Raw genomic sequence first — 144,179 nt, 5'->3', positions numbered from 1 at the left:
CAGGAGTAGGCCATTCAGTAACATGGGAACAGGAGTGGGCCATTCAATAACATGGGAACAGGAGTAGGCCATTAAGTAACATGGGAACAGCAGTGGGCCATTCAGTAACATGGGAACAGGAGTGGGCCATTCAGTAACATGTGAACAGGAGTGGGCGATTCAGTAACATGGGAACAGTAATGGGCCATTCAGTAACATGGGAACAGGAGTGGGCCATTCAGCAACATGGGAACAGGAATGGGCCATTCAGTAACATGGGAACAGGAATAGACCATTAACTAACATGCGAACAGAAGTAGGCCATTCAGTAATATGGGAACAGGAGTGGGCCACTCAGTAACGTCGGAGCAGGAGTGGGACATTCAGTAACATGGGAACAGGAGTGGGCCATTCAGTAACATGTGAACAGGAGTGGGCCATTCAGTAACATGTGAACAGGAGTGGGCGATTTAGTAACATGGGAACAGTAATGGGCCATTCAGTAACATGGGAACAGGAGTGGGCCATTCAGCAACATGGGAACAGGAGTGGGCCATTCAGTAACATGGGAACAGGAATAGGCCATTCACTAACATGGGAACAGGAGTGGGCCATTCAGTAACATGGGAACAAGAATAGGCCATTAACTAACATGGGAACAGAAGTAGGCCATTCAGTAATATGGGAACAGGAGTGGGCCACTCAGTAACGTCGGAGCAGGAGTGGGCCATTCAGTAACATGGGAACAGGAGTAGGCCATTCAGAAACATGGGAATAGGAGTAGGCCATTCAGTAACATGGGAACAGGAATAGGCCATTCAGTATCATGGGTCCAGGAATAGGCCATTCAGTATCATGGGAACAGGAGTGGGCCATTCAGTAACATGGAGACAGGAGTAGGCCATTCAGCAGCATGGGAACAGGAGTGAGCCATTCGGTAATATTGGAACAGGAGTGGGCCATTCAGTAACTTGTGAACAGGATTAAGGACATTCAGTAACATGGGGACAGGAGAAGGCCATTCAGTAACATGGGGACAGGAGTAGGCCATTTAGTAACTCGAGAACATGAGTCGGCCATTCAGTAACATGGGAACAGCAGTGGGCCATTCAGTAACATGGGAACAGCAGTGGGCCATTCAGTAACATGGGAACAGGAGTGGGCCATTCAGTAACATGGCAACAGGAGTAGGCCATTCAGTAGCATGGGAACAGGAGTGGGACATTCAGTAACATGGGAACAGGAGTGGGCCATTCAGTAACATGTGAACAGGAGTGGGCCATTCAGTAACATGTGAACAGGAGTGGGCGATTCAGTAACATGGGAACAGTAATGGGCCATTCAGTAACATGGGAACAGGAGTGGGCCATTCAGCAACATGGGAACAGGAGTGGGCCATTCAGTAACATGGGAACAGGAATAGGCCATTCACTAACATGGGAACAGGAGTGGGCCATTCAGTGACATGGGAACAGGAATAGGCAATTAACTAACATGGGAACAGAAGTAGGCCATTCAGTAATATGGGAACAGGAGTGGGCCACTCAGTAACGTCGGAGCAGGAGTGGGCCATTCAGTAACATGGGAACAGGAGTAGGCCATTCAGAAACATGGGAATTGGAGTAGGACATTCAGTAATATGGGAACAGGAATAGGCCATTCAGTAAGTTGGGAACAGGAGTGGGCCATTCAGTAACATGGGAACAGGAGTAGGCCATTCAGAAACATGGGAACAGGAATAGGCCATTCAGTAACATGGGAACAGGAATAGGCCCTTCAGTAACATGGGAACAGAAGTAGGCCATTCAGTAACATGGGAATAGGAGTAGGCCATTCAGTAATATGGGAACAGGAATAGGCCATTCAGGAACTTGGGAACAGGAGTGGGCCATTCAGTAACATGGGAACAGGGGTAGGCCATTCAGAAACATGGGAACAGGAATAGGCCATTCAGTAACATGGGAACAGGAATAAGCCCTTCAGTAAATGGGAACAGGAGTAGGCCATTCTGTAACATTGGAACAGGAGTGGGCCATTCAGTAACATGGGAACAGGAGTGGGTCATTCAATAAAATGGGAACAGGAGTAGGCCATTCAGTAACATGGGAACAGGAGTGGACCATTCAGTAACATGGGAACAGGAATAGGCCATTGAGTAACTTGGGAACAGGAGTGGGCCATTCAGTAACATGGGAACAGGAGTAGGCCATTCAGAAACATGAGAACAGGAATAGGCCATTCAGTAACATGGGAACAGGAATAGGCCCTTCAGTAACATGGGAACAGAAGTAGGCCATTCAGTAACATTGGAACAGGAGTAGGCCATTCAGTAACATGGGAACAGGAATAGGCCATTCAGTATCATGGGTCCAGGAATAGGCCATTCAGTATCATGGGAACAGTAGTGGGCCATTCAGTAACATGGGGACAGGAGTAGGCCATTCAGCAGCATGGGAACAGGAGTGAGCCATTCGGTAATATTGGAACAGGAGTGGGCCATTCAGTAACATGAGAACAGGAGTAAGCCATTCAGTAACATGGGAACAGGAATAGGCCATTCAGTAACATGGGAAAAGGAGTAGGCCATTCAGTAAGACGGGAACAGGAGTAGGCCATTCAGTAACATGGAAACAGGAGTAGGCCATTCAGTAACTTGGGAATAGGAGTAGGCCATTCAGTAACTTGGGAACAGGAGTGGGCCATTCAGTAACTTGTGAACAGGATTAAGGACATTCACTAACATGGGGACAGGAGAAGTCCATTCAGTAACATGGGGACAGGAGTAGGCCATTTTGTAACTCGAGAACATGAGTCGGCCATTCAGTAACATGGGAACAGGAGTAGGCCATTCAGTAACTTGGGAACAGGAGTGGGCCATTCAGTAACATGGGAACAGCAGTGGGACATTCAGTAACATGGGAACAGCAGTGGGCCATTCAGTAACATGGGAACAGGAGTGGGCCATTCAGTAACATGGGAACAGGAGTAGGCCATTCAGTAGCATGGGAACAGGAGTGGGACATTCAGTAACAAGGGAACAGGAGTGGGCCATTCAGTAACATGTGAACAGGAGTGGGTGATTCAGTAACATGGGAACAGTAATGGGCCATTCAGTAACATGGGAACAGGAGTGGGCCATTCAGCAACATGGGAACAGGAGTGGGCCATTCAGCAACATGGGAACAGGAGTGGGCCATTCAGTAACATGGGAACAGGAATAGGCCATTCGCTATCATGGGAACAGGAGTGGGCCATTCAGTAACATGGGAACAGGAATAGGCCATTAACTAACAAGGGAACAGAAGTAGGCCATTCAGTAATATGGGAACAGGAGTGGGCCACTCAGTAACGTCGGAGCAGGAGTGGGCCATTCAGTAACATGGGAACAGGAGTAGGCCATTCAGAAACATGGGAATAGGAGTAGGCCATTCAGTAATATGGGAACAGGAATAGGCCATTCAGTAACTTGGGAACAGGAGTGGGCCATTCAGTAACATGGGAACAGGAGTAGGCCATTCAGAAACATGGGAACAGGAATAGGCCATTCAGTAACATGTGAACAGGAATAGGCCCTTCAGTAACATGGGAACAGAAGTCGGCCATTCAGTAACATGGGAATAGGAATAGGCCATTCATTAATATGGGAACAGGAATAGGCCATTCAGGAACTTGGGAACAGGAGTGGGCCATTCAGTAACATGGGAACAGAGGTAGGCCATTCAGAAACATGGGAACAGGAATAGGCCATTCAGTAACATGGGAACAAGAATAGGCCCTTCAGTAACATGGGAACAGAAGGAGGCCATTCAGTAACATGGGAACAGGAGAAGGCCGTTCAGTAACATGGGAACAGGAATAGGCCATTCAGTAACATGGGAGCAGAAGTGGTCCATTCAGTAACACGGGAACAGGAGTCGGCCATTCAATAACATGTGAACATGAGTGGGCCATTCATTAACATAGGAACAGGATAGGCCATTCAGTAACATGGGAACAGGAATGGGCCATTCAGTCACATAGGAACAGGAGTAGGCCATTCAGTAACATGGGAACAGGAGTGGGCCATTCAGTAACAGGGGAACAAGAGTGGGCCATTCAGTAACATAGGAACAGGAGTAGGCCATTCAGAAACATGGGAACAGGAGTGGGCCATTCATTAACATAGGAACAGGATAGGCCATTCAGTAACATGGGAACAGGAGTGGGCCATTCAGTAACATGGGAACAGGAGTGGGCCATTCAGTAACATAGGAACAGGAGTAGGCCATTCAGAAACATGGGAACAGGAGTGGGCCATTCAGTAACATGGGAACAGGAGTGGGCCATTCAGTAACATGGGAACAGGAATAGGCCATTCACTAACATGGGAACAGGAGTGGGCCATTCAGTAACATGGGAACAGGAATAGGCCATTAACTAACATGGGAACAGAAGTAGGCCATTCAGTAATATGGGAACAGGAGTGGGCCACTCAGTAAGGTCGGAGCAGGACTGGGCCATTCAGTAACATGGGAACAGGAGTAGGCCATTCAGAAACATGGGAATAGGAGTAGGCCATTCAGTAATATGGGAACAGGAATAGGCCATTCAGTAACTTGGGAACAGGAGTGGGCCATTCAGTAACATGTGAACAGGAGTAGGCCATTCAGAAACATGGGAACAGGAATAGGCCATTCAGTAACATGGGAACAGGAATAGGCCCTTCAGTAACATGGGAACAGAAGTAGGCCATTCAGTAACATGAGAATAGGATTAGGCCATTCAGTAATATGGGAACAGGAATAGGCCATTCAGTAAGTTGGGAACAGCAGTGGGCCATTCAGTAACATGGGAACAGGAGTAGGCCATTCAGAAACATGGGAACAGGAATAGGCCATTCAGTAACATGGGAACAGGAATAGGCCCTTCAGTAACATGGGAACAGAAGTAGGCCATTCAGTACCATGGGAACAGGAGTACGCCGTTCAGTAACATGGGAACAGGAATAGGCCATTCAGTAACATGGGAGCAGAAGTGGTCCATTCAGTAACACGGGAACAGGAGTCGGCCATTCAGTAACATGTGAACATGAGTGGGCCATTCAGTAACATAGGAACAGGATAGGCCATTCAGTAACTTGGGAACAGGAGTAGGCCGTTCAGTAACATGGGAACAGGAATAGGCCATTCAGTAACATGGGAGCAGAAGTGGTCCATTCAGTAACACGGGAACAGGAGTCGGCCATTCAGTAACATGTGAACATGAGTGGGCCATTCAGTAACATAGGAACAGGATAGGCCATTCAGTAACATGGGAACAGGAGTGGGCCATTCAGTAACATAGGAACAGGAGTAGGCCATTCAGTAACATGGGAACAGGAGTGGGCCATTCAGTAACATAGGAACAGGAGTAGGCCATTCAGTAACATGGGAACAGGAGTGGGCCATTCAGTAACATAGGAACAGGAGTAGGCCATTCAGAAACATGGGAACAGGAGTGGGCCATTCAGTAACATGGGAACAGGAGTGGGCCATTCAGTAACAAGGACACAGGAGTAGGCCATTCTGTAAAATGGGAACAGGAGTGGGCCATTCAGTAAAATGGGAACAGGAGTGGGTCATTCAATAAAATGGGAACAGGAGTAGGCCATTCAGTAACATGGGAACAGGAGTGGACCATTCAGTAACATGGGAACAGGAATAGGCCATTGAGTAACTTGGGAACAGGAGTGGGCCATTCAGTAACATGGGAACAGAAGTAGGCCATTCAGTATCATGGGAACAGGAGTGGGCCATTCAGTAACATGGGGACAGGAGTAGGCCATTCAGCAGCATGGGAACAGGAGTGAGCCATTCAGTAACATGGGAACAGGAGTAGGCCATTCAGTAACATGGAAACAGGAATAGGACATTCAGTAACTTGGGATTAGGAGTAGGCCATTCAGTAACTTGGGAACAGGAGTGGGCCATTCAGTAAATTGGGAACAGGAGTGGGCCATTCAGTAACTTGTGAACAGGATTAAGGACATTCAGTAACATGGGGACAGGAGAAGGCCATTCAGTAACATGGGGACAGGAGTAGGCCATTTAGTAACTCGAGAACATGAGTCGGCCATTCAGTAACATGGGAACAGGAGTAGGCCATTCAGTAACTTGGGAACAGGAGTGGGCCATTCAATAACATGGGAACAGGAGTGGGCGATTCAGTAACATGCGAACAGTAATGGGCCATTCAGTAACATGGGAACAGGAGTGGGCCATTCAGCAACATGGGAACAGGAGTGGGCCATTCAGTAACATGGGAACAGGAATAGGCCATTAACTAACATGGGAACAGAAGTAGGCCATTCAGTAATATGGGAACAGGAGTGGGCCACTCAGTAACGTCGGAGCAGGAGTGGGCCATTCAGTAACATGGGAACAGGAGTAGGCCATTCAGAAACATGGGAACAGCAATAGGACATTCAGTAACATGGGAACAGGAATAGGCCCTTCAGTAACATGGGAACAGAAGTAGGCCATTCAGTAACATGGGAATAGGAGTAGGCCATTCAGTAATATGGGAACAGGAATAGGCCATTCAGTAACTTGGGAACAGGAGTGGGCCATTCAGTAACATGGGAACAGGAGTAGGCCATTCAGAAACATGGGAACAGGAGTGAGCCATTCAGGAACATGGGAACAGGAATAGGCCCTTCAGTAACATGGGAACAGAAGTAGGCCATTTAGTAACATGGGAACAGGAATAGGCCATTCAGTAACTTGGGAACAGGAGTGGGCCATTTAGTAACATGGGGACAGGAGTAGGCCATTCAGTAACATGGGAACAGGAGTGGGCATTCAGTAACAAGGAAACAGGAGTAGGACATTCTGTAAAATGGGAACAGGAGTGGGCCATTCAGTAAAATGGGAACAGGAGTGGGTCATTCAATAAAATGGGAACAGGAGTAGGCCATTCAGTAACATGGGAACAGGAGTGGACCATTCAGTAACATGGGAACAGGAATAGACCATTGAGTAACTTGGGAACAGGAGTGGGCCATTCAGTAACATGGGAACAGAAGTAGGCCATTCAGTATCATGGGAACATGAATGGGCCATTCAGTAACATGGGGACAGGAGTAGGCCATTCAGCAGCATGGGAACAGGAGTGAGCCATTCGGTAATATTGGAACAGGAGTGGGCCATTTAGTAACATGAGAACAGGAGTAAGCCATTCAGTTACATGGGAACAGGAATAGGCCATTCAGTAACATGGGAAAATGAGTAGGCCATTCAGTAACATGGGAACAGGAGTAGGCCATTCAGTAACATGGAAACAGGAATAGGACATTCAGTAACTTGGGAATAGGAGTAGGCCATTCAGTAACTTGGGAACAGGAGTGGGCCATTCAGTAAATTGGGAACAGGAGTGGGCCATTCAGTAACTTGTGAACAGGATTAAGGACATTCAGTAACATGGGGACAGGAGAAGGCCATTCAGTAACATGGGGACAGGAGTAGGCCATTTAGTAACTCGAGAACATGAGTCGGCCATTTAGTAACATGGGAACAGGAGTAGGCCATTCAGTAACTTGGGAACAGGAGTGGGCCATTCAATAACATGGGAACAGGAGTAGGCCATTCAGTAACATGGGAACAGCAGTGGGCCATTCAGTAACATGGGAACAGGAGTGGGCCATTCAGTAACATGGGAACAGGAGTAGGCCATTCAGTAACATGGGAACAGGAGTGAGACATTCAGTAACATGGGAACAGGAGTGGGCCATTCAGTAACATGTGAACAGGAGTGGGCGATTCAGTAACATGGGAACAGTAATGGGCCATTCAGTAATATGGGAACAGTAATGGGCCATTCAGCAACATGGGAACAGGAGTGGGCCATTCAGTAACATGGGAACAGGAATAGGCCATTAACTAACATGGGAACAGAAGTAGGCCATTCAGTAATATGGGAACAGGAGTGGGCCACTCAGTAACGTCGGAGCAGGAGTGGGCCATTCAGTAACATGGGAACAGGAGTAGGCCATTCAGAAACATGGGAATTGGAGTAGGACATTCAGTAATATGGGAACAGGAATAGGCCATTCAGTAACTTGGGAACAGGAGTGGGCCATTCAGTAACATGGGAACAGGAGTAGGCCATTCAGAAACATGGGAACAGGAATAGGCCATTCAGTAACATGGGAACAGGAATAGGCCCTTCAGTAACATGGGAACAGAAGTAGGCCATTCAGTAATATGGGAATAGGAGTAGGCCATTCAGTAATATGGGAACAGGAATAGGCCATTCAGGAACTTGGGAACAGGAGTGGGCCATTCAGTAACATGGGAACAGGGGTAGGCCATTCAGAAACATGGGAACAGGAATAGGCCATTCAGTAACATGGGAACAGGAATAAGCCCTTCAGTAACATGGGAACAGGAGTAGGCCATTCTGTAACATGGGAACAGGAGTGGGCCATTCAGTAACATGGGAACAGGAGTGGGTCATTCAATAAAATGGGAACAGGAGTAGGCCATTCAGTAACATGGGAACAGGAGTGGACCATTCAGTAACATGGGAACAGGAATAGGCCATTGAGTAACTTGGGAACAGGAGTGGGCCATTCAGTAACATGGGAACAGGAGTAGGCCATTCAGAAACATGGGAACAGGAATAGGCCATTCAGTAACATGGGAACAGGAATAGGCCCTTCAGTAACATGGGAACAGAAGTAGGCCATTCAGTAACATTGGAACAGGAGTAGGCCATTCAGTAACATGGGAACAGGAATAGGCCATTCAGTATCATGGGTCCAGGAATAGGCCATTCAGTATCATGGGAACAGTAGTGGGCCATTCAGTAACATGGGGACAGGAGTAGGCCATTCAGCAGCATGGGAACAGGAGTGAGCCATTCGGTAATATTGGAACAGGAGTGGGCCATTCAGTAACATGAGAACAGGAGTAAGCCATTCAGTAACATGGGAACAGGAGTAGGCCATTCAGTAACATGGAAACAGGAGTAGGCCATTCAGTAACTTGGGAATAGGAGTAGGCCATTCAGTAACTTGGGAACAGGAGTGGGCCATTCAGTAACTTGTGAACAGGATTAAGGACATTCACTAACATGGGGACAGGAGAAGGCCATTGAGTAACATGGGGACAGGAGTAGGCCATTTTGTAACTCGAGAACATGAGTCGGCCATTCAGTAACATGGGAACAGGAGTAGGCCATTCAGTAACTTGGGAACAGGAGTGGGCCATTCAGTAACATGGGAACAGCAGTGGGACATTCAGTAACATGGGAACAGCAGTGGGCCATTCAGTAACATGTGAACAGGAGTGGGTGATTCAGTAACATGGGAACAGTAATGGGCCATTCAGTAACATGGGAACAGGAGTGGGCCATTCAGCAACATGGGAACAGGAGTGGGCCATTCAGCAACATGGGAACAGGAGTGGGCCATTCAGTAACATGGGAACAGAAATAGGCCATTCGCTATCATGGGAACAGGAGTGGGCCATTCAGTAATATGGGAACAGGAGTGGGCCACTCAGTAACGTCGGAGCAGGAGTGGGCCATTCAGTAACATGGGAACAGGAGTAGGCCATTCAGAAACATGGGAATAGGAGTAGGCCATTCAGTAATATGGGAACAGGAATAGGCCATTCAGTAACTTGGGAACAGGAGTGGGCCATTCAGTAACATGGGAACAGGAGTAGGCCATTCAGAAACATGGGAACAGGAATAGGCCATTCAGTAACATGTGAACAGGAATAGGCCCTTCAGTAACATGGGAACAGGAATAGGCCATTCAGGAACTTGGGAACAGGAGTGGGCCATTCAGTAACATGGGAACAGGGGTAGGCCATTCAGAAACATGGGAACAGGAATAGGCCATTCAGTAACATGGGAACAAGAATAGGCCCTTCAGTAACATGGGAACAGAAGTAGGCCATTCAGTAACATGGGAACAGGAGAAGGCTTTTCAGTAACATGGGAACAGGAACAGGCCATTCAGTAACATGGGAGCAGAAGTGGTCCATTCAGTAACACGGGAACAGGAGTCGGCCATTCAGTAACATGTGAACATGAGTGGGCCATTCATTAACATAGGAACAGGATAGGCCATTCAGTAACATGGGAACAGGAATGGGCCATTCAGTAACATAGGAACAGGAGTAGGCCATTCAGTAACATGGGAACAGGAGTGGGCCATTCAGTAACAGGGGAACAAGAGTGGGCCATTCAGTAACATAGGAACAGGAGTAGGCCATTCAGAAACATGGGAACAGGAGTGGGCCATTCATTAACATAGGAACAGGATAGGCCATTCAGTAACATGGGAACAGGAGTGGGCCATTCAGTAACATGGGAACAGGAGTGGGCCATTCAGTAACATAGGAACAGGAGTAGGCCATTCAGAAACATGGGAACAGGTGTGAGCCATTCAGTAAACTGGGAACTGGAGTGGGCCATTCAGTAACATGGGAACAGGAGTGGACCATTCAGCAAAATGGGAACAGGAGTAGGCCACTCAGTAACATGGGAACAGGATGAGCCATTCAGTAACATGTGAAAAGGAGAGGGCCATTCAGTAACATGGGAACAGGAGTGGACCATTCAGTAAAATGGGAACAGGAGTGGGCCATTCAGTAACATGGGAACAGGAGTGGACCATTCAGTAACAAACGAACAGGAGTGGGCCATTCAGGTACATGGGAACAGGAGTCGTGCATTCACTAACATGGGAACAGGAGTGTGCCATTCAGTAACATGGGAACAGGAGTAAGCCTTTCATTAACATGGGAAAAGGAGTTGACCACTCAGTAACAAAGGAACAGGAGTGGGCCATTCAGTAACATGGGAACAGGGGTGGGCCATTCAGTAACATGGGAAGAGGAGTGGGCCATTCAGTAACATGGGAACAGGAGTGGGCCATTCATTAACATGGGAACAGGAGTGAGCCCTTCAGTAACATGGGAAGAGGAGACAGGCATTTAGTAAAATGGGAAAAGGAGTGGGCCATTAAGTAACAAGGTTACAGGAGCAGGCCATTCAATAATATGGGAACATGCGTGTGCCATTCAGTTACATGGGAACAGGAGTGGGCCATTCAGTAACATGGGAAGAGGAGTGGGCCATTCGGTAACATGGGAACAGGAGTGAGCCATTCAATAACATGGGAACAGGAGTGGGCCATTGAGTAACATGGGAACAGGAGTAGACCATTCAGTGACATGTGAACAGGAGTGAGCCATTCAGTAACATGGAAGGGAGTTGACCATTCAGTAACATAGCAACAGGAGTGAGCCATTCAGTAACATGTGAACAGGAGAGGGCCATTCATTGACATGGGAACAGCAGTGGACCATTAACTAAAATGGGAACAGCAGTGGGCCATTCAGTAACATGGGAACAGAAGTGGACCATTCACTAAAATGGGAACAGAAGTAGGCCATTCAGTAACAATGGAACAGGAGTGAGCCATTCAGTAAAATGGGAACAGGAGTGGTCCATTCAGTAACATGGGAACAGGAGTGGGTCATTCAGCAACATGGGAACAGGAGTGGGCCATTCAGTAACATCGGAACAGGAGTCGCCCATTCAATAACATGGGAACAGGAGTGTGCCATTCAGGTACATGTGAACAGGAGTGGGCCCTTCAGTAACATGGGAAGAGGTAGAGGGCCATTTAGTAACATGGGAACAGGAGTGGGCAATTCAGTAACATGGGAACAGGAGTCGACCATTCGGTAACATGGGAACAGAAGTGGGCCATTCAGTAACATGGGAACAGGAGTAGGCGATTCAGAAACATGGGCATCGGAGTCGGCCATTCAGTAACATGGGAAAAGGAGTGGGCCATTCAGTAACAAGGGAACAGGAGTGGGCCCTTCAATAACATGGGAAAAGGAGTAGGCCATTCAGTAACATAGGAAAAGAATTGGGCCATTCAGTAACAAGGGAACAGGAGTGGCCCATTCAATAACATGGGAACAGAATTGGGCCATTAAGTAACATGGGAACAGGAGTGGGCCATTCAGTAACATGGGAACAGGAGTCGGCCATTCAATAACATGGGAACAGGAGTGGGCAATTCAGTAACATGGGAACCGGAGTGGGCCATTCAGTTGCATGGGAACAGGAGCAGGCCATTCAATAATATGGGAACAGAAGTGTGCCATTCAGTAACATGGGTTCAGGAGTGGGCCATTCAGTAACAGGGGAACAGGAGTGGGCCATTCAGTAACATGGGAACAGGAGTTGGCCATTCAGTAACAAGGGAACAGGTGTGAGCCATTCAGTAAACTGGGAACTGGAGTGGGCCATTCAGTAACATGGGAACAGGAGTGGACCATTCAGCAAAATGGGAACAGGAGTAGGCCACTCAGTAACATGGGAACAGGATGAGCCATTCAGTAACATGTGAAAAGGAGAGGGCCATTCATTGACATGGGAACAGCAGTGGACCATTAACTAAAATGGGAACAGCAGTTGGCCATTCAGTAACATGGCAACAGGAGTGAGCCATTCAGTAAAATGGGAACAGGAGTGGGCCATTCAGTAACATGGGAACAGGAGTGGACCATTCAGTAACAAACAAACAGGAGTGGGCCATTCAGGTACATGGGAACAGGAGTCGGCCCTTCAATAAGTTGGGAACAGGAGTGAGCCATTCAGTAACATGGGAACAGGAGTAGGCCATTCAGTAAAATGGGAAAAGAATTGGGCCATTCAGTAACAAGGGAACAGGAGTCGCCCGTTCACTAACATAGGAACAGGAGTGTGCCATTCAGTAACATGGGAACAGCAGTAAGCCTTTCAGTAACATGGGAAAAGGAGTGGGCCATTCAGGAACATGGGAACAGGAGTGGGACATTCATTAACATGGGAACAGGAGTGGGCCCTTCAGTAACATGGGAAGATGAGACAGGCATTTAGTAACATGGGAAAAGGAGTGGGCCATTAAGTAACAAGGGTACAGGAGCAGGCCATTCAATAATATGGGAACATTCGTGTGCCATTCAGTAACATGGGAACTGGAGTGGGCCATTCAGTAACATGGGAAGAGGAGTGGGCCATTCGGTAACATGGGAAGAGGAGTGGGCCATTCGGTAACATGGGAACAGGAGTGAGCCATTCAATAACATGGGAACAGGAGTGGGCCATTCAGTAACACGGGAACAGGAGTGGGCCATTCAGTAACATGGGAACAGGAGTAGGCCATTCAGTAACATGGGAAGAGGAGTGGGCCATTCGGTAACATGGGAACAGGAGTGAGCCATTCAATAACATGGGAACAAGATTGGGCCATTCAGTAACATGCGAACCGGAGTGGGCCATTCAATTACATGGGAAAAGGAGCAGGCGATTCAATAATATGGGAACAGAAGTGTGCCATTCAGTAACATGGGTTCAGGAGTGGCCCATTCAGTAACACGGCAACAGAATGGGCCATTCAGTCACATGGGAACAGGAGTACGCCATTCAGTAACAAGGGAACAGGTGTGAGCCATTCAGTAAAATGGGAACTGGAGTGGGCTATTCAGTAACATGGGAACAGGAGTGGACCATTCAGCAAAATGGGAACAGGAGTGAGCCATTCAGTAAAATGGGAACAGGAATGGGCCATTCAGTAACATGGGAACAGGAGTGGACCATTCAGCAAAATGGGAACATGAGTAGGCCATTCAGTAACATGGGAACAGGAGTGGTCCATTCAGTAACATGGGAACAGGAGTAAGCCATTCAGTAACATGGGAAAAGGAGTGGACCACTCAGTAACAAAGGAACAGGAGTGGGCCATTCAGTAACATGGGAACAGGAGTGGGCCATCCAGTAACATTGGAACAGGAGTGGGCCGTTCAGTAACATGGGAACAGGAGTGGGCCATTCATTAGCATGGGAACAGGAGTGGGCCCTTCAGTAACATGGGAAGAGGAGACAGGCATTTCATAACATGGGAGCAGAAGTGGGCGATTCCGTAACATTGGAACAGGAATCGTCCATTCGGTAACATGGGAACAGGAGTGGGCCATTCAGTAACAGTGGAACCGGAGTAGGCGATTCAGAAACAAGTGCATAGGAGCAGGCCATTCAGTAACATGGGAACAGGAGTAGGCCATTCAGTAACATGGGAACAGGAGTAGGCCATTCAGTAACATGGAACAGGAGTAGACCATTCAGTGACATGTGAACAGGAGTGAGCCATTCAGTAACATGGGAACAGGAGTAGGCCATTAGTAACATGGGAAGAGGAGTAGGCGATTCAAAAACAAGGGCATAGGAGCAGGCCATTCAGTCACATGGGAAAAGGAGTGGGCCATTAATTAACAAGGGAACAGGAGCAGGCCATTCAATAATATGGGAACAGGCGTGTGCCATTCAGTAACATGGGAACAGGAGTGGGCCATTCAGTAACATGGGAACAGGAGTAGGCCATTCAGTAACATGGGAAGAGGAGTGGGCCATTCGGTAACATGGGAACAGGAGTGAGCCATTCAATAACATGGGAACAGGAGTGGGCCATTTAGTAACATGGGAACAGGAGTCGGCCATTCAATAACATGGGAACAGGCGTGGGCCATTCAGTAACATGGGAACCGGAGTGGGCCATTCAATAACATGGGAACAGGAGCAGGCCATTCAATAATATGGGAACAGGAGTGTGCCATTCAGTAACATGGGGACAGGAGTAGGCCATTCAGTAACATGGGAACAGGAGTGGGCCATTCAGTAACAAGGGAACAGCTGTGAGCCATTCAGTAAAATGGGAACAGGAGTAGGCCATTCAGTAACATGGGAACAGGAGTGTGCCATTCAGTAACATGGGAACAGGAGTGGGCCATTCAGTCACATGGGAACAGGAGAGGGACATTCAGTAACATGGGAACAGGAGTGGGTTAATCAGTAACATGGGAACAGGAATGGGCCATTCAGTAAAATGGGAACAGGAGTAGGCGATTCAGTAAAATGGGAACTGGAGTAGGTCATTCAGTAACATGGGAACAGGAATGGGCCATTCAGTAAAATGGGAACAGGAGTAGGCCATTCAGTAACATGGGAACAGGAGTAGACCATTCAGTAACATGGGAAGAGGAGTAGACCATTCAGTAACATAGCAACAGGAGTGAGCCATTCAGTAACATGTGAATAGGAGAGGGCCATTCATTGACATGGGAACAGCAGTGGACCATTAACTAAAATGGGAACAGCAGTAGGCCATTCAGTAACATGGGAACAGGAGTGGACCATTCACTAAAATGGGAACAGGAGTAGGCCATTCAGTAACAATGGAACAGGAGTGGTCCATTCAGTAACATGGGAACAGGAGTGGGCCATTCAGTAACATCGCAACAGGAGTCGCCCATTCAATAACATGGGAACAGGAGTGTGCCATTCAGTAACATGGGAACAGGAGTAGGCGATTCAGTAACATGGGAAAAGGAGTGGACCATTCAGTAACAAAGGAACAGGAGTGGGCCATTCAGGTACATGGGAACAGGAGTGGGCCCTTCAGTAACATGGGAAGAGGTAGAGGGCCATTTAGTAACATGGGAACAGGAGTGGGCAATTCAGTAACATGGGAACAGGAGTCGACCATTCGGTAACATGGGAACAGAAGTGGGCCATTCAGTAACATGGGAACAGGAGTAGGCGATTCAGAAACATGGGCATCGGAGTCGGCCATTCAGTAACATGGGAAAAGGAGTGGGCCATTCAGTAACAAGGGAACAGGAGTGGGCCCTTCAATAACATGGGAACAGGAGTGGGCCATTCAGTAACATGGGAACAGAAGTCGGTCATTCAACAACATGGGAACAGGAGTGGGCCATTCAGTAACATGGGAACAGGAGTAGGCGATTCAGTAACATGGGAAAAGGAGTGGACCATTCAGTAACAAAGGAACAGGAGTGGGCCATTCAGAAACATGTGAATAGGAGAGGGCCATTCATTGACATGGGAACAGCAGTGGACCATTAACTAAAATGGGAACAGCAGTAGGCCATTCAGTAACATGGGAACAGGAGTGGACCATTCACTAAAATGGGAACAGGAGTAGGCCATTCAGTAACAATGGAACAGGAGTGAGCCATTCAGTAAAATGGGAACAGGAGTGGTCCATTCAGTAACATGGGAACAGGAGTGGATCATTCAGCAACATGGGAACAGGAGTGGGCCATTCAGTAACATCGCAACAGGAGTCGCCCATTCAATAACATGGGAACAGGAGTGTGCCATTCAGTAACATGGGAACAGGAGTAGGCGATTCAGTAACATGGGAAAAGGAGTGGACCATTCAGTAACAAAGGAACAGGAGTGGGCCATTCAGGTACATGGGAACAGGAGTGGGCCCTTCAGTAACATGGGAAGAGGTAGAGGGCCATTTAGTAACATGGGAACAGGAGTGGGCAATTCAGTAACATGGGAACAGGAGTCGACCATTCGGTAACATGGGAACAGAAGTGGGCCATTCAGTAACATGGGAACAGGAGTAGGCGATTCAGAAACATGGGCATCGGAGTAGGCCATTCAGTAACATGGGAAAAGGAGTGGGCCATTCAGTAACAAGGGAACAGGAGTGGGCCCTTCAATAACATGGGAACAGGAGTGGGCCATTCAGTAACATGGGAAAAGGAGTAGGCCATTCAGTAAAATAGGAAATGAATTGGGCCATTCAGTAACAAGGGAACAGGAGTGGCCCATTCAATAACATGGGAACAGGATTGGGCCATTCAGTAACATGGGAACAGGAGTGGGCCATTCAGTAACATGGGAACAGGAGTGGGCCATTCAATAACATGCGAACAGGAGTGGGCCATTCAGTAACATGGGAACAGGAGTCGGCCATTCAATAACATGGGAACAGGAGTGGACCATTCAGTAACATGGGAACCGAGTGGGCCATTCAGTTACATGGGAACAGGAGCAGGCCATTCAATAATATGGGAACAGAAGTGTGCCATTCAGTAACATGGGTTCAGGAGTGAGCCTTTCAGTAACAGGGAAACAGGAGTGGGCCATTCAGTAACATGGGAACAGGAGTTGGCCATTCAGTAACAAGGGAACAGGTGTGAGCCATTCAGTAAACTGGGAACTGGAGTGGGCCATTCAGTAACATGGGAACAGGAGTGGACCATTCAGCAAAATGGGAACAGGAGTAGGCCACTCAGTAACATGGGAACAGGATGAGCCATTCAGTAACATGTGAAAAGGAGAGGGCCATTCGGACATGGGAACAGCAGTGGACCATTAACTAAAATGGGAACAGCAGTCGGCCATTCAGTAACATGGGAACAGGAGTGAGCCATTCAGTAAAATGGGAACAGGAGTGGGCCATTCAGTAACATGGGAACAGGAGGGGACCATTCAGTAACAAAGGAACAGGAGTGTGCCATTCAGTAACATGGGAACAGGGGTGGGCCATTCAGTAACATGGGAAGAGGAGTGGGCCATTCAGTAACATGGGAACAGGAGTGGGCCATTCATTAACATGGGAACAGGAGTGAGCCCTTCAGTAACATGGGAAGAGGAGACAGGCATTTAGTAACATGGGAAAAGGAGTGGGCCATTAAGTAACAAGTGTACAGGAGCAGGCCATTCAATAATATGGGAACATGCGTGTGCCATTCAGTAACATGGGAACAGGAGTGGGCCATTCAGTAACATGGGAAGAGGAGTGGGCCATTCGGTAACATGGGAACAGGAGTGAGCCACTCAATAACATGGGAACAGGAGTGGGCCATTGAGTAACACAGGAACAGGAGTAGACCATTCAGTGACATGTGAACAGGAGTGAGCCATTCAGTAACATGGAAGGGAGTTGACCATTCAGTAACATAGCAACAGGAGTGAGCCATTCAGTAACATGTGAACAGGAGAGGGCCATTCATTGACATGGGAACAGCAGTGGACCATTAACTAAAATGGGAACAGCAGTGGGCCATTCAGTAACATGGGAACAGGAGTGGACCATTCACTAAAATGGGAACAGGAGTAGGCCATTCAGTAACAATGGAACAGGAGTGAGCCATTCAGTAAAATGGGAACAGGAGTGGTCCATTCAGTAACATGGGAACAGGAGTGGGTCATTCAGCAACATGGGAACAGGAGTGGGCCATTCAGTAACATCGGAACAGGAGTCGCCCATTCAATAACATGGGAACAGGAGTGTGCCATTCAGTAACATGGGAAGAGGTAGAAGGCCATTTAGTAACATGGGAACAGGAGTGGGCAATTCAGTAACATGGGAACAGGAGTCGAGCATTCGGTAACATGGGAACAGAAGTGGGCCATTCAGTAACATGGGAACAGGAGTAGGCGATTCAGAAACATGGGCATCGGAGTAGGCCATTCAGTAACATGGGAAAAGGAGTGGGCCATTCAGTAACATGGGAAAAGGAGTAGGCCATTCAGTAACATAGGAAAAGAATTATGCCATTCAGTAACAAGGGAACAGGAGTGGCCCATTCAATAACATGGGAACAGGATTGGGCCATTAAGTAACATGGGAACAGGAGTGGGCCATTCAGTAACATGGGAACAGGAGTCGGCCATTCAATAACATGGGAACAGGAGTGGGCAATTCAGTAACATGGGAACCGGAGTGGGCCATTCAGTTGCATGGGAACAGGAGCAGGCCATTCAATAATATGGGAACAGAAGTGTGCCATTCAGTAACATGGGTTCAGGAGTGGGCCATTCAGTAACAGGGGAACAGGAGTGGGCCATTCAGTAACATGGGAACAGGAGTTGGCCATTCAGTAACAAGGGAACAGGTGTGAGCCATTCAGTAAACTGGGAACTGGAGTGGGCCATTCAGTAACATGGGAACAGGATGAGCCATTCAGTAACATGTGAAAAGGAGAGGGCCATTCATTGACATGGGAACAGCAGTGGACCATTAACTAAAATGGGAACAGCAGTCGGCCATTCAGTAACATGGCAACAGGAGTGAGCCATTCAGTAAAATGGGAACAGGAGTGGGCCATTCAGTAACATGGGAACAGGAGTGGACCATTCAGTAACAAACGAACAGGAGTGGGCCATTCAGGTACATGGGAACAGGAGTCGGCCCTTCAATAAGTTGGGAACAGGAGTGAGCCATTCAGTAACATGGGAACAGGAGTAGGCCATTCAGTAAAATGGGAAAAGAATTGGGCCATTCAGTAACAAGGGAACAGGAGTCGCCCATTCACTAACATAGGAACAGGAGTGTGCCATTCAGTAACATGGGAACAGCAGTAAGCCTTTCAGTAACATGGGAAAAGGAGTGGACCACTCAGTAACAAAGGAACAGGAGTGGGCCATTCAGTAACATGGGAACAGGGATGGGCCATTCAGTAACATGGGAAGAGGAGTGGGCCATTCAGGAACATGGGAACAGGAGTGGGACATTCATTAACATGGGAACAGGAGTGGGCCCTTCAGTAACATGGGAAGACGAGACAGGCATTTAGTAACATGGGAAAAGGAGTGGGCCATTAAGTAACAAGGGTACAGGAGCAGGCCATTCAATAATATGGGAACATGCGTGTGCCATTCAGTAACATGGGAACTGGAGTGGGCCATTCAGTAACATGGGAAGAGGAGTGGGCCATTCGGTAACATGGGAACAGGAGTGAGCCATTCGGTAACATGGGAACAGGAGTGGGCCATTGAGTAACACGGGAACAGGAGTGGGCCATTCAGTAACATGGGAACAGGAGTAGGCCATTCAGTAACATGGGAAGAGGAGTGGGCCATTCGGTAACATGGGAACAGGAGTGAGCCATTCAATAACATGGGAACAAGATTGGGCCATTCAGTAACATGCGAACCGGAGTGGGCCATTCAATTACATGGGAAAAGGAGCAGGCGATTCAATAATATGGGAACAGAAGTGTGCCATTCAGTAACATGGGTTCAGGAGTGGCCCATTCAGTAACACGGCAACAGAATGGGCCATTCAGTCACATGGGAACAGGAGTACGCCATTCAGTAACAAGGGAACAGGTGTGAGCCATTCAGTAAAATGGGAACTGGAGTGGGCTATTCAGTAACATGGGAACAGGAGTGGACCATTCAGCAAAATGGGAACAGGAGTGAGCCATTCAGTAAAATGGGAACAGGAATGGGCCATTCAGTAACATGGGAACAGGAGTGGACCATTCAGCAAAATGGGAACATGAGTAGGCCATTCAGTAACATGGGAACAGGAGTGGGCCATTCAGTAACATGGGAACAGGAGTAAGCCATTCAGTAACATGGGAAAAGGAGTGGACCACTCAGTAACAAAGGAACAGGAGTGGGCCATTCAGTAACATGGGAACAGGAGTGGGCCATCAAGTAACATGGGAACAGGAGTGGGCCGTTCAGTAACATGGGAACAGGAGTGGGCCATTCATTAGCATGGGAACAGGAGTGGGCCCTTCAGTAACATGGGAAGAGGAGACAGGCATTTCATAACATGGGAGCAGAAGTGGGCGATTCCGTAAGATTGGAACAGGAATCGACCATTCGGTAACATGGGAACAGGAGTGGGCCATTCAGTAACAGTGGAACCGGAGTAGGCGATTCAGAAACAAGTGCTTAGGAGCAGGCCATTCAGTAACATGGGAACAGGAATGGGCCATTTAGTAACATGGGAACAGGAGTCGGCCATTCAATAACATGGGAACAGGCGTGGGCCATTCAGTAACATGGGAAGAGGAGTGGGCCATTCGGTAACATGGGAACAGGAGTGAGCCATTCAATAACATGGGAACAGGAGTGGGCCATTTAGTAACATGGGAACAGGAGTCGGCCATTCAATAACATGGGAACAGGCGTGGGCCATTCAGTAACATGGGAACCGGAGTGGGCCATTCAATAACATGGGAACAGGAGCAGGCCATTCAATAATATGGGAACAGGAGTGTGCCATTCAGTAACATGGGAACAGGAGTAGGCCATTCAGTAACATGGGAACAGGAGTGGGCCATTCAGTAACAAGGGAACAGGTGTGAGCCATTCAGTAAAATGGGAACAGGAGTAGGCCATTCAGTAACATGGGAACAGGAGTGTGCCATTCAGTAACATGGGAACAGGAGTGGGCCATTCAGTCAAATGGGAACAGGAGAGGGACATTCAGTAACATGGAAACAGGAGTGGGTTAATCAGTAACATGGGAACAGGAATGGGCCATTCAGTAAAATGGGAACTGGAGTAGGTCATTCAGTAACATGGGAACAGGAATGGGCCATTCAGTAAAATGGGAACAGGAGTAGGCCATTCAGTAACATGGGAACAGGAGTAGGCCATTCAGTAACATGGGAAGAGGAGTAGACCATTCAGTAACATAGCAACAGGAGTGAGCCATTCAGTAACATGTGAATAGGAGAGGGCCATTCATTGACATGGGAACAGCAGTGGACCATTAACTAAAATGGGAACAGCAGTAGGCCATTCAGCAACAATGGAACAGGAGTGAGCCATTCAGTAAAATGGGAACAGGAGTGGTCCATTCAGTAACATGGGAACAGGAGTGGGTCATTCAGCAACATGGGAACAGGAGTGGGCCATTCAGTAACATCGCAACAGGAGTCGTCCATTCAATAACATGGGAACAGGAGTGTGCCATTCAGTAACATGGGAACAGGAGTAGGCGATTCAGTAACATGGGAAAAGGAGTGGACCATTCAGTAACAAAGGAACAGGAGTGGGCCATTCAGGTACATGGGAACAGGAGTGGCCCTTCAGTAACATGGGAAGAGGTAGAGGGCCATTTAGTAACATGGGAACAGGAGTGGGCAATTCAGTAACATGGGAACAGGATTCGACCATTCGGTAACATGGGAACAGAAGTGGGCCATTCAGTAACATGGGAACAGGAGTAGGCGATTCAGAAACATGGGCATCGGAGTAGGCCATTCAGTAACATGGGAAAAGGAGTGGGCCATTCAGTAACAAGGGAACAGGAGTGGGCCCTTCAATAACATGGGAACAGGAGTGGGCCATTCAGTTACATGGGAAAAGGAGTAGGCCATTCAGTAAAATAGGAAAAGAATTGGGCCATTCAGTAACAAGGGAACAGGAGTGGCCCATTCAATAACATGGGAACAGGAGTGGGCCATTCAGTAACATGGGAACAGGAGTGGGCCATTCAATAACATGGGAACAGGAGTGGGCCATTCAGTAACATGGGAACAGGAGTCGGCCATTCAATAACATGGGAACAGGAGTGGGCCATTCAGTAACATGGGAACCGGAGTGGGCCATTCAGTTACATGGGAACAGGAGCAGGCCATTCAATAATATGGGAACAGAAGTGTGCCATTCAGTAACATGGGTTCAGGAGTGGGCCATTCAGTAACAGGGGAACAGGAGTGGGCCATTCAGTAACATGTGAACAGGAGTTGGCCATTCAGTAACAAGGGAACAGGTGTGAGCCATTCAGTAAACTGGGAACTGGAGTGGGCCATTCAGTAACATGGGAACAGGAGTGGACCATTCAGCAAAATGGGAACAGGAGTAGGCCACTCAGTAACATGGGAACAGGATGAGCCATTCAGTAACATGTGAAAAGGAGAGGGCCATTCGGACATGGGAACAGCAGTGGACCATTAACTAAAATGGGAACAGCAGTCGGCCATTCAGTAACATGGGAACAGGAGTGAGCCATTCAGTAAAATGGGAACAGGAGTGGGCCATTCAGTAACATGGGAACAGGAGTGGACCATTCAGTAACAAACGGACAGGAGTGGGCCATTCAGGTACATGGGAACAGGAGTCGTGCATTCACTAACATGGGAACAGGAGTGTGCCATTCAGTAACATGGGAACAGTAGTAAGCCTTTCAGTAACATGGGAAAAGGAGTTGACCACTCAGTAACAAAGGAACAGGAGTGGGCCATTCAGTAACATGGGAACAGGGGTGGGCCATTCAGTAACATGGGAAGAGGAGTGGGCCATTCAGTAACATGGGAACAGGAGTGGGCCATTCATTAAGATGGGAACAGGAGTGAGGCCTTCAGTAACATGGGAAGAGGAGACAGGCATTTAGTAACATGGGAAAAGGAGTGGGCCATTAAGTAACAAGGGTACAGGAGCAGGCCATTCAATAATATGGGAACATGCGTGTGCCATTCAGTAACATGGGAACAGGAGTGGGCCATTCAGTAACATGGGAAGAGGAGTGGGCCATTCGGTAACATGGGAACAGGAGTGAGCCATTCAATAACATGGGAACAGGAGTGGGCCATTGAGTAACACGGGAACAGGAGTGGGCCATTCAGTAACATGCGAACAGGAGTAGGCCATTCAGTAACATGGGAAGAGGAGTGGGCCATTCGGTAACATGGGAACAGGAGTGACCCATTCAATAACATGGGAACAAGAGTGGGCCATTCAGTAACATGCGAACCGGAGTGGGCCATTCAATTACATGGGAAAAGGAGCAGGCGATTCAATAATATGGGAACAGAAGTGTGCCATTCAGTAACATGGGTTCAGGAGTGGGCCATTCAGTCACATGGGAACAGGAGTAGGCCATTCAGTAACAAGGGAACAGGTGTGAGCCATTCAGTAAATGGGAACTGGAGTGGGCCATTCAGTAACATGGGAACAGGAGTGGACCATTCAGCAAAATGGGAACAGGAGTGAGCCATTCAGTAAAATGGGAACAGGAGTGGGCCATTCAGTAACATGGGAACAGGAGTGGAACATTCAGCAAAATGGGAACATGAGTAGGCCATTCAGTAACATGGGAACAGGAGTGGGCCATTCAGTAACATGGGAACAGGAGTAAGCCATTCAGTAACATGGGAAAAGGAGTGGACCACTCAGTAACAAAGGAACAGGAGTGGGCCATTCAGTAACATGGGAACAGGAGTCGGCCATCCAGTAACATGGGAACAGGAGTGGGCCGTTCAGTAACATGGGAACAGGAGTGGGCCATTCATTAGCATGGGAACAGGAGTGGGCCCTTCAGTAACATGGGAAGAGGAGACAGGCATTTCGTAACATGGGAGCAGAAGTGGGCGATTCCGTAACATTGGAACAGGAATCGACCATTCGGTAACATGGGAACAGGAGTGGGCGATTCAGTAACAGTGGAACCGGAGTAGGCGATTCAGAAACAAGTGTATAGGATCAGGCCATTCAGTAACATGGGAAAAGGAGTGGACCACTCAGTAACATAGGAACAGGAGTAGGCCATTCAGTAACATGGGAACAGGAGTGGGCCATTCAGTAACATAGGAACAGGAGTAGGCCATTCAGAAACATGGAAACAGGAGTGGGCCATTCAGTAACATGGGAACAGGAGTGGGCCATTCAGTAACATGGGAACAGGAGTAGGCGGTTCAGAAACAAGGGGATAGGAGCAGGCCATTCAGTATCATGGGAAAAGGAGTGGGCCATTAAGTAACAAGGGAACAGGAGCGGGCCATTTAATAATATGGGAACAGGCATGTGCCATTCAGTAACATGGGAACAGGAGTGGGCCATTCAGTAACATGGGAACAGGAGTAGGCCATTCAGTAAAATGGGAACAGGAGTGGGGCATTCAGCAACATGGGAACAGGAGTGGGCCATTCAGTAACATCGGAACAGGAGTTGCCCATTCAATAACATGGGAACAGGAGTGTGCCATTCAGTAACATGGGAACAGGAGTAGGCCATTCAGTAACATGGGAAAAGGAGTGGACCATTCAGTAACAAAGGAACAGGAGTGGGCCATTCAGGTATATGGGAACAAGAGTGGGCCATTCAGTAACATGGGAAAAGGAGTGGGAGATTCAGTAACATGGGAACAGGAGTCGACCATTCGGTAACATGGGAGCAGGAGTGGGCCATTCAGTAACATGGGAACAGGAGTAGGCGATTCAGAAACAACGGCATCGGAGTAGGCCATTCAGTAACATGGGAAAAGGAGTGGGCCATTCAGTAACAAGGGAACAGGAGTGGGCCTTTCAATAACATGGGAACAGGAGTGGGCCATTCAGTAACATGGGAACAGGAGTAGGCCATTCAGTAAAATGGGAAAAGGATTGGGCCATTCAGTAACAAGGGAGCAGGAGTGGCCCATTCAATAACATGGGAACAGGATTGGGACATTCAATAACATGGGAACAGGAGTGGGACATTCAATAACATGGGAACAGGAGTGGGCCATTCAGTAACATGCGAATCGGAGTGGGCCATTCAATTACATGATAACAGGAGCAGGCGATTCAATTATATGGGAACAGAAGTGTGCCATTCAGTAACATGGATTCAGCAGTGGGCCATTCAGTAACAGGGGAACAGGAGTGGGCCATTCAGTAACATGGGAACAGGAGTAGGCCATTCAGTAATAAGGGAACAGGTGTGAGCCATTCAGTAAAATGGGAACTGGAGTGGGCCATTCAGTAACATGGGAACAGGAGTGGACCATTCAGCAAAATGGGAACAGGAGTGAGCCATTCAGTAACATGGGAACAGGAGTGGGCCATTCAGTAACATGGGAACAGGAGTGGACCATTCAGCAAAATGGGAACATGAGTAGGCCATTCAGTAACATGGGAACAGGAGTAGGCCATTCAGTAACATGGGAAAAGGAGTGGACCACTCAGTAACAAAGGAACAGGAGTGGACGATTCAGTAACATGGGAACAGGAGTGGGCCATTCAGTAACATGGGAACAGGAGTGGGCCATTCATTAATATGGGAACAGGAGTGGGCCCTTCAGTAACATGTGAAGAGGAGACAGGCATTTAGTAACATGGGAACAGAAGTGGGCGATTCCGTAACATGGGAACAGGAGTCGACCATTCGGTAACATGGGAACAGGAGTGGGCCATTCAGTAACATGGGAACAGGAGTAGACGATTCAGAAACAAGGGCATAGGAGCAGGCCATTCAGTAACATGAGAAAAGGAGTGGGCCATTAAGTAACAAGGGAACAGGAGCAGGCCATTGAATAATATGGGAACAGGCATGTGCCATTCAATAACATGGGAACAGGAGTGGGCCATTCAGTAACATGGGAACAGAAGTAGGCCATTCAGTAAAATGGGAACAGGAGTGGGCCATTTATTAACATGGGAACAGGAGTGGGCGATTCAGTAACATGGGAACAGGAGTCGACCATTCGGTAACATGGGAAAAGGAGTGGGCCATTCAGTAACATGGGAACAGGAGTGAGCCATTCAGTAACATGGGAACAGGAGTGGGCCGTTAGTAACATGGGAAGAGGAGTAGGCGATTCAAAACAAGGGCATAGGAGCAGGCCATTCAGTCACATGGGAAAAGGAGTGGGCCATTAAGTAACAAGGGAACAGGAGCAGGCCATTCAATAATATGGGAACAGGCGTATGCCATTCAGTAACATGGGAACAGGAGTGGGCCATTCAATAACATGGGAACAGGAGTAGGCCATTCAGTAACATGGGAAGAGGAGTGGGCCATTCTGTAACATGGGAACAGGAGTGAGCCATTCAATAACATGGGAACAGGAGTGGGCCATTCAGTAACATGGGAACAGGAGTCGGCCATTCAATAACATGGGAACAGGCGTGGGCCATTCAGTAACATGGGAACAGGAGAGGGACATTCAGTAACATGGGAACAGGAGTGGGTTAATCAGTAACATGGGAACAGGAATGGGCCATTCAGTAAAATGGGAACTGGAGTAGGTCATTCAGTAACATGGGAACAGGAATGGGCCATTCAGTAAAATGGGAACAGGAGTAGGCCATTCAGTAACATGGGAACAGGAGTAGGCCATTCAGTAACATGGGAAGAGGAGTAGACCATTCAGTAACATAGCAACAGGAGTGAGCCATTCAGTAACATGTGAATAGGAGAGGGCCATTCATTGACATGGGAACAGCAGTGGACCATTAACTAAAATGGGAACAGCAGTAGGCCATTCAGTAACATGGGAACAGGAGTGGACCATTCACTAAAATGGGAACAGGAGTAGGCCATTCAGTAACAATGGAACAGGAGTGAGCCATTCAGTAAAATGGGAACAGGAGTGGTCCATTCAGTAACATGGGAACAGGAGTGGATCATTCAGCAACATGGGAACAGGAGTGGGCCATTCAGTAACATCGCAACAGGAGTCGCCCATTCAATAACATGGGAACAGGAGTGTGCCATTCAGTAACATGGGAACAGGAGTAGGCGATTCAGTAACATGGGAAAAGGAGTGGACCATTCAGTAACAAAGGAACAGGAGTGGGCCATTCAGGTACATGGGAACAGGAGTGGGCCATTCAGTAACATGGGAACAGGAGTGGGCCATTCATTAACATGGGAACAGGAGTGGGCCATTCAGTAACATGGGAACAGGAGTCGGCCATTCAATAACATGGGAACAGGAGTGGGCCATTCAGTAACATGGGAACCGGAGTGGGCCATTCAGTTACATGGGAACAGGAGCAGGCCATTCAATAATATGGGAACAGAAGTGTGCCATTCAGTAACATGGGTTCAGGAGTGGGCCATTCAGTAACAGGGGAACAGGAGTGGGCCATTCAGTAACATGGGAACAGGAGTTGGCCATTCAGTAACAAGGGAACAGGTGTGAGCCATTCAGTAAACTGGGAACTGGAGTGGGCCATTCAGTAACATGGGAACAGGAGTGGACCATTCAGCAAAATGGGAACAGGAGTAGGCCACTCAGTAACATGGGAACAGGATGAGCCATTCAGTAACATGTGAAAAGGAGAGGGCCATTCGGACATGGGAACAGCAGTGGACCATTAACTAAAATGGGAACAGCAGTCGGCCATTCAGTAACATGGGAACAGGAGTGAGCCATTCAGTAAAATGGGAACAGGAGTGGGCCATTCAGTAACATGGGAACAGGAGTGGACCATTCAGTAACAAACGGACAGGAGTGGGCCATTCAGGTACATGGGAACAGGAGTCGTGCATTCACTAACATGGGAACAGGAGTGTGCCATTCAGTAACATGGGAACAGTAGTAAGCCTTTCAGTAACATGGGAAAAGGAGTTGACCACTCAGTAACAATGGAACAGGAGTGGGCCATTCAGTAACATGGGAACAGGGGTGGGCCATTCAGTAACATGGGAAGAGGAGTGGGCCATTCATTAGCATGGGAACAGGAGTGGGCCCTTCAGTAACATGGGAAGAGGAGACAGGCATTTCGTAACATGGGAGCAGAAGTGGGCGATTCCGTAACATTGGAACAGGAATCGACCATTCGGTAACATGGGAACAGGAGTGGGCGATTCAGTAACAGTGGAACCGGAGTAGGCGATTCAGAAACAAGTGTATAGGAGCAGGCCATTCAGTAACATGGGAAAAGGAGTGGACCACTCAGTAACATAGGAACAGGAGTAGGCCATTCAGTAACATGGGAACAGGAGTGGGCCATTCAGTAACATAGGAACAGGAGTAGGCCATTCAGAAACATGGAAACAGGAGTGGGCCATTCAGTAACATGGGAACAGGAGTGGGCCATTCAGTAACATGGGAACAGGAGTAGGCGGTTCAGAAACAAGGGGATAGGAGCAGGCCATTCAGTATCATGGGAAAAGGAGTGGGCCATTAAGTAACAAGGGAACAGGAGCGGGCCATTTAATAATATGGGAACAGGCATGTGCCATTCAGTAACATGGGAACAGGAGTGGGCCATTCAGTAACATGGGAACAGGAGTAGGCCATTCAGTAAAATGGGAACAGGAGTGGGGCATTCAGCAACATGGGAACAGGAGTGGGCCATTCAGTAACATCGGAACAGGAGTTGCCCATTCAATAACATGGGAACAGGAGTGTGCCATTCAGTAACATGGGAACAGGAGTAGGCCATTCAGTAACATGGGAAAAGGAGTGGACCATTCAGTAACAAAGGAACAGGAGTGGGCCATTCAGGTATATGGGAACAAGAGTGGGCCATTCAGTAACATGGGAAAAGGAGTGGGAGATTCAGTAACATGGGAACAGGAGTCGACCATTCGGTAACATGGGAGCAGGAGTGGGCCATTCAGTAACATGGGAACAGGAGTAGGCGATTCAGAAACAACGGCATCGGAGTAGGCCATTCAGTAACATGGGAAAAGGAGTGGGCCATTCAGTAACAAGGGAACAGGAGTGGGCCTTTCAATAACATGGGAACAGGAGTGGGCCATTCAGTAACATGGGAACAGGAGTAGGCCATTCAGTAAAATGGGAAAAGGATTGGGCCATTCAGTAACAAGGGAGCAGGAGTGGCCCATTCAATAACATGGGAACAGGATTGGGACATTCAATAACATGGGAACAGGAGTGGGACATTCAATAACATGGGAACAGGAGTGGGCCATTCAGTAACATGCGAATCGGAGTGGGCCATTCAATTACATGATAACAGGAGCAGGCGATTCAATTATATGGGAACAGAAGTGTGCCATTCAGTAACATGGATTCAGCAGTGGGCCATTCAGTAACAGGGGAACAGGAGTGGGCCATTCAGTAACATGGGAACAGGAGTAGGCCATTCAGTAATAAGGGAACAGGTGTGAGCCATTCAGTAAAATGGGAACTGGAGTGGGCCATTCAGTAACATGGGAACAGGAGTGGACCATTCAGCAAAATGGGAACAGGAGTGAGCCATTCAGTAACATGGGAACAGGAGTGGGCCATTCAGTAACATGGGAACAGGAGTGGACCATTCAGCAAAATGGGAACATGAGTAGGCCATTCAGTAACATGGGAACAGGAGTAGGCCATTCAGTAACATGGGAAAAGGAGTGGACCACTCAGTAACAAAGGAACAGGAGTGGACGATTCAGTAACATGGGAACAGGAGTGGGCCATTCAGTAACATGGGAACAGGAGTGGGCCATTCATTAATATGGGAACAGGAGTGGGCCCTTCAGTAACATGTGAAGAGGAGACAGGCATTTAGTAACATGGGAACAGAAGTGGGCGATTCCGTAACATGGGAACAGGAGTCGACCATTCGGTAACATGGGAACAGGAGTGGGCCATTCAGTAACATGGGAACAGGAGTAGACGATTCAGAAACAAGGGCATAGGAGCAGGCCATTCAGTAACATGAGAAAAGGAGTGGGCCATTAAGTAACAAGGGAACAGGAGCAGGCCATTGAATAATATGGGAACAGGCATGTGCCATTCAATAACATGGGAACAGGAGTGGGCCATTCAGTAACATGGGAACAGAAGTAGGCCATTCAGTAAAATGGGAACAGGAGTGGGCCATTTATTAACATGGGAACAGGAGTGGGCGATTCAGTAACATGGGAACAGGAGTCGACCATTCGGTAACATGGGAAAAGGAGTGGGCCATTCAGTAACATGGGAACAGGAGTGAGCCATTCAGTAACATGGGAACAGGAGTGGGCCGTTAGTAACATGGGAAGAGGAGTAGGCGATTCAACACAAGGGCATAGGAGCAGGCCATTCAGTCACATGGGAAAAGGAGTGGGCCATTAAGTAACAAGGGAACAGGAGCAGGCCATTCAATAATATGGGAACAGGCGTATGCCATTCAGTAACATGGGAACAGGAGTGGGCCATTCAATAACATGGGAACAGGAGTAGGCCATTCAGTAACATGGGAAGAGGAGTGGGCCATTCTGTAACATGGGAACAGGAGTGAGCCATTCAATAACATGGGAACAGGAGTGGGCCATTCAGTAACATGGGAACAGGAGTCGGCCATTCAATAACATGGGAACAGGCGTGGGCCATTCAGTAACATGGGAACAGGAGAGGGACATTCAGTAACATGGGAACAGGAGTGGGTTAATCAGTAACATGGGAACAGGAATGGGCCATTCAGTAAAATGGGAACTGGAGTAGGTCATTCAGTAACATGGGAACAGGAATGGGCCATTCAGTAAAATGGGAACAGGAGTAGGCCATTCAGTAACATGGGAACAGGAGTAGGCCATTCAGTAACATGGGAAGAGGAGTAGACCATTCAGGAACATAGCAACAGGAGTGAGCCATTCAGTAACATGTGAATAGGAGAGGGCCATTCATTGACATGGGAACAGCAGTGGACCATTAACTAAAATGGGAACAGCAGTAGGCCATTCAGTAACATGGGAACAGGAGTGGACCATTCACTAAAATGGGAACAGGAGTAGGCCATTCAGTAACAATGGAACAGGAGTGAGCCATTCAGTAAAATGGGAACAGGAGTGGTCCATTCAGTAACATGGGAACAGGAGTGGATCATTCAGCAACATGGGAACAGGAGTGGGCCATTCAGTAACATCGCAACAGGAGTCGCCCATTCAATAACATGGGAACAGGAGTGTGCCATTCAGTAACATGGGAACAGGAGTAGGCGATTCAGTAACATGGGAAAAGGAGTGGACCATTCAGTAACAAAGGAACAGGAGTGGGCCATTCAGGTACATGGGAACAGGAGTGGGCCCTTCAGTAACATGGGAAGAGGTAGAGGGCCATTTAGTAACATGGGAACAGGAGTGGGCCCTTCAGTAACATGGGAAGAGGAGACAGGCATTTCGTAACATGGGAGCAGAAGTGGGCGATTCCGTAACATTGGAACAGGAATCGACCATTCGGTAACATGGGAACAGGAGTGGGCGATTCAGTAACAGTGGAACCGGAGTAGGCGATTCAGAAACAAGTGTATAGGAGCAGGCCATTCAGTAACATGGGAAAAGGAGTGGACCACTCAGTAACATAGGAACAGGAGTAGGCCATTCAGTAACATGGGAACAGGAGTGGGCCATTCAGTAACATAGGAACAGGAGTAGGCCATTCAGAAACATGGAAACAGGAGTGGGCCATTCAGTAACATGGGAACAGGAGTGGGCCATTCAGTAACATGGGAACAGGAGTGGGCCATTCATTAACATAGGAACAGGAGTGGGCCCTTCAGTAACATGGGAAGAGGAGACAGGCATTTAGTAACATGGGAACAGAAGTGGGCGATTCTGTAACATGGCAACAGGAGTCGACCATTCGGTAACATGGGAACAGGAGTGGGCCATTCAGTAACATGGGAACAGGAGTAGGCGATTCAGAAACAAGGGGATAGGAGCAGGCCATTCAGTATCATGGGAAAAGGAGTGGGCCATTAAGTAACAAGGGAACAGGAGCGGGCCATTTAATAATATGGGAACAGGCATGTGCCATTCAGTAACATGGGAACAGGAGTGGGCCATTCAGTAACATGGGAACAGGAGTGGGCCATTCATTAACATGGGAACAGGAGTGGGCCCTTCAGTAACATGGGAAGAGGAGACAGGCATTTAGTAACATGGGAACAGAAGTGGGCGATTCTGTAACATGGCAACAGGAGTCGACCATTCGGTAACATTTGAACAGGAGTGGGCCATTCAGTAACATGGGAACAGGAGTAGGCGATTCAGAAACAAGGGGATAGGAGCAGGCCATTCAGTATCATGGGAAAAGGAGTGGGCCATTAAGTAACAAGGGAACAGGAGCGGGCCATTTAATAATATGGGAACAGGCATGTGCCATTCAGTAACATGGGAACAGGAGTGGGCCATTCAGTAACATGGGAACAGGAGTAGGCCATTCAGTAAAATGGGAACAGGAGTGGGGCATTCAGCAACATGGGAACAGGAGTGGGCCATTCAGTAACATCGGAACAGGAGTTGCCCATTCAATAACATGGGAACAGGAGTGTGCCATTCAGTAACATGGGAACAGGAGTAGGCCATTCAGTAACATGGGAAAAGGAGTGGACCATTCAGTAACAAAGGAACAGGAGTGGGCCATTCAGGTATATGGGAACAAGAGTGGGCCATTCAGTAACATGGGAAAAGGAGTGGGAGATTCAGTAACATGGGAACAGGAGTCGACCATTCGGTAACATGGGAGCAGGAGTGGGCCATTCAGTAACATGGGAACAGGAGTAGGCGATTCAGAAACAACGGCATCGGAGTAGGCCATTCAGTAACATGGGAAAAGGAGTGGGCCATTCAGTAACAAGGGAACAGGAGTGGGCCTTTCAATAACATGGGAACAGGAGTGGGCCATTCAGTAACATGGGAACAGGAGTAGGCCATTCAGTAAAATGGGAAAAGGATTGGGCCATTCAGTAACAAGGGAGCAGGAGTGGCCCATTCAATAACATGGGAACAGGATTGGGACATTCAATAACATGGGAACAGGAGTGGGACATTCAATAACATGGGAACAGGAGTGGGCCATTCAGTAACATGCGAATCGGAGTGGGCCATTCAATTACATGATAACAGGAGCAGGCGATTCAATTATATGGGAACAGAAGTGTGCCATTCAGTAACATGGATTCAGCAGTGGGCCATTCAGTAACAGGGGAACAGGAGTGGGCCATTCAGTAACATGGGAACAGGAGTAGGCCATTCAGTAATAAGGGAACAGGTGTGAGCCATTCAGTAAAATGGGAACTGGAGTGGGCCATTCAGTAACATGGGAACAGGAGTGGACCATTCAGCAAAATGGGAACAGGAGTGAGCCATTCAGTAACATGGGAACAGGAGTGGGCCATTCAGTAACATGGGAACAGGAGTGGACCATTCAGCAAAATGGGAACATGAGTAGGCCATTCAGTAACATGGGAACAGGAGTAGGCCATTCAGTAACATGGGAAAAGGAGTGGACCACTCAGTAACAAAGGAACAGGAGTGGACGATTCAGTAACATGGGAACAGGAGTGGGCCATTCAGTAACATGGGAACAGGAGTGGGCCATTCATTAATATGGGAACAGGAGTGGGCCCTTCAGTAACATGTGAAGAGGAGACAGGCATTTAGTAACATGGGAACAGAAGTGGGCGATTCCGTAACATGGGAACAGGAGTCGACCATTCGGTAACATGGGAACAGGAGTGGGCCATTCAGTAACATGGGAACAGGAGTAGACGATTCAGAAACAAGGGCATAGGAGCAGGCCATTCAGTAACATGAGAAAAGGAGTGGGCCATTAAGTAACAAGGGAACAGGAGCAGGCCATTGAATAATATGGGAACAGGCATGTGCCATTCAATAACATGGGAACAGGAGTGGGCCATTCAGTAACATGGGAACAGAAGTAGGCCATTCAGTAAAATGGGAACAGGAGTGGGCCATTTATTAACATGGGAACAGGAGTGGGCGATTCAGTAACATGGGAACAGGAGTCGACCATTCGGTAACATGGGAAAAGGAGTGGGCCATTCAGTAACATGGGAACAGGAGTGAGCCATTCAGTAACATGGGAACAGGAGTGGGCCGTTAGTAACATGGGAAGAGGAGTAGGCGATTCAAAACAAGGGCATAGGAGCAGGCCATTCAGTCACATGGGAAAAGGAGTGGGCCATTAAGTAACAAGGGAACAGGAGCAGGCCATTCAATAATATGGGAACAGGCGTATGCCATTCAGTAACATGGGAACAGGAGTGGGCCATTCAATAACATGGGAACAGGAGTAGGCCATTCAGTAACATGGGAAGAGGAGTGGGCCATTTTGTAACATGGGAACAGGAGTGAGCCATTCAATAACATGGGAACAGGAGTGGGCCATTCAGTAACATGGGAACAGGAGTCGGCCATTCAATAACATGGGAACAGGCGTGGGCCATTCAGTAACATGGGAACAGGAGAGGGACATTCAGTAACATGGGAACAGGAGTGGGTTAATCAGTAACATGGGAACAGGAATGGGCCATTCAGTAAAATGGGAACTGGAGTAGGTCATTCAGTAACATGGGAACAGGAATGGGCCATTCAATAACATGGGAACAGGAGTAGGCCATTCAGTAACATGGGAAGAGGAGTGGGCCATTCTGTAACATGGGAACAGGAGTGAGCCATTCAATAACATGGGAACAGGAGTGGGCCATTCAGTAACATGGGAACAGGAGTCGGCCATTCAATAACATGGGAACAGGCGTGGGCCATTCAGTAACATGGGAACAGGAGAGGGACATTCAGTAACATGGGAACAGGAGTGGGTTAATCAGTAACATGGGAACAGGAATGGGCCATTCAGTAAAATGGGAACTGGAGTAGGTCATTCAGTAACATGGGAACAGGAATGGGCCATTCAGTAAAATGGGAACAGGAGTAGGCCATTCAGTAACATGGGAACAGGAGTAGGCCATTCAGTAACATGGGAAGAGGAGTAGACCATTCAGTAACATAGCAACAGGAGTGAGCCATTCAGAAACATGTGAATAGGAGAGGGCCATTCATTGACATGGGAACAGCAGTGGACCATTAACTAAAATGGGAACAGCAGTAGGCCATTCAGTAACATGGGAACAGGAGTGGACCATTCACTAAAATGGGAACAGGAGTAGGCCATTCAGTAACAATGGAACAGGAGTGAGCCATTCAGTAAAATGGGAACAGGAGTGGTCCATTCAGTAACATGGGAACAGGAGTGGATCATTCAGCAACATGGGAACAGGAGTGGGCCATTCAGTAACATCGCAACAGGAGTCGCCCATTCAATAACATGGGAACAGGAGTGTGCCATTCAGTAACATGGGAACAGGAGTAGGCGATTCAGTAACATGGGAAAAGGAGTGGACCATTCAGTAACAAAGGAACAGGAGTGGGCCATTCAGGTACATGGGAACAGGAGTGGGCCCTTCAGTAACATGGGAAGAGGTAGAGGGCCATTTAGTAACATGGGAACAGGAGTCGACCATTCGGTAACATGGGAACAGAAGTGGGCCATTCAGTAACATGGGAACAGGAGTAGGCGATTCAGAAACATGGGCATCGGAGTAGGCCATTCAGTAACATGGGAAAAGGAGTGGGCCATTCAGTAACAAGGGAACAGGAGTGGGCCCTTCAATAACATGGGAACAGGAGTGGGCCATTCAGTAACATGGGAAAAGGAGTAGGCCATTCAGTAACATAGGAAAAGAATTGGGCCATTCAGTAACAAGGGAACAGGAGTGGCCCATTCAATAACATGGGAACAGGATTGGGCCATTAAGTAACATGGGAACAGGAGTGGGCCATTCAGTAACATGGGAACAGGAGTCGGCCATTCAATAACATGGGAACAGGAGTGGGCAATTCAGTAACATGGGAACCGGAGTGGGCCATTCAGTTGCATGGGAACAGGAGCAGGCCATTCAATAATATGGGAACAGAAGTGTGCCATTCAGTAACATGGGTTCAGGAGTGGGCCATTCAGTAACAGGGGAACAGGAGTGGGCCATTCAGTAACATGGGAACAGGAGTTGGCCATTCAGTAACAAGGGAACAGGTGTGAGCCATTCAGTAAACTGGGAACTGGAGTGGGCCATTCAGTAACATGGGAACAGGAGTGGACCATTCAGCAAAATGGGAACAGGAGTAGGCCACTCAGTAACATGGGAACAGGATGAGCCATTCAGTAACATGTGAAAAGGAGAGGCCATTCATTGACATGGGAACAGCAGTGGACCATTAACTAAAATGGGAACAGCAGTCGGCCATTCAGTAACATGGCAACAGGAGTGAGCCATTCAGTAAAATGGGAACAGGAGTGGGCCATTCAGTAACATGGGAACAGGAGTGGACCATTCAGTAACAAACGAACAGGAGTGGGCCATTCAGGTACATGGGAACAGGAGTCGGCCCTTCAATAAGTTGGGAACAGGAGTGAGCCATTCAGTAACATGCGAACAGGAGTAGGCCATTCAGTAAAATGGGAAATGAATTGGGCCATTCAGTAACAAGGGAACAGGAGTCGCCCATTCACTAACATAGGAACAGGAGTGTGCCATTCAGTAACATGGGAACAGCAGTAAGCCTTTAAGTAACATGGGAAAAGGAGTGGACCACTCAGTAACAAAGGAACAGGAGTGGGCCATTCAGTAACATGGGAACAGGGATGGGCCATTCAGTAACATGGGAAGAGGAGTGGGCCATTCAGGAACATGGGAACAGGAGTGGGACATTCATTAACATGGGAACAGGAGTGGGCCCTTCAGTAACATGGGAAGACGAGACAGGCATTTAGTAACATGGGAAAAGGAGTGGGCCATTAAGTAACAAGGGTACAGGAGCAGGCCATTCAATAATATGGGAACATGCGTGTGCCATTCAGTAACATGGGAACTGGAGTGGGCCATTCAGTAACATGGGAAGAGGAGTGGGCCATTCGGTAACATGGGAACAGGAGTGGGCCATTCAGTAACATGGGAACCGGAGTGGGCCATTCAGTTACATGGGAACAGGAGCAGGCCATTCAATAATATGGGAACAGAAGTGTGCCATTCAGTAACATGGGTTCAGGAGTGTGCCATTCAGTAACAGGGGAACAGGAGTGGGCCATTCAGTAACATGGGAACAGGAGTTGGCCATTCAGTAACAAGGGAACAGGTGTGAGCCATTCAGTAAACTGGGAACTGGAGTGGGCCATTCAGTAACATGGGAACAGGAGTGGACCATTCAGCAAAATGGGAACAGGAGTAGGCCACTCAGTAATATGGGAACAGGATGAGCCATTCAGTAACATGTGAAAAGGAGAGGGCCATTCGGACATGGGAACAGCAGTGGACCATTAACTAAAATGGGAACAGCAGTCGGCCATTCAGTAACATGGGAACAGGAGTGAGCCATTCAGTAAAATGGGAACAGGAGTGGGCCATTCAGTAACATAGGAACAGGAGTAGGCCATTCAGAAACATGGAAACAGGAGTGGGCCATTCAGTAACATGGGAACAGGAGTGGGCCATTCAGTAACATGGGAACAGGAGTGGGCCATTCATTAACATGGGAACAGGAGTGGGCCCTTCAGTAACATGGGAAGAGGAGACAGGCATTTAGTAACATGGGAACAGAAGTGGGCGATTCTGTAACATGGCAACAGGAGTCGACCATTCGGTAACATGGGAACAGGAGTGGGCCATTCAGTAACATGGGAACAGGAGTAGACCATTCAGAAACAAGGGGATAGGAGCAGGCCATTCAGTATCATGGGAAAAGGAGTGGGCCATTAAGTAACAAGGGAACAGGAGCGGGCCATTTAATAATATGGGAACAGGCATGTGCCATTCAGTAACATGGGAACAGGAGTGGGCCATTCAGTAACATGGGAACAGGAGTAGGCCATTCAGTAAAATGGGAACAGGAGTGGGGCATTCAGCAACATGGGAACAGGAGTGGGCCATTCAGTAACATCGGAACAGGAGTTGCCCATTCAATAACATGGGAACAGGAGTGTGCCATTCAGTAACATGGGAACAGGAGTAGGCCATTCAGTAACATGGGAAAAGGAGTGGACCATTCAGTAACAAAGGAACAGGAGTGGGCCATTCAGGTATATGGGAACAAGAGTGGGCCATTCAGTAACATGGGAAAAGGAGTGGGAGATTCAGTAACATGGGAACAGGAGTCGACCATTCGGTAACATGGGAGCAGGAGTGGGCCATTCAGTAACATGGGAACAGGAGTAGGCGATTCAGAAACAACGGCATCGGAGTAGGCCATTCAGTAACATGGGAAAAGGAGTGGGCCATTCAGTAACAAGGGAACAGGAGTGGGCCTTTCAATAACATGGGAACAGGAGTGGGCCATTCAGTAACATGGGAACAGGAGCAGGCCATTCAGTAAAATGGGAAAAGGATTGGGCCATTCAGTAACAAGGGAGCAGGAGTGGCCCATTCAATAACATGGGAACAGGAGTGGGCCATTCAGTAACATGCGAATCGGAGTGGGCCATTCAATTACATGATAACAGGAGCAGGCGATTCAATTATATGGGAACAGAAGTGTGCCATTCAGTAACATGGATTCAGCAGTGGGCCATTCAGTAACAGGGGAACAGGAGTGGGCCATTCAGTAACATGGGAACAGGAGTAGGCCATTCAGTAATAAGGGAACAGGTGTGAGCCATTCAGTAAAATGGGAACTGGAGTGGGCCATTCAGTAACATGGGAACAGGAGTGGACCATTCAGCAAAATGGGAACAGGAGTGAGCCATTCAGTAACATGGGAACAGGAGTGGGCCATTCAGTAACATGGGAACAGGAGTGGACCATTCAGCAAAATGGGAACATGAGTAGGCCATTCAGTAACATGGGAACAGGAGTAGGCCATTCAGTAACATGGGAAAAGGAGTGGACCACTCAGTAACAAAGGAACAGGAGTGGACGATTCAGTAACATGGGAACAGGAGTGGGCCATTCAGTAACATGGGAACAGGAGTGGGCCATTCATTAATATGGGAACAGGAGTGGGCCCTTCAGTAACATGTGAAGAGGAGACAGGCATTTAGTAACATGGGAACAGAAGTGGCCGATTCCATAACATGGGAACAGGAGTCGACCATTCGGTAACATGGGAACAGGAGTGGGCCATTCAGTAACATGGGAACAGGAGTAGACGATTCAGAAACAAGGGCATAGGAGCAGGCCATTCAGTAACATGAGAAAAGGAGTGGGCCATTAAGTAACAAGGGAACAGGAGCAGGCCATTGAATAATATGGGAACAGGCATGTGCCATTCAATAACATGGGAACAGGAGTGGGCCATTCAGTAACATGGGAACAGAAGTAGGCCATTCAGTAAAATGGGAACAGGAGTGGGCCATTTATTAACATGGGAACAGGAGTGGGCGATTCAGTAACATGGGAACAGGAGTCGACCATTCGGTAACATGGGAAAAGGAGTGGGCCATTCAGTAACATGGGAACAGGAGTGAGCCATTCAGTAACATGGGAACAGGAGTGGGCCGTTAGTAACATGGGAAGAGGAGTAGGCGATTCAAAACAAGGGCATAGGAGCAGGCCATTCAGTCACATGGGAAAAGGAGTGGGCCATTAAGTAACAAGGGAACAGGAGCAGGCCATTCAATAATATGGGAACAGGCGTATGCCATTCAGTAACATGGGAACAGGAGTGGGCCATTCAATAACATGGGAACAGGAGTAGGCCATTCAGTAACATGGGAAGAGGAGTGGGCCATTCTGTAACATGGGAACAGGAGTGAGCCATTCAATAACATGGGAACAGGAGTGGGCCATTCAGTAACATGGGAACAGGAGTCGGCCATTCAATAACATGGGAACAGGCGTGGGCCATTCAGTAACATGGGAACAGGAGAGGGACATTCAGTAACATGGGAACAGGAGTGGGTTAATCAGTAACATGGGAACAGGAATGGGCCATTCAGTAAAATGGGAACTGGAGTAGGTCATTCAGTAACATGGGAACAGGAATGGGCCATTCAATAACATGGGAACAGGAGTAGGCCATTCAGTAACATGGGAAGAGGAGTGGGCCATTCTGTAACATGGGAACAGGAGTGAGCCATTCAATAACATGGGAACAGGAGTGGGCCATTCAGTAACATGGGAACAGGAGTCGGCCATTCAATAACATGGGAACAGGCGTGGGCCATTCAGTAACATGGGAACAGGAGAGGGACATTCAGTAACATGGGAACAGGAGTGGGTTAATCAGTAACATGGGAACAGGAATGGGCCATTCAGTAAAATGGGAACTGGAGTAGGTCATTCAGTAACATGGGAACAGGAATGGGCCATTCAGTAAAATGGGAACAGGAGTAGGCCATTCAGTAACATGGGAACAGGAGTAGGCCATTCAGTAACATGGGAAGAGGAGTAGACCATTCAGTAACATAGCAACAGGAGTGAGCCATTCAGAAACATGTGAATAGGAGAGGGCCATTCATTGACATGGGAACAGCAGTGGACCATTAACTAAAATGGGAACAGCAGTAGGCCATTCAGTAACATGGGAACAGGAGTGGACCATTCACTAAAATGGGAACAGGAGTAGGCCATACAGTAACAATGGAACAGGAGTGAGCCATTCAGTAAAATGGGAACAGGAGTGGTCCATTCAGTAACATGGGAACAGGAGTGGATCATTCAGCAACATGGGAACAGGAGTGGGCCATTCAGTAACATCGCAACAGGAGTCGCCCATTCAATAACATGGGAACAGGAGTGTGCCATTCAGTAACATGGGAACAGGAGTAGGCGATTCAGTAACATGGGAAAAGGAGTGGACCATTCAGTAACAAAGGAACAGGAGTGGGCCATTCAGGTACATGGGAACAGGAGTGGGCCCTTCAGTAACATGGGAAGAGGTAGAGGGCCATTTAGTAACATGGGAACAGGAGTGGGCAATTCAGTAACATGGGAACAGGAGTCGACCATTCGGTAACATGGGAACAGAAGTGGGCCATTCAGTAACATGGGAACAGGAGTAGGCGATTCAGAAACATGGGCATCGGAGTAGGCCATTCAGTAACATGGGAAAAGGAGTGGGCCATTCAGTAACAAGGGAACAGGAGTGGGCCCTTCAATAACATGGGAACAGGAGTGGGCCATTCAGTAACATGGGAAAAGGAGTAGGCCATTCAGTAACATAGGAAAAGAATTGGGCCATTCAGTAACAAGGGAACAGGAGTGGCCCATTCAATAACATGGGAACAGGATTGGGCCATTAAGTAACATGGGAACAGGAGTGGGCCATTCAGTAACATGGGAACAGGAGTCGGCCATTCAATAACATGGGAACAGGAGTGGGCAATTCAGTAACATGGGAACCGGAGTGGGCCATTCAGTTGCATGGGAACAGGAGCAGGCCATTCAATAATATGGGAACAGAAGTGTGCCATTCAGTAACATGGGTTCAGGAGTGGGCCATTCAGTAACAGGGGAACAGGAGTGGGCCATTCAGTAACATGGGAACAGGAGTTGGCCATTCAGTAACAAGGGAACAGGTGTGAGCCATTCAGTAAACTGGGAACTGGAGTGGGCCATTCAGTAACATGGGAACAGGAGTGGACCATTCAGCAAAATGGGAACAGGAGTAGGCCACTCAGTAACATGGGAACAGGATGAGCCATTCAGTAACATGTGAAAAGGAGAGGGCCATTCATTGACATGGGAACAGCAGTGGACCATTAACTAAAATGGGAACAGCAGTCGGCCATTCAGTAACATGGCAACAGGAGTGAGCCATTCAGTAAAATGGGAACAGGAGTGGGCCATTCAGTAACATGGGAACAGGAGTGGACCATTCAGTAACAAACGAACAGGAGTGGGCCATTCAGGTACATGGGAACAGGAGTCGGCCCTTCAATAAGTTGGGAACAGGAGTGAGCCATTCAGTAACATGCGAACAGGAGTAGGCCATTCAGTAAAATGGGAAATGAATTGGGCCATTCAGTAACAAGGGAACAGGAGTCGCCCATTCACTAACATAGGAACAGGAGTGTGCCATTCAGTAACATGGGAACAGCAGTAAGCCTTTAAGTAACATGGGAAAAGGAGTGGACCACTCAGTAACAAAGGAACAGGAGTGGGCCATTCAGTAACATGGGAACAGGGATGGGCCATTCAGTAACATGGGAAGAGGAGTGGGCCATTCAGGAACATGGGAACAGGAGTGGGACATTCATTAACATGGGAACAGGAGTGGGCCCTTCAGTAACATGGGAAGACGAGACAGGCATTTAGTAACATGGGAAAAGGAGTGGGCCATTAAGTAACAAGGGTACAGGAGCAGGCCATTCAATAATATGGGAACATGCGTGTGCCATTCAGTAACATGGGAACTGGAGTGGGCCATTCAGTAACATGGGAAGAGGAGTGGGCCATTCGGTAACATGGGAACAGGAGTGGGCCATTCAGTAACATGGGAACCGGAGTGGGCCATTCAGTTACATGGGAACAGGAGCAGGCCATTCAATAATATGGGAACAGAAGTGTGCCATTCAGTAACATGGGTTCAGGAGTGTGCCATTCAGTAACAGGGGAACAGGAGTGGGCCATTCAGTAACATGGGAACAGGAGTTGGCCATTCAGTAACAAGGGAACAGGTGTGAGCCATTCAGTAAACTGGGAACTGGAGTGGGCCATTCAGTAACATGGGAACAGGAGTGGACCATTCAGCAAAATGGGAACAGGAGTAGGCCACTCAGTAATATGGGAACAGGATGAGCCATTCAGTAACATGTGAAAAGGAGAGGGCCATTCGGACATGGGAACAGCAGTGGACCATTAACTAAAATGGGAACAGCAGTCGGCCATTCAGTAACATGGGAACAGGAGTGAGCCATTCAGTAAAATGGGAACAGGAGTGGGCCATTCAGTAACATAGGAACAGGAGTAGGCCATTCAGAAACATGGAAACAGGAGTGGGCCATTCAGTAACATGGGAACAGGAGTGGGCCATTCAGTAACATGGGAACAGGAGTGGGCCATTCATTAACATGGGAACAGGAGTGGGCCCTTCAGTAACATGGGAAGAGGAGACAGGCATTTAGTAACATGGGAACAGAAGTGGGCGATTCTGTAACATGGCAACAGGAGTCGACCATTCGGTAACATGGGAACAGGAGTGGGCCATTCAGTAACATGGGAACAGGAGTAGGCGATTCAGAAACAAGGGGATAGGAGCAGGCCATTCAGTATCATGGGAAAAGGAGTGGGCCATTAAGTAACAAGGGAACAGGAGCGGGCCATTTAATAATATGGGAACAGGCATGTGCCATTCAGTAACATGGGAACAGGAGTGGGCCATTCAGTAACATGGGAACAGGAGTAGGCCATTCAGTAAAATGGGAACAGGAGTGGGGCATTCAGCAACATGGGAACAGGAGTGGGCCATTCAGTAACATCGGAACAGGAGTTGCCCATTCAATAACATGGGAACAGGAGTGTGCCATTCAGTAACATGGGAACAGGAGTAGGCCATTCAGTAACATGGGAAAAGGAGTGGACCATTCAGTAACAAAGGAACAGGAGTGGGCCATTCAGGTATATGGGAACAAGAGTGGGCCATTCAGTAACATGGGAAAAGGAGTGGGAGATTCAGTAACATGGGAACAGGAGTCGACCATTCGGTAACATGGGAGCAGGAGTGGGCCATTCAGTAACATGGGAACAGGAGTAGGCGATTCAGAAACAACGGCATCGGAGTAGGCCATTCAGTAACATGGGAAAAGGAGTGGGCCATTCAGTAACAAGGGAACAGGAGTGGGCCTTTCAATAACATGGGAACAGGAGTGGGCCATTCAGTAACATGGGAACAGGAGCAGGCCATTCAGTAAAATGGGAAAAGGATTGGGCCATTCAGTAACAAGGGAGCAGGAGTGGCCCATTCAATAACATGGGAACAGGAGTGGGCCATTCAGTAACATGCGAATCGGAGTGGGCCATTCAATTACATGATAACAGGAGCAGGCGATTCAATTATATGGGAACAGAAGTGTGCCATTCAGTAACATGGATTCAGCAGTGGGCCATTCAGTAACAGGGGAACAGGAGTGGGCCATTCAGTAACATGGGAACAGGAGTAGGCCATTCAGTAATAAGGGAACAGGTGTGAGCCATTCAGTAAAATGGGAACTGGAGTGGGCCATTCAGTAACATGGGAACAGGAGTGGACCATTCAGCAAAATGGGAACAGGAGTGAGCCATTCAGTAACATGGGAACAGGAGTGGGCCATTCAGTAACATGGGAACAGGAGTGGACCATTCAGCAAAATGGGAACATGAGTAGGCCATTCAGTAACATGGGAACAGGAGTAGGCCATTCAGTAACATGGGAAAAGGAGTGGACCACTCAGTAACAAAGGAACAGGAGTGGACGATTCAGTAACATGGGAACAGGAGTGGGCCATTCAGTAACATGGGAACAGGAGTGGGCCATTCATTAATATGGGAACAGGAGTGGGCCCTTCAGTAACATGTGAAGAGGAGACAGGCATTTAGTAACATGGGAACAGAAGTGGCCGATTCCGTAACATGGGAACAGGAGTCGACCATTCGGTAACATGGGAACAGGAGTGGGCCATTCAGTAACATGGGAACAGGAGTAGACGATTCAGAAACAAGGGCATAGGAGCAGGCCATTCAGTAACATGAGAAAAGGAGTGGGCCATTAAGTAACAAGGGAACAGGAGCAGGCCATTGAATAATATGGGAACAGGCATGTGCCATTCAATAACATGGGAACAGGAGTGGGCCATTCAGTAACATGGGAACAGAAGTAGGCCATTCAGTAAAATGGGAACAGGAGTGGGCCATTTATTAACATGGGAACAGGAGTGGGCGATTCAGTAACATGGGAACAGGAGTCGACCATTCGGTAACATGGGAAAAGGAGTGGGCCATTCAGTAACATGGGAACAGGAGTGAGCCATTCAGTAACATGGGAACAGGAGTGGGCCGTTAGTAACATGGGAAGAGGAGTAGGCGATTCAAAACAAGGGCATAGGAGCAGGCCATTCAGTCACATGGGAAAAGGAGTGGGCCATTAAGTAACAAGGGAACAGGAGCAGGCCATTCAATAATATGGGAACAGGCGTATGCCATTCAGTAACATGGGAACAGGAGTGGGCCATTCAATAACATGGGAACAGGAGTAGGCCATTCAGTAACATGGGAAGAGGAGTGGGCCATTCTGTAACATGGGAACAGGAGTGAGCCATTCAATAACATGGGAACAGGAGTGGGCCATTCAGTAACATGGGAACAGGAGTCGGCCATTCAATAACATGGGAACAGGCGTGGGCCATTCAGTAACATGGGAACAGGAGAGGGACATTCAGTAACATGGGAACAGGAGTGGGTTAATCAGTAACATGGGAACAGGAATGGGCCATTCAGTAAAATGGGAACTGGAGTAGGTCATTCAGTAACATGGGAACAGGAATGGGCCATTCAATAACATGGGAACAGGAGTAGGCCATTCAGTAACATGGGAAGAGGAGTGGGCCATTCTGTAACATGGGAACAGGAGTGAGCCATTCAATAACATGGGAACAGGAGTGGGCCATTCAGTAACATGGGAACAGGAGTCGGCCATTCAATAACATGGGAACAGGCGTGGGCCATTCAGTAACATGGGAACAGGAGAGGGACATTCAGTAACATGGGAACAGGAGTGGGTTAATCAGTAACATGGGAACAGGAATGGGCCATTCAGTAAAATGGGAACTGGAGTAGGTCATTCAGTAACATGGGAACAGGAATGGGCCATTCAGTAAAATGGGAACAGGAGTAGGCCATTCAGTAACATGGGAACAGGAGTAGGCCATTCAGTAACATGGGAAGAGGAGTAGACCATTCAGTAACATAGCAACAGGAGTGAGCCATTCAGAAACATGTGAATAGGAGAGGGCCATTCATTGACATGGGAACAGCAGTGGACCATTAACTAAAATGGGAACAGCAGTAGGCCATTCAGTAACATGGGAACAGGAGTGGACCATTCACTAAAATGGGAACAGGAGTAGGCCATACAGTAACAATGGAACAGGAGTGAGCCATTCAGTAAAATGGGAACAGGAGTGGTCCATTCAGTAACATGGGAACAGGAGTGGATCATTCAGCAACATGGGAACAGGAGTGGGCCATTCAGTAACATCGCAACAGGAGTCGCCCATTCAATAACATGGGAACAGGAGTGTGCCATTCAGTAACATGGGAACAGGAGTAGGCGATTCAGTAACATGGGAAAAGGAGTGGACCATTCAGTAACAAAGGAACAGGAGTGGGCCATTCAGGTACATGGGAACAGGAGTGGGCCCTTCAGTAACATGGGAAGAGGTAGAGGGCCATTTAGTAACATGGGAACAGGAGTGGGCAATTCAGTAACATGGGAACAGGAGTCGACCATTCGGTAACATGGGAACAGAAGTGGGCCATTCAGTAACATGGGAACAGGAGTAGGCGATTCAGAAACATGGGCATCGGAGTAGGCCATTCAGTAACATGGGAAAAGGAGTGGGCCATTCAGTAACAAGGGAACAGGAGTGGGCCCTTCAATAACATGGGAACAGGAGTGGGCCATTCAGTAACATGGGAAAAGGAGTAGGCCATTCAGTAACATAGGAAAAGAATTGGGCCATTCAGTAACAAGGGAACAGGAGTGGCCCATTCAATAACATGGGAACAGGATTGGGCCATTAAGTAACATGGGAACAGGAGTGGGCCATTCAGTAACATGGGAACAGGAGTCGGCCATTCAATAACATGGGAACAGGAGTGGGCAATTCAGTAACATGGGAACCGGAGTGGGCCATTCAGTTGCATGGGAACAGGAGCAGGCCATTCAATAATATGGGAACAGAAGTGTGCCATTCAGTAACATGGGTTCAGGAGTGGGCCATTCAGTAACAGGGGAACAGGAGTGGGCCATTCAGTAACATGGGAACAGGAGTTGGCCATTCAGTAACAAGGGAACAGGTGTGAGCCATTCAGTAAACTGGGAACTGGAGTGGGCCATTCAGTAACATGGGAACAGGAGTGGACCATTCAGCAAAATGGGAACAGGAGTAGGCCACTCAGTAACATGGGAACAGGATGAGCCATTCAGTAACATGTGAAAAGGAGAGGGCCATTCATTGACATGGGAACAGCAGTGGACCATTAACTAAAATGGGAACAGCAGTCGGCCATTCAGTAACATGGCAACAGGAGTGAGCCATTCAGTAAAATGGGAACAGGAGTGGGCCATTCAGTAACATGGGAACAGGAGTGGACCATTCACTAAAATGGGAACAGGAGTAGGCCATACAGTAACAATGGAACAGGAGTGAGCCATTCAGTAAAATGGGAACAGGAGTGGTCCATTCAGTAACATGGGAACAGGAGTGGATCATTCAGCAACATGGGAACAGGAGTGGGCCATTCAGTAACATCGCAACAGGAGTCGCCCATTCAATAACATGGGAACAGGAGTGTGCCATTCAGTAACATGGGAACAGGAGTAGGCGATTCAGTAACATGGGAAAAGGAGTGGACCATTCAGTAACAAAGGAACAGGAGTGGGCCATTCAGGTACATGGGAACAGGAGTGGGCCCTTCAGTAACATGGGAAGAGGTAGAGGGCCATTTAGTAACATGGGAACAGGAGTGGGCAATTCAGTAACATGGGAACAGGAGTCGACCATTCGGTAACATGGGAACAGAAGTGGGCCATTCAGTAACATGGGAACAGGAGTAGGCGATTCAGAAACATGGGCATCGGAGTAGGCCATTCAGTAACATGGGAAAAGGAGTGGGCCATTCAGTAACAAGGGAACAGGAGTGGGCCCTTCAATAACATGGGAACAGGAGTGGGCCATTCAGTAACATGGGAAAAGGAGTAGGCCATTCAGTAACATAGGAAAAGAATTGGGCCATTCAGTAACAAGGGAACAGGAGTGGCCCATTCAATAACATGGGAACAGGATTGGGCCATTAAGTAACATGGGAACAGGAGTGGGCCATTCAGTAACATGGGAACAGGAGTCGGCCATTCAATAACATGGGAACAGGAGTGGGCAATTCAGTAACATGGGAACCGGAGTGGGCCATTCAGTTGCATGGGAACAGGAGCAGGCCATTCAATAATATGGGAACAGAAGTGTGCCATTCAGTAACATGGGTTCAGGAGTGGGCCATTCAGTAACAGGGGAACAGGAGTGGGCCATTCAGTAACATGGGAACAGGAGTTGGCCATTCAGTAACAAGGGAACAGGTGTGAGCCATTCAGTAAACTGGGAACTGGAGTGGGCCATTCAGTAACATGGGAACAGGAGTGGACCATTCAGCAAAATGGGAACAGGAGTAGGCCACTCAGTAACATGGGAACAGGATGAGCCATTCAGTAACATGTGAAAAGGAGAGGGCCATTCATTGACATGGGAACAGCAGTGGACCATTAACTAAAATGGGAACAGCAGTCGGCCATTCAGTAACATGGCAACAGGAGTGAGCCATTCAGTAAAATGGGAACAGGAGTGGGCCATTCAGTAACATGGGAACAGGAGTGGACCATTCAGTAACAAACGAACAGGAGTGGGCCATTCAGGTACATGGGAACAGGAGTCGGCCCTTCAATAAGTTGGGAACAGGAGTGAGCCATTCAGTAACATGCGAACAGGAGTAGGCCATTCAGTAAAATGGGAAATGAATTGGGCCATTCAGTAACAAGGGAACAGGAGTCGCCCATTCACTAACATAGGAACAGGAGTGTGCCATTCAGTAACATGGGAACAGCAGTAAGCCTTTAAGTAACATGGGAAAAGGAGTGGACCACTCAGTAACAAAGGAACAGGAGTGGGCCATTCAGTAACATGGGAACAGGGATGGGCCATTCAGTAACATGGGAAGAGGAGTGGGCCATTCAGGAACATGGGAACAGGAGTGGGACATTCATTAACATGGGAACAGGAGTGGGCCCTTCAGTAACATGGGAAGACGAGACAGGCATTTAGTAACATGGGAAAAGGAGTGGGCCATTAAGTAACAAGGGTACAGGAGCAGGCCATTCAATAATATGGGAACATGCGTGTGCCATTCAGTAACATGGGAACTGGAGTGGGCCATTCAGTAACATGGGAAGAGGAGTGGGCCATTCGGTAACATGGGAACAGGAGTGGGCCATTCAGTAACATGGGAACCGGAGTGGGCCATTCAGTTACATGGGAACAGGAGCAGGCCATTCAATAATATGGGAACAGAAGTGTGCCATTCAGTAACATGGGTTCAGGAGTGTGCCATTCAGTAACAGGGGAACAGGAGTGGGCCATTCAGTAACATGGGAACAGGAGTTGGCCATTCAGTAACAAGGGAACAGGTGTGAGCCATTCAGTAAACTGGGAACTGGAGTGGGCCATTCAGTAACATGGGAACAGGAGTGGACCATTCAGCAAAATGGGAACAGGAGTAGGCCACTCAGTAATATGGGAACAGGATGAGCCATTCAGTAACATGTGAAAAGGAGAGGGCCATTCGGACATGGGAACAGCAGTGGACCATTAACTAAAATGGGAACAGCAGTCGGCCATTCAGTAACATGGGAACAGGAGTGAGCCATTCAGTAAAATGGGAACAGGAGTGGGCCATTCAGTAACATAGGAACAGGAGTAGGCCATTCAGAAACATGGAAACAGGAGTGGGCCATTCAGTAACATGGGAACAGGAGTGGGCCATTCAGTAACATGGGAACAGGAGTGGGCCATTCATTAACATGGGAACAGGAGTGGGCCCTTCAGTAACATGGGAAGAGGAGACAGGCATTTAGTAACATGGGAACAGAAGTGGGCGATTCTGTAACATGGCAACAGGAGTCGACCATTCGGTAACATGGGAACAGGAGTGGGCCATTCAGTAACATGGGAACAGGAGTAGGCGATTCAGAAACAAGGGGATAGGAGCAGGCCATTCAGTATCATGGGAAAAGGAGTGGGCCATTAAGTAACAAGGGAACAGGAGCGGGCCATTTAATAATATGGGAACAGGCATGTGCCATTCAGTAACATGGGAACAGGAGTGGGCCATTCAGTAACATGGGAACAGGAGTAGGCCATTCAGTAAAATGGGAACAGGAGTGGGGCATTCAGCAACATGGGAACAGGAGTGGGCCATTCAGTAACATCGGAACAGGAGTTGCCCATTCAATAACATGGGAACAGGAGTGTGCCATTCAGTAACATGGGAACAGGAGTAGGCCATTCAGTAACATGGGAAAAGGAGTGGACCATTCAGTAACAAAGGAACAGGAGTGGGCCATTCAGGTATATGGGAACAAGAGTGGGCCATTCAGTAACATGGGAAAAGGAGTGGGAGATTCAGTAACATGGGAACAGGAGTCGACCATTCGGTAACATGGGAGCAGGAGTGGGCCATTCAGTAACATGGGAACAGGAGTAGGCGATTCAGAAACAACGGCATCGGAGTAGGCCATTCAGTAACATGGGAAAAGGAGTGGGCCATTCAGTAACAAGGGAACAGGAGTGGGCCTTTCAATAACATGGGAACAGGAGTGGGCCATTCAGTAACATGGGAACAGGAGCAGGCCATTCAGTAAAATGGGAAAAGGATTGGGCCATTCAGTAACAAGGGAGCAGGAGTGGCCCATTCAATAACATGGGAACAGGAGTGGGCCATTCAGTAACATGCGAATCGGAGTGGGCCATTCAATTACATGATAACAGGAGCAGGCGATTCAATTATATGGGAACAGAAGTGTGCCATTCAGTAACATGGATTCAGCAGTGGGCCATTCAGTAACAGGGGAACAGGAGTGGGCCATTCAGTAACATGGGAACAGGAGTAGGCCATTCAGTAATAAGGGAACAGGTGTGAGCCATTCAGTAAAATGGGAACTGGAGTGGGCCATTCAGTAACATGGGAACAGGAGTGGACCATTCAGCAAAATGGGAACAGGAGTGAGCCATTCAGTAACATGGGAACAGGAGTGGGCCATTCAGTAACATGGGAACAGGAGTGGACCATTCAGCAAAATGGGAACAGGAGTGAGCCATTCAGTAACATGGGAAAAGGAGTGGACCACTCAGTAACAAAGGAACAGGAGTGGACGATTCAGTAACATAGGAACAGGAGTAGGCCATTCAGAAACATGGAAACAGGAGTGGGCCATTCAGTAACATGGGAACAGGAGTGGGCCATTCAGTAACATGGGAACAGGAGTGGGCCATTCATTAACATGGGAACAGGAGTGGGCCCTTCAGTAACATGGGAAGAGGAGACAGGCATTTAGTAACATGGGAACAGAAGTGGGCGATTCTGTAACATGGCAACAGGAGTCGACCATTCGGTAACATGGGAACAGGAGTGGGCCATTCAGTAACATGGGAACAGGAGTAGGCGATTCAGAAACAAGGGGATAGGAGCAGGCCATTCAGTATCATGGGAAAAGGAGTGGGCCATTAAGTAACAAGGGAACAGGAGCGGGCCATTTAATAATATGGGAACAGGCATGTGCCATTCAGTAACATGGGAACAGGAGTGGGCCATTCAGTAACATGGGAACAGGAGTAGGCCATTCAGTAAAATGGGAACAGGAGTGGGGCATTCAGCAACATGGGAACAGGAGTGGGCCATTCAGTAACATCGGAACAGGAGTTGCCCATTCAATAACATGGGAACAGGAGTGTGCCATTCAGTAACATGGGAACAGGAGTAGGCCATTCAGTAACATGGGAAAAGGAGTGGACCATTCAGTAACAAAGGAACAGGAGTGGGCCATTCAGGTATATGGGAACAAGAGTGGGCCATTCAGTAACATGGGAAAAGGAGTGGGAGATTCAGTAACATGGGAACAGGAGTCGACCATTCGGTAACATGGGAGCAGGAGTGGGCCATTCAGTAACATGGGAACAGGAGTAGGCGATTCAGAAACAACGGCATCGGAGTAGGCCATTCAGTAACATGGGAAAAGGAGTGGGCCATTCAGTAACAAGGGAACAGGAGTGGGCCTTTCAATAACATGGGAACAGGAGTGGGCCATTCAGTAACATGGGAACAGGAGCAGGCCATTCAGTAAAATGGGAAAAGGATTGGGCCATTCAGTAACAAGGGAGCAGGAGTGGCCCATTCAATAACATGGGAACAGGAGTGGGCCATTCAGTAACATGCGAATCGGAGTGGGCCATTCAATTACATGATAACAGGAGCAGGCGATTCAATTATATGGGAACAGAAGTGTGCCATTCAGTAACATGGATTCAGCAGTGGGCCATTCAGTAACAGGGGAACAGGAGTGGGCCATTCAGTAACATGGGAACAGGAGTAGGCCATTCAGTAATAAGGGAACAGGTGTGAGCCATTCAGTAAAATGGGAACTGGAGTGGGCCATTCAGTAACATGGGAACAGGAGTGGACCATTCAGCAAAATGGGAACAGGAGTGAGCCATTCAGTAACATGGGAACAGGAGTGGGCCATTCAGTAACATGGGAACAGGAGTGGACCATTCAGCAAAATGGGAACAGGAGTGAGCCATTCAGTAACATGGGAAAAGGAGTGGACCACTCAGTAACAAAGGAACAGGAGTGGACGATTCAGTAACATGGGAACAGGAGTGGGCCATTCAGTAACATGGGAACAGGAGTGGGCCATTCATTAATATGGGAACAGGAGTGGGCCCTTCAGTAACATGTGAAGAGGAGACAGGCATTTAGTAACATGGGAACAGAAGTGGCCGATTCCGTAACATGGGAACAGGAGTCGACCATTCGGTAACATGGGAACAGGAGTGGGCCATTCAGTAACATGGGAACAGGAGTAGGCGATTCAGAAACAAGGGCATAGGAGCAGGCCATTCAGTAACATGAGAAAAGGAGTGGGCCATTAAGTAACAAGGGAACAGGAGCAGGCCATTGAATAATATGGGAACAGGCATGTGCCATTCAATAACATGGGAACAGGAGTGGGCCATTCAGTAACATGGGAACAGAAGTAGGCCATTCAGTAAAATGGGAACAGGAGTGGGCCATTTATTAACATGGGAACAGGAGTGGGCGATTCAGTAACATGGGAACAGGAGTCGACCATTCGGTAACATGGGAAAAGGAGTGGGCCATTCAGTAACATGGGAACAGGAGTGAGCCATTCAGTAACATGGGAACAGGAGTGGGCCGTTAGTAACATGGGAAGAGGAGTAGGCGATTCAAAACAAGGGCATAGGAGCAGGCCATTCAGTCACATGGGAAAAGGAGTGGGCCATTAAGTAACAAGGGAACAGGAGCAGGCCATTCAATAATATGGGAACAGGCGTATGCCATTCAGTAACATGGGAACAGGAGTGGGCCATTCAATAACATGGGAACAGGAGTAGGCCATTCAGTAACATGGGAAGAGGAGTGGGCCATTCTGTAACATGGGAACAGGAGTGAGCCATTCAATAACATGGGAACAGGAGTGGGCCATTCAGTAACATGGGAACAGGAGTCGGCCATTCAATAACATGGGAACAGGCGTGGGCCATTCAGTAACATGGGAACAGGAGAGGGACATTCAGTAACATGGGAACAGGAGTGGGTTAATCAGTAACATGGGAACAGGAATGGGCCATTCAGTAAAATGGGAACTGGAGTAGGTCATTCAGTAACATGGGAACAGGAATGGGCCATTCAATAACATGGGAACAGGAGTAGGCCATTCAGTAACATGGGAAGAGGAGTGGGCCATTCTGTAACATGGGAACAGGAGTGAGCCATTCAATAACATGGGAACAGGAGTGGGCCATTCAGTAACATGGGAACAGGAGTCGGCCATTCAATAACATGGGAACAGGCGTGGGCCATTCAGTAACATGGGAACAGGAGAGGGACATTCAGTAACATGGGAACAGGAGTGGGTTAATCAGTAACATGGGAACAGGAATGGGCCATTCAGTAAAATGGGAACTGGAGTAGGTCATTCAGTAACATGGGAACAGGAATGGGCCATTCAGTAAAATGGGAACAGGAGTAGGCCATTCAGTAACATGGGAACAGGAGTAGGCCATTCAGTAACATGGGAAGAGGAGTAGACCATTCAGTAACATAGCAACAGGAGTGAGCCATTCAGAAACATGTGAATAGGAGAGGGCCATTCATTGACATGGGAACAGCAGTGGACCATTAACTAAAATGGGAACAGCAGTAGGCCATTCAGTAACATGGGAACAGGAGTGGACCATTCACTAAAATGGGAACAGGAGTAGGCCATTCAGTAACAATGGAACAGGAGTGAGCCATTCAGTAAAATGGGAACAGGAGTGGTCCATTCAGTAACATGGGAACAGGAGTGGATCATTCAGCAACATGGGAACAGGAGTGGGCCATTCAGTAACATCGCAACAGGAGTCGCCCATTCAATAACATGAGAACAGTAGTGTGCCATTCAGTAACATGGGAACAGGAGTAGGCGATTCAGTAACATGGGAAAAGGAGTGGACCATTCAGTAACAAAGGAACAGGAGTGGGCCATTCAGGTACATGGGAACAGGAGTGGGCCCTTCAGTAACATGGGAAGAGGTAGAGGGCCATTTAGTAACATGGGAACAGGAGTGGGCAATTCAGTAACATGGGAACAGGAGTCGACCATTCGGTAACATGGGAACAGAAGTGGGCCATTCAGTAACATGGGAACAGGAGTATGCGATTCAGAAACATGGGCATCGGAGTAGGCCATTCAGTAACATGGGAAAAGGAGTGGGCCATTCAGTAACAAGGGAACAGGAGTGGGCCCTTCAATAACATGGGAACAGGAGTGGGCCATTCAGTAACATGGGAAAAGGAGTAGGCCATTCAGTAACATAGGAAAAGAATTGGGCCATTCAGTAACAAGGGAACAGGAGTGGCCCATTCAATAACATGGGAACAGGATTGGGCCATTAAGTAACATGGGAACAGGAGTGGGCCATTCAGTAACATGGGAACAGGAGTCGGCCATTCAATAACATGGGAACAGGAGTGGGCAATTCAGTAACATGGGAACCGGAGTGGGCCATTCAGTTGCATGGGAACAGGAGCAGGCCATTCAATAATATGGGAACAGAAGTGTGCCATTCAGTAACATGGGTTCAGGAGTGGACCATTCAGTAACAGGGGAACAGGAGTGGGCCATTCAGTAACATGGGAACAGGAGTTGGCCATTCAGTAACAAGGGAACAGGTGTGAGCCATTCAGTAAACTGGGAACTGGAGTGGGCCATTCAGTAACATGGGAACAGGAGTGGACCATTCAGCAAAATGGGAACAGGAGTAGGCCACTCAGTAACATGGGAACAGGATGAGCCATTCAGTAACATGTGAAAAGGAGAGGGCCATTCATTGACATGGGAACAGCAGTGGACCATTAACTAAAATGGGAACAGCAGTCGGCCATTCAGTAACATGGCAACAGGAGTGAGCCATTCAGTAAAATGGGAACAGGAGTGGGCCATTCAGTAACATGGGAACAGGAGTGGACCATTCAGTAACAAACGAACAGGAGTGGGCCATTCAGGTACATGGGAACAGGAGTCGGCCCTTCAATAAGTTGGGAACAGGAGTGAGCCATTCAGTAACATGCGAACAGGAGTAGGCCATTCAGTAAAATGGGAAATGAATTGGGCCATTCAGTAACAAGGGAACAGGAGTCGCCCATTCACTAACATAGGAACAGGAGTGTGCCATTCAGTAACATGGGAACAGCAGTAAGCCTTTAAGTAACATGGGAAAAGGAGTGGACCACTCAGTAACAAAGGAACAGGAGTGGGCCATTCAGTAACATGGGAACAGGGATGGGCCATTCAGTAACATGGGAAGAGGAGTGGGCCATTCAGGAACATGGGAACAGGAGTGGGACATTCATTAACATGGGAACAGGAGTGGGCCCTTCAGTAACATGGGAAGACGAGACAGGCATTTAGTAACATGGGAAAAGGAGTGGGCCATTAAGTAACAAGGGTACAGGAGCAGGCCATTCAATAATATGGGAACATGCGTGTGCCATTCAGTAACATGGGAACTGGAGTGGGCCATTCAGTAACATGGGAGGAGGAGTGGGCCATTCGGTAACATGGGAACAGGAGTGGGCCATTCAGTAACATGGGAACCGGAGTGGGCCATTCAGTTACATGGGAACAGGAGCAGGCCATTCAATAATATGGGAACAGAAGTGTGCCATTCAGTAACATGGGTTCAGGAGTGTGCCATTCAGTAACAGGGGAACAAGAGTGGGCCGTTCAGTAACATGGGAACAGGAGTTGGCCATTCAGTAACAAGGGAACAGGTGTGAGCCATTCAGTAAACTGGGAACTGGAGTGGGCCATTCAGTAACATGGGAACAGGAGTGGACCATTCAGCAAAATGGGAACAGGAGTAGGCCACTCAGTAATATGGGAACAGGATGAGCCATTCAGTAACATGTGAAAAGGAGAGGGCCATTCGGACATGGGAACAGCAGTGGACCATTAACTGAAATGGGAACAGCAGTCGGCCATTCAGTAACATGGGAACAGGAGTGAGCCATTCAGTAAAATGGGAACAGGAGTGGGCCATTCAGTAACATAGGAACAGGAGTAGGCCATTCAGAAACATGGAAACAGGAGTGGGCCATTCAGTAACATGGGAACAGGAGTGGGCCATTCAGTAACATGGGAACAGGAGTGGGCCATTCATTAACATGGGAACAGGAGTGGGCCCTTCAGTAACATGGGAAGAGGAGACAGGCATTTAGTAACATGGGAACAGAAGTGGGCGATTCTGTAACATGGCAACAGGAGTCGACCATTCGGTAACATGGGAACAGGAGTGGGCCATTCAGTAACATGGGAACAGGAGTAGGCGATTCAGAAACAAGGGGATAGGAGCAGGCCATTCAGTATCATGGGAAAAGGAGTGGGCCATTAAGTAACAAGGGAACAGGAGCGGGCCATTTAATAATATGGGAACAGGCATGTGCCATTCAGTAACATGGGAACAGGAGTGGGCCATTCAGTAACATGGGAACAGGAGTAGGCCATTCAGTAAAATGGGAACAGGAGTGGGGCATTCAGCAACATGGGAACAGGAGTGGGCCGTTCAGTAACATCGGAACAGGAGTTGCCCATTCAATAACATGGGAACAGGAGTGTGCCATTCAGTAACATGGGAACAGGAGTAGGCCATTCAGTAACATGGGAAAAGGAGTGGACCATTCAGTAACAAAGGAACAGGAGTGGGCCATTCAGGTATATGGGAACAAGAGTGGGCCATTCAGTAACATGGGAAAAGGAGTGGGAGATTCAGTAACATGGGAACAGGAGTCGACCATTCGGTAACATGGGAGCAGGAGTGTGCCATTCAGTAACATGGATTCAGCAGTGGGCCATTCAGTAACAGGGGAACAGGAGTGGGCCATTCAGTAAAATGGGAACTGGAGTGGGCCATTCAGTAACATGGGAACAGGAGTGGACCATTCAGCAAAATGGGAACAGGAGTGAGCCATTCAGTAACATGGGAACAGGAGTGGGCCATTCAGTAACATGGGAACAGGAGTGGACCATTCAGCAAAATGGGAACATGAGTAGGCCATTCAGTAACATGGGAACAGGAGTAGGCCATTCAGTAACATGGGAAAAGGAGTGGACCACTCAGTAACAAAGGAACAGGAGTGGACGATTCAGTAACATGGGAACAGGAGTGGGCCATTCAGTAACATGGGAACAGGAGTGGGCCATTCATTAATATGGGAACAGGAGTGGGCCCTTCAGTAACATGTGAAGAGGAGACAGGCATTTAGTAACATGGGAACAGAAGTGGGCGATTCCGTAACATGGGAACAGGAGTCGACCATTCGGTAACATGGGAACAGGAGTGGGCCATTCAGTAACATGGGAACAGGAGTAGACGATTCAGAAACAAGGGCATAGGAGCAGGCCATTCAGTAACATGAGAAAAGGAGTGGGCCATTAAGTAACAAGGGAACAGGAGCAGGCCATTGAATAATATGGGAACAGGCATGTGCCATTCAATAACATGGGAACAGGAGTGGGCCATTCAGTAACATGGGAACAGAAGTAGGCCATTCAGTAAAATGGGAACAGGAGTGGGCCATTTATTAACATGGGAACAGGAGTGGGCGATTCAGTAACATGGGAACAGGAGTCGACCATTCGGTAACATGGGAAAAGGAGTGGGCCATTCAGTAACATGGGAACAGGAGTGAGCCATTCAGTAACATGGGAACAGGAGTGGGCCGTTAGTAACATGGGAAGAGGAGTAGGCGATTCAAAACAAGGGCATAGGAGCAGGCCATTCAGTCACATGGGAAAAGGAGTGGGCCATTAAGTAACAAGGGAACAGGAGCAGGCCATTCAATAATATGGGAACAGGCGTATGCCATTCAGTAACATGGGAACAGGAGTGGGCCATTCAATAACATGGGAACAGGAGTAGGCCATTCAGTAACATGGGAAGAGGAGTGGGCCATTCTGTAACATGGGAACAGGAGTGAGCCATTCAATAACATGGGAACAGGAGTGGGCCATTCAGTAACATGGGAACAGGAGTCGGCCATTCAATAACATGGGAACAGGCGTGGGCCATTCAGTAACATGGGAACAGGAGAGGGACATTCAGTAACATGGGAACAGGAGTGGGTTAATCAGTAACATGGGAACAGGAATGGGCCATTCAGTAAAATGGGAACTGGAGTAGGTCATTCAGTAACATGGGAACAGGAATGGGCCATTCAGTAAAATGGGAACAGGAGTAGGCCATTCAGTAACATGGGAACAGGAGTAGGCCATTCAGTAACATGGGAAGAGGAGTAGACCATTCAGTAACATAGCAACAGGAGTGAGCCATTCAGAAACATGTGAATAGGAGAGGGCCATTCATTGACATGGGAACAGCAGTGGACCATTAACTAAAATGGGAACAGCAGTAGGCCATTCAGTAACATGGGAACAGGAGTGGACCATTCACTAAAATGGGAACAGGAGTAGGCCATTCAGTAACAATGGAACAGGAGTGAGCCATTCAGTAAAATGGGAACAGGAGTGGTCCATTCAGTAACATGGGAACAGGAGTGGATCATTCAGCAACATGGGAACAGGAGTGGGCCATTCAGTAACATCGCAACAGGAGTCGCCCATTCAATAACATGGGAACAGGAGTGTGCCATTCAGTAACATGGGAACAGGAGTAGGCGATTCAGTAACATGGGAAAAGGAGTGGACCATTCAGTAACAAAAGAACAGGAGTGGGCCATTCAGGTACATGGGAACAGGAGTGGGCCCTTCAGTAACATGGGAAGAGGTAGAGGGCCATTTAGTAACATGGGAACAGGAGTGGGCAATTCAGTAACATGGGAACAGGAGTCGACCATTCGGTAACATGGGAACAGAAGTGGGCCATTCAGTAACATGGGAACAGGAGTAGGCGATTCAGAAACATGGGCATCGGAGTAGGCCATTCAGTAACATGGGAAAAGGAGTGGGCCATTCAGTAACAAGGGAACAGGAGTGGGCCCTTCAATAACATGGGAACAGGAGTGGGCCATTCAGTAACATGGGAAAAGGAGTAGGCCATTCAGTAACATAGGAAAAGAATTGGGCCATTCAGTAACAAGGGAACAGGAGTGGCCCATTCAATAACATGGGAACAGGATTGGGCCATTAAGTAACATGGGAACAGGAGTGGGCCATTCAGTAACATGGGAACAGGAGTCGGCCATTCAATAACATGGGAACAGGAGTGGGCAATTCAGTAACATGGGAACCGGAGTGGGCTATTCAGTTGCATGGGCACAGGAGCAGGCCATTCAATAATATGGGAACAGAAGTGTGCCATTCAGTAACATGGGTTCAGGAGTGGGCCATTCAGTAACAGGGGAACAGGAGTGGGCCATTCAGTAACATGGGAACAGGAGTTGGCCATTCAGTAACAAGGGAACAGGTGTGAGCCATTCAGTAAACTGGGAACTGGAGTGGGCCATTCAGTAACATGGGAACAGGAGTGGACCATTCAGCAAAATGGGAACAGGAGTAGGCCACTCAGTAACATGGGAACAGGATGAGCCATTCAGTAACATGTGAAAAGGAGAGGGCCATTCATTGACATGGGAACAGCAGTGGACCATTAACTAAAATGGGAACAGCAGTCGGCCATTCAGTAACATGGCAACAGGAGTGAGCCATTCAGTAAAATGGGAACAGGAGTGGGCCATTCAGTAACATGGGAACAGGAGTGGACCATTCAGTAACAAACGAACAGGAGTGGGCCATTCAGGTACATGGGAACAGGAGTCGGCCCTTCAATAAGTTGGGAACAGGAGTGAGCCATTCAGTAACATGCGAACAGGAGTAGGCCATTCAGTAAAATGGGAAATGAATTGGGCCATTCAGTAACAAGGGAACAGGAGTCGCCCATTCACTAACATAGGAACAGGAGTGTGCCATTCAGTAACATGGGAACAGCAGTAAGCCTTTAAGTAACATGGGAAAAGGAGTGGACCACTCAGTAACAAAGGAACAGGAGTGGGCCATTCAGTAACATGGGAACAGGGATGGGCCATTCAGTAACATGGGAAGAGGAGTGGGCCATTCAGTAACATGGGAACCGGAGTGGGCCATTCAGTTACATGGGAACAGGAGCAGGCCATTCAATAATATGGGAACATGCGTGTGCCATTCAGTAACATGGGAACTGGAGTGGGCCATTCAGTAACATGGGAAGAGGAGTGGGCCATTCGGTAACATGGGAACAGGAGTGGGCCATTCAGTAACATGGGAACCGGAGTGGGCCATTCAGTTACATGGGAACAGGAGCAGGCCATTCAATAATATGGGAACAGAAGTGTGCCATTCAGTAACATGGGTTCAGGAGTGTGCCATTCAGTAACAGGGGAACAGGAGTGGGCCATTCAGTAACATGGGAACAGGAGTTGGCCATTCAGTAACAAGGGAACAGGTGTGAGCCATTCAGTAAACTGGGAACTGGAGTGGGCCATTCAGTAACATGGGAACAGGAGTGGACCATTCAGCAAAATGGGAACAGGAGTAGGCCACTCAGTAACATGGGAACAGGATGAGCCATTCAGTAACATGTGAAAAGGAGAGGGCCATTCGGACATGGGAACAGCAGTGGACCATTAACTAAAATGGGAACAGCAGTCGGCCATTCAGTAACATGGGAACAGGAGTGAGCCATTCAGTAAAATGGGAACAGGAGTGGGCCATTCAGTAACATGGGAACAGGAGTGGACCATTCAGTAACAAACGGACAGGAGTGGGCCATTCAGGTACATGGGAACAGGAGTCGTGCATTCACTAACATGGGAACAGGAGTGTGCCATTCAGTAACATGGGAACAGGAGTAAGCCTTTCAGTAACATGGGAAAAGGAGTTGACCACTCAGCAACAAAGGAACAGGAGTGGGCCATTCAGTAACATGGGAACAGGGGTGGGCCATTCAGTAACATGGGAAGAGGAGTGGGCCATTCAGTAACATGGGAACAGGAGTGGGCCATTCATTAACATGGGAACAGGAGTGAGCCCTTCAGTAACATGGGAAGAGGAGACAGGCATTTAGTAACATGGGAAAAGGAGTGGGCCATTAAGTAACAAGGGTACAGGAGCAGGCCATTCAATAATATGGGAACATGCGTGTGCCATTCAGTAACATGGGAACAGGAGTGGGCCATTCAGTAACATGGGAAGAGGAGTGGGCCATTCGGTAACATGGGAACAGGAGTGAGCCATTCAATAACATGGGAACAGGAGTGGGCCATTGAGTAACACGGGAACAGGAGTGGGCCATTCAGTAACATGGGAACAGGAGTAGGCCATTCAGTAACATGGGAAGAGGAGTGGGCCATTCGGTAACATGGGAACAGGAGTGAGCCATTCAATAACATGGGAACAAGAGTGGGCCATTCAGTAACATGCGAACCGGAGTGGGCCATTCAATTACATGGGAAAAGGAGCAGGCGATTCAATAATATGGGAACAGAAGTGTGCCATTCAGTAACATGGGTTCAGGAGTGGGCCATTCAGTCACATGGGAACAGGAATAGGCCATTCAGTAACAAGGGAACAGGTGTGAGCCATTCAGTAAATGGGAACTGGAGTGGGCCATTCAGTAACATGGGAACAGGAGTGGACCATTCAGCAAAATGGGAACAGGAGTGAGCCATTCAGTAAAATGGGAACAGGAGTGGGCCATTCAGTAACATGGGAACAGGAGTGGACCATTCAGCAAAATGGGAACATGAGTAGGCCATTCAGTAACATGGGAACAGGAGTGGGCCATTCAGTAACATGGGAACAGGAGTAAGCCATTCAGTAACATGGGAAAAGGAGTGGACCACTCAGTAACAAAGGAACAGGAGTGGGCCATTCAGTAACATGGGAACAGGAGTAGGCCATCCAGTAACATGGGAACAGGAGTGGGCCGTTCAGTCACATGGGAACAGGAGTGGGCCATTCATTAGCATGGGAACAGGAGTGGGCCCTTCAGTAACATGGGAAGAGGAGACAGGCATTTCGTAACATGGGAACAGAAGTGGGCGATTCCGTAACATTGGAAGAGGAATCGACCATTCGGTAACATGGGAACAGGAGTGGGCGATTTAGTAACAGTGGAACCGGAGTAGGCGATTCAGAAACAAGTGTATAGGAGCAGGCCATTCAGTAACATGGGAAAAGGAGTGGACCATTCAGTAACATGGGAACAGGAGTGGGCCATTCAGTAACATAGGAACAGGAGTAGGCCATTCAGTAACATGGGAACAGGAGTGGGCCATTCAGTAACATGGGAACAGGATTGGGCCATTCATTAACATGGGAACAGGAGTGGGCCCTTCAGTAACATGGGAAGAGGAGACAGGCATTTAGTAACATGGGAACAGAAGTGGGCGATTCTGTAACATGGCAACAGGAGTCGACCATTCGGTAACATGGGAACAGGAGTGGGCCATTCAGTAACATGGGAACAGGAGTAGGCGATTCAGAAACAAGGGGATAGGAGCATGCCATTCAGTATCATGGGAAAAGGAGTGGGCCATTAAGTAACAAGGGAACAGGAGCGGGCCATTTAATAATATGGGAAAAGGCATGTGCCATTCAGTAACATGGGAACAGGAGTGGGCCATTCAGTAACATGGGAACAGGAGTAGGCCATTCAGTAAAATGGGAACAGGAGTGGGGCATTCAGCAACATGGGAACAGGAGTGGGCCATTCAGTAACATCGGAACAGGAGTTGCCCATTCAATAACATGGGAACAGGAGTGTGCCATTCAGTAACATGGGAACAGGAGTAGGCCATTCAGTAACATGGGAAAAGGAGTGGACCATTCAGTAACAAAGGAACAGGAGTGGGCCATTCAGGTATATGGGAACAAGAGTGGGCCATTCAGTAACATGGGAAAAGGAGTGGGAGATTCAGTAACATGGGAACAGGAGTCGACCATTCGGTAACATGGGAGCAGGAGTGGGCCATTCAGTAACATGGGAACAGGAGTAGGCGATTCAGAAACAACGGCATCGGAGTAGGCCATTCAGTAACATGGGAAAAGGAGTGGGCCATTCAGTAACAAGGGAACAGGAGTGGGCCTTTCAATAACATGGGAACAGGAGTGGGCCATTCAGTAACATGGGAACAGGAGTAGGCCATTCAGTAAAATGGGAAAAGGATTGGGCCATTCAGTAACAAGGGAGCAGGAGTGGCCCATTCAATAACATGGGAACAGGATTGGGACATTCAATAACACGGTAACAGGAGTGGGACATTCAATAACATGGGAACAGGAGTGGGCCATTCAGTAACATGCGAATCGGAGTGGGCCATTCAATTACATGATAACAGGAGCAGGCGATTCAATTATATGGGAACAGAAGTGTGCCATTCAGTAACATGGATTCAGCAGTGGGCCATTCAGTAACAGGGGAACAGGAGTGGGCCATTCAGTAACATGGGAACAGGAGTAGGCCATTCAGTAATAAGGGAACAGGTGTGAGCCATTCAGTAAAATGGGAACTGGAGTGGGCCATTCAGTAACATGGGAACAGGAGTGGACCATTCAGCAAAATGGGAACAGGAGTGAGCCATTCAGTAACATGGGAACAGGAGTGGGCCATTCAGTAACATGGGAACAGGAGTGGACCATTCAGCAAAATGGGAACATGAGTAGGCCATTCAGTAACATGGGAACAGGAGTAGGCCATTCAGTAACATGGGAAAAGGAGTGGACCACTCAGTAACAAAGGAACAGGAGTGGACGATTCAGTAACATGGGAACAGGAGTGGGCCATTCAGTAACATGGGAACAGGAGTGGGCCATTCATTAATATGGGAACAGGAGTGGGCCCTTCAGTAACATGTGAAGAGGAGACAGGCATTTAGTAACATGGGAACAGAAGTGGGCGATTCCGTAACATGGGAACAGGAGTCGACCATTTGGTAACATGGGAACAGGAGTGGGCCATTCAGTAACATGGGAACAGGAGTAGGCGATTCAGAAACAAGGGCATAGGAGCAGGCCAATCAGTAACATGAGAAAAGGAGTGGGCCATTAAGTAACAAGGGAACAGGAGCAGGCCATTGAATAATATGGGAACAGGCATGTGCCATTCAATAACATGGGAACAGGAGTGGACCATTCAGTAACATGGGAACAGAAGTAGGCCATTCAATAAAATGGGAACAGGAGTGGGCCATTTAGTAACATGGGAACAGTAGTGGGCGATTCAGTAACATGGGAACAGGAGTCGACCATTCGGTAACATGGGAAAAGGAGTGGGCCATTCAGTAACATGGGAACAGGAGTGGGCCATTCAGTAACATGGGAACAGGAGTGGGCCGTTAGTAACATGGGAAGAGGAGTAGGCGATTCAAAACAAGGGCACAGGAGCAGGCCATTCAGTAACATGGGAAAAGGAGTGGGCCATTAAGTAACAAGGGAACAGGAGCAGGCCATTCAATAATATGGGAACAGGTGTATGCCATTCAGTAACATGGGAACAGGAGTGGGCCATTCAATAACATGGGAACAGGAGTAGGCCATTCAGTAACATGGGAAGAGGAGTGGGCCATTCGGTAACATGGGAACAGGAGTGAGCCATCCAATAACATGGGAACAGGAGTGGGCCATTCAGTAACATGGGAACAGGAGTCGGCCATTCAATAACATGGGAACAGGCGTGGGCCATTCAGTAACATGGGAACCGGAGTGGGCCATTCAATAACACGGGAACAGGAGCAGGCCATTCAATAATATGGGAACAGGAATGTGCCATTCAGTAACATGGGAACAGGAGTAGGCCATTCAGTAACATGGGAACAGGAGTGGGCCATTGAGTAACAAGGGAACAGGTGTGAGCCATTCAGTAAAATGGGAACAGGAGTAGGCCATTCAGTAACATGGGAACAGGAGTGGGCCATTCAGTAACATGGGAACAGGAGTGGGCCATTCAGTCACATGGGAACAGGAGAGGGACATTCAGTAACATGGGAACAGGAGTGGGTTAATCAGTAACATGGGAACGGGAATGGGCCATTCAGTAAAATGGGAACAGGAGTTGGCGATTTAGTAAAATGGGAACTGGAGTAGGTCATTCAGTAACATGGGAATAGGAATGGGCCATTCAGTAAAATGGGAACAGGAGTAGGCCATTCAGTAACATGGGAACAGGAGTAGGCCATTCAGTAACATGGAACAGGAGTAGACCATTCATTGACATGTGAACAGGAGTGAGCCATTCAGTAACATGGGAACAGGAGTGGGCCATTCAGTAACATGGGAACAGGAGTGGGCCATTCAGTAACATGGGAACATGAGTAGGCCATTCAGTAACATGGGAACAGGAGTAGGCCATTCAGTAACATGGGAAAAGGAGTGGACCACTCAGTAACAAAGGAACAGGAGTGGACGATTCAGTAACATGGGAACAGGAGTGGGCCATTCAGTAACATGGGTACAGGAGTGGGCCATTCATTAATATGGGAACAGGAGTGGGCCCTTCAGTAACATGTGAAGAGGAGACAGGCATTTCGTAACATGGGAACAGAAGTGGGCGATTCCGTAACATGGGAACAGGAGTCGACCATTCGGTAACATGGGAACAGGAGTGGGCCATTCAGTAACATGGAAACAGGAGTAGGCGATTCAGAAACAAGGGCATAGGAGCAGGCCATTCAGTAACATGAGAAAAGGAGTGGGCCATTAAGTAACAAGGGAACAGGAGCAGGCCATTGAATAATATGGGAACAGGCATGTGCCATTCAATAACATGGGAACAGGAGTGGGCCATTCAGTAACATGGGAACAGAAGTAGGCCATTCAGTAAAATGGGAACAGGAGTGGGCCATTTATTAACATGGGAACAGGAGTGGGCGATTCAGTAACATGGGAACAGGAGTCGACCATTCGGTAACATGGGAAAAGGAGTGGGCCATTCAGTAACATGGGAACAGGAGTGAGCCATTCAGTAACATGGGAACAGGAGTGGGCCGTTAGTAACATGGGAAGAGGAGTAGGCGATTCAAAACAAGGGCATAGGAGCAGGCCATTCAGTCACATGGGAAAAGGAGTGGGCCATTAAGTAACAAGGGAACAGGAGCAGGCCATTCAATAATATGGGAACAGGCGTATGCCATTCAGTAACATGGGAACAGGAGTGGGCCATTCAATAACATGGGAACAGGAGTAGGCCATTCAGTAACATGGGAAGAGGAGTGGGCCATTCGGTAACATGGGAACAGGAGTGAGCCATTCAATAACATGGGAACAGGAGTGGGCCATTCAGTAACATGGGAACAGGAGTCGGCCATTCAATAACATGGGAACAGGCGTGGGCCATTCAGTAACATGGGAACAGGAATGGGCCATTCAGTAACATGTGAATAGGAGAGGGCCATTCATTGACATGGGAACAGCAGTGGATCATTAACTAAAATGGGAACAGCAGTAGGCCATTCAGTAACATGGGAACAGGAGTGGACCATTCACTAAAATGGGAACAGGAGTAGGCCATTCAGTAACAATGGAACAGGAGTGAGCCATTCAGTAAAATGGGAACATCATTAGGTCATTCAGCAACATGGGAACAGGAGTGGGCCATTCAGTAACATCGCAACAGGAGTCGCCCATTCAATAACATGGGAACAGGAGTGTGCCATTCAGTAACATGGGAACAGGAGTAGGCGATTCAGTAACATGGGAAAAGGAGTGGACCATTCAGTAACAAAGGAACAGGAGTGGGCCATTCAGGTACATGGGAACAGGAGTGGGCCCTTCAGTAACATGGGAAGAGGTAGAGGGCCATTTAGTAACATGGGAACAGGAGTGGGCAATTCAGTAACATGGGAACAGGAGTCGACCATTCGGTAACATGGGAACAGAAGTGGGCCATTCAGTAACATGGGAACAGGAGTAGGCGATTCAGAAACATGGGCATCGGAGTAGGCCATTCAGTAACATGGGAAAAGGAGTGGGCCATTCAGTAACAAGGGAACAGGAGTGGGCCCTTCAATAACATGGGAACAGGAGTGGGCCATTCAGTTACATGGGAAAAGGAGTAGGCCATTCAGTAAAATAGGAAAAGAATTGGGCCATTAAGTAACAAGGGAACAGGAGTGGCCCATTCAATAACATGGGAACAGGATTGGGCCATTCAGTAACATGGGAACAGGAGTGGGCCATTCAGTAACATGGGAACAGGAGTGGGCCATTCAATAACATGGGAACAGGAGTGGGCCATTCAGTAACATGGGAACAGAAGTCGGCCATTCAATAACATGGGAACAGGAGTGGGCCATTCAATAACATGGGAACAGGAGTGGGCCATTCAGTAACATGGGAACAGAAGTCGGCCATTCAGTAACAAGGGAACAGGTGTGAGCCATTCAGTAAACTGGGAACTGGAGTGGGCCATTCAGTAACATGGGAACAGGAGTGGACCATTCAGCAAAATGGGAACAGGAGTAGGCCACTCAGTAACATGGGAACAGGATGAGCCATTCAGTAACATGTGAAAAGGAGAGGGCCATTCGGACATGGGAACAGCAGTGGACCATTAACTAAAATGGGAACAGCAGTCGGCCATTCAGTAACATGGGAACAGGAGTGAGCCATTCAGTAAAATGGGAACAGGAGTGGGCCATTCAGTAACATGGGAACAGGAGTGGACCATTCAGTAACAAACGGACAGGAGTGGGCCATTCAGGTACATGGGAACAGGAGTCGTGCATTCACTAACATGGGAACAGGAGTGTGCCATTCAGTAACATGGGAAGAGGAGTGGGCCATTCAGTAACATGGGAACAGGAGTGGGCCATTCATTAACATGGGAACAGGAGTGAGCCCTTCAGTAACATGGGAAGAGGAGACAGGCATTTAGTAACATGGGAAAAGGAGTGGGCCATTAAGTAACAAGGGTACAGGAGCAGGCCATTCAATAATATGGGAACATGCGTGTGCCATTCAGTAACATGGGAACAGGAGTGGGCCATTCAGTAACATGGCAAGAGGAGTGGGCCATTCGGTAACATGGGAACAGGAGTGAGCCATTCAATAACATGGGAACAGGAGTGGGCCATTGAGTAACACGGGAACAGGAGTGGGCCATTCAGTAACATGGGAACAGGAGTAGGCCATTCAGTAACATGGGAAGAGGAGTGGGCCATTCGGTAACATGGGAACAGGAGTGAGCCATTCAATCACATGGGAAAAGGAGCAGGCGATTCAATAATATGGGAACAGAAGTGTGCCATTCAGTAACATGGGTTCAGGAGTGGGCCATTCAGTCACATGGGAACAGGAGTAGGCCATTCAGTAACAAGGGAACAGGTGTGAGCCATTCAGTAAATGGGAACTGGAGTGGGCCATTCAGTAACATGGGAACAGGAGTGGACCATTCAGCAAAATGGGAACAGGAGTGAGCCATTCAGTAAAATGGGAACAGGAGTGGGCCATTCAGTAACATGGGAACAGGAGTGGACCATTCAGCAAAATGGGAACATGAGTAGGCCATTCAGTAACATGGGAACAGGAGTGGGCCATTCAGTAACATGGGAACAGGAGTAAGCCATTCAGTAACATGGGAAAAGGAGTGGACCACTCAGTAACAAGGGAACAGGAGTGGGCCATTCAGTAACATGGGAACAGGAGTAGGCCATCCAGTAACATGGGAACAGGAGTGGGCCGTTCAGTCACATGGGAACAGGAGTGGGCCATTCATTAGCATGGGAACAGGAGTGGGCCCTTCAGTAACATGGGAAGAGGAGACAGGCATTTCGTAACATGGGAGCAGAAGTGGGCGATTCCGTAACATTGGAACAGGAATCGACCATTCGGTAACATGGGAACAGGAGTGGGCGATTTAGTAACAGTGGAACCGGAGTAGGCGATTAAGAAACAAGTGTATAGGATCAGGCCATTCAGTAACATGGGAAAAGGAGTGGATCATTCAGTAACATGGGAACAGGAGTGGGCCATTCAGTAACATAGGAACAGGAGTAGGCCATTCAGAAACATGGGAACAGGAGTGGGCCATTCAGTAACATGGGAACAGGAGTGGGCCATTCAGTAACATGGGAACAGGAGTGGGCCATTCATTAACATGGGAACAGGAGTGGGCCCTTCAGTAACATGGGAAGAGGAGACAGGCATTTAGTAACATGGGAACAGAAGTGGGCGATTCTGTAACATGGCAACAGGAGTCGACCATTCGGTAACATGGGAACAGGAGTGGGCCATTCAGTAACATGGGAACAGGAGTAGGCGATTCAGAAACAAGGGCATAGGAGCAGGCCATTCAGTAACATGAGAAAAGGAGTGGGCCATTAAGTAACAAGGGAACAGGAGCAGGCCATTGAATAATATGGGAACAGGCATGTGCCATTCAATAACATGGGAACAGGAGTGGGCCATTCAGTAACATGGGAACAGAAGTAGGCCATTCAATAAAATGGGAACAGGAGTGGGCCATTTAGTAACATGGGAACAGTAGTGGGCGATTCAGTAACATGGGAACAGGAGTCGACCATTCGGTAACATGGGAAAAGGAGTGGGCCATTCAGTAACATGGGAACAGGAGTGAGCCATTCAGTAACATGGGAACAGGAGTGGGCCGTTAGTAACATGGGAAGAGGAGTAGGCGATTCAAAACAAGGGCATAGGAGCAGGCCATTCAGTAACATGGGAAAAGGAGTGGGCCATTAAGTAACAAGGGAACAGGAGCAGGCCATTCAATAATATGGGAACAGGCGTATGCCATTCAGTAACATGGGAACAGGAGTGGGCCATTCAATAACATGGGAACAGGAGTAGGCCATTCAGTAACATGGGAAGAGGAGTGGGCCATTCGGTAACATGGGAACAGGAGTGAGCCATTCAATAACATGGGAACAGGAGTGGGCGATTCAGTAACATGGGAACAGGAGTCGACCATTCGGTAACATGGGAAAAGGAGTGGGCCATTCAGTAACATGGGAACAGGAGTGAGCCATTCAGTAACATGGGAACAGGAGTGGGCCGTTAGTAACATGGGAAGAGGAGTAGGCGATTCAAAACAAGGGCATAGGAGCAGGCCATTCAGTAACATGGGAAAAGGAGTGGGCCATTAAGTAACAAGGGAACAGGAGCAGGCCATTCAATAATATGGGAACAGGCGTATGCCATTCAGTAACATGGGAACAGGAGTGGGCCATTCAATAACATGGGAACAGGAGTAGGCCATTCAGTAACATGGGAAGAGGAGTGGGCCATTCGGTAACATGGGAACAGGAGTGAGCCATTCAATAACATGGGAACAGGAGTGGGCCATTCAGTAACATGGGAACAGGAGTCGGCCATTCAATAACATGGGAACAGGCGTGGGCCATTCAGTAACATGGGAACCGGAGTGGGCCATTCAATAACATGGGAACAGGAGCAGGCCATTCAATAATATGGGAACAGGAATGTGCCATTCAGTAACATGGGAACAGGAGTAGGCCATTCAGTAACATGGGAACAGGAGTGGGCCATTGAGTAACAAGGGAACAGGTGTGAGCCATTCAGTAAAATGGGAACAGGAGTAGGCCATTCAGTAACATGGGAACAGGAGTGGGCCATTCAGTAACATGGGAACAGGAGTGGGCCATTCAGTCACATGGGAACAGGAGAGGGACATTCAGTAACATGGGAACAGGAGTGGGTTAATCAGTAACATGGGAACAGGAATGGGCCATTCAGTAAAATGGGAACAGGAGTTGGCGATTTAGTAAAATGGGAACTGGAGTAGGTCATTCAGTAACATGGGAACAGGAATGGGCCATTCAGTAAAATGGGAACAGGAGTGGGCCATTCAGTAACATGGGAACAGGAGTGGACTATTCAGCAAATAGGGAACATGAGTAGGCCATTCAGTAACATGGGAACAGGAGTAGGCCATTCAGTAACATGGGAAAAGGAGTGGACCACTCAGTAACAAAGGAACAGGAGTGGACGATTCAGTAACATGGGAACAGGAGTGGGCCATTCAGTAACATGGGAACAGGAGTGGGCCATTCATTAATATGGGAACAGGAGTGGGCCCTTCAGTAACATGTGAAGAGGAGACAGGCATTTAGTAACATGGGAACAGAAGTGGGCGATTCCGTAACATGGGAACAGGAGTTGACCATTCGGTAACATGGGAACAGGAGTGGGCCATTCAGTAACATGGGAACAGGAGTAGGCGATTCAGAAACAAGGGCATAGGAGCAGGCCAATCAGTAACATGAGAAAAGGAGTGGGCCATTAAGTAACAAGGGAACAGGAGCAGGCTATTGAATAATATGGGAACAGGCATGTGCCATTCAATAACATGGGAACAGGAGTGGACCATTCAGTAACATGGGAACAGAAGTAGGCCATTCAATAAAATGGGAACAGGAGTGGGCCATTTAGTAACATGGGAACAGTAGTGGGCGATTCAGTAACATGGGAACAGGAGTCGACCATTCGGTAACATGGGAAAAGGAGTGGGCCATTCAGTAACATGGGAACAGGAGTGAGCCATTCAGTAACATGGGAACAGGAGTGGGCCGTTAGTAACATGGGAAGAGGAGTAGGCGATTCAAAACAAGGGCATAGGAGCAGGCCATTCAGTAACATGGGAAAAGGAGTGGGCCATTAAGTAACAAGGGAACAGGAGCAGGCCATTCAATAATATGGGAACAGGCGTATGCCATTCAGTAACATGGGAACAGGAGTGGGCCATTCAATAACATGGGAACAGGAGTAGGCCATTCAGTAACATGGGAAGAGGAGTGGGCCATTCGGTAACATGGGAACAGGAGTGAGCCATTCAATAACATGGGAACAGGAGTGGGCCATTCAGTAACATGGGAACAGGAGTCGGCCATTCAATAACATGGGAACAGGCGTGGGCCATTCAGTAACATGGGAACCGGAGTGGGCCATTCAATAACATGGGAACAGGAGCAGGCCATTCAATAATATGGGAACAGGAATGTGCCATTCAGTAACATGGGAACAGGAGTAGGCCATTCAGTAACATGGGAACAGGAGTGGGCCATTGAGTAACAAGGGAACAGGTGTGAGCCATTCAGTAAAATGGGAACAGGAGTAGGCCATTCAGTAACATGGGAACAGGAGTGGGCCATTCAGTAACATGGGAACAGGAGTGGGCCATTCAGTCACATGGGAACAGGAGAGGGACATTCAGTAACATGGGAACAGGAGTGGGTTAATCAGTAACATGGGAACGGGAATGGGCCATTCAGTAAAATGGGAACAGGAGTTGGCGATTTAGTAAAATGGGAACTGGAGTAGGTCATTCAGTAACATGGGAACAGGAATGGGCCATTCAGTAAAATGGGAACAGGAGTAGGCCATTCAGTAACATGGGAACAGGAGTAGGCCATTCAGTAACATGGAACAGGAGTAGACCATTCAGTGACATGTGAACAGGAGTGAGCCATTCAGTAACATGGGAACAGGAGTGGGCCATTCAGTAACATGGGAACAGGAGTGGACCATTCAGCAAAATGGGAACATGAGTAGGCCATTCAGTAACATGGGAACAGGAGTCGGCCATTCAGTAACATGGGAAAAGGAGTGGACCACTCAGTAACAAAGGAACAGGAGTGGACGATTCAGTAACATGGGAACAGGAGTGGGCCATTCAGTAACATGGGTACAGGAGTGGGCCATTCATTAATATGGGAACAGGAGTGGGCCCTTCAGTAACATGTGAAGAGGAGACAGGCATTTAGTAACATGGGAACAGAAGTGGGCGATTCCGTAACATGGGAACAGGAGTCGACCATTCGGTAACATGGGAACAGGAGTGGGCCATTCAGCAACATGGGAACAGGAGTAGGCGATTCAGAAACAAGGGCATAGGAGCAGGCCATTCAGTAACATGAGAAAAGGAGTGGGCCATTAAGTAACAAGGGAACAGGAGCAGGCCATTGAATAATATGGGAACAGGCATGTGCCATTCAATAACATGGGAACAGGAGTGGGCCATTCAGTAACATGGGAACAGAAGTAGGCCATTCAGTAAAATGGGAACAGGAGTGGGCCATTTAGTAACATGGGAACAGGAGTGGGCGATTCAGTAACATGGGAACAGGAGTCGACCATTTGGTAACATGGGAAAAGGAGTGGGCCATTCAGTAACATGGGAACAGGAGTGAGCCATTCAGTAACATGGGAACAGGAGTGGACCATTCAGCAAAATGGGAACAGGAGTGGGCCATTTATTAACATGGGAACAGGAGTGGGCGATTCAGTAACATGGGAACAGGAGTCGACCATTCAATAACATGGGAAGAGGAGTGGGCCATTCGGTAACATGGGAACAGGAGTGAGCCATTCAATAACATGGGAACAGGAGTGGGCCATTCAGTAACATGGGAACAGGAGTCGGCTATTCAATAACATGGGAACAGGCGTGGGCCATTCAGTAACATGGGAACCGGAGTGGGCCATTCAATAACATGGGAACAGGAGCAGGCCATTCAATAATATGGGAACAGGAATGTGCCATTCAGTAACATGGGAACAGGAGTAGGCCATTCAGTAACATGGGAACAGGAGTGGGCCATTGAGTAACAAGGGAACAGGTGTGAGCCATTCAGTAAAATGGGAACAGGAGTAGGCCATTCAGTAACATGGGAACAGGAGTGGGCCATTCAGTAACATGGGAACAGGAGTGGGCCATTCAGTCACATGGGAACAGGAGAGGGACATTCAGTAACATGGGAACAGGAGTGGGTTAATCAGTAACATGGGAACAGGAATGGGCCATTCAGTAAAATGGGAACAGGAGTTGGCGATTTAGTAAAATGGGAACTGGAGTAGGTCATTCAGTAACATGGGAACAGGAATGGGCCATTCAGTAAAATGGGAACAGGAGTGGGCCATTCAGTAACATGGGAACAGGAGTGGACCATTCAGCAAAATGGGAACATGAGTAGGCCATTCAGTAACATGGGAACAGGAGTAGGCCATTCAGTAACATGGGAAAAGGAGTGGACCACTCAGTAACAAAGGAACAGGAGTGGACGATTCAGTAACATGGGAACAGGAGTGGGCCATTCATTAATATGGGAACAGGAGTGGGCCCTTCAGTAACATGTGAAGAGGAGACAGGCATTTAGTAACATGGGAACAGAAGTGGGCGATTCCGTAACATGGGAACAGGAGTCGACCATTCGGTAACATGGGAACAGGAGTGGGCCATTCAGTAACATGGGAACAGGAGTAGGCGATTCAGAAACAAGGGCATAGGAGCAGGCCAATCAGTAACATGAGAAAAGGAGTGGGCCATTAAGTAACAAGGGAACAGGAGCAGGCCATTGAATAATATGGGAACAGGCATGTGCCATTCAATAACATGGGAACAGGAGTGGACCATTCAGTAACATGGGAACAGAAGTAGGCCATTCAATAAAATGGGAACAGGAGTGGGCCATTTAGTAACATGGGAACAGTAGTGGGCGATTCAGTAACATGGGAACAGGAGTCGACCATTCGGTAACATGGGAAAAGGAGTGGGCCATTCAGTAACATGGGAACAGGAGTGAGCCATTCAGTAACATGGGAACAGGAGTGGGCCGTTAGTAACATGGGAAGAGGAGTAGGCGATTCAAAACAAGGGCATAGGAGCAGGCCATTCAGTAACATGGGAAAAGGAGTCGGCCATTAAGTAACAAGGGAACAGGAGCAGGCCATTCAATAATATGGGAACAGGCGTATGCCATTCAGTAACATGGGAACAGGAGTGGGCCATTCAATAACATGGGAACAGGAGTAGGCCATTCAGTAACATGGGAAGAGGAGTGGGCCATTCGGTAACATGGGAACAGGAGTGAGCCATTCAATAACATGGGAACAGGAGTGGGCCATTCAGTAACATGGGAACAGGAGTCGGCCATTCAATAACATGGGAACAGGCGTGGGCCATTCAGTAACATGGGAACCGGAGTGGGCCATTCAATAACATGGGAACAGGAGCAGGCCATTCAATAATATGGGAACAGGAATGTGCCATTCAGTAACATGGGAACAGGAGTAGGCCATTCAGTAACATGGGAACAGGAGTGGGCCATTGAGTAACAAGGGAACAGGTGTGAGCCATTCAGTAAAATGGGAACAGGAGTAGGCCATTCAGTAACATGGGAACAGGAGTGGGCCATTCAGTAACATGGGAACAGGAGTGGGCCATTCAGTCACATGGGAACAGGAGAGGGACATTCAGTAACATGGGTACAGGAGTGGGTTAATCAGTAACATTGGAACGGGAATGGGCCATTCAGTAAAATGGGAACAGGAATGGGCCATTCAGTAAAATGGGAACAGGAGTAGGCCATTCAGTAACATGGGAACAGGAGTAGGCCATTCAGTAACATGGAACAGGAGTAGACCATTCAGTGACATGTGAACAGGAGTGAGCCATTCAGTAACATGGGAACAGGAGTGGGCCATTCAGTAACATGGGAACAGGAGTGGACCATTCAGCAAAATGGGAACATGAGTAGGCCATTCAGTAACATGGGAACAGGAGTAGGCCATTCAGTAACATGGAACAGGAGTAGACCATTCAGTAACATGGGAACAGGAGTGGGCCATTCAGTAACATGGGTACAGGAGTGGGCCATTCATTAATATGGGAACAGGAGTGGGCCCTTCAGTAACATGTGAAGAGGAGACAGGCATTTAGTAACATGGGAACAGAAGTGGGCGATTCCGTAACATGGGAACAGGAGTCGACCATTCGGTAACATGGGAACAGGAGTGGGCCATTCAGTAACATGGGAACAGGAGTAGGCGATTCAGAAACAAGGGCATAGGAGCAGGCCATTCAGTAACATGAGAAAAGGAGTGGGCCATTAAGTAACAAGGGAACAGGAGCAGGCCATTGAATAATATGGGAACAGGCATGTGCCATTCAATAACATGGGAACAGGAGTGGGCCATTCAGTAACATGGGAACAGAAGTAGGCCATTCAGTAAAATGGGAACAGGAGTGGGCCATTTATTAACATGGGAACAGGAGTGGGCGATTCAGTAACATGGGAACAGGAGTCGACCATTCGGTAACATGGGAAAAGGAGTGGGCCATTCAGTAACATGGGAACAGGAGTGAGCCATTCAGTAACATGGGAACAGGACTGGGCCGTTAGTAACATGGGAAGAGGAGTAGGCGATTCAAAACAAGGGCATAGGAGCAGGCCATTCAGTCACATGGGAAAAGGAGTGGGCCATTAAGTAACAAGGGAACAGGAGCAGGCCATTCAATAATATGGGAACAGGCGTATGCCATTCAGTAACATGGGAACAGGAGTGGGCCATTCAATAACATGGGAACAGGAGTAGGCCATTCAGTAACATGGGAAGAGGAGTGGGCCATTCGGTAACATGGGAACAGGAGTGAGCCATTCAATAACATGGGAACAGGAGTGGGCCATTCAGTAACATTGGAACAGGAGTCGGCCATTCAATAACATGGGAACAGAAGTGTGCCATTCAGTAACATGGGTTCAGGAGTGGGCCATTCAGTAACAGGGGAACAGGAGTGGGCCATTCAGTAACATGGGAACAGGAGTTGGCCATTCAGTAACAAGGGAAAAGGAGTGGGCCATTCAGTAACAAGGGAACAGGAGTGGGCCCTTCAATAACATGGGAACAGGAGTGGGCCATTCAGTTACATGGGAAAAGGAGTAGGCCATTCAGTAAAATAGGAAAAGAATTGGGCCATTCAGTAACAAGGGAACAGGAGTGGCCCATTCAATAACATGGGAACAGGATTGGGCCATTCAGTAACATGGGAACAGGAGTGTGCCATTCAGTAACATGGGAACAGGAGTGGGCCATTCAATAACATGGGAACAGGAGTGGGCCATTCAGTAACATGGGAACAGAAGTCGGCCATTCAATAACATGGGAACAGGAGTGGGCCATTCAGTAACATGGGAACCGGAGTGGGCCATTCAGTTACATGGGAACAGGAGCAGGCCATTCAATAATATGGGAACAGAAGTGTGCCATTCAGTAACATGGGTTCAGGAGTGGGCCATTCAGTAACAGGGGAACAGGAGTGGGCCATTCAGTAACATGGGAACAGGAGTTGGCCATTCAGTAACAAGGGAACAGGTGTGAGCCATTCAGTAAACTGGGAACTGGAGTGGGCCATTCAGTAACATGGGAACAGGAGTGGACCATTCAGCAAAATTGGAACAGGAGTAGGCCACTCAGTAACATGGGAACAGGATGAGCCATTCAGTAACATGTGAAAAGGAGAGGGCCATTCGGACATGGGAACAGCAGTGGACCATTAACTAAAATGGGAACAGCAGTCGGCCATTCAGTAACATGGGAACAGGAGTGAGCCATTCAGTAAAATGGGAACAGGAGTGGGCCATTCAGTAACATGGGAACAGGAGTGGACCATTCAGTAACAAACGGACAGGAGTGGGCCATTCAGGTACATGGGAACAGGAGTCGTGCATTCACTAACATGGGAACAGGAGTGTGCCATTCAGTAACATGGGAAGAGGAGTGGGCCATTCAGTAACATGGGAACAGGAGTGGGCCATTCATTAACATGGGAACAGGAGTGAGCCCTTCAGTAACATGGGAAGAGGAGACAGGCATTTAGTAACATGGGAAAAGGAGTGGGCCATTAAGTAACAAGGGTACAGGAGCAGGCCATTCAATAATATGGGAACATGCGTGTGCCATTCAGTAACATGGGAACAGGAGTGGGCCATTCAGTAACATGGCAAGAGGAGTGGGCCATTCGGTAACATGGGAACAGGAGTGAGCCATTCAATAACATGGGAACAGGAGTGGGCCATTGAGTAACACGGGAACAGGAGTGGGCCATTCAGTAACATGGGAACAGGAGTAGGCCATTCAGTAACATGGGAAGAGGAGTGGGCCATTCGGTAACATGGGAACAGGAGTGAGCCATTCAATAACATGGGAAAAGGAGCAGGCGATTCAATAATATGGGAACAGAAGTGTGCCATTCAGTAACATGGGTTCAGGAGTGGGCCATTCAGTCACATGGGAACAGGAGTAGGCCATTCAGTAACAAGGGAACAGGTGTGAGCCATTCAGTAAATGGGAACTGGAGTGGGCCATTCAGTAACATGGGAACAGGAGTGGACCATTCAGCAAAATGGGAACAGGAGTGAGCCATTCAGTAAAATGGGAACAGGAGTGGGCCATTCAGTAACATGGGAACAGGAGTGGACCATTCAGCAAAATGGGAACATGAGTAGGCCATTCAGTAACATGGGAACAGGAGTGGGCCATTCAGTAACATGGGAACAGGAGTAAGCCATTCAGTAACATGGGAAAAGGAGTGGACCACTCAGTAACAAAGGAACAGGAGTGGGCCATTCAGTAACATGGGAACAGGAGTAGGCCATCCAGTAACATGGGAACAGGAGTGGGCCGTTCAGTCACATGGGAACAGGAGTGGGCCATTCATTAGCATGGGAACAGGAGTGGGCCCTTCAGTAACATGGGAAGAGGAGACAGGCATTTCGTAACATGGGAGCAGAAGTGGGCGATTCCGTAACATTGGAACAGGAATCGACCATTCGGTAACATGGGAACAGGAGTGGGCGATTTAGTAACAGTGGAACCGGAGTAGGCGATTCAGAAACAAGTGTATAGGATCAGGCCATTCAGTAACATGGGAAAAGGAGTGGACCATTCAGTAACATGGGAACAGGAGTGGGCCATTCAGTAACATAGGAACAGGAGTAGGCCATTCAGAAACATGGGAACAGGAGTGGGCCATTCAGTAACATGGGAACAGGAGTGGGCCATTCAGTAACATGGGAACAGGAGTGGGCCATTCATTAACATGGGAACAGGAGTGGGCCCTTCAGTAACATGGGAAGAGGAGACAGGCATTTAGTAACATGGGAACAGAAGTGGGCGATTCTGTAACATGGCAACAGGAGTCGACCATTCGGTAACATGGGAACAGGAGTGGGCCATTCAGTAACATGGGAACAGGAGTAGGCGATTCAGAAACAAGGGGATAGGAGCAGGCCATTCAGTCTCATGGGAAAAGGAGTGGGCCATTAAGTAACAAGGGAACAGGAGCGGGCCATTTAATAATATGGGAAAAGGCATGTGCCATTCAGTAACATGGGAACAGGAGTGGGCCATTCAGTAACATGGGAACAGGAGTAGGCCATTCAGTAAAATGGGAACAGGAGTGGGGCATTCAGCAACATGGGAACAGGAGTGGGCCATTCAGTAACATCGGAACAGGAGTTGCCCATTCAATAACATGGGAACAGGAGTGTGCCATTCAGTAACATGGGAACAGGAGTAGGCCATTCAGTAACATGGGAAAAGGAGTGGACCATTCAGTAACAAAGGAACAGGAGTGGGCCATTCAGGTATATGGGAACAAGAGTGGGCCATTCAGTAACATGGGAAAAGGAGTGGGAGATTCAGTAACATGGGAACAGGAGTCGACCATTCGGTAACATGGGAGCAGGAGTGGGCCATTCAGTAACATGGGAACAGGAGTAGGCGATTCAGAAACAACGGCATCGGAGTAGGCCATTCAGTAACATGGGAAAAGGAGTGGGCCATTCAGTAACAAGGGAACAGGAGTGGGCCTTTCAATAACATGGGAACAGGAGTGGGCCATTCAGTAACATGGGAACAGGAATAGGCCATTCAGTAAAATGGGAAAAGGATTGGGCCATTCAGTAACAAGGGAGCAGGAGTGGGACATTCAATAACATGGGAACAGGAGTGGGCCATTCAGTAACATGCGAATCGGAGTGGGCCATTCAATTACATGATAACAGGAGCAGGCGATTCAATTATATGGGAACAGAAGTGTGCCATTCAGTAACATGGATTCAGCAGTGGGCCATTCAGTAACAGGGGAACAGGAGTGGGCCATTCAGTAACATGGGAACAGGAGTAGGCCATTCAGTAACATGGGAACAGGAGTGGGCCATTGAGTAACAAGGGAACAGGTGTGAGCCATTCAGTAAAATGGGAACAGGAGTAGGCCATTCAGTAACATGGGAACAGGAGAGGGACATTCAGTAACATGGGAACAGGAGTGGGTTAATCAGTAACATGGGAACGGGAATGGGCCATTCAGTAAAATGGGAACAGGAGTTGGCGATTTAGTAAAATGGGAACTGGAGTAGGTCATTCAGTAACATGGGAACAGGAATGGGCCATTCAGTAAAATGGGAACAGGAGTAGGCCATTCAGTAACATGGGAACAGCAGTGGGCCATTCAGTAACATGGGAACTGGAGTGGGCCATTCAGTAACATGGGAACAGGAGTGGGCCATTCATTAATATGGGAACAGGAGTGGGCCCTTCAGTAACATGTGAAGAGGAGACAGGCATTTAGTAACATGGGAACAGAAGTGGGCGATTCCGTAACATGGGAACAGGAGTCGACCATTCGGTAACATGGGAACAGGAGTGGGCCATTCAGTAACATGGGAACAGGAGTAGGCGATTCAGAAACAAGGGCATAGGAGCAGGCCATTCAGTAACATGAGAAAAGGAGTGGGCCATTAAGTAACAAGGGAACAGGAGCAGGCCATTGAATAATATGGGAACAGGCATGTGCCATTCAATAACATGGGAACAGGAGTGGACCATTCAGTAACATGGGAACAGAAGTAGGCCATTCAATAAAATGGGAACAGGAGTGGGCCATTTAGTAACTTGGGAACAGTAGTGGGCGATTCAGTAACATGGGAACAGGAGTCGACCATTCGGTAACATGGGAAAAGGAGTGGGCCATTCAGTAACATGGGAACAGGAGTGAGCCATTCAGTAACATGGGAACAGGAGTGGGCCGTTAGTAACATGGGAAGAGGAGTAGGCGATTCAAAACAAGGGCATAGGAGCAGGCCATTCAGTAACATGGGAAAAGGAGTGGGCCATTAAGTAACAAGGGAACAGGAGCAGGCCATTCAATAATATGGGAACAGGCGTATGCCATTCAGTAACATGGGAACAGGAGTGGGCCATTCAATAACATGGGAACAGGAGTAGGCCATTCAGTAACATGGGAAGAGGAGTGGGCCATTCGGTAACATGGGAACAGGAGTGAGCCATTCAATAACATGGGAACAGGAGTGGGCCATTCAGTAACATGGGAACAGGAGTCGGCCATTCAATAACATGGGAACAGGCGTGGGCCATTCAGTAACATGGGAACCGGAGTGGGCCATTCAATAACATGGGAACAGGAGCAGGCCATTCAATAATATGGGAACAGGAATGTGCCATTCAGTAACATGGGAACAGGAGTAGGCCATTCAGTAACATGGGAACAGGAGTGGGCCATTGAGTAACAAGGGAACAGGTGTGAGCCATTCAGTAAAATGGGAACAGGAGTAGGCCATTCAGTAACATGGGAACAGGAGAGGGACATTCAGTAACATGGGAACAGGAGTGGGTTAATCAGTAACATGGGAACGGGAATGGGCCATTCAGTAAAATGGGAACAGGAGTTGGCGATTTAGTAAAATGGGAACTGGAGTAGGTCATTCAGTAACATGGGAACAGGAATGGGCCATTCAGTAAAATGGGAACAGGAGTAGGCCATTCAGTAACATGGGAACAGGAGTGGGCCATTCAGTAACATGGGAACAGGAGTGGACCATTCAGCAAAATGGGAACAGGAGTGAGCCATTCAGTAACATGGGAACAGGAGTGGGCCATTCAGTAACATGGGAACAGGAGTGGACCAGTCAGCAAAATGGGAACATGAGTAGGCCATTCAGTAACATGGGAACAGGAGTAGGCCATTCAGTAACATGGGAAAAGGAGTGGACCACTCAGTAACAAAGGAACAGGAGTGGACGATTCAGTAACATGGGAACTGGAGTGGGCCATTCAGTAACATGGGAACAGGAGTGGGCCATTCATTAATATGGGAACAGGAGTGGGCCCTTCAGTAACATGTGAAGAGGAGACAGGCATTTAGTAACATGGGAACAGAAGTGGGCGATTCCGTAACATGGGAACAGGAGTCGACCATTCGGTAACATGGGAACAGGAGTGGGCCATTCAGTAACATGGGAACAGGAGTAGGCGATTCAGAAACAAGGGCATAGGAGCAGGCCATTCAGTAACATGAGAAAAGGAGTGGGCCATTAAGTAACAAGGGAACAGGAGCAGGCCATTGAATAATATGGGAACAGGCATGTGCCATTCAATAACATGGGAACAGGAGTGGACCATTCAGTAACATGGGAACAGAAGTAGGCCATTCAATAAAATGGGAACAGGAGTGGGCCATTTAGTAACTTGGGAACAGTAGTGGGCGATTCAGTAACATGGGAACAGGAGTCGACCATTCGGTAACATGGGAAAAGGAGTGGGCCATTCAGTAACATGGGAACAGGAGTGAGCCATTCAGTAACATGGGAACAGGAGTGGGCCGTTAGTAACATGGGAAGAGGAGTAGGCGATTCAAAACAAGGGCATAGGAGCAGGCCATTCAGTAACATGGGAAAAGGAGTGGGCCATTAAGTAACAAGGGAACAGGAGCAGGCCATTCAATAATATGGGAACAGGCGTATGCCATTCAGTAACATGGGAACAGGAGTGGGCCATTCAATAACATGGGAACAGGAGTAGGCCATTCAGTAACATGGGAAGAGGAGTGGGCCATTCGGTAACATGGGAACAGGAGTGAGCCATTCAATAACATGGGAACAGGAGTGGGCCATTCAGTAACATGGGAACAGGAGTCGGCCATTCAATAACATGGGAACAGGCGTGGGCCATTCAGTAACATGGGAACCGGAGTGGGCCATTCAATAACATGGGAACAGGAGCAGGCCATTCAATAATATGGGAACAGGAATGTGCCATTCAGTAACATGGGAACAGGAGTAGGCCATTCAGTAACATGGGAACAGGAGTGGGCCATTGAGTAACAAGGGAACAGGTGTGAGCCATTCAGTAAAATGGGAACAGGAGTAGGCCATTCAGTAACATGGGAACAGGAGAGGGACATTCAGTAACATGGGAACAGGAGTGGGTTAATCAGTAACATGGGAACGGGAATGGGCCATTCAGTAAAATGGGAACAGGAGTTGGCGATTTAGTAAAATGGGAACTGGAGTAGGTCATTCAGTAACATGGGAACAGGAATGGGCCATTCAGTAAAATGGGAACAGGAGTAGGCCATTCAGTAACATGGGAACAGGAGTAGGCCATTCAGTAACATGGAACAGGAGTAGACCATTCAGTGACATGTGAACAGGAGTGAGCCATTCAGTAACATGGGAACAGGAGTGGACCATTCAGTAACATGGGAACAGGAATAGGCCATTCAGTAACATGGGAAGAGGAGTAGACCATTCAGTAACATAGAAACAGGAGTGAGCCATTCAGTTACATGTGAACAGGAGAGGGCCATTCATTGACATGGGAACAGCAGTGGACCATTAACTAAAATGGGAGCAGCAGTCGCCCATTCAATAACATGGGAACAGGAGCGTGCCATTCAGTAACTTGGGAACAGGAGTGGCCCATTCAATAACATGGGAACAGGATTGGGCCATTCAGTAACATGGGAACAGGAGTGGGCCATTCAGTAACATGGGAACAGGAGTGGGCCATTCAATAACATGGGAACAGGAGTGGGCCATTCAGTAACATGGGAACAGGAGTCGGCCATTCAATAACATGGGAACAGGAGTGGGCCATTCAGTAACAGGGGAACAGAAGTGGGCCATTCAGTAACATGTGAACAGGAGTTGGCCATTCAGTAACAAGGGAACAGGTGTGAGCCATTCAGTAAACTGGGAACTGGAGTGGGCCATTCAGTAACATGGGAACAGGAGTGGACCATTCAGCAAAATGGGAACAGGAGTAGGCCACTCAGTAACATGGGAACAGGATGAGCCATTCAGTAACATGTGAAAAGGAGAGGGCCATTCAGACATGGGAACAGCAGTGGTCCATTAACTAAAATGGGAACAGCAGTCGGCCATTCAGTAACATGGGAACAGGAGTGAGCCATTCAGTAAAATGGGAACAGGAGTGGGCCCTTCAGTAACATGGGAAGAGGAGACAGGCATTTCGTAACATGGGAGCAGAAGTGGGCGATTCCGTAACATTGGAACAGGAATCGACCATTCGGTAACATGGGAACAGGAGTGGGCGATTCAGTAACAGTGGAACCGGAGTAGGCGATTCAGAAACAAGTGTATAGGAGCAGGCCATTCAGTAACATGGGAAAAGGAGTGGACCACTCAGTAACATAGGAACAGGAGTAGGCCATTCAGTAACATGGGAACAGGAGTGGGCCATTCAGTAACATAGGAACAGGAGTAGGCCATTCAGAAACATGGGAACAGGAGTGGGCCATTCAGTAACATGGGAACAGGAGTGGGCCATTCAGTAACATGGGAACAGGAGTGGGCCATTCATTAACATGGGAACAGGAGTGGGCCCTTCAGTAACATGGGAAGAGGAGACAGGCATTTAGTAACATGGGAACAGAAGTGGGCGATTCTGTAACATGGCAACAGGAGTCGACCATTCGGTAACATGGGAACAGGAGTGGGCCATTCAGTAACATGGGAACAGGAGTAGGCGATTCAGAAACAAGGGGATAGGAGCAGGCCATTCAGTATCATGGGAAAAGGAGTGGGCCATTAAGTAACAAGGGAACAGGAGCGGGCCATTTAATAATATGGGAAAAGGCATGTGCCATTCAGTAACATGGGAACAGGAGTGGGCCATTCAGTAACATGGGAACAGGAGTAGGCCATTCAGTAAAATGGGAACAGGAGTGGGGCATTCAGCAACATGGGAACAGGAGTGGGCCATTCAGTAACATCGGAACAGGAGTTGCCCATTCAATAACATGGGAACAGGAGTGTGCCATTCAGTAACATGGGAACAGGAGTAGGCCATTCAGTAACATGGGAAAAGGAGTGGACCATTCAGTAACAAAGGAACAGGAGTGGGCCATTCAGGTATATGGGAACAAGAGTGGGCCATTCAGTAACATGGGAAAAGGAGTGGGAGATTCAGTAACATGGGAACAGGAGTCGACCATTCGGTAACATGGGAGCAGGAGTGGGCCATTCAGTAACATGGGAAAAGGAGTGGACCATTCAGTAACAAAGGAACAGGAGTGGGCCATTTAGTAACATGGGAACAGGAGTAAGCCATTCAGTAACATGGGAACAGGAGTGGGCCATTCATTAACATGGGAACAGAAGTGGGCCCTTCAGTAACATGGAAAGAGGAGACAGGCATTTAGTAACATGGGAACAGAAGTGGGCGATTCTGTAACATGGCAACACGAGACGGCCATTCGGTAACATGGGAACAGGAGTGGGCCATTCAGTAACATGGGAACAGGAGTAGGCGATTCAGAAACAAGGGGATAGGAGCAGGCCATTCAGTATCATGGGAAAAGGAGTGGGCCATTAAGTAACAAGGGAACAGGAGCGGGCCATTTAATAATATGGGAAAAGGCATGTGCCATTCAGTAACATGGGAACAGGAGTGGGCCATTCAGTAACATCGGAACAGGAGTTGCCCATTCAATAACATGGGAACAGGAGTGTGCCATTCAGTAACATGGGAACAGGAGTAGGCCATTCAGTAACATGGGAAAAGGAGTGGACCATTCAGTAACAAAGGAACAGGAGTTGGCCATTCAGGTATATGGGAACAAGAGTGGGCCATTCAGTAACATGGGAAAAGGAGTGGGAGATTCAGTAACATGGGAACAGGAGTCGACCATTCGGTAACATGGGAGCAGGAGTGGGCCATTCAGTAACATGGGAACAGGAGTAGGCGATTCAGAAACAACGGCATCGGAGTAGGCCATTCAGTAACATGGGAAAAGGAGTGGGCCATTCAGTAACAAGGGAACAGGAGTGGGCCTTTCAATAACATGGGAACAGGAGTGGGCCATTCAGTAACATGGGAACAGGAGTAGGCCATTCAGTAAAATGGGAAAAGGATTGGGCCATTCAGTAACAAGGGAGCATGAGTGGCCCATTCAATAACATGGGAACAGGATTGGGACATTCAATAACATGGGAACAGGAGTGGGACATTCAATAACATGGGAACAGGAGTGGGCCATTCAGTAACATGCGAATCGGAGTGGGCCATTCAATTACATGATAACAGGAGCAGGCGATTCAATTATATGGGAACAGAAGTGTGCCATTCAGTAACATGGATTCAGCAGTGGGCCATTCAGTAACAGGAGAACAGGAGTGGGCCATTCAGTAACATGGGAACAGGAGTAGGCCATTCAGTAACAAGGGAACAAGTGTGAGCCATTCAGTAAAATGGGAACTGGAGTGGGCCATTAAGTAACATGGGAACAGGAGTGGACCATTCAGCAAAATGGGAACAGGAGTGAGCCATTCAGTAACATGGGAACAGGAGTGGGCCATTCAGTAACATGGGAACAGGAGTGGGCCATCCAGTAACATGGGAACAGGAGTGGGCCATTCAGTAACATGGGAACAGGAGTGGGCCATTCATTAGCATGGGAACAGGAGTGGGCCCTTCAGTAACATGGGAAGAGGAGACAGGCATTTAGTAACATGGGAGCAGAAGTGGGTGATTCTGTAACATTGGAACACGAATCGACCATTCGGTAACATGGGAACAGGAGTGGGCCATTCAGTAACAGTGGAACCGGAGTAGGCGATTCAGAAACAAGTGCATAGGAGCAGGCCATTCAGTAACATGGGAACAGGAGTGGGCCATTCAGTCACATGGGAACAGGAGAGGGACATTCAGTAACATGGGAACAGGAGTGGGTTAATCAGTAACATGGGAACGGGAATGGGCCATTCAGTAAAATGGGAACAGGAGTTGGCGATTTAGTAAAATGGGAACTGGAGTTGGTCATTCAGTAACATGGGAACAGGAATGGGCCATTCAGTAAAATGGGAACAGGAGTAGGCCATTCAGTAACATGGGAACAGGAGTAGGCCATTCAGTAACATGGAACAGGAGTAGACCATTCAGTGACATGTGAACAGGAGTGAGCCATTCAGTAACATGGGAACAGGAGTGGGCCATTCAGTAACATGGGAACAGGAGTGGACCATTCAGCAAAATGGGAACATGAGTAGGCCATTCAGTAACATGGGAACAGGAGTAGGCCATTCAGTAACATGGGAAAAGGAGTGGACCACTCAGTAACAAAGGAACAGGAGTGGACGATTCAGTAACATGGGAACAGGAGTGGGCCATTCAGTAACATGGGTACAGGAGTGGGCCATTCATTAATATGGGAACAGGAGTGGGCCCATCAGTAACATGTGAAGAGGAGACAGGCATTTAGTAACATGGGAACAGAAGTGGGCGATTCCGTAACATGGGAACAGGAGTCGACCATTCGGTAACATGGGAACAGGAGTGGGCCATTCAGTAACATGGGAACAGGAGTAGGCGATTCAGAAACAAGGGCATAGGAGCAGGCCATTCAGTAACATGAGAAAAGGAGTGGGCCATTAAGTAACAAGGGAACAGGAGCAGGCCATTGAATAATATGGGAACAGGCATGTGCCATTCAATAACATGGGAACAGGAGTGGGCCATTCAGTAACATGGGAACAGAAGTAGGCCATTCAGTAAAATGGGAACAGGAGTGGGCCATTTATTAACATGGGAACAGGAGTGGGCGATTCAGTAACATGGGAACAGGAGTCGACCATTCGGTAACATGGGAAAAGGAGTGGGCCATTCAGTAACATGGGAACAGGAGTGAGCCATTCAGTAACATGGGAACAGGAGTGGGCCGTTAGTAACATGGGAAGAGGAGTGGGCGATTCAAAACAAGGGCATAGGAGCAGGCCATTCAGTCACATGGGAAAAGGAGTGGGCCATTAAGTAACAAGGGAACAGGAGCAGGCCATTCAATAATATGGGAACAGGCGTATGCCATTCAGTAACATGGGAACAGGAGTGGGCCATTCAATAACATGGGAACAGGAGTAGGCCATTCAGTAACATGGGAAGAGGAGTGGGCCATTCGGTAACATGGGAACAGGAGTGAGCCATTCAATAACATGGGAACAGGAGTGGGCCATTCAGTAACATGGGAACAGGAGTCGGCCATTCAATAATATGGGAACAGGCGTGGGCCATTCAGTAACATGGGAACAGGAGAGGGACATTCAGTAACATGGGAACAGGAGTGGGTTAATCAGTAACATGGGAACAGGAATGGGCCATTCAGTAAAATGGGAACTGGAGTAGGTCATTCAGTAACATGGGAACAGGAATGGGCCATTCAGTAAAATGGGAACAGGAGTAGGCCATTCAGTAACATGGGAACAGGAGTAGGCCATTCAGTAACATGGGAAGAGGAGTAGACCATTCAGTAACATAGCAACAGGAGTGAGCCATTCAGTAACATGTGAATAGGAGAGGGCCATTCATTGACATGGGAACAGCAGTGGATCATTAACTAAAATGGGAACAGCAGTAGGCCATTCAGTAACATGGAAACAGGAGTGGACCATTCACTAAAATGGGAACAGGAGTAGGCCATTCAGTAACAATGGAACAGGAGTGAGCCATTCAGTAAAATGGGAACAGGAGTGGTCCATTCAGTAACATGGGAACAGGAGTGGATCATTCAGCAACATGGGAACAGGAGTGGGCCATTCAGTAACATCGCAACAGGAGTCGCCCATTCAATAACATGGGAACAGGAGTGTGCCATTCAGTAACATGGGAACAGGAGTAGGCGATTCAGTAACATGGGAAAAGGAGTGGACCATTCAGTAACAAAGGAACAGGAGTGGGCCATTCAGAAACATGTGAATAGGAGAGGGCCATTCATTGACATGGGAACAGCAGTGGACCATTAACTAAAATGGGAACAGCAGTAGGCCATTCAGTAACATGGGAACAGGAGTGGACCATTCACTAAAATGGGAACAGGAGTAGGCCATTCAGTAACAATGGAACAGGAGTGAGCCATTCAGTAAAATGGGAACAGGAGTGGTCCATTCAGTAACATGGGAACAGGAGTGGATCATTCAGCAACATGGGAACAGGAGTGGGTCATTCAGTAACATCGCAACAGGAGTCGCCCATTCAATAACATGGGAACAGGAGTGTGCCATTCAGTAACATGGGAACAGGAGTAGGCGATTCAGTAACATGGGAAAAGGAGTGGACCATTCAGTAACAAAGGAACAGGAGTGGGCCATTCAGGTACATGGGAACAGGAGTGGGCCCTTCAGTAACATGGGAAGAGGTAGAGGGCCATTTAGTAACATGGGAACAGGAGTGGGCAATTCAGTAACATGGGAACAGGAGTCGACCATTCGGTAACATGGGAACAGAAGTGGGCCATTCAGTAACATGGGAACAGGAGTAGGCGATTCAGAAACATGGGCATCGGAGTAGGCCATTCAGTAACATGGGAAAAGGAGTGGGCCATTCAGTAACAAGGGAACAGGAGTGGGCCCTTCAATAACATGGGAACAGGAGTGGGCCATTCAGTTACATGGGAAAAGGAGTAGGCCATTCAGTAAAATAGGAAAAGAATTGGGCCATTCAGTAACAAGGGAACAGGAGTGGCCCATTCAATAACATGGGAACAGGATTGGGCCATTCAGTAACATGGGAACAGGAGTGGGCCATTCAGTAACATGGGAACAGGAGTTGGCCATTCAGTAACAAGGGAACAGGTGTGAGCCATTCAGTAAACTGGGAACTGGAGTGGGCCATTCAGTAACATGGGAACAGGAGTGGACCATTCAGCAAAATGGGAACAGGAGTAGGCCACTCAGTAACATGGGAACAGGATGAGCCATTCAGTAACATGTGAAAAGGAGAGGGCCATTCGGACATGGGAACAGCAGTGGACCATTAACTAAAATGGGAACAGCAGTCGGCCATTCAGTAACATGGGAACAGGAGTGAGCCATTCAGTAAAATGGGAACAGGAGTGGGCCATTCAGTAACATGGGAACAGGAGTGGACCATTCAGTAACAAACGGACAGGAGTGGGCCATTCAGGTACATGGGAACAGGAGTCGTGCATTCACTAACATGGGAACAGGAGTGTGCCATTCAGTAACATGGGAAGAGGAGTGGGCCATTCAGTGACATGGGAACAGGAGTGGGCCATTCATTAACATGGGAACAGGAGTGAGCCCTTCAGTAACATGGGAAGAGGAGACAGGCATTTAGTAACATGGGAAAAGGAGTGGGCCATTAAGTAACAAGGGTACAGGAGCAGGCCATTCAATAATATGGGAACATGCGTGTTCCATTCAGTAACATGGGAACAGGAGTGGGCCATTCAGTAACATGGCAAGAGGAGTGGGCCATTCGGTAACATGGGAACAGGAGTGAGCCATTCAATAACATGGGAACAGGAGTGGGCCATTGAGTAACACGGGAACAGGAGTGGGCCATTCAGTAACATGGGAACAGGAGTAGGCCATTCAGTAACATGGGAAGAGGAGTGGGCCATTCGGTAACATGGGAACAGGAGTGAGCCATTCAATAACATGGGAACAAGAGTGGGCCATTCAGTAACATGCGAACCGGAGTGGGCCATTCAATTACATGGGAAAAGGAGCAGGCGATTCAATAATATGGGAACAGAAGTGTGCCATTCAGTAACATGGGTTCAGGAGTGGGCCATTCAGTCACATGGGAACAGGAGTAGGCCATTCAGTAACAAGGGAACAGGTGTGAGCCATTCAGTAAATGGGAACTGGAGTGGGCCATTCAGTAACATGGGAACAGGAGTGGACCATTCAGCAAAATGGGAACAGGAGTGAGCCATTCAGTAAAATGGGAACAGGAGTGGGCCATTCAGTAACATGGGAACAGGAGTGGACCATTCAGCAAAATGGGAACATGAGTAGGCCATTCAGTAACATGGGAACAGGAGTGGGCCATTCAGTAACATGGGAACAGGAGTAAGCCATTCAGTAACATGGGAAAAGGAGTGGACCACTCAGTAACAAAGGAACAGGAGTGGGCCATTCAGTAACATGGGAACAGGAGTAGGCCATCCAGTAACATGGGAACAGGAGTGGGCCGTTCAGTCACATGGGAACAGGAGTGGGCCATTCATTAGCATGGGAACAGGAGTGGGCCCTTCAGTAACATGGGAAGAGGAGACAGGCATTTCGTAACATGGGAGCAGAAGTGGGCGATGCCGTAACATTGGAACAGGAATCGACCATTCGGTAACATGGGAACAGGAGTGGGCGATTTAGTAACAGTGGAACCGGAGTAGGCGATTCAGAAACAAGTGTATAGGATCAGGCCATTCAGTAACATGGGAAAAGGAGTGGACCATTCAGTAACATGGGAACAGGAGTGGGCCATTCAGTAACATAGGAACAGGAGTAGGCCATTCAGAAACATGGGAACAGGAGTGGGCCATTCAGTAACATGGGAACAGGAGTGGGCCATTCAGTAACATGGGAACAGGAGTGGGCCATTCATTAACATGGGAACAGGAGTGGGCCCTTCAGTAACATGGGAAGAGGAGACAGGCATTTAGTAACATGGGAACAGAAGTGGGCGATTCTGTAACATGGCAACAGGAGTCGACCATTCGGTAACATGGGAACAGGAGTGGGCCATTCAGTAACATGGGAACAGGAGTAGGCGATTCAGAAACAAGGGGATAGGAGCAGGCCATTCAGTCTCATGGGAAAAGGAGTGGGCCATTAAGTAACAAGGGAACAGGAGCGGGCCATTTAATAATATGGGAAAAGGCATGTGCCATTCAGTAACATGGGAACAGGAGTGGGCCATTCAGTAACATGGGAACAGGAGTAGGCCATTCAGTAAAATGGGAACAGGAGTGGGGCATTCAGCAACATGGGAACAGGAGTGGGCCATTCAGTAACATCGGAACAGGAGTTGCCCATTCAATAACATGGGAACAGGAGTGTGCCATTCAGTAACATGGGAACAGGAGTAGGCCATTCAGTAACATGGGAAAAGGAGTGGACCATTCAGTAACAAAGGAACAGGAGTGGGCCATTCAGGTATATGGGAACAAGAGTGGGCCATTCAGTAACATGGGAAAAGGAGTGGGAGATTCAGTAACATGGGAACAGGAGTCGACCATTCGGTAACATGGGAGCAGGAGTGGGCCATTCAGTAACATGGGAACAGGAGTAGGCGATTCAGAAACAACGGCATCGGAGTAGGCCATTCAGCAACATGGGAAAAGGAGTGGGCCATTCAGTAACAAGGGAACAGGAGTGGGCCTTTCAATAACATGGGAACAGGAGTGGGCCATTCAGTAACATGGGAACAGGAGTAGGCCATTCAGTAAAATGGGAAAAGGATTGGGCCATTCAGTAACAAGGGAGCAGGAGTGGCCCATTCAATAACATGGGAACAGGATTGGGACATTCAATAACATGGGAACAGGAGTGGGACATTCAATAACATGGGAACAGGAGTGGGCCATTCAGTAACATGCGAATCGGAGTGGGCCATTCAATTACATGATAACAGGAGCAGGCGATTCAATTATATGGGAACAGAAGTGTGCCATTCAGTAACATGGATTCAGCAGTGGGCCATTCAGTAACAGGGGAACAGGAGTGGGCCATTCAGTAACATGGGAACAGGAGTAGGCCATTCAGTAACAAGGGAACAAGTGTGAGCCATTCAGTAAAATGGGAACTGGAGTGGGCCATTCAGTAACATGGGAACAGGAGTGGACCATTCAGCAAAATGGGAACAGGAGTGAGCCATTCAGTAACATGGGAACAGGAGTGGGCCATTCAGTAACATGGGAACAGGAGTGGACCATTCAGCAAAATGGGAACATGAGTAGGCCATTCAGTAACATGGGAAAAGGAGTGGACCACTCAGTAACAAAGGAACAGGAGTGGACGATTCAGTAACATGGGAACAGGAGTGGGCCATTCAGTAACATGGGAACAGGAGTGGGCCATTCATTAATATGGGAACAGGAGTGGGCCCTTCAGTAACATGTGAAGAGGAGACAGGCATTTAGTAACATGGGAACAGAAGTGGACGATTCCGTAACATGGGAACAGGAGTCGACCATTCGGTAACATGGGAACAGGAGTGGGCCATTCAGTAACATGGGAACAGGAGTAGGCGATTCAGAAACAAGGGCATAGGAGCAGGCCATTCAGTAACATGAGAAAAGGAGTGGGCCATTAAGTAACAAGGGAACAGGAGCAGGCCATTGAATAATATGGGAACAGGCATGTGCCATTCAATAACATGGGAACAGGAGTGGACCATTCAGTAACATGGGAACAGAAGTAGGCCATTCAATAAAATGGGAACAGGAGTGGGCCATTTAGTAACATGGGAACAGTAGTGGGCGATTCAGTAACATGGGAACAGGAGTCGACCATTCGGTAACATGGGAACAGGAGAGGGACATTCAGTAACATGGGAACAGGAGTGGGTTAATCAGTAACATGGGAACAGGAATGGGCCATTCAGTAAAATGGGAACTGGAGTAGGTCATTCAGTAACATGGGAACAGGAATGGGCCATTCAGTAAAATGGGAACAGGAGTAGGCCATTCAGTAACATGGGAACAGGAGTAGGCCATTCAGTAACATGGGAAGAGGAGTAGACCATTCAGTAACATGGGAAAAGGAGTGGACCACTCAGTAACAAAGGAACAGGAGTGGACGATTCAGTAACATGGGAACAGGAGTGGGCCATTCAGTAACATGGGAACAGGAGTGGGCCATTCATTAATATGGGAACAGGAGTGGGCCCTTCAGTAACATGTGAAGAGGAGACAGGCATTTAGTAACATGGGAACAGAAGTGGACGATTCCGTAACATGGGAACAGGAGTCGACCATTCGGTAACATGGGAACAGGAGTGGGCCATTCAGTAACATGGGAACAGGAGTAGGCGATTCAGAAACAAGGGCATAGGAGCAGGCCATTCAGTAACATGAGAAAAGGAGTGGGCCATTAAGTAACAAGGGAACAGGAGCAGGCCATTGAATAATATGGGAACAGGCATGTGCCATTCAATAACATGGGAACAGGAGTGGACCATTCAGTAACATGGGAACAGAAGTAGGCCATTCAATAAAATGGGAACAGGAGTGGGCCATTTAGTAACATGGGAACAGTAGTGGGCGATTCAGTAACATGGGAACAGGAGTCGACCATTCGGTAACATGGGAACAGGAGAGGGACATTCAGTAACATGGGAACAGGAGTGGGTTAATCAGTAACATGGGAACAGGAATGGGCCATTCAGTAAAATGGGAACTGGAGTAGGTCATTCAGTAACATGGGAACAGGAATGGGCCATTCAGTAAAATGGGAACAGGAGTAGGCCATTCAGTAACATGGGAACAGGAGTAGGCCATTCAGTAACATGGGAAGAGGAGTAGACCATTCAGTAACATAGCAACAGGAGTGAGCCATTCAGTAACATGTGAATAGGAGAGGGCCATTCATTGACATGGGAACAGCAGTGGATCATTAACTAAAATGGGAACAGCAGTAGGCCATTCAGTAACATGGGAACAGGAGTGGACCATTCACTAAAATGGGAACAGGAGTAGGCCATTCAGTAACAATGGAACAGGAGTGAGCCATTCAGTAAAATGGGAACAGGAGTGGTCCATTCAGTAACATGGGAACAGGAGTGGATCATTCAGCAACATGGGAACAGGAGTGGGCCATTCAGTAACATCACAACAGGAGTCGCCCATTCAATAACATGAGAACAGTAGTGTGCCATTCAGTAACATGGGAACAGGAGTAGGCGATTCAGTAACATGGGAAAAGGAGTGGACCATTCAGTAACAAAGGAACAGGAGTGGGCCATTCAGGTACATGGGAACAGGAGTGGGCCCTTCAGTAACATGGGAAGAGGTAGAGGGCCATTTAGTAACATGGGAACAGGAGTGGGCAATTCAGTAACATGGGAACAGGAGTCGACCATTCGGTAACATGGGAACAGAAGTGGGCCATTCAGTAACATGGGAACAGGAGTAGGCGATTCAGAAACATGGGCATCGGAGTAGGCCATTCAGTAACATGGGAAAAGGAGTGGGCCATTCAGTAACAAGGGAACAGGAGTGGGCCCTTCAATAACATGGGAACAGGAGTGGGCCATTCAGTTACATGGGAAAAGGAGTAGGCCATTCAGTAAAATAGGAAAAGAATTGGGCCATTCAGTAACAAGGGAACAGGAGTGGCCCATTCAATAACATGGGAACAGGATTGGGCCATTCAGTAACATGGGAACAGGAGTGGGCCATTCAGTAACATGGGAACAGGAGTTGGCCATTCAGTAACAAGGGAACAGGTGTGAGCCATTCAGTAAACTGGGAACTGGAGTGGGCCATTCAGTAACATGGGAACAGGAGTGGACCATTCAGTAACAAACGGACAAGAGTGGGCCATTCAGGTACATGGGAACAGGAGTCGTGCATTCACTAACATGGGAACAGGAGTGTGCCATTCAGTAACATGGGAAGAGGAGTGGGCCATTCAGTGACATGGGAACAGGAGTGGGCCATTCATTAACATGGGAACAGGAGTGAGCCCTTCAGTAACATGGGAAGAGGAGACAGGCATTTAGTAACATGGGAAAAGGAGTGGGCCATTCAGTAACATGGCAAGAGGAGTGGGCCATTCGGTAACATGGGAACAGGAGTGAGCCATTCAATAACATGGGAACAGGAGTGGGCCATTGAGTAACACGGGAACAGGAGTGGGCCATTCAGTAACATGGGAACAGGAGTAGGCCATTCAGTAACATGGGAAGAGGAGTGGGCCATTCGGTAACATGGGAACAGGAGTGAGCCATTCAATAACATGGGAACAAGAGTGGGCCATTCAGTAACATGCGAACCGGAGTGGGCCATTCAATTACATGGGAAAAGGAGCAGGCGATTCAATAATATGGGAACAGAAGTGTGCCATTCAGTAACATGGGTTCAGGAGTGGGCCATTCAGTCACATGGGAACAGGAGTAGGCCATTCAGTAACAAGGGAACAGGTGTGAGCCATTCAGTAAATGGGAACTGGAGTGGGCCATTCAGTAACATGGGAACAGGAGTGGACCATTCAGCAAAATGGGAACAGGAGTGAGCCATTCAGTAAAATGGGAACAGGAGTGGGCCATTCAGTAACATGGGAACAGGAGTGGACCATTCAGCAAAATGGGAACATGAGTAGGCCATTCAGTAACATGGGAACAGGAGTGGGCCATTCAGTAACATGGGAACAGGAGTAAGCCATTCAGTAACATGGGAAAAGGAGTGGACCACTCAGTAACAAAGGAACAGGAGTGGGCCATTCAGTAACATGGGAACAGGAGTAGGCCATCCAGTAACATGGGAACAGGAGTGGGCCGTTCAGTCACATGGGAACAGGAGTGGGCCATTCATTAGCATGGGAACAGGAGTGGGCCCTTCAGTAACATGGGAAGAGGAGACAGGCATTTCGTAACATGGGAGCAGAAGTGGGCGATTCCGTAACATTGGAACAGGAATCGACCATTCGGTAACATGGGAACAGGAGTGGGCGATTTAGTAACAGTGGAACCGGAGTAGGCGATTCAGAAACAAGTGTATAGGATCAGGCCATTCAGTAACATGGGAAAAGGAGTGGACCATTCAGTAACATGGGAACAGGAGTGGGCCATTCAGTAACATAGGAACAGGAGTCGGCCATTCAGAAACATGGGAACAGGAGTGGGCCATTCAGTAACATAGGAACAGGAGTAGGCCATTCAGAAACATGGAAACAGGAGTGGGCCATTCAGTAACATGGGAACAGGAGTGGGCCATTCAGTAACATGGGAACAGGAGTGGGCCATTCATTAACATGGGAACAGGAGTGGGCCCTTCAGTAACATGGGAAGAGGAGACAGGCATTTAGTAACATGGGAACAGAAGTGGGCGATTCTGTAACATGGCAACAGGAGTCGACCATTCGGTAACATGGGAACAGGAGTGGGCCATTCAGTAACATGGGAACAGGAGTAGGCGATTCAGAAACAAGGGGATAGGAGCAGGCCATTCAGTATCATGGGAAAAGGAGTGGGCCATTAAGTAACAAGGGAACAGGAGCGGGCCATTTAATAATATGGGAAAAGGCATGTGCCATTCAGTAACATGGGAACAGGAGTGGGCCATTCAGTAACATGGGAACAGGAGTAGGCCATTCAGTAAAATGGGAACAGGAGTGGGGCATTCAGCAACATGGGAACAGGAGTGGGCCATTCAGTAACATCGGAACAGGAGTTGCCCATTCAATAACATGGGAACAGGAGTGTGCCATTCAGTAACATGGGAACAGGAGTAGGCCATTCAGTAACATGGGAAAAGGAGTGGACCATTCAGTAACAAAGGAACAGGAGTGGGCCATTCAGGTATATGGGAACAAGAGTGGGCCATTCAGTAACATGGGAAAAGGAGTGGGAGATTCAGTAACATGGGAACAGGACTCGACCATTCGGTAACATGGGAGCAGGAGTGGGCCATTCAGTAACATGGGAACAGGAGTAGGCGATTCAGAAACAACGGCATCGGAGTAGGCCATTCAGCAACATGGGAAAAGGAGTGGGCCATTCAGTAACAAGGGAACAGGAGTGGGCCTTTCAATAACATGGGAACAGGAGTGGGCCATTCAGTAACATGGGAACAGGAGTAGGCCATTCAGTAAAATGGGAAAAGGATTGGGCCATTCAGTAACAAGGGAGCAGGAGTGGCCCATTCAATAACATGGGAACAGGATTGGGACATTCAATAACATGGGAACAGGAGTGGGACATTCAATAACATGGGAACAGGAGTGGGCCATTCAGTAACATGCGAATCGGAGTGGGCCATTCAATTACATGATAACAGGAGCAGGCGATTCAATTATATGGGAACAGAAGTGTGCCATTCAGTAACATGGATTCAGCAGTGGGCCATTCAGTAACAGGGGAACAGGAGTGGGCCATTCAGTAACATGGGAACAGGAGTGGGCCATTCAGTAACATGGGAACAGGATTGGACCATTCAGCAAAATGGGAACAGGAGTGAGCCATTCAGTAACATGGGAACAGGAGTGGGCCATTCAGTAACATGGGAACAGGAGTGGACCATTCAGCAAAATGGGAACATGAGTAGGCCATTCAGTAACATGGGAACAGGAGTAGGCCATTCAGTAACATGGGAAAAGGAGTGGACCACTCAGTAACAAAGGAACAGGAGTGGACGATTCAGTAACATGGGAACAGGAGTGGGCCATTCAGTAACATGGGAACAGGAGTGGGCCATTCATTAATATGGGAACAGGAGTGGGCCCTTCAGTAACATGTGAAGAGGAGACAGGCATTTAGTAACATGGGAACAGAAGTGGACGATTCCGTAACATGGGAACAGGAGTCGACCATTCGGTAACATGGGAACAGGAGTGGGCCATTCAGTAACATGGGAACAGGAGTAGGCGATTCAGAAACAAGGGCATAGGAGCAGGCCATTCAGTAACATGAGAAAAGGAGTGGGCCATTAAGTAACAAGGGAACAGGAGCAGGCCATTGAATAATATGGGAACAGGCATGTGCCATTCAATAACATGGGAACAGGAGTGGACCATTCAGTAACATGGGAACAGAAGTAGGCCATTCAATAAAATGGGAACAGGAGTGGGCCATTTAGTAACATGGGAACAGTAGTGGGCGATTCAGTAACATGGGAACAGGAGTCGACCATTCGGTAACATGGGAACAGGAGAGGGACATTCAGTAACATGGGAACAGGAGTGGGTTAATCAGTAACATGGGAACAGGAATGGGCCATTCAGTAAAATGGGAACTGGAGTAGGTCATTCAGTAACATGGGAACAGGAATGGGCCATTCAGTAAAATGGGAACAGGAGTAGGCCATTCAGTAACATGGGAACAGGAGTAGGCCATTCAGTAACATGGGAAGAGGAGTAGACCATTCAGTAACATGGGAAAAGGAGTGGACCACTCAGTAACAAAGGAACAGGAGTGGACGATTCAGTAACATGGGAACAGGAGTGGGCCATTCAGTAACATGGGAACAGGAGTGGGCCATTCATTAATATGGGAACAGGAGTGGGCCCTTCAGTAACATGTGAAGAGGAGACAGGCATTTAGTAACATGGGAACAGAAGTGGACGATTCCGTAACATGGGAACAGGAGTCGACCATTCGGTAACATGGGAACAGGAGTGGGCCATTCAGTAACATGGGAACAGGAGTAGGCGATTCAGAAACAAGGGCATAGGAGCAGGCCATTCAGTAACATGAGAAAAGGAGTGGGCCATTAAGTAACAAGGGAACAGGAGCAGGCCATTGAATAATATGGGAACAGGCATGTGCCATTCAATAACATGGGAACAGGAGTGGACCATTCAGTAACATGGGAACAGAAGTAGGCCATTCAATAAAATGGGAACAGGAGTGGGCCATTTAGTAACATGGGAACAGTAGTGGGCGATTCAGTAACATGGGAACAGGAGTCGACCATTCGGTAACATGGGAACAGGAGAGGGACATTCAGTAACATGGGAACAGGAGTGGGTTAATCAGTAACATGGGAACAGGAATGGGCCATTCAGTAAAATGGGAACTGGAGTAGGTCATTCAGTAACATGGGAACAGGAATGGGCCATTCAGTAAAATGGGAACAGGAGTAGGCCATTCAGTAACATGGGAACAGGAGTAGGCCATTCAGTAACATGGGAAGAGGAGTAGACCATTCAGTAACATAGCAACAGGAGTGAGCCATTCAGTAACATGTGAATAGGAGAGGGCCATTCATTGACATGGGAACAGCAGTGGATCATTAACTAAAATGGGAACAGCAGTAGGCCATTCAGTAACATGGGAACAGGAGTGGACCATTCACTAAAATGGGAACAGGAGTAGGCCATTCAGTAACAATGGAACAGGAGTGAGCCATTCAGTAAAATGGGAACAGGAGTGATCCATTCAGTAACATGGGAACAGGAGTGGATCATTCAGCAACATGGGAACAGGAGTGGGCCATTCAGTAACATCGCAACAGGAGTCGCCCATTCAATAACATGAGAACAGTAGTGTGCCATTCAGTAACATGGGAACAGGAGTAGGCGATTCAGTAACATGGGAAAAGGAGTGGACCATTCAGTAACAAAGGAACAGGAGTGGGCCATTCAGGTACATGGGAACAGGAGTGGGCCCTTCAGTAACATGGGAAGAGGTAGAGGGCCATTTAGTAACATGGGAACAGGAGTGGGCAATTCAGTAACATGGGAACAGGAGTCGACCATTCGGTAACATGGGAACAGAAGTGGGCCATTCAGTAACATGGGAACAGGAGTAGGCGATTCAGAAACATGGGCATCGGAGTAGGCCATTCAGTAACATGGGAAAAGGAGTGGGCCATTCAGTAACAAGGGAACAGGAGTGGGCCCTTCAATAACATGGGAACAGGAGTGGGCCATTCAGTTACATGGGAAAAGGAGTAGGCCATTCAGTAAAATAGGAAAAGAATTGGGCCATTCAGTAACAAGGGAACAGGAGTGGCCCATTCAATAATATGGGAACAGGATTGGGCCATTCAGTAACATGGGAACAGGAGTGGGCCATTCAGTAACATGGGAACAGGAGTTGGCCATTCAGTAACAAGGGAACAGGTGTGAGCCATTCAGTAAACTGGGAACTGGAGTGGGCCATTCAGTAACATGGGAACAGGAGTGGACCATTCAGCAAAATGGGAACAGGAGTAGGCCACTCAGTAACATGGGAACAGGATGAGCCATTCAGTAACATGTGAAAAGGAGAGGGCCATTCGGACATGGGAACAGCAGTGGACCATTAACTAAAATGGGAACAGCAGTCGGCCATTCAGTAACATGGGAACAGGAGTGAGCCATTCAGTAAAATGGGAACAGGAGTGGGCCATTCAGTAACATGGGAACAGGAGTGGACCATTCAGTAACAAACGGACAAGAGTGGGCCATTCAGGTACATGGGAACAGGAGTCGTGCATTCACTAACATGGGAACAGGAGTGTGCCATTCAGTAACATGGGAAGAGGAGTGGGCCATTCAGTGACATGGGAACAGGAGTGGGCCATTCATTAACATGGGAACAGGAGTGAGCCCTTCAGTAACATGGGAAGAGGAGACAGGCATTTAGTAACATGGGAAAAGGAGTGGGCCATTAAGTAACAAGGGTACAGGAGCAGGCCATTCAATAATATGGGAACATGCGTGTGCCATTCAGTAACATGGGAACAGGAGTGGGCCATTCAGTAACATGGCAAGAGGAGTGGGCCATTCGGTAACATGGGAACAGGAGTGAGCCATTCAATAACATGGGAACAGGAGTGGGCCATTGAGTAACACGGGAACAGGAGTGGGCCATTCAGTAACATGGGAACAGGAGTAGGCCATCCAGTAACATGCGAACCGGAGTGGGCCATTCAATTACATGGGAAAAGGAGCAGGCGATTCAATAATATGGGAACAGAAGTGTGCCATTCAGTAACATGGGTTCAGGAGTGGGCCATTCAGTCACATGGGAACAGGAGTAGGCCATTCAGTAACAAGGGAACAGGTGTGAGCCATTCAGTAAATGGGAACTGGAGTGGGCCATTCAGTAACATGGGAACAGGAGTGGACCATTCAGCAAAATGGGAACAGGAGTGAGCCATTCAGTAAAATGGGAACAGGAGTGGGCCATTCAGTAACATGGGAACAGGAGTGGACCATTCAGCAAAATGGGAACATGAGTAGGCCATTCAGTAACATGGGAACAGGAGTGGGCCATTCAGTAACATGGGAACAGGAGTAAGCCATTCAGTAACATGGGAAAAGGAGTGGACCACTCAGTAACAAAGGAACAGGAGTGGGCCATTCAGTAACATGGGAACAGGAGTAGGCCATCCAGTAACATGGGAACAGGAGTGGGCCGTTCAGTCACATGGGAACAGGAGTGGGCCATTCATTAGCATGGGAACAGGAGTGGGCCCTTCAGTAACATGGGAAGAGGAGACAGGCATTTCGTAACATGGGAGCAGAAGTGGGCGATTCCGTAACATTGGAACAGGAATCGACCATTCGGTAACATGGGAACAGGAGTGGGCGATTTAGTAACAGTGGAACCGGAGTAGGCGATTCAGAAACAAGTGTATAGGATCAGGCCATTCAGTAACATGGGAAAAGGAGTGGACCATTCAGTAACATGGGAACAGGAGTGGGCCATTCAGTAACATAGGAACAGGAGTAGGCCATTCAGAAACATGGGAACAGGAGTGGGCCATTCAGTAACATGGGAACAGGAGTGGGCCATTCAGTAACATGGGAACAGGAGTGGGCCATTCATTAACATGGGAACAGGAGTGGGCCCTTCAGTAACATGGGAAGAGGAGACAGGCATTTAGTAACATGGGAACAGAAGTGGGCGATTCTGTAACATGGCAACAGGAGTCGACCATTCGGTAACATGGGAACAGGAGTGGGCCATTCAGTAACATGGGAACAGGAGTAGGCGATTCAGAAACAAGGGGATAGGAGCAGGCCATTCAGTATCATGGGAAAAGGAGTGGGCCATTAAGTAACAAGGGAACAGGAGCGGGCCATTTAATAATATGGGAAAAGGCATGTGCCATTCAGTAACATGGGAACAGGAGTGGGCCATTCAGTAACATGGGAACAGGAGTAGGCCATTCAGTAAAATGGGAACAGGAGTGGGGCATTCAGCAACATGGGAACAGGAGTGGGCCATTCAGTAACTTCGGAACAGGAGTTGCCCATTCAATAACATGGGAACAGGAGTGTGCCATTCAGTAACATGGGAACAGGAGTAGGCCATTCAGTAACATGGGAAAAGGAGTGGACCATTCAGTAACAAAGGAACAGGAGTGGGCCATTCAGGTATATGGGAACAAGAGTGGGCCATTCAGTAACATGGGAAAAGGAGTGGGAGATTCAGTAACATGGGAACAGGACTCGACCATTCGGTAACATGGGAGCAGGAGTGGGCCATTCAGTAACATGGGAACAGGAGTAGGCGATTCAGAAACAACGGCATCGGAGTAGGCCATTCAGCAACATGGGAAAAGGAGTGGGCCATTCAGTAACAAGGGAACAGGAGTGGGCCTTTCAATAACATGGGAACAGGAGTGGGCCATTCAGTAACATGGGAACAGGAGTAGGCCATTCAGTAAAATGGGAAAAGGATTGGGCCATTCAGTAACAAGGGAGCAGGAGTGGCCCATTCAATAACATGGGAACAGGATTGGGACATTCAATAACATGGGAACAGGAGTGGGACATTCAATAACATGGGAACAGGAGTGGGCCATTCAGTAACATGCGAATCGGAGTGGGCCATTCAATTACATGATAACAGGAGCAGGCGATTCAATTATATGGGAACAGAAGTGTGCCATTCAGTAACATGGATTCAGCAGTGGGCCATTCAGTAACAGGGGAACAGGAGTGGGCCATTCAGTAACATGGGAACAGGAGTAGGCCATTCAGTAGCAAGGGAACAAGTGTGAGCCATTCAGTAAAATGGGAACTGGAGTGGGCCATTCAGTAACATGGGAACAGGAGTGGACCATTCAGCAAAATGGGAACAGGAGTGAGCCATTCAGTAACATGGGAACAGGAGTGGGCCATTCAGTAACATGGGAACAGGAGTGGACCATTCAGCAAAATGGGAACATGAGTAGGCCATTCAGTAACATGGGAACAGGAGTAGGCCATTCAGTAACATGGGAAAAGGAGTGGACCACTCAGTAACAAAGGAACAGGAGTGGACGATTCAGTAACATGGGAACAGGAGTGGGCCATTCAGTAACATGGGAACAGGAGTGGGCCATTCATTAATATGGGAACAGGAGTGGGCCCTTCAGTAACATGTGAAGAGGAGACAGGCATTTAGTAACATGGGAACAGAAGTGGGCGATTCCGTAACATGGGAACAGGAGTCGACCATTCGGTAACATGGGAACAGGAGTGGGCCATTCAGTAACATGGGAACAGGAGTAGGCGATTCAGAAACAAGGGCATAGGAGCAGGCCAATCAGTAACATGAGAAAAGGAGTGGGCCATTAAGTAACAAGGGAACAGGAGCAGGCCATTGAATAATATGGGAACAGGCATGTGCCATTCAATAACATGGGAACAGGAGTGGACCATTCAGTAACATGGGAACAGAAGTAGGCCATTCAATAAAATGGGAACAGGAGTGGGCCATTTAGTAACATGGGAACAGTAGTGGGCGATTCAGTAACATGGGAACAGGAGTCGACCATTCGGTAACATGGGAAAAGGAGTGGGCCATTCAGTAACATGGGAACAGGAGTGAGCCATTCAGTAACATGGGAACAGGAGTGGGCCGTTAGTAACATGGGAAGAGGAGTAGGCGATTCAAAACAAGGGCATAGGAGCAGGCCATTCAGTAACATGGGAAAAGGAGTGGGCCATTAAGTAACAAGGGAACAGGAGCAGGCCATTCAATAATATGGGAACAGGCGTATGCCATTCAGTAACATGGGAACAGGAGTGGGCCATTCAATAACATGGGAACAGGAGTAGGCCATTCAGTAACATGGGAAGAGGAGTCGGCCATTCGGTAACATGGGAACAGGAGTGAGCCATTCAATAACATGGGAACAGGAGTGGGCCATTCAGTAACATGGGAACAGGAGTCGGCCATTCAATAACATGGGAACAGGCGTGGGCCATTCAGTAACATGGGAACCGGAGTGGGCCATTCAATAACATGGGAACAGGAGCAGGCCATTCAATAATATGGGAACAGGAATGTGCCATTCAGTAACATGGGAACAGGAGTAGGCCATTCAGTAACATGGGAACAGGAGTAGGCCATTGAGTAACAAGGGAACAGGTGTGAGCCATTCAGTAAAATGGGAACAGGAGTAGGCCATTCAGTAACATGGGAACAGGAGTGGGCCATTCAGTAACATGGGAACAGGAGTGGGCCATTCAGTCACATGGGAACAGGAGAGGGACATTCAGTAACATGGGAACAGGAGTGGGTTAATCAGTAACATGGGAACGGGAATGGGCCATTCAGTAAAATGGGAACAGGAGTTGGCGATTTAGTAAAATGGGAACTGGAGTAGGTCATTCAGTAACATGGGAACAGGAATGGGCCATTCAGTAAAATGGGAACAGGAGTAGGCCATTCAGTAACATGGGAACAGGAGTAGGCCATTCAGTAACATGGAACAGGAGTAGACCATTCAGTGACATGTGAACAGGAGTGAGCCATTCAGTAACATGGGAACAGGAGTGGACCATTCAGTAACATGGGAACAGGAGTAGGCCATTCAGTAACATGGGAAGAGGAGTAGACCATTCAGTAACATAGAAACAGGAGTGAGCCATTCAGTAACATGTGAACAGGAGAGGGCCATTCATTGACATGGGAACAGCAGTGGACCATTAACTAAAATGGGAACAGCAGTCGCCCATTCAATAACATGGGAACAGGAGTGTGCCATTCAGTAACATGGGAACAGGAGTGGCCCATTCAATAACATGGGAACAGGATTGGGCCATTCAGTAACATGGGAACAGGAGTGGGCCATTCAGTAACATGGGAACAGGAGTGGGCCATTCAATAACATGGGAACAGGAGTGGGCCATTCAGTAACATGGGAACAGGAGTCGGCCATTCAATAACATGGGAACAGGAGTGGGCCATTCAGTAACAGGGGAACAGGAGTGGGCCATTCAGTAACATGGGAACAGGAGTTGGCCATTCAGTAACAAGGGAACAGGTGTGAGCCATTCAGTAAACTGGGAACTGGAGTGGGCCATTCAGTAACATGGGAACAGGAGTGGACCATTCAGCAAAATGGGAACAGGAGTAGGCCACTCAGTAACATGGGAACAGGATGAGCCATTCAGTAACATGGGAAAAGGAGTGCACCATTCAGCAAAATGGGAACATGAGTAGGCCATTCGGTAACATGGGAACAGGAGTAGGCCATTCAGTAACATGGGAAAAGGAGTGGACCACTCAGTAACAAAGAAACAGGAGTGGACGATTCAGTAACATGGGAACAGGAGTGGGCCATTCAGTAACATGGGAACAGGAGTGGGCCATTCAGTAACATGGGAACAGGAGTGGGCCATTCATTAATATGGGAACAGGAGTGGGCCCTTCAGTAACATGGGAAGAGGAGACAGGCATTTAGTAACATGGGAACAGAAGTGGGCGATTCCGTAACATGGGAACAGGAGTCGACCATTCGGTAACATGGGAACAGGAGTGGGCCATTCAGTAACATGGGAACAGGAGTAGGCCATTCGGTAACAAGGGAGCAGGAGTGGGCCATTCAGTAACATGGGAACAGGAGTAGGCGATTCAGAAACAAGGGCATCGGAGTAGGCCATTAGTAACATGGGAAAAGGAGTGGGCCATTCAGTAACAAGGGAACAGGAGTGGGCCATTCAGTAACATGCGAACCGGAGTGAGCCATTCAGTAAAATGGGAACAGGAGTGGGCCATTCAGTAACATGGGAACAGGAGTGGACCATTCAGCAAAATTGGAACATGAGTAGGCCATTCAGTAACATGGGAAAAGGAGTGGACCACTCAGTAACAAAGGAACAGGAGTGGGCGATGCAGTAACATGGGAACAGGAGTGGGCCATTCAGTAACATGGGAACAGGAGTGGGCCATTCATTAACATGGGAACAGGAATGGGCCCATCAGTAACATGGGAAGAGGAGACAGGCATTTAGTAACATGGGAACAGGAGTCGGCCATTCGGTAACATGGGAACAGGAGTGGGCCGTTAGTAACATGGGAACAGGAGTAGGCGATTCAAAAACAAGGGCATAGGAGCAGGCCATTCAGTAACATGGGAAAAGGAGTGGGCCATTAAGTAACAAGGGAACAGGAGCATGCCATTCAATAATATGGGAACAGGCGTGTGCCATTCAGTAACATGGGAACAGGAGTGGGCCATTCAGTAACATGGGAACAGGAGCAGGCCATTCAGTAACATGGGAAGAGCAGTGGGCCATTCGGTAACATGGGAACAGGAGTGAGCCATTCAATAACATGGGAACAGGAGTGGGCCATTCAGTAACATGGGAACAGGATTCGGCCATTCAATAACATGGGAACAGGCGTGGGCCATTCAGTAACATGGGAACCGGAGTGGGCCATTCAATAACATGGGAACAGGAGCAGGCCATTCAATAATATGGGAACAGGAGTGTGCCATTCAGTAACATGGGAACAGGTGTAGGCCATTCAGTAACATGGGAACAGGAGTAGACCATTCAGTAACATGGGAACAGCAGTGAGCCATTCAGTAACAAGGGAACAGGTGTGAGCCATTCAGTAAAATGGGAACAGGAGTAGGCCATTCAGTAACATGGGAACAGGAGTGGGCCATTCAGTAACATGGGAACAGGAGTGGGCCATTCAGTCACATGGGAACAGGAGAGGGACATTCAGTCACATGGGAACAGGAGTGGGTTAATCAGTAACATGGGAACAGGAATGGGCCATTCAGTAAAATGGGAACAGGAGTAGGCGATTCAGTAAAATGGGAATTGGAGTAGGTCATTCAGTAACATGGGAACAGGAATGGGCCATTCAGTAAAATGGGAACAGGTGTAGGACATTTAGTAACATGGGAACAGGAGAAGGCCATTCAGTAACATGGAACAGGCGTAGACCATTCAGTGACATGTGAACAGGAGTGAGCCATTCAGTAACATGGGAACAGGAGTGGACCATTCAGTAACATGGGAACAGGAGTAGGCCATTCAGTAACATGGGAAGAGGAGTAGACCATTCAGTAACATCGCAACAGGAGTGAGCCATTCAGTAACATGTGAACAGGAGAGGGCCATTCATTGACATGGGAACAGCAGTGGACCATTAACTAAAATGGGAACATCATTAGGCCATTCAGTAACATGGGAACAGGAATGGACCATTCACTAAAATGGGAACAGGAGTTGTCCATTCAATAACATGGGAACAGGAGTGTGCCATTCAGTAACATGGGAACAGGAGTAGGCGATTCAGTAACATGGGAAAAGGAGTGGACCATTCAGTAACATGGGAACAGGAGCAGGCAATTCAGTAACATGGGAACAGGAGTGAGCCATTCAATAACAGGGGAACAGGAGTGGGCCATTCAGTAACATGGGAACAGGATTCGGCCATTCAATAACATGGGAACAGGCGTGGGCCATTCAGTAACATGGGAACCGGAGTGGGCCATTCAATAACATGGGAACAGGAGCAGGCCATTCAATAATATGGGAACAGGAGTGTGCCATTCAGTAACATGGGAACAGGAGTAGGCCATTCAGTAACATGGGAACAGGAGTAGACCATTCAGTAACATGGGAACAGCAGTGAGCCATTCTGCAACAAGGGAACAGGTGTGAGCCATTCAGTAAAATGGGAACAGGAGTAGGCCATTCAGTAACATGGGAACAGGAGTGGGCCATTCAGTAACATGGGAACAGGAGTGGGCCATTCAGTCACATGGGAACAGGAGAGGGACATTCAGTCACATGGGAACAGGAGTGGGTTAATCAGTAACATGGGAACAGGAATGGGCCATTCAGTAAAATGGGAACAGGAGGAGGCGATTCAGTAAAATGGGAATTGGAGTAGGTCATTCAGTAACATGGGAACAGGAATGGGCCATTCAGTAAAATGGGAACAGGTGTAGGACATTCAGTAACATGGGAACAGGAGAAGGCCATTCAGTAACATGGAACAGGCGTAGACCATTCAGTGACATGTGAACAGGAGTGAGCCATTCAGTAACATGGGAACAGGAGTGGACCATTCAGTAACATGGGAACAGGAGTAGGCCATTCAGTAACATGGGAAGAGGAGTAGACCATTCAGTAACATCGCAACAGGAGTGAGCCATTCAGTAACATGTGAACAGGAGAGGGCCATTCATTGACATGGGAACAGCAGTTGACCATTAACTAAAATGGGAACATCATTAGGCCATTCAGTAACATGGGAACAGGAATGGACCATTCACTAAAATGGGAACAGGAGTTGCCCATTCAATAACATGGGAACAGGAGTGTGCCATTCAGTAACATGGGAACAGGAGTAGGCGATTCAGTAACATGGGAAAAGGAGTGTACCATTCAGTAACAAAGGAACAGGAGTGGGCCATTCAGGTACATGGGAACAGGAGTGGGCCCTTTAGTAACATGGGAAGAGGTAGAGGGCCATTTAGTAACATGGGAACAGGAGTGGGCGATTCAGTAACATGGGAACAGGAGTCGACCATTCGGTAACATGGGAACAGAAGTGGGCCATTCAGTAACATGGGAACAGGAGTAGGCCATTCAGTAACATGGGCAAAGGAGTGGGCCATTCAGTAACAAGGGAACAGGAGTGGGCCCTTCAATAACATGGGAACAGGAGTGGGCCATTCAGTAACATGGGAAAATGAGTAGGGCATTCAGTAAAATAGGAAAAGAATTGGGCCATTCAGTAACAAGGGAACAAGAGTGGCCCATTCAATAACATGGGAACAGGATTGGGCCATTCAGTAACATGGGAACAGGAGTGGGCCATTCAGTAACATGGGAACAGGAGTGGGCCATTCAATAACATGGGAACAGGAGTGGGCCATTCAGTAACATGGGAACAGAAGTCGGTCATTCAACAACATGGGAACAGGAGTGGGCCATTCAGTAACATGGGAACCGGAGTGGGCCATTCAGTTACATGGGAACAGGAGCAGGCCATTCAATAATATGGGAACAGAAGTGTGCCATTCAGTAACATGGGTTCAGGAGTGGGCCATTCAGTAACAGGGGAACAGGAGTGGGCCATTCAGTAACATGGGAACAGGAGTTGGCCATTCAGTAACAAGGGAACAGGTGTGAGCCATTCAGTAAACTGGGAACTGGAGTGGGCCATTCAGTAACATGGGAACAGGAGTGGATCATTCAGCAAAATGGGAACAGGAGTAGGCCACTCAGTAACATGGGAACAGGATGAGCCATTCAGTAACATGTGAAAAGGAGAGGGCCATTCATTGACATGGGAAAAGCAGTGGACCATTAACTAAAATGGGAACAGCAGTCGGCCATTCAGTAACATGGGAACAGGAGTGAGCCATTCAGCAAAATGGGAACAGGAGTGCGCCATTCAGTAACATGGGAACAGGAGTGGACCATTCAGTCACAAAGGAACAGGAGTGGGCCATTCGGTAACATGGGAACAGGAGTGGGCCATTCAGTAACATGGGAACAGGAGTAGACCATTCAGTAACATGGGAAGAGGATTGGGCCATTCTGAAACATGGGAACATGAGTGAGCCATTCAATAACATGGGAACAGGAGTGGGCCATTCAGTAACATGCGAACCGGAGTGGGCCATTCAATTACATGGGAAAAGGAGCAGTCGATTCAATAATATGGGAACAGAAGTGTGCCATTCAGTAACATGGGTTCTGGAGTGGGCCATTCAGTAACACGGGAACAGGAGTGGACCATTCAGTCACATGGGAACAGGAGTGGACCATTCTGTAACAAAGGAACAGGAGTGGGCCATTCAGGTACATGGGAACAGGAGTCGGCCCTTCAATAACATGGGAACAGGAGTGGGCCATTCAGTAACATGGGAACAGGAGTAGGCCATTCAGTAAAATGGGAAAAGAATTGGGCCATTCAGTAACAAGGGAACAGGAGTCGTCCATTCACTAACATGGGAACAGGAGTGGGCCATTCATTAACATGGGAAAAGGAGTGTGCCCTTCAGTAACATGGGAAGAGGAGACAGGCATTTAGTAACATGGGAAAAGGAGTGGGCCATTAAGTAACATGGGAAGAGGAGTGGGCCATTCGGTAACATGGGAACAGGAGTGGGCCATTCAGGAACATGGGAACAGGAGTAGACCATTCAGTAACATGGGAAGAGGAGTGGGCCATTCGGTAACATTCGAACAGGATTGAGCCATTCAATAACATGGGAACAGGAGTGGGCCATTCAGTAACATGGGAACCGGAGTCGGCCATTCAATTACATGGGAAAAGGAGCAGGCGATTCAATAATATGGGAACAGAACTGTGCCATTCAGTAACATGGGTTCAGGAGTGGGCCATTCAGTAACACGGGAACAGGAGTGGGCCCTTCAGTCACATGGGAACAGGAGTAGGCCATTCAGTAACAAGGGAACAGGTGTGAGCCATTCAGTAAAATGGGAACTGGAGTGGGCCATTCAGTAACATGGGAACAGGAGTGAGCCATTCAGTAAAATGGGAACAGGAGTGGGCCATTCAGTAACATGGGAACAGGAGTGGACCATTCAGGAAAATGGGAACAAGAGTAGGCCATTCAGTAACATGGGAACAGGAGTGGGCCATTCAGTAACATGGGAACAGGAGTAAGCCATTTAGTAACATGGGAAAAGGAGTGGACCACTCAGTAACAAAGGAACAGGAGTGGGAAATTCAGTAAAATGGGAACAGGAGTAGGCCATTCAGTAACATGGGAACAGGAGTGGGCCATTCAGTAACATGGGAACAGGAGTGGGCCATTCAGTCACATGGGAACAGGAGAGGGACATTCAGTCACATGGGAACAGGAGTGGGTTAATCAGTAACATGGGAACAGGAATGGGCCATTCAGTAAAATGGGAACAGGAGGAGGCGATTCAGTAAAATGGGAATTGGAGTAGGTCATTCAGTAACATGGGAACAGGAATGGGCCATTCAGTAAAATGGGAACAGGTGTAGGACATTCAGTAACATGGGAACAGGAGAAGGCCATTCAGTAACATGGAACAGGCGTAGACCATTCAGTGACATGTGAACAGGAGTGAGCCATTCAGTAACATGGGAACAGGAGTGGACCATTCAGTAACATGGGAACAGGAGTAGGCCATTCAGTAACATGGGAAGAGGAGTAGACCATTCAGTAACATCGCAACAGGAGTGAGCCATTCAGTAACATGTGAACAGGAGAGGGCCATTCATTGACATGGGAACAGCAGTTGACCATTAACTAAAATGGGAACATCATTAGGCCATTCAGTAACATGGGAACAGGAATGGACCATTCACTAAAATGGGAACAGGAGTTGCCCATTCAATAACATGGGAACAGGAGTGTGCCATTCAGTAACATGGGAACAGGAGTAGGCGATTCAGTAACATGGGAAAAGGAGTGTACCATTCAGTAACAAAGGAACAGGAGTGGGCCATTCAGGTACATGGGAACAGGAGTGGGCCCTTTAGTAACATGGGAAGAGGTAGAGGGCCATTTAGTAACATGGGAACAGGAGTGGGCGATTCAGTAACATGGGAACAGGAGTCGACCATTCGGTAACATGGGAACAGAAGTGGGCCATTCAGTAACATGGGAACAGGAGTAGGCCATTCAGTAACATGGGCAAAGGAGTGGGCCATTCAGTAACAAGGGAACAGGAGTGGGCCCTTCAATAACATGGGAACAGGAGTGGGCCATTCAGTAACATGGGAAAATGAGTAGGGCATTCAGTAAAATAGGAAAAGAATTGGGCCATTCAGTAACAAGGGAACAAGAGTGGCCCATTCAATAACATGGGAACAGGATTGGGCCATTCAGTAACATGGGAACAGGAGTGGGCCATTCAGTAACATGGGAACAGGAGTGGGCCATTCAATAACATGGGAACAGGAGTGGGCCATTCAGTAACATGGGAACAGAAGTCGGTCATTCAACAACATGGGAACAGGAGTGGGCCATTCAGTAACATGGGAACCGGAGTGGGCCATTCAGTTACATGGGAACAGGAGCAGGCCATTCAATAATATGGGAACAGAAGTGTGCCATTCAGTAACATGGGTTCAGGAGTGGGCCATTCAGTAACAGGGGAACAGGAGTGGGCCATTCAGTAACATGGGAACAGGAGTTGGCCATTCAGTAACAAGGGAACAGGTGTGAGCCATTCAGTAAACTGGGAACTGGAGTGGGCCATTCAGTAACATGGGAACAGGAGTGGATCATTCAGCAAAATGGGAACAGGAGTAGGCCACTCAGTAACATGGGAACAGGATGAGCCATTCAGTAACATGTGAAAAGGAGAGGGCCATTCATTGACATGGGAAAAGCAGTGGACCATTAACTAAAATGGGAACAGCAGTCGGCCATTCAGTAACATGGGAACAGGAGTGAGCCATTCAGCAAAATGGGAACAGGAGTGCGCCATTCAGTAACATGGGAACAGGAGTGGACCATTCAGTCACAAAGGAACAGGAGTGGGCCATTCGGTAACATGGGAACAGGAGTGGGCCATTCAGTAACATGGGAACAGGAGTAGACCATTCAGTAACATGGGAAGAGGATTGGGCCATTCTGAAACATGGGAACAGGAGTGAGCCATTCAATAACATGGGAACAGGAGTGGGCCATTCAGTAACATGCGAACCGGAGTGGGCCATTCAATTACATGGGAAAAGGAGCAGTCGATTCAATAATATGGGAACAGAAGTGTGCCATTCAGTAACATGGGTTCTGGAGTGGGCCATTCAGTAACACGGGAACAGGAGTGGACCATTCAGTCACATGGGAACAGGAGTGGACCATTCTGTAACAAAGGAACAGGAGTGGGCCATTCAGGTACATGGGAACAGGAGTCGGCCCTTCAATAACATGGGAACAGGAGTGGGCCATTCAGTAACATGGGAACAGGAGTAGGCCATTCAGTAAAATGGGAAAAGAATTGGGCCATTCAGTAACAAGGGAACAGGAGTCGTCCATTCACTAACATGGGAACAGGAGTGGGCCATTCATTAACATGGGAAAAGGAGTGTGCCCTTCAGTAACATGGGAAGAGGAGACAGGCATTTAGTAACATGGGAAAAGGAGTGGGCCATTAAGTAACATGGGAAGAGGAGTGGGCCATTCGGTAACATGGGAACAGGAGTGGGCCATTCAGTAACATGGGAACAGGAGTAGACCATTCAGTAACATGGGAAGAGGAGTGGGCCATTCGGTAACATTCGAACAGGATTGAGCCATTCAATAACATGGGAACAGGAGTGGGCCATTCAGTAACATGGGAACCGGAGTCGGCCATTCAATTACATGGGAAAAGGAGCAGGCGATTCAATAATATGGGAACAGAACTGTGCCATTCAGTAACATGGGTTCAGGAGTGGGCCATTCAGTAACACGGGAACAGGAGTGGGCCATTCAGTCACATGGGAACAGGAGTAGGCCATTCAGTAACAAGGGAACAGGTGTGAGCCATTCAGTAAAATGGGAACTGGAGTGGGCCATTCAGTAACATGGGAACAGGAGTGAGCCATTCAGTAAAATGGGAACAGGAGTGGGCCATTCAGTAACATGGGAACAGGAGTGGACCATTCAGGAAAATGGGAACAAGAGTAGGCCATTCAGTAACATGGGAACAGGAGTGGGCCATTCAGTAACATGGGAACAGGAGTAAGCCATTTAGTAACATGGGAAAAGGAGTGGACCACTCAGTAACAAAGGAACAGGAGTGGGCCATTCAGTAACATGGGAACAGGAGTGGGCCATCCAGTAACATGGGAACAGGAGTGGGCCATTCAGTAACATGGGAACAGGAGTGGGCCATTCATTAGCGTGGGAACAGGAGTGGGCCCTTCAGTAACATGGGAAGAGGAGACAGGCAGTTAGTAACATGGGAGCAGAAGTGGGCGATTCCGTAACATTGGAACACGAATCGACCATTCGGTAACATGGGAACAGGAGTGGGCGATTCAGTAACAGTGGAATCGGAGTTGGCGATTCAGAAACAAGTGCATAGGAGCAGGCCATTCAGTAACATGGGAAAAGGAGTGGGTCATTAAGTAACAAGGGAACAGGAGCAGGCCATTCAATAATATGGGAACAGGCGTGTGCCATTCAGTAACATGGGAAAAGGAGTGGGCCATTCAGTAACATGGGAACAGGTGTAGGCCATTCAGTAACATGGGAAGAGGAGTGGGCCATTCGGTAACATGGGAACAGGAGTAAGCCATTCAATAACATGGGAACAGGAGTGGGCCATTCAGTAACATGGGAACAGGAGTCAGCCATTCAATAACATGGGAACAGGCGTGGGCCATTCAGTAACATGGGAACAGGAGTAGGCCATTCAGTAACAAGTGAACAGGTGTGAGCCATTCAGTAAAATGGGAACAGGAGTAGACCATTCAGTAACATGGGAACAGGAGTGTGCCATTCAGTAACATGGGTTCAGGAGTGGGCCATTCATTAACAGGGGAACAGGAGTGGGCCATTCAGTAACATGGGAACAGGAGTTGGCCATTCAGTAACAAGGGAACAGGTGTGAGCCATTCAGTAAACTGGGAACCGGAGTGGGCCATTCATTAACATGGGAACAGGAGTGGACCATTCAGCAAAATGGGAACAGGAGTAGGCCACTCAGTAACATGGGAACAGGATGAGCCATTCAGTAACATGTGAAAAGGAGAGGGCCATTCAGTAACATGGGAACAGGAGTGGACCATTCAGTATGAAAGGAACAGGAGTGGGCCATTCAGGTACATGGGAACAGGAGTCGGCCCTTCAATAACATGGGAACAGGAGTGGGCCATTCAGTAACATGGGAACAGGAGTAGGCCATTCAGTAAAATGGGAAAAGAATTGGGCCATTCAGTAACAAGGGAACAGGAGTCGCCCATTCACTAACATGGGAACAGGAGTGTGCCATTCAGTAACATGGGAACAGGAGTAAGCCTGTCAGTAACATGGGAAAAGGAGTGGACCATTCAGTAACAAAGGAACAGGAGTGGGCCATTCAGTAACATGGGAACAGGGGTGGACCATTCAGTAACATGGGAAGAGGAGTGGGCCATTCAGTAACATGGGAACAGGAGTGGGCCATTCAGTAACATGGGAACAGGAGTGGGCCCTTCAGTAACATGGGAAGAGGAGACAGGCATTTAGTAACATGGGAAAAGGAGTGGGCCATTAAGTAACAAGGGTACAGGAGCAGGACATTCAATAATATGGGAACAGGCGTGTGCCATTCAGTAACATGGGAACAGGAGTGGGCCATTCAGTAACATGGGAAGAGGAGTGGGCCATTCGGTAACATGGGAACAGGAGTGGGCCATTCAGTAACATGGGAACAGGAGTAGACCATTCAGTAACATGGGAAGAGGAGTGGGCCATTCGGTAACATGGGAACAGGAGTGAGCCATTCAGTAACATGGGAACAGGAGTGGACCATTCAGTAACAAAGGAACAGGAGTGGGCCATTCAGGTACATGGGAACAGGAGTCGGCCCTTCAATAACATGGGAACAGGAGTGGGCCATTCAGTAACATGGGAACAGTAGTAGGCCATTCAGTAAAATGGGAACAGGAGTGGACCATTCAGTATCAAAGGAACAGGAGTGGGCCATTCAGGTACATGGGAACAGGAGTCGGCCCTTCAATAACATGGGAACAGGAGTGGGCCATTCAGTAACATGGGAACAGGAGTAGGCCATTCAGTAAAATGGGAAAAGAATTGGGCCATTCAGTAACAAGGGAACAGGAGTCGCCCATTCACTAACATGGGAACAGGAGTGTGCCATTCAGTAACATGGGAACAGGAGTAAGCCTTTCAGTAACATGGGAAAAGGAGTGGACCATTCAGTAACAAAGGAACAGGAGTGGGCCATTCAGTAACATGGGAACAGGGGTGGACCATTCAGTAACATGGGAAGAGGAGTGGTCCATTCAGTAACATGGGAACAGGAGTGGGCAATTCAGTAACATGGGAACAGGAGTGGGCCCTTCAGTAACATGGGAAGAGGAGACAGGCATTTAGTAACATGGGAAAAGGAGTGGGCCATTAAGTAACAAGGGTACAGGACCAGGACATTCAATAATATGGGAACAGGCGTGTGCCATTCAGTAACATGGGAACAGGAGTGGGCCATTCAGTAACATGGGAAGAGGAGTGGGCCATTCGGTAACATGGGAACAGGAGTGGGCCATTCAGTAACATGGGAACAGGAGTAGACCATTCAGTAACATGGGAAGAGGAGTGGGCCATTCGGTAACATGGGAACAGGAGTGAGCCATTCAGTAACATGGGAACAGGAGTGGACCATTCAGTAACAAAGGAACAGGAGTGGGCCATTCAGGTACATGGGAACAGGAGTCGGCCCTTCAATAACATGGGAACAGGAGTGGGCCATTCAGTAACATGGGAACAGGAGTAGGCCATTCAGTAAAATGGGAAAAGAATTGGGCCATTCAGTAACAAGGGAACAGGAGTCGTCCATTCACTAACATGGGAACAGGAGTGTGCCATTCAGTAACATGGGAAAAGGAGTGGACCACTCAGTAACAAAGGAACAGGAGTGGGAAATTCAGTAACATGGGAACAGGGGTGGGCCATTCAGTAACATGGGAAGAGGAGTGGGCCATTCAGTAACATGGGAACAGGAGTGGGCCATTCATTAACATGGGAACAGGAGTGGGCCCTTCAGTAACATGGGAAAAGGAGTGGGCCATTAAGTAACAAGTGTACAGGAGCAGGCAATTCAATAATATGGGAACAGGCGTGTGCCATTCAGTAACATGGGAACAGGAGTGGGCCATTCAGTAACATGGGAAGAGGAGTGGGCCATTCGGTAACATGGGAACAGGAGTGGGCCATTCAGTAACATGGGAACAGGAGTAGACCATTCTGTAACATGGGAAGAGGAGTGGGCCATTCGGTAACATGGGAACAGGAGTGAGCCATTCAATAACATGGGAACAGGAGTGGGCCATTCAGTAACATGCGAACGGAGTGGGCCATTCAATTACATGGGAAAAGGAGCAGGCGATTCAATAATATGGGAATAGAAGTGTGCCATTCAGTAACATGGGTTCAGGAGTGGGCCATTCAGTAACACGGCAACAGGAGTGGGCCATTCAGTCACATGGGAACAGGAGTAGGCCATTCAGTAACAAGGGAACAGGTGTGAGCCATTCAGTAAAATGGGAACTGGAGTGGGCCATTCAGTAACATGGGAACAGGAGTGGACCATTCAGCAAAATGGGAACAGGAGTGAGCCATTCAGTAAAATGGGAACAGGAGTGGGCCATTCAGTAACATGGGAACAGGAGTGGACCATTCAGCAAAATGGGAACAAGAGTAGGCCATTCAGTAACATGGGAACAGGAGTGGGCCATTCAGTAACATGGGAACAGGAGTAAGCCATTCAGTAACATGGGAAAAGGAGTGGACCACTCAGTAACAAAGGAACAGGAGTGGGCCATTCAGTAACATGGGAACAGGAGTGGGCCATCCAGTAACATGGGAACAGGAGTGGGCCATTCAGTAACATGAGAACAGGAGTGGGCCATTCATTAGCGTGGGAACAGGAGTGGGCCCTTCAGTAACATGGGAAGAGGAGACAGGCAGTTAGTAACATGGGAGCAGAAGTGGGTGATTCCGTAACATTGGAACAGGAATCGACCATTCGGTAACATGGGAACAGGAGTGGGCGATTCAGTAACAGTGGAACCAGAGTAGGCGATTCAGATACAAGTGCATAGGAGCAGGCCATTCAGTAACATGGGAAAAGGAGCAGGCCATTCAATAATATGGGAACAGGCGTGTGCCATTCAGTAACATGGGAACAGGTGTAGGCCATTCAGTAACATGGGAAGAGGAGTGGGCCATTCGGTAACATGGGAACAGGAGTGAGCCATTCAATAACATGGGAACAGGCGTGGGCCATTCAGTAACATGGGAACAGGAGTATGCCATTCAGTAACAATTGAACAGGCGTGAGCCATTCAGTAAAATGGGAACAGGAGTAGGCCATTCAATAACATGGGAACAGGAGTAGACCATTCAGTAACATGAGAACAGGAGTGTGCCACTCAGTAACATAGGTTCAGGAGTGGGCCATTCAGTAACAGGGGAACAGGAGTGGGCCATTCAGTAACTTGGGAACAGGAGTTGGCCATTCAGTAACAAGGGAACAGGTGTGAGCCATTCAGCAAAATGGGAACAGGAGTAGGCCACTCATAACATGGGAACAAGATGAGCCATTCAGTAACATGTGAAAAGGAGAGGGCCATTCATTGACATGGGAACAGCAGTGGACCATTAACTAAAATGGGAACAGCAGTCGGCCATTCAGTAACATGGCAACAGGAGTGAGCCATTCAGTAACATGGGAACAGGAGTGGGCCATTCAGTAACATGGGAACAGGAGTGGACCGTTCAGTAACAAAGGAACAGGAGTGGGCCATTCAGGTACATGGGAACAGGAGTCGGCCCTTCAATAACATGGGAACAGGAGTGGGCCATTCAGTAACATGGGAACAGGAGTAGGCCATTCAGTAAAATGGGAAAAGAATTGGGCCATTCAGTAACAAGGGAACAGGAGTTGCCCATTCACTAACATGGGAACAGGAGTGTGCCATTCAGTAACATGGGAACAGGAGTAAGCCTTTCAGTAACATGGGGAAAGGAGTGGACCACTCAGTAACATGGGAACAGGGGTGGGCCATTCAGTAACATGGGAAGAGGAGTAGGCCATTCGGTAACATGGGAACAGGAGTGAGCCATTCAATAACATGGGAACAGGCGTGGGCCATTCAGTAACATGGGAACAGGAGTATGCCATTCAGTAACAATTGAACAGGTGTGAGCCATTCAGTAAAATGGGAACAGGAGTAGGCCATTCAATAACATGGGAACAGGAGTAGACCATTCAGTAACATGAGAACAGGAGTGTGCCATTCAGTAACATGGGAACAGGAGTAAGCCTTTCAGTAACATGGGGAAAGGAGTGGACCACTCAGTAACATGGGAACAGGGGTGGGCCATTCAGTAACATGGGAAGAGGAGTGGGCCATTCAGTAACATGGGAACAGGAGTGGGCCATTCATTAACATCGGAACAGGAGTGGGCCCTTCAGTAACTTGGGAAGAGGAGACAGGCATTTAGTAACATGGGAAAAGGAGTGGGCCATTAAGTAACAAGGGTACAGGAGCAGGACATTCAATAATATGGGAACAGGCGTGTGCCATTCAGTAACATGGGAAGAGGAGTGGGCCATTCGGTAACATGGGAACAGGAGTGGGCCATTCAGTAACATGGGAACAGGAGTAGACCATTCAGTAACATGGGAAGAGGAGTGGGCCATTCGGTAACATGGGAACAGGAGTGAGCCATTCAATAACATGGGAACAGGAGTGGGCCATTCAGTAACATGCGAACCGGAGTGGGCCATTCAGTCACATGGGAACAGGAGTAGGCCATTCAGTAACAAGGGAACAGGTGTGAGCCATTCAGTAAAATGGGAACTGGAGTGGGCCATTCAGTAACATGGGAACAGGAGTGGACCATTCAGCAAAATGGGAACAGGAGTGAGCCATTCAGTAAAATGGGAACAGGAGTGGGCCATTCAGTAACATGGGAACAGGAGTGGACCATTCAGCAAAATGGGAACAAGAGTAGGCCATTCAGTAACATGGGAACAGGAGTGGGCCATTCAGTAACATGGGAACAGGAGTAAGCCATTCAGTAACATGGGAAAAGGAGTGGACCACTCAGTAACAAAGGAACAGGAGTGGGCCATTCAGTAACATGGGAACAGGAGTGGGCCATCCAGTAACATGGGATCAGGAGTGGGCCATTCAGTAACATGGGAACAGGAGTGGGCCATTCATTAGCGTGGGAACAGGAGTGGGCCCTTCAGTAACATGGGAAGAGGAGACAGGCAGTTAGTAACATGGGAGCAGAAGTGGGCGATTCCGTAACATTGGAACAGGAATCGACCATTCGGTAACATGGGAACAGGAGTGGGCGATTCAGTAACAGTGGAACCAGAGTAGGCGATTCAGATACAAGTGCATAGGAGCAGGCCATTCAGTAACATGGGAAAAGGAGTGGGCCATTAAGTAACAAGGGAACAGGAGCAGGCCATTCAATAATATGGGAACAGGCGTGTGCCATTCAGTAACATGGGAACAGGAGTGGGCCATTCAGTAACATGGGAACAGGTGTAGGCCATTCAGTAACATGGGAAGAGGAGTGGGCCATTCGGTAACATGGGAACAGGAGTGAGCCATTCAATAACATGGGAACAGGAGTGGGCCATTCAGTAACATGGAAACAGGAGTCAGCCATTCAATAACATGGGAACAGGCGTGGGCCATTCAGTAGCATGGGAACAGGAGTATGCCATTCAGTAACAATTGAACAGGTGTGAGCCATTCAGTAAAATGGGAACAGGAGTAGGCCATTCAATAACATGGGAACAGGAGTAGACCATTCAGTAACATGAGAACAGGAGTGTGCCATTCAGTAACAAAGGTTCAGGAGTGGGCCATTTAGTAACAGGGGAACAGGAGTGGGCCATTCAGTAACATGGGAACAGGAGTTGGCCATTCAGTAACAAGGAAACAGGTGTGAGCCATTCAGCAAAATGGGAACAGGAGTAGGCCACTCAGTAACATGGGAACAGGATGAGCCATTCAGTAACATGGGAACAGGAGTGGACCATTCAGTAACAAAGGAACAGGAGTGGGCCATTCAGGTACATGGGAACAGGAGTCGGCCCTTCAATAACATGGGAACAGGAGTGGGCCATTCAGTAACATGGGAACAGGAGTAGGCCATTCAGTAAAATGGGAAAAGAATTGGGCCATTCAGTAACAAGGGAACAGGAGTCGCCCATTCACTAACATGGGAACAGGAGTGTGCCATTCAGTAACATGGGAACAGGAGTAAGCCTTTCAGTAACATGGGAAAAGGAGTGGACCACTCAGTAACAAAGGAACAGGAGTGGGCCATTCAGTAACATGGGAACAGGGGTGGGCCATTCAGTAACATGGGAAGAGGAGTGGGCCATTCAGTAACATGGGAACAGGAGTGGGCCATTCAGTAACATGGGAACAGGAGGGGGCCCTTCAGTAACATGGGAAGAGGAGACATTCATTTAGCAACATGGGAAAAGGAGTGGGCCATTAAGTAACAAGGGTACAGGAGCAGGACATTCAATAATATGGGAACAGGCGTGTGCCATTCAGTAACATGGGAACAGGAGTGAGCCATTCAGTAACATGGGAAGAGGAGTGGGCCATTCGGTAACATGGGATCAGGAGTGGGCCATTCAGTAACATGGGAACAGGAGTAGACCATTCAGTAACATGGGAAGAGGAGTGGGCCATTCGGTAACATGGGAACAGGAGTGAGCCATTCAGTAACATGCGAACAGGAGTGGACCATTCAGTAACAAAGGAACAGGAGTGGGCCATTCAGGTACATGGGAACAGGAGTCGGCCCTTCAATAACATGGGAACAGGAGTGGGCCATTCAGTAACATGGGAACAGGAGTAGGCCATTCAGTAAAATGGGAAAAGAATTGGGCCATTCAGTAACAAGGGAACAGGAGTCGCCCATTCACTAACATGGGAACAGGAGTGTGCCATTCAGTAACATGGGAAAAGGAGTGGACCACTCAGTAACAAAGGAACAGGAGTGGGAAATTCAGTAACATGGGAACAGGGGTGGGCCATTCAGTAACATGGGAACAGGGGTGGGCCATTCAGTAACATGGGAAGAGGAGTGGGCCATTCAGTAACATGGGAACAGGAGTGGGCCATTCATTAACATGGGAACAGGAGTGGGCCCTTCAGTAACATGGGAAGAGGAGACAGGCATTTAGTAACATGGGAAAAGGAGTGGGCCATTAAGTAACAAGGCTACAGGAGCAGGACATTCAATAATATGGGAACAGGCGTGTGCCATTCAGTAACATGGGAACAGGAGTGGGCCATTCAGTAACATGGGAAGAGGAGTGGGCCATTCGGTAACATGGGAACAGGAGTGGGCCATTCAGTAACATGGGAAGAGGAGTAGACCATTCAGTAACATGGGAAGAGGAGTGGGCCATTCGGTAACATGGGAACAGGAGTGAGCCATTCAATAACATGGGAACAGGAGTGGGCCATTCAGTAACATGCGAACCGGAGTGGGCCATTCAGTCACATGGGAACAGGAGTTGGCCATTCAGTAACAAGGGAACAGGTGTGAGCCATTCAGTAAAATGGGAACTGGAGTGGGCCATTCAGTAACATGGGAACAGGAGTGGACCATTCAGCAAAATGGGAACAGGAGTGAGCCATTCAGTAAAATGGGAACAGGAGTGGGCCATTCAGTAACATAGGAACAGGAGTGGACCATTCAGCAAAATGGGAACAAGAGTAGGCCATTCAGTAACATGGGAACAGGAGTGGGCCATTCAGTAACATGGGAACAGGAGTAAGCCATTCAGTAACATGGGAAAAGAGTGGACCACTCAGTAACATAGGAACAGGAGTGGGCCATTCAGTAACATGGGAACAGGAGTGGGCCATCCAGTAACATGGGAACAGGAGTGGGCCATTCAGTAACATGGGAACAGGAGTGGGCCATTCATTAGCGTGGGAACAGGAGTGGGCCCTTCAGTAACATGGGAAGAGGAGACAGGCATTTAGTAACATGGGAGCAGAAGTGGGCGATTCCGTAACATTGGAACAGGAATCGACCATTCGGTAACATGGGAACAGGAGTGTGCGATTCAGTAACAGTGGAACCGGAGTAGGCGATTCAGAAACAAGTGCATAGGAGCAGGCCATTCAGTAACATGGGAAAAGGAGTGGGCCATTAAGTAACAAGGGAACAGGTGCAGGCCTTTCAATAATATGGGAACAGGCATGTGCCATTCAGTAACATGGGAACAGGAGTGGGCCATTCAGTTAAATGGGAACAGATGTAGGCCATTCAGTAACATGGGAAGAGGAGTGGGCTATTCGGTAACATGGGAACAGGAGTGAGCCATTCAATAACATGGGAACAGGAGTGGGCCATTCAGTAACATGGGAACAGGAGTCAGCCATTCAATAACATGGGAACAGGCGTGGGCCATTCAGTAACATGGGAACAGGAGTAGGACATTCAGTTACAATTGAACAGGTGTGAGCCATTCAGTAAAATGGGAACAGGAGTAGGCCATTCAATAACATGGGAACAGGAGTAGACCATTCAGTTACATGGGAAGAGGAGTGTGCCATTCAGTAACATGGGTTCAGGAGTGGGCCATTCAGTAACAGGGGAACAGGAGTGGGCCATTCAGTAACATGGGAACAGGAGTTGGCCATTCAGTAACAAGGGAACAGATGTGAGCCATTCAGTAAACTGGGAACTGGAGTGGGCCATTCAGTAACATGGGAACAGGAGTGGACCATTCAGCAAAATGGGAACAGGAGTAGGCCACTCAGTAACATGGGAACAGGATGAGCCATTCAGTAACATGTGAAAAGGAGAGGGCCATTCATTGACATGGGAACAGCAGTGGACCATTAACTAAAATGGGAACAGCAGTCGGCCATTCAGCAACATGGGAACAGGAGTGAGCCATTCAGTAAAATGGGAACAGGAGTGGGCCATTCAGTAACATGGGAACAGGAGTGGACCATTCAGTAACAAAGGAACAGGAGTGGGCCATTCAGGTACATGGGAACAGGAGTCGGCCCTTCAATAACATGGGAACAGGAGTGGGCCATTCAGTAACATGGGAACAGGAGTAGGCCATTCAGTAAAATGGGAAAAGAATTGGGCCATTCAGTAACAAGGGAACAGGAGTCACCCATTCACAAACATGGGAACAGGAGTGGGCCATTCAGTAACATGGGAACAGGAGTAGACCATTCAGTAACATGGGAAGAGGAGAGGGCCATTCGGTAACATGGGAACAGGAGTGAGCCATTCAATAACATGGGAACAGGAGTGGGCCATTCAGTAACATGCGAACCGGAGTGGGCCATTCAATTACATGGGAAAAGGAGCAGCCGATTCAATAATATGGGAACAGAACTGTGCCATTCAGTAACATGGGTTCAGGAGTGGGCCATTCAGTAACACGGGAACAGGAGTGGGCCATTCAGTCACATGGGAACAGGAGTAGGCCATTCAGTAACAAGGGAACAGGTGTGAGCCATTCAGTAAAATGGGAACTGGAGTGGGCCATTCAGTAACATGGGAACAGGAGTGGACCATTCAGCAAAATGGGAACAGGAGTGAGCCATTCAGTAAAATGGGAACAGGAGTGGGCCATTCAGTAACATGGGAACAGGAGTGGACCATTCAGGAAAATGGGAACAAGAGTAGGCCATTCAGTAACATGGGAACAGGAGTGGGCCATTCAGTAACATGGGAACAGGAGTAAGCCATTCAGTAACATGGGAAAAGGAGTGGACCACTCAGTAACAAAGGAACAGGAGTAGGCCATTCAATAACATGGGAACAGGAGTAGACCATTCAGTAACATGAGAACAGGAGTGTGCCATTCAGTAACATGGGAACAGGAGTAAGCCTTTCAGTAACATGGGGAAAGGAGTGGACCACTCAGTAACATGGGAACAGGGGTGGGCCATTCAGTAACATGGGAAGAGGAGTGGGCCATTCAGTAACATGGGAACAGGAGTGGGCCATTCATTAACATCGGAACAGGAGTGGGCCCTTCAGTAACTTGGGAAGAGGAGACAGGCATTTAGTAACATGGGAAAAGGAGTGGGCCATTAAGTAACAAGGGTACAGGAGCAGGACATTCAATAATATGGGAACAGGCGTGTGCCATTCAGTAACATGGGAACAGGAGTGGGCCATTCAGTAACATGGGAAGAGGAGTGGGCCATTCGGTAACATGGGAACAGGAGTGGGCCATTCAGTAACATGGGAACAGGAGTAGACCATTCAGTAACATGGGAAGAGGAGTGGGCCATTCGGTAACATGGGAACAGGAGTGAGCCATTCAATAACATGGGAACAGGAGTGGGCCATTCAGTAACATGCGAACCGGAGTGGGCCATTCAGTCACATGGGAACAGGAGTAGGCCATTCAGTAACAAGGGAACAGGTGTGAGCCATTCAGTAAAATGGGAACTGGAGTGGGCCATTCAGTAACATGGGAACAGGAGTGGACCATTCAGCAAAATGGGAACAGGAGTGAGCCATTCAGTAAAATGGGAACAGGAGTGGGCCATTCAGTAACATGGGAACAGGAGTGGACCATTCAGCAAAATGGGAACAAGAGTAGGCCATTCAGTAACATGGGAACAGGAGTGGGCCATTCAGTAACATGGGAACAGGAGTAAGCCATTCAGTAACATGGGAAAAGGAGTGGACCACTCAGTAACAAAGGAACAGGAGTGGGCCATTCAGTAACATGGGAACAGGAGTGGGCCATCCAGTAACATGGGATCAGGAGTGGGCCATTCAGTAACATGGGAACAGGAGTGGGCCATTCATTAGCGTGGGAACAGGAGTGGGCCCTTCAGTAACATGGGAAGAGGAGACAGGCAGTTAGTAACATGGGAGCAGAAGTGGGCGATTCCGTAACATTGGAACAGGAATCGACCATTCGGTAACATGGGAACAGGAGTGGGCGATTCAGTAACAGTGGAACCAGAGTAGGCGATTCAGATACAAGTGCATAGGAGCAGGCCATTCAGTAACATGGGAAAAGGAGTGGGCCATTAAGTAACAAGGGAACAGGAGCAGGCCATTCAATAATATGGGAACAGGCGTGTGCCATTCAGTAACATGGGAACAGGAGTGGGCCATTCAGTAACATGGGAACAGGTGTAGGCCATTCAGTAACATGGGAAGAGGAGTGGGCCATTCGGTAACATGGGAACAGGAGTGAGCCATTCAATAACATGGGAACAGGAGTGGGCCATTCAGTAACATGGAAACAGGAGTCAGCCATTCAATAACATGGGAACAGGCGTGGGCCATTCAGTAGCATGGGAACAGGAGTATGCCATTCAGTAACAATTGAACAGGTGTGAGCCATTCAGTAAAATTGGAACAGGAGTAGGCCATTCAATAACATGGGAACAGGAGTAGACCATTCAGTAACATGAGAACAGGAGTGTGCCATTCAGTAACAAAGGTTCAGGAGTGGGCCATTTAGTAACAGGGGAACAGGAGTGGGCCATTCAGTAACATGGGAACAGGAGTTGGCCATTCAGTAACAAGGGAACAGGTGTGATCCATTCAGCAAAATGGGAACAGGAGTAGGCCACTCAGTAACATGGGAACAGGAGTGGGCCATTCAGTCACATGGGAACAGGAGTAGGCCATTCAGTAACAAGGGAACAGGTGTGAGCCATTCAGTAAAATGGGAACTGGAGTGGGCCATTCAGTAACATGGGAACAGGTGTAGGCCATTCAGTAACATGGGAAGAGGAGAGGGCCATTCGGTAACATGGGAACAGGAGTGAGCCATTCAATAACATGGGAACAGGAGTGGGCCATTCAGTAACATGCGAACCGGAGTGGGCCATTCAATTACATGGGAAAAGGAGCAGCCGATTCAATAATATGGGAACAGAACTGTGCCATTCAGTAACATGGGTTCAGGAGTGGGCCATTCAGTAACACGGGAACAGGAGTGGGCCATTCAGTCACATGGGAACAGGAGTAGGCCATTCAGTAACAAGGGAACAGGTGTGAGCCATTCAGTAAAATGGGAACTGGAGTGGGCCATTCAGTAACATGGGAACAGGAGTGGACCATTCAGCAAAATGGGAACAGGAGTGAGCCATTCAGTAAAATGGGAACAGGAGTGGGCCATTCAGTAACATGGGAACAGGAGTGGACCATTCAGGAAAATGGGAACAAGAGTAGGCCATTCAGTAACATGGGAACAGGAGTGGGCCATTCAGTAACATGGGAACAGGAGTAAGCCATTCAGTAACATGGGAAAAGGAGTGGACCACTCAGTAACAAAGGAACAGGAGTAGGCCATTCAATAACATGGGAACAGGAGTAGACCATTCAGTAACATGAGAACAGGAGTGTGCCATTCAGTAACATGGGAACAGGAGTAAGCCTTTCAGTAACATGGGGAAAGGAGTGGACCACTCAGTAACATGGGAACAGGGGTGGGCCATTCAGTAACATGGGAAGAGGAGTGGGCCATTCAGTAACATGGGAACAGGAGTGGGCCATTCATTAACATCGGAACAGGAGTGGGCCCTTCAGTAACTTGGGAAGAGGAGACAGGCATTTAGTAACATGGGAAAAGGAGTGGGCCATTAAGTAACAAGGGTACAGGAGCAGGACATTCAATAATATGGGAACAGGCGTGTGCCATTCAGTAACATGGGAACAGGAGTGGGCCATTCAGTAACATGGGAAGAGGAGTGGGCCATTCGGTAACATGGGAACAGGAGTGGGCCATTCAGTAACATGGGAACAGGAGTAGACCATTCAGTAACATGGGAAGAGGAGTGGGCCATTCGGTAACATGGGAACAGGAGTGAGCCATTCAATAACATGGGAACAGGAGTGGGCCATTCAGTAACATGCGAACCGGAGTGGGCCATTCAGTCACATGGGAACAGGAGTAGGCCATTCAGTAACAAGGGAACAGGTGTGAGCCATTCAGTAAAATGGGAACTGGAGTGGGCCATTCAGTAACATGGGAACAGGAGTGGACCATTCAGCAAAATGGGAACAGGAGTGAGCCATTCAGTAAAATGGGAACAGGAGTGGGCCATTCAGTAACATGGGAACAGGAGTGGACCATTCAGCAAAATGGGAACAAGAGTAGGCCATTCAGTAACATGGGAACAGGAGTGGGCCATTCAGTAACATGGGAACAGGAGTAAGCCATTCAGTAACATGGGAAAAGGAGTGGACCACTCAGTAACAAAGGAACAGGAGTGGGCCATTCAGTAACATGGGAACAGGAGTGGGCCATCCAGTAACATGGGATCAGGAGTGGGCCATTCAGTAACATGGGAACAGGAGTGGGCCATTCATTAGCGTGGGAACAGGAGTGGGCCCTTCAGTAACATGGGAAGAGGAGACAGGCAGTTAGTAACATGGGAGCAGAAGTGGGCGATTCCGTAACATTGGAACAGGAATCGACCATTCGGTAACATGGGAACAGGAGTGGGCGATTCAGTAACAGTGGAACCAGAGTAGGCGATTCAGATACAAGTGCATAGGAGCAGGCCATTCAGTAACATGGGAAAAGGAGTGGGCCATTAAGTAACAAGGGAACAGGAGCAGGCCATTCAATAATATGGGAACAGGCGTGTGCCATTCAGTAACATGGGAACAGGAGTGGGCCATTCAGTAACATGGGAACAGGTGTAGGCCATTCAGTAACATGGGAACAGGAGTGGGCCATTCAGTAACATGGGAACAGGAGTGGGCCATTCATTAGCGTGGGAACAGGAGTGGGCCCTTCAGTAACATGGAAACAGGAGTCAGCCATTCAATAACATGGGAACAGGCGTGGGCCATTCAGTAACAGTGGAACCGGAGTAGGCGATTCAGAAACAAGTGCATAGGAGCAGGCCATTCAGTAACATGGGAAAAGGAGTGGGCCATTAAGTAACAAGGGAACAGGAGCAGGCCATTCAATAATATGGGAACAGGCGTGTGCCATTCAGTAACATGGGAACAGGAGTGGGCCATTCAGTAACATGGGAACAGGTGTAGGCCATTCAGTAACATGGGAACAGGAGTGGGCCATTCAGTAACATGGGAACAGGAGTGGGCCATTCAGTAACATGGGAACAGGAGTGGGCCATTCATTAGCGTGGGAACAGGAGTGGGCCCTTCAGTAACATGGGAAGAGGAGACAGGCATTTAGTAACATGGGAGCAGAAGTGGGCGATTCCGTAACATTGGAACAGGAATCGACCATTCGGTAACATGGGAACAGGAGTGTGCGATTCAGTAACAGTGGAACCGGAGTAGGCGATTCAGAAACAAGTGCATAGGAGCAGGCCATTCAGTAACATGGGAAAAGGAGTGGGCCATTAAGTAACAAGGGAACAGGTGCAGGCCATTCAATAATATGGGAACAGGCATGTGCCATTCAGTAACATGGGAACAGGAGTGGGCCATTCAGTTAAATGGGAACAGGTGTAGGCCATTCAGTAACATGGGAAGAGGAGTGGGCTATTCGGTAACATGGGAACAGGAGTGAGCCATTCAATAACATGGGAACAGGAGTGGGCCATTCAGTAACATGGGAACAGGAGTCAGCCATTCAATAACATGGGAACAGGCGTGGGCCATTCAGTAACATGGGAACAGGAGTAGGACATTCAGTTACAATTGAACAGGTGTGAGCCATTCAGTAAAATGGGAACAGGAGTAGGCCATTCAATAACATGGGAACAGGAGTAGACCATTCAGTTACATGGGAAGAGGAGTGTGCCATTCAGTAACATGGGTTCAGGAGTGGGCCATTCAGTAACAGGGGAACAGGAGTGGGCCATTCAGTAACATGGGAACAGGAGTTGGCCATTCAGTAACAAGGGAACAGATGTGAGCCATTCAGTAAACTGGGAAACTGGAGTGGGCCATTCAGTAACATGGGAACAGGAGTGGACCATTCAGCAAAATGGGAACAGGAGTAGGCCACTCAGTAACATGGGAACAGGATGAGCCATTCAGTAACATGTGAAAAGGAGAGGGCCATTCATTGACATGGGAACAGCAGTGGACCATTAACTAAAATGGGAACAGCAGTCGGCCATTCAGCAACATGGGAACAGGAGTGAGCCATTCAGTAAAATGGGAACAGGAGTGGGCCATTCAGTAACATGGGAACAGGAGTGGACCATTCAGTAACAAAGGAACAGGAGTGGGCCATTCAGGTACATGGGAACAGGAGTCGGCCCTTCAATAACATGGGAACAGGAGTGGGCCATTCAGTAACATGGGAACAGGAGTAGGCCATTCAGTAAAATGGGAAAAGAATTGGGCCATTCAGTAACAAGGGAACAGGAGTCACCCATTCACAAACATGGGAACAGGAGTGGGCCATTCAGTAACATGGGAACAGGAGTAGACCATTCAGTAACATGGGAAGAGGAGAGGGCCATTCGGTAACATGGGAACAGGAGTGAGCCATTCAATAACATGGGAACAGGAGTGGGCCATTCAGTAACATGCGAACCGGAGTGGGCCATTCAATTACATGGGAAAAGGAGCAGCCGATTCAATAATATGGGAACAGAACTGTGCCATTCAGTAACATGGGTTCAGGAGTGGGCCATTCAGTAACACGGGAACAGGAGTGGGCCATTCAGTCACATGGGAACAGGAGTAGGCCATTCAGTAACAAGGGAACAGGTGTGAGCCATTCAGTAAAATGGGAACTGGAGTGGGCCATTCAGTAACATGGGAACAGGAGTGGACCATTCAGCAAAATGGGAACAGGAGTGAGCCATTCAGTAAAATGGGAACAGGAGTGGGCCATTCAGTAACATGGGAACAGGAGTGGACCATTCAGGAAAATGGGAACAAGAGTAGGCCATTCAGTAACATGGGAACAGGAGTGGGCCATTCAGTAACATGGGAACAGGAGTAAGCCATTCAGTAACATGGGAAAAGGAGTGGACCACTCAGTAACAAAGGAACAGGAGTGGGCGATTCAGTAACATGGGAACAGGAGTGGGCCATCCAGTAACATGGGAACAGGAGTGGGCCATTCAGTAACATGGGAACAGGAGTGGGCCATTCATTAGCGTGGGAACAGGAGTGGGCCCTTCAGTAACATGGGAAGAGGAGACAGGCATTTAGTAACATGGGAACAGAAGTGGGCGATTCCGTAACATTGGAACAGGAATCGACCATTCGGTAACATGGGAACAGGAGTGGGCGATTCAGTAACAGTGGAATCGGAGTAGGCGATTCAGAAACAAGTGCATAGGAGCAGGCCATTCAGTAACATGGGAAAAGGAGTGGGTCATTAAGTAACAAGGGAACAGGAGCAGGCCATTCAATAATATGGGAACAGGCGTGTGCCATTCAGTAACATGGGAAAAGGAGTGGGCCATTCAGTAACATGGGAACAGGTGTAGGCCATTCAGTAACATGGGAAGAGGAGTGGGCCATTCGGTAACATGGGAACAGGAGTGAGCCATTCAATAACATGGGAACAGGAGTGGGCCATTCAGTAACATGGGAACAGGAGTCAGCCATTCAATAACATGGGAACAGGCGTGGGCCATTCAGTAACATGGGAACAGGAGTAGGCCATTCAGTAACAATTGAACAGGTGTGAGCCATTCAGTAAAATGGGAACAGGAGTAGGCCATTCAATAACATGGGAACAGGAGTAGACCATTCAGTAACATGGGAACAGGAGTGTGCCATTCAGTAACATGGGTTCAGGAGTGGGCCATTCATTAACATGGGAACAGGAGTGGACCATTCAGCAAAATGGGAACAGGAGTAGGCCACTCAGTAACATGGGAACAGGATGAGCCATTCAGTAACATGTGAAAAGGAGAGGTCCATTCAGTAACATAGGAACAGGAGTGGACCATTCAGTATCAAAGGAACAGGAGTGGGCCATTCAGGTACATGGGAACAGGAGTCGGCCCTTCAATAACATGGGAACAGGAGTGGGCCATTCAGTAACATGGGAACAGGGGTAGGCCATTCAGTAAAATGGGAAAAGAATTGGGCCATTCAGTAACAAGGGAACAGGAGTCGCCCATTCACTAACATGGGAACAGGAGTGTGCCATTCAGTAACATGGGAACAGGAGTGAGCCTTTCAGTAACATGGGAAAAGGAGTGGACCATTCAGTAACAAAGGAACAGGAGTGGGCCATTCAGTAACATGGGAACAGGGGTGGGCCATTCAGTAACATGGGAAGAGGAGTGGGCCATTCAGTAACATGGGAACAGGAGTGGGCCATTCATTAACATGGGAACAGGAGTGGGCCCTTCAGTAACATGGGAAGAGGAGACAGGCATTTAGTAACATGGGAAAAGGAGTGGGCCATTAAGTAACAAGGGTACAGGAGCAGGACATTCAATAATATGGGAACAGGCGTGTGCCATTCAGTAACATGGGAACAGGAGTGAGCCATTCAGTAACATGGGAAGAGGAGTGGGCCATTCGGTAACATGGGATCAGGAGTGGGCCATTCAGTAACATGGGAACAGGAGTAGACCATTCAGTAACATGGGAAGAGGAGTGGGCCATTCGGTAACATGGGAACAGGAGTGAGCCATTCAGTAACATGGGAACAGGAGTGGACCATTCAGTAACAAAGGAACAGGAGTGGGCCATTCAGGTACATGGGAACAGGAGTCGGCCCTTCAATAACATGGGAACAGGAGTGGGCCATTCAGTAACATGGGAACAGGAGTAGGCCATTCAGTAAAATGGGAAAAGAATTGGGCCATTCAGTAACATGGGAACAGGAGTCGCCCATTCACTAACATGGGAACAGGAGTGTGCTATTCAGTAACATGGGAAAAGGAGTGGACCACTCAGTAACAAAGGAACAGGAGTGGGAAATTCAGTAACATGGGAACAGGGGTGGGCCATTCAGTAACATGGGAACAGGGGTGGGCCATTCAGTAACATGGGAAGAGGAGTGGGCCATTCAGTAACATGGGAACAGGAGTGGGCCATTCATTAACATGGGAACAGGAGTGGGCCCTTCAGTAACATGGGAAGAGGAGACAGGCATTTAGTAACATGGGAAAAGGAGTGGGCCATTAAGTAACAAGGGTACAGGAGCAGGACATTCAATAATATGGGAACAGGCGTGTGCCATTCAGTAACATGGGAACAGGAGTGGCCCATTCAGTAACATGGGAAGAGGAGTGGGCCATTCAGTAACATGGGAACAGGAGTGGACCATTCAGTAACAAAGGAACAGGAGTGGGCCATTCAGGTACATGGGAACAGGAGTCGGCCCTTCAATAACATGGGAACAGGAGTGGGCCATTCAGTAACATGGGAACAGGAGTAGGCCATTCAGTAAAATGGGAAAAGAATTGGGCCATTCAGTAACAAGGGAACAGCAGTCGCCCATTCACTAACATGGAAACAGGAGTGTGCCATTCAGTAACATGGGAAAAGGAGTGGACCACTCAGTAACAAAGGAACAGGAGTGGGAAATTCAGTAACATGGGAACAGGAGTGGGCCATTCATTAACATGGGAACAGGAGTGGGCCCTTCAGTAACATGGGAAGAGGAGACAGGCATTTAGTAACATGGGAAAAGGAGTGGGCCATTAAGTAACAAGGGTACAGGAGCAGGCCATTCAATAATATGGGAACAGGCGTGTGCCATTCAGTAACATGGGAACAGGAGTGGGCCATTCAGTAACATGGGAAGAGGAGTGGGCCATTCGGTAACATGGGAACAGGAGTGGGCCATTCAGTAACATGGGAACAGGAGTAGAGCATTCAGTAACATGGGAAGAGGAGTGGGCCATTCGGTAACATGGGAACAGGAGTGAGCCATTCAATAACATGGGAACAGGAGTGGGCCATTCAGTAACATGCGAACGGAGTGGGCCATTCAATTACATGGGAAAAGGAGTGGACCACTCAGTAACAAAGGAACAGGAGTGAGCCATTCAATAACATGGGAACAGGAGTAAGCCATTCAGTAACATGCGAACGGAGTAAGCCATTCAGTAACATGGGAAAAGGAGTGGACCACTCAGTAACAAAGGAACAGGAGTGGGCCATTCAGTAACATGGGAACAGGAGTGGGCCATCCAGTAACATGGGAACAGGAGTGGGCCATTCAGTAACATGGGAACAGGAGTGGGCCATTCATTAGCGTGGGAACAGGAGTGGGCCCTTCAGTAACATGGGAAGAGGAGACAGGCAGTTAGTAACATGGGAGCAGAAGTGGGCGATTCCGTAACATTGGAACAGGAATCGACCATTCGGTAACATGGGAACAGGAGTGGGCGATTCAGTAACAGTGGAACCAGAGTAGGCGATTAAGATACAAGTGCATAGGAGCAGGCCATTCAGTAACATGGGAAAAGGAGTGGGCCATTAAGTAACAAGGGAACAGGAGCAGGCCATTCAATAATATGGGAACAGGCGTGTGCCATTCAGTAACATGGGAACAGGAGTGGGCCATTCAGTAACATGGGAACAGGTGTAGGCCATTCAGTAACATGGGAACAGGAGTGAGCCATTCAATAACATGGGAACAGGAGTGGGCCATTCAGTAACATGGAAACAGGAGTCAGCCATTCAATAACATGGGAACAGGCGTGGGCCATTCAGTAACATGGGAACAGGAGTATGCCATTCAGTAACAATTGAACAGGTGTGAGCCATTCAGTAAAATGGGAACAGGAGTAGGCCATTCAATAACATGGGAACAGGAGTAGACCATTCAGTAACATGAGAACAGGAGTGTGCCATTCAGTAACATAGGTTCAGGAGTGGGCCATTCAGTAACAGGGGAACAGGAGTGGGCCATTCAGTAACATGGGAACAGGAGTTGGCCATTCAGTAACAAGGGAACAGGTGTGAGCCATTCAGCAAAATGGTAACAAGTGTAGGCCATTCAGTAACATGGGAACAGGAGTGGGCCATTCAGTAACATGGGAACAGGAGTAAGCCATTCAGTAACATGGGAAAAGGAGTGGACCACTCAGTAACAAAGGAACAGGAGTGGGCGATTCAGTAACATGGGAACAGGAGTGGGCCATCCAGTAACATGGGAACATGAGTGGGCCATTCAGTAACATGGGAACAGGAGTGGGCCATTCATTAGCGTGGGAACAGGAGTGGGCCCTTCAGTAACATGGGAAGAGGAGACAGGCATTTCGTAACATGGGAACAGAAGTGGGCGATTCCGTAACATTGGAACAGGAATCGACCATTCGGTAACATGGGAACAGGAGTGGGCGATTCAGTAACAGTGGAATCGGAGTAGGCGATTCAGAACCAAGTGCATAGGAGCAGGCCATTCAGTAACATGGGAAAAGGAGTGGGTCATTAAGTAACAAGGGAACAGGAGCAGGCCATTCAATAATATGGGAACAGGCGTGTGCCATTCAGTAACATGGGAAAAGGAGTGGGCCATTCAGTAACATGGGAACAGGTGTAGGCCATTCAGTAACATGGGAAGAGGAGTGGGCCATTCGGTAACATGGGAACAGGAGTGAGCCATTCAATAACATGGGAACAGGAGTGGGCCATTCAGTAACATGGGAACAGGAGTCAGCCATTCAATAACATGGGAACAGGCGTGGGCCATTCAGTAACATGGGAACAGGAGTAGGCCATTCAGTAACAATTGAACAGGTGTGAGCCATTCAGTAAAATGGGAACAGGAGTAGGCCATTCAATAACATGGGAACAGGAGTAGACCATTCAGTAACATGGGAACAGGAGTGTGCCATTCAGTAACATGGGTTCAGGAGTGGGCCATTCATTAACAGGGGAACAGGAGTGGGCCATTCAGTAACATGGGAACAGGAGTTGGCCATTCAGGAACAAGGGAACAGGTGTGAGCCATTCAGTAAACTGGGAACTGGAGTGGGCCATTCATTAACATGGGAACAGGAGTGGACCATTCAGCAAAATGGGAACAGGAGTAGGCCACTCAGTAACATGGGAACAGGATGAGCCATTCAGTAACATGTGAAAAGGAGAGGTCCATTCAGTAACATAGGAACAGGAGTGGACCATTCAGTATCAAAGGAACAGGAGTGGGCCATTCAGGTACATGGGAACAGGAGTCGGCCCTTCAATAACATGGGAACAGGAGTGGGCCATTCAGTAACATGGGAACAGGGGTAGGCCATTCAGTAAAATGGGAAAAGAATTGGGCCATTCAGTAACATGGGAACAGGAGTGGGCCATTCAGTAACATGGGAACAGGAGTAGGCCATTCAGTAACAATTGAACAGGTGTGAGCCATTCAGTAAAATGGGAACAGGAGTAGGCCATTCAATAACATGGGAACAGGAGTCGCCCATTCACTAACATGGGAACAGGAGTGTGCCATTCAGTAACATGGGAACAGGAGTAAGCCTTTCAGTAACATGGGAAAAGGAGTGGACCATTCAGTAACAAAGGAACAGGAGTGGGCCATTCAGTAACATGGGAACAGGGGTGGGCCATTCAGTAACATGGGAAGAGGAGTGGGCCATTCAGTAACATGGGAACAGGAGTGGGCCATTCATTAACATGGGAACAGGAGTGGGCCCTTCAGTAACATGGGAAGAGGGGACAGGCATTTAGTAACATGGGAAAAGGAGTGGGCCATTAAGTAACAAGGGTACAGGAGCAGGACATTCAATAATATGGGAACAGGCGTGTGCCATTCAGTAGCATGGGAACAGGAGTGAGCCATTCAGTAACATGGGAAGAGGAGTGGGCCATTCGGTAACATGGGATCAGGAGTGGGCCATTCAGTAACATGGGAACAGGAGTAGACCATTCAGTAACATGGGAAGAGGAGTGGGCCATTCGGTAACATGGGAACAGGAGTGAGCCATTCAGTAACATGGGAACAGGAGTGGACCATTCAGTAACAAAGGAACAGGAGTGGGCCATTCAGGTACATGGGAACAGGAGTCGGCCCTTCAATAACATGGGAACAGGAGTGGGCCATTCAGGTACATGGGAACAGGAGTCGGCCCTTCAATAACATGGGAACAGGAGTGGGCCATTCAGTAACATGGGAACAGGAGTAGGCCATTCAGTAAAATGGGAAAAGAATTGGGCCATTCAGTAACAAGGGAACAGGAGTCGCCCATTCACTAACATGGGAACAGGAGTGTGATATTCAGTAACATGGGAAAAGGAGTGGACCACTCAGTAACAAAGGAACAGGAGTGGGAAATTCAGTAACATGGGAACAGGGGTGGGCCATTCAGTAACATGGGAACAGGGGTGGGCCATTCAGTAACATGGGAAGAGGAGTGGGCCATTCAGTAACATGGGAACAGGAGTGGGCCATTCATTAACATGGGAACAGGAGTGGGCCCTTCAGTAACATGGGAAGAGGAGACAGGCATTTAGTAACATGGGAAAAGGAGTGGGCCATTAAGTAACAAGGGTACAGGAGCAGGACATTCAATAATATGGGAACAGGCGTGTGCCATTCAGTAACATGGGAACAGGAGTGGGCCATTCAGTAACATGGGAAGAGGAGTGGGCCATTCAGTAACATGGGAACAGGAGTGGACCATTCAGTAACAAAGGAACAGGAGTGGGCCATTCAGGTACATGGGAACAGGAGTGTGCCATTCAGTAACATGGGAACAGGAGTCGGCCCTTCAATAACATGGGAACAGGAGTGGGCCATTCAGTAACATGGGAACAGGAGTAGGCCATTCAGTAAAATGGGAAAAGAATTGGGCCATTCAGTAACAAGGGAACAGGAGTCGCCCATTCACTAACATGGGAACAGGAGTGTGCCATTCAGTAACATGGGAAAAGGAGTGGACCACTCAGTAACAAAGGAACAGGAGTGGGAAATTCAGTAACATGGGAACAGGAGTGGGCCATTCATTAACATGGGAACAGGAGTGGGCCCTTCAGTAACATGGGAAGAGGAGACAGGCATTTAGTAACATGGGAAAAGGAGTGGGCCATTAAGTAACAAGGGTACAGGAGCAGGCCATTCAATAATATGGGAACAGGCGTGTGCCATTCAGTAACATGGGAACAGGAGTGGGCCATTCAGTAACATGGGAAGAGGAGTGGGCCATTCGGTAACATGGGAACAGGAGTGGGCCATTCAGTAACATGGGAACAGGAGTAGAGCATTCAGTAACATGGGAAGAGGAGTGGGCCATTCGGTAACATGGGAACAGGAGTGAGCCATTCAATAACATGGGAACAGGAGTGGGCCATTCAGTAACATGCGAATGGAGTGGGCCATTCAATTACATGGGAAAAGGAGTGGACCACTCAGTAACAAAGGAACAGGAGTGATCCATTCAATAACATGGGAACAGGAGTGGGCCATTCAGTAACATGCGAACGGAGTAAGCCATTCAGTAACATGGGAAAAGGAGTGGACCACTCAGTAACAAAGGAACAGGAGTGGGCCATTCAGTAACATGGGAACAGGAGTGGGCCATCCAGTAACATGGGAACAGGAGTGGGCCATTCAGTAACATGGGAACAGGAGTGGGCCATTCATTAGCGTGGGAACAGGAGTGGGCCCTTCAGTAACATGGGAAGAGGAGACAGGCAGTTAGTAACATGGGAGCAGAAGTGGGCGATTCCGTAACATTGGAACAGGAATCGACCATTCGGTAACATGGGAACAGGAGTGGGCGATTCAGTAACAGTGGAACCAGAGTAGGCGATTAAGATACAAGTGCATAGGAGCAGGCCATTCAGTAACATGGGAAAAGGAGTGGGCCATTAAGTAACAAGGGAACAGGAGCAGGCCATTCAATAATATGGGAACAGGCGTGTGCCATTCAGTAACATGGGAACAGGAGTGGGCCATTCAGTAACATGGGAACAGGTGTAGGCCATTCAGTAACATGGGAAGAGGAGTGGGCCATTCGGAAACATGGGAACAGGAGTGAGCCATTCAATAACATGGGAACAGGAGTGGGCCATTCAGTAACATGGAAACAGGAGTCAGCCATTCAATAACATGGGAACAGGCGTGGGCCATTCAGTAACATGGGATCAGGAGTATGCCATTCAGTAACAATTGAACAGGTGTGAGCCATTCAGTAAAATGGGAACAGGAGTAGGCCATTCAATAACATGGGAACAGGAGTAGACCATTCAGTAACATGAGAACAGCAGTGTGCCATTCAGTAACATAGGTTCAGGAGTGGGCCATTCAGTAACAGGGGAACAGGAGTGGGCCATTCAGTAACATGGGAACAGGAGTTGGCCATTCAGTAACAAGGGAACAGGTGTGAGCCATTCAGCAAAATGGGAACAGGAGTGGGCCATTCAGTAACATGGGAACAGGATGAGCCATTCAGTAACATGTGAAAAGGAGAGGGCCATTCATTGACATGGGAACAGCAGTGGACCATTAACTAAAATGGGAACAGCAGTCGGCCATTCAGTAACATGGGAACAGGAGTGAGCCATTCAGTAAAATGGGAACAGGAGTGGGCCATTCAGTAACATGGGAACAGGAGTGGACCATTTAGTAACAAAGGAACAGGAGTGGGCCATTCAGGTACATGGGAACAGGAGTCGGCCCTTCAATAACATGGGAACAGGAGTGGGCCATTCAGTAACATGGGAATAGGAGTAGGCCATTCAGTAAAATGGGAAAAGAATTGGGCCATTCAGTAACAAGGGAACAGGAGTCGCCCATTCACTAACATGGGAACAGGAGTGTGCCATTCAGTAACATGGGAACAGGAGTAAGCCTTTCAGTAACATGGGAAAAGGAGTGGACCACTCAGTAACAAAGGAACAGGAGTGGGCCATTCAGTAACATGGGAACAGGGGTGGGCCATTCAGTAACATGGGAAGAGGAGTGGGCCATTCAGTAACATGGGAACAGGAGTGGGCCATTCATTAACATGGGAACAGGAGTGGGCCCTTCAGTAACATGGGAAGAGGAGGGGGCCCTTCAGTAACATGGGAAGAGGAGACAGGCATTTAGTAACATGGGAAGAGGAGTGGGCCATTCGGTAACATGGGAACAGGAGTGGGCCATTCAGTAACATGGGAACAGGAGTAGACCATTCAGTAACATGGGAAGAGGAGTGGGCCATTCGGTAACATGGGAACAGGAGTGAGCCATTCAATAACATGGGAACAGGAGTGGGCCATTCAGTAACATGCGAACCGGAGTGGGCCATTCAGTCACATGGGAACAGGAGTTGGCCATTCAGTAACAAGGGAACAGGTGTGAGCCATTCAGTAAAATGGGAACTGGAGTGAGCCATTCAGTAACATGGGTTCAGGAGTGGGCCATTCATTAACAGGGGAACAGGAGTGGGCCATTCAGTAACATGGGAACAGGAGTTGGCCATTCAGTAACAAGGGAACAGGAGTGGACCATTCAGCAAAATGGGAACATGAGTGAGCCATTCAGTAAAATGGGAACAGGAGTGGGCCATTCAGTAACATGGGAACAGGAGTGGACCATTCAGCAAAATGGTAACAAGAGTAGGCCATTCAGTAACATGGAAACAGGAGTGGGCCATTCAGTAACATGGGAACAGGAGTAAGCCATTCAGTAACATGGGAAAAGGAGTGGACCACTCAGTAACATAGGAACAGGAGTGGGCCATTCAGTAACATGGGAACAGGAGTGGGCCATCCAGTAACATGGGAACAGGAGTGGGCCATTCAGTAACATGGGAACAGGAGTGGGCCATTCATTAGCGTGGGAACAGGAGTGGGCCCTTCAGTAACATGGGAAGAGGAGACAGGCATTTAGTAACATGGGAGCAGAAGTGGGCGATTCCGTAACATTGGAACAGGAATCGACCATTCGGTAACATGGGAACAGGAGTGTGCGATTCAGTAACAGTGGAACCGGAGTAGGCGATTCAGAAACAAGTGCATAGGAGCAGGCCATTCAGTAACATGGGAAAAGGAGTGGGCCATTAAGTAACAAGGGAACAGGTGCAGGCCATTCAATAATATGGGAACAGGCATGTGCCATTCAGTAACATGGGAACAGGAGTGGGCCATTCAGTAACATGGGAACAGGTGTAGGCCATTCAGTAACATGGGAAAAGGAGTGGACCACTCAGTAACAAAGAAACAGGAGTGGACGATTCAGTAACATGGGAACAGGAGTGGGCCATTCAGTAACATGGGAACAGGAGTCAGCCATTCAATAACATGGGAACAGGCGTGGGCCATTCAGTAACATGGGAACAGGAGTAGGCCATTCAGTTACAATTGAACAGGTGTGAGCCATTCAGTAAAATGGGAACAGGAGTAGGCCATTCAATAACATGGGAACAGGAGTAGACCATTCAGTTACATGGGAAGAGGAGTGTGCCATTCAGTAACATGGGTTCAGGAGTGGGCCATTCAGTAACAGGGGAACAGGAGTGGGCCATTCAGTAACATGGGAACAGGAGTTGGCCATTCAGTAACAAGGGAACAGATGTGAGCCATTCAGTAAACTGGGAACTGGAGTGGTCCATTCAGTAACATGGGAACAGGAGTGTACCATTCAGCAAAATGGGAACAGGAGTAGGCCACTCAGTAACATGGGAACAGGAGTGGACCATTCAGTAACAAAGGAACAGGAGTGGGCCATTCAGGTACATGGGAACAGGAGTCGGCCCTTCAATAACATGGGAACAGGAGTGGGCCATTCAGTAACATGGGAACAGGAGTAGGCCATTCAGTAAAATGGGAAAAGAATTGGGCCATTCAGTAACAAGGGAACAGGAGTCACCCATTCACAAACATGGGAACAGGAGTGGGCCATTCAGTAACATGGGAACAGGAGTAGACCATTCAGTAACATGGGAAGAGGAGTGGGCCATTCGGTAACATGGGAACAGGAGTGAGCCAGTCAATAACATGGGAACAGGAGTGGGCCATTCAGTAACATGCGAACCGGAGTGGGCCATTCAATTACATGGGAAAAGGAGCAGCCGATTCAATAATATGGGAACAGAACTGTGCCATTCAGTAACATGGGTTCAGGAGTGGGCCATTCAGTAACACGGGAACAGGAGTAGGCCATTCAGTCACATGGGAACAGGAGTAGGCCATTCAGTAACAAGGGAACAGGTGTGAGCCATTCAGTATAATGGGAACTGGAGTGGGCCATTCAGTAACATGGGAACAGGAGTGGACCATTCAGTAAAATGGGAACAGGAGTGGGCCATTCAGTAACATGGGAACAGGAGTGGACCATTCAGGAAAATGGGAACAAGAGTAGGCCATTCAGTAACATGGGAACAGGAGTGGGCCATTCAGTAACATGGGAACAGGAGTAAGCCATTCAGTAACATGGGGACAGGAGTGGGCCATCCAGTAACATGGGAACAGGAGTGGGCCATTCAGTAACATGGGAACAGGAGTGGGCCATTCATTAGCGTGGGAACAGGAGTGGGCCCTTCAGTAACATGGGAAGAGGAGACAGGCATTTAGTAACATGGGAACAGAAGTGGGCGATTCCGTAACATTGGAACAGGAATCGACCATTCGGTAACATGGGAACAGGAGTGGGCGATTCAGTAACAGTGGAATCGGAGTAGGCGACTCAGAAACAAGTGCACAGGAGCAGGCCATTCAGTAACATGGGAAAAGGAGTGGGTCATTAAGTGACAAGGGAACAGGAGCAGGCCATTCAATAATATGGGAACAGGCGTGTGCCATTCAGTAACATGGGAAAAGGAGTGGGCCATTCAGTAACATGGGAACAGGTGTAGGCCATTCAGTAACATGGGAAGAGGAGTGGGCCATTCGGTAACATGGGAACAGACGTGAGCCATTCAATAACATGGGAACAGGAGTGGGCCATTCAGTAACATGGGAACAGGAGTCAGCCATTCAATAACATGGGAACAGGCGTGGGCCATTCAGTAACATGGGAACAGGAGTAGGCCATTCAATAACATGGGAACAGGAGTAGACCATTCAGTAACATGGGAACAGGAGTGTGCCATTCAGTAACATGGGTTCAGGAGTGGGCCATTCATTAACAGGGGAACAGGATGAGCCATTCAGTAACATGTGAAAAGGAGAGGGCCATTCATTGACATGGGAACAGCAGTGGACCATTAACTAAAATGGGAACAGCAGTCGGCCATTCAGTAACATGGGAACAGGAGTGAGCCATTCAGTAAAATGGGAACAGGAGTGGGCCATTCATTAA

The sequence above is a fragment of the Pristiophorus japonicus genome, chromosome 9 (genome assembly GCF_044704955.1).
Source record: "Pristiophorus japonicus isolate sPriJap1 chromosome 9, sPriJap1.hap1, whole genome shotgun sequence".
Classification (NCBI taxonomy): domain Eukaryota; kingdom Metazoa; phylum Chordata; class Chondrichthyes; family Pristiophoridae; genus Pristiophorus; species Pristiophorus japonicus.
The sequence above is the reverse complement of the archived record's forward strand: the minus strand, read 5'-3'. Positions refer to the sequence as shown.